This window comes from Chlorocebus sabaeus, chromosome 1, assembly GCF_047675955.1.
Source record: "Chlorocebus sabaeus isolate Y175 chromosome 1, mChlSab1.0.hap1, whole genome shotgun sequence".
Taxonomy (NCBI): domain Eukaryota; kingdom Metazoa; phylum Chordata; class Mammalia; order Primates; family Cercopithecidae; genus Chlorocebus; species Chlorocebus sabaeus.
The window spans coordinates 98,889,062-99,033,240 of record NC_132904.1 but is presented as its reverse complement, the minus strand read 5'-3'; the positions used below and the strand labels follow the sequence as shown (position 1 = coordinate 99,033,240).

Here is a 144,179-nt window from a genome sequence, read left to right as displayed (position 1 = left end):
TCACTGAGTCTGAAGGAGAGCAAAGGATATATGTAATATAAGTTAATGAATCAAAATGAAAGACAAAACCCAGCATTGCCTGGAGATCCTGCCTTTCAATCTTCGCTTTCTCAAAGCCAACTTTCTCTCTTCTGATATCCAGAGTCACTAACATTTATTGAATGGCTGTGACTTCCCAAATATTGAGAAACTCTAGTTATCATGACAAAGCTATAGGGCAGGAATTACTGTCTCTGTTTAACAGGTGAGAAACGGAGACTCAGCAACATCAATTAATCTGTCCAGAGTTGTCCAGCTAGTAAGCAGTGGAGCTACGTTTCAAACCTAGGTCTTAGTGCTTTTAAAGCCTTTGCTTTCCACTGCAGAGTATTGCTGCCTGAATGAAAGAAGCAAATAAAAAACATTACACATTTTTAAGAAGCAGAAGTAGTGAGGAGATTAAAGTACTCCTATTCTGATTATCCTTCTAACCTCTCTCCATTTTTGAAAGCCTAGAAACAAATAAGTAAGCTACTGAGGGTTAAAAATTTGGTATTTTTCTTTAGTTATTTAAATGACGATATCATATATTATATGTAATATTACAACAATATGTGCAGCTATTTTTATCATTAGTTTCTCACTTCTTCGGTTGTAGGAATTAACTTCCTGTATGCTGCAACGCATGAACTTGGCCATTCTTTGGGTATGGGACATTCTTCTGATCCCAATGCAGTGATGTATCCGACCTATGGAAACGGAGATCCCCAAAATTTTAAACTTTCCCAGGATGATATTAAAGGCATTCAGAAACTATATGGTAATATTTATTATTTCAAATAAGAGGATTTCACATTTTCTTTTTAGAGTGGGGTAGAAAAAGAAAGGCTAGGAAGTGGGTATTTACCTGGAAAACCACACTGGAACTTATATCAAAAAGCCTATTAAGGGGAGGAACTGGGGACCTTAGATACTTAAAATATGACTAGCTGTGTTATACCATGAAGATGTTGATTGTGAGTTTCAGTAACACAGTACAATGTGGTAAAATTACGCAAATGATATTGTCAAGATTTTCTTCAAGCTGCCACCCACTTCTCTTCCTCTCTCAGTTTAAATAGTTTATTTAGGAGAGTGTCCCCTGCAGGGGTGGACAAAACACCTTTCTTCATAGCTGCCCACTCCTAAAGATTCAACCCTAAATAATTAAAAGTGACCCTACTATTCCTGTTTGCATACACATGCAGAGAAAGCGGTTAACCACAGACAGAAACTGCTTATCATTCCTGGTCTTGATACTTATGTATATCCCATGTCCCAATCTATGCTTTTTTGGTTTAATCAAGTTCCAAATTCAGTTTTTTTAAGAAAACTGATTTGGATTTACTGAATTGAGTCAGCCAAAAGTAGAATTTGAGAAAGAAATCAAAGGACAAGAATAAAAAGCTCTGTCTCTGGACAAAGGTAAGGAAAGTAAGGTTCACAGAGGCTAAGTGGACTGTCCAAGGTCATGTGACTGCCGAGTGCTTCAGCCTTGATTCCAAGTGAGGGCTATGTGACTTCATACCCTTTCTACTACATATCCCTGCCTATCACTGCCCAGTAAGCTTTTTATCCTAGTAAGGATAAAAGAATACAGAATGGCATCTTTAAATCAGCATATATAACTAAACCTAGCCAGTAAAAAAGATCAGGATGAAGAGAATACACTGCAAAAAGATCATATAAGACTCTTCAAATGATCACATGAGCAACGAAAGTGCTTCCACATAATAGAGGACTGTCCTCAAGGGAGAAATATTCCAGTAAGACACTGGATTTAAGATATCAGTTCAACCTAGCATTTACTATAAATTAGCATGTCCCAAAATGTATTCTCAGAACACTAGTCCTGCAGGGTGATTCCCAGATAAGGAGACTATGGAGAAATAAGTTCGAGAAACACTACCTACTGTATTTCAGGTACATAGAATATTGGAGAGTATAGACTATTGAACAAACGTTTAACCCAGTGTTTCCTAAATTATAATCCTTTTTATGTGTCTTAATGAGTCCCATAAAATAGTACTTCAGAGAACGCACTTTGGAAAATGCTATGTAACTATTCCCAAAAGATCTGACTTAACGAACCACTGCTATCCAAACGATTCACAAAATGCTGACTATTGTTGGTAAAACTATCACCAAGAAAACTGAAAATACTACCCTCCCCTTACAGAAAACTGTAAAACTCATGGAATATTCTACAGCAGTCTGTAAATATTTTAGAACCCTAAGAAAAATACAAAGAGAATAAAGAAGATCCGAGGCATACTGATTAAATTTAATAGGAAGAAAAGAGACTAGTGCATCAAAACCTTAAGTATTAGACAAAAGGGCACCCCTGGTCAGAGGTGGAAAGAAGTAACTTCTGGACAAATGGAAATAGAATTTAATTATGTAGGCTGTAAATGTAGGGAGTTAATCTAAAACAGAATATGAGCAGAAAACATAGATTCCAAAGAAAGTGATTAAGATACAAGATTCCTAATGCTATATTCAGAATGATAAAAATAATAGCTGACTGGACACGGTGGCTCACGCCTTTACCCAGCACTTTGGGAGGCTGAGGCGGGTGGGGATCGCTTGAGGCCAGGAGTTTGAGACCTGGGCAACATGGCAAAACCCCATCTCTACTAAAAATACAAAAATTAGCCAGGCATGAAGGTGTGTTTCTGTAGTCCCAGCAACTCGGAAGGCTGAGGCATAAGAATTGCTGGAACCCAGGAGGCAGAGGTTGCAGTGAGTCAAGATCACACCACTGCACTCCAGCCTGGGCAACAGAGTGAGACTCCATCTCAAAAAATAAATAAATAATAGCTAACATGCATTGAGTACTTGCAGTATTCCAAGACTTCACATGGATTGACTCATTTAATTCAAGAATTCAATGAGACATTATTATCCACATTTTACAGATTTGTAATCCGATGCTAAGAGAGGTTAAGTAGTAAACTACCTAAGGTCACACAGCTAGTAAACTGGTAGAGACAAGACGCAAAGGTACCTGAGCCCTGGGCCCACACTCCAGTCAATCCTGCCTTCTTAGCCTCTGGAGGTTGTTCTTCAGAATCTTTGTCCCAGGCACATGGAACTGGGCTGAGTGAATAATAGATTATACTTTCTGTGACATTTCCTTTGTCGGTATAATCGTAGGATGGTTTTTATGCATTTTCTACATATCAGAATGTTCTCTTTTTTTTCCTCTCAATAGGAAAGAGAAGTAATTCAAGAAAGAAATAGAAACTTCAAGGAGAACATCCATTCATTCATTGGATTTTATATCATTGTTGCACAATCAGAATTGATAAGCACTGTTCTTCCACTCTGTTTGGCAATTATGTCACCCTTTTTTATTGCAGTTGGTTTTTGAATGTCTTTCACTCCTTTTAAGGATAAACTCATTTATGGCATGACTGTGTCTTACTCATCTATACTAGCAGTGGGTAGATGTCAATAAATGTTATGTACACAAATAAATAAAATGTTTATTCCGTGGTAAATTTATTTATATTTGGGAGCACTCTTTCTATGGCAAGTGAAGACATACTATACAATGAAAAGAAAGACTAGGACAAAGAAAGAATCCCACCACACTATTTTGGGATCTTTTGCAGTACCTTACCCTTCCACCCAAGAGGGAAGGTGGGAGCTCCACCTCTTTATTGTTCACTAGTGTGGCCCAAAGTTACACTAATTTCCCCTTACCTTTGTGGCCCGTGCTCTCACTCTGAGTCCTCTGGAAAATCCAATTCTTCCCACAAACGTCTGAGAATTTCCAACAACTTACGACTTACCATCTCACCGTCACTTCCAGCTCCAAGTTCCTACCTCCCCATCACCTCCTGATTTTCATGCAACCTCTCCTACTACAGCCACTCTCCAGGTTCCCTTCCCTTTTCCCCATGCCAATCCAGATATTGGTCTCACCCTGTTCTCTTTAACTTTCTACAAACCAGTGCTACAAGGCTTCAATGAAAAGGTAGATGTTGCTGGAGATTTGCATAAATAGTGGAATTTTCATAAAATTGAACAAAACTAAAATTGGATATTATTCCCATCCTTCAAATCTTTTTTTTTGGCGGGGGGGGGGAAGGCAGAGCCTCATTCTGTTGCCCAGGTTGGCTTGCAGTGGCATGCGATCTCGGCTCACGTTGCAACCTCCACCTCCTGGGTTCAAGCGATTCTCCTGCTTCAGCCTCCCAAGTAGCTGGGATTATAGGCACGTGCCACCATCCCTGCCTAATTTTTGTACTTTTAGTAGAGACAGGGTTTCACCATATTGGCCAGACTGGTCTTGAACTCCTGACCTCCAGTGATCCACTGCTCTGAGTCTCCCAGTGCTAGGATTGCAGGTGTGAGCCACCGCACCCAGCCCAAATCCTTTACTTATCCCAGATCAGGAATTTCTCACTGGCCACCTACTTCTGCAGGCTGCAGCCTCCTATCACCTCTCTCCCAACATCTCTTGTCTTTAAACCCCACTCCTTCTCACTTCCCCAGAAACTCATTTTCCTGATGTCCTTCAGCTCAGGTCCTCCCTTTCCACACACAGAAACCCACTGTGTTTCTCTGTGTGAAACACTCTCTGTGCAGGGTTTAACCTTAATTAGCAGAACACGGAGCTGGCAAGGGCTTTGCCGTTTCAGCCTTCTCTTTCTTCCTCCTCCTGCACACTCCCAATACCCATGCATGTCTTTCTCTATAGGGAGATGAACAATATACCGATATATACCGATAAAAATTATCCCTCCCTCACATACCCTAAAAGCAGATCAGTATCCCAAAATTCAGAACTATCCTGCAGCCTTAGGAAGCCATTCCTAGAATAGATCAAATGAGAGGAGAATCCACAATCCAGGCAAAATATAAAGTGTATGTGAACAAGAGTTCAAAGACCCTTTTAAAACATAAGGAAATATATATATATGCGCGCACACACACACACACACATGATGCTAGAATGAAAAGGAAGTTATGTCATTAAATTCAAGTTCTTCCTTTTGTAGAAGACAAAACAGAGATTAAATGATTTCCCTAAGGTTCACAGTAAGCAAAAGTGGTGATTTAAACATTTTGTTGTTTGTTTAACTCTTTGTATTTTGATTTTGGACAGCAGGAGGCAGTATCTATCTTGCAGCTAAAGTGGATATCTATTGTTTTAACCTGCACATCACCCTACTTTTAGAGACAAGAAACTACCTTTTCCCTTTGTGTACAATCTTCATGAGATGTCACATAGGTTGCTACAAGCTGCCTGGGCTGAGAGAGGAGTACAGGACCCAAGCTTGGCCTATCAGACACCGTCTCCCAAAAACACTGGAGGGATTATAGGTGGATTCAAACTGGCCATGGGGCTCCGGAGACACTGCCTATTGAATCCTGCACCCAGACAGATTCCCTGAGGTTGCCCTGGGCCCTGTCCTTCTCATAGCTTAGGTGTAGGGCTTCTCTTCCAGATTTATAACTGACTGCACTGCCTTCCAATACATTTTGTCTATTGCTTAAGTTATCCATAGTTAGTTTATGTCTGTGGTTTGCAATCCCTGGCACAGTAGCTTAGTTGTCTTTCCTAGGGTATCTGCACATACGGGCTCCGTTCTGTATTTCACCACATACTTCAATCTTAACAATGAAGTAAGCTCTAACAGAGCATAGAAGTAAATAAAACGTTCTTTTTCTGATCAAATAGCATAAAACTAACTGGTAAACAGAAATTTTTCCTAGCAAATAAGGACCCATTTTTTTAAATTGTGGTAAAATACATTTAACATAAAATTTACCATCTCAACCATTAAGTGTACAGTTCAGTAATGTTAAGTGTTTTCACATTGTTGCACAAGAGAAAAAGTCCTTAACCTCAGCACTATTGGCATTTTTGACTACATAATTCTTTGTTGTGTCCTATGTATTAAGAATATTAGGCCAGGCACAGTGGCTCATGCCTATAATCCCAGCACTGTGGGAGGCTAAGGCGAGCAGATTATGTGAGCCCAGATATTAAAGACCAGCCTGGGCAACATAGCAAAACCCCATCACTACAAAAAATTTGACAATTAGCCAGGCATGGTTGTACGTACCTGTGGTCCCAGCTACTTGGAAGGCTGAGGTGGCAGGATTGCTTGAGTCCAGGAGGTCAAGGCTGCAGTGAGGTATGACTGTACCACTGCACTCCAGGCTGGGCAACAGAGCAAGACCCTGTCTCAAAAGAGAGAGAGAAAAAAAAGAATGCTTGCAGTTACCCCTGGCCTCTATGCACTGATACCAGTAGAATATCCTCAGTTCTCTCAACCAAAAAAGTCTTCAGACCGTACCAAATATCCTCCAAGAGGAAAAATAGTCCCCAGTTGAGAACCACTGAGCTAAAGAGAATAAACTATTTCTTTGTATTATACTTAGCATCCCTTCTACCATTTTCACCCAGGATACCATCATACTCTAATTCTGTACCATCCCATGAGAAAGGAAAACCAGTAAGAGATTAAGGTGACATTGCCTGTTTTTGACACTTATTTGATGAAAAGATCATCTTATTTTAAGAAATAAAAAACACCTGAATTCTGGTTGGGCACATAGCTCATGCCTGTAATCACAACACTTTGGGAGGCCGAGGCAGGCAGATCATTTGAGGTGAGGAGTTCAAGACCAGCCTGGCCAACATAGCAAAACCCCCTCTTTACTAAAAATACAAAAATTAGCCAGGTGTGATGGCAGGCACCTGTAATCTCAGCTACTTGGGAGACTAAGGCATGAGGATCACTTGAGCCCAGGAGGCAGAGGTTGCAGTGAGCTGAGATGCCTAGGTGATAGAGTGACACCCTGTCTCAAAGAAAAAAAAAAAAAAATCTGTATTCTAAAGCCAGAGTACTATGTATTTATAGAAGTCCATAAGACTTGGGTGTATTTTATAAATTACTTGTTATTTTTCTGGTTTTAAAGTCAATAAACTCCAGTTTAATAAAAAGGTCTTAGATGAATTTGTCTTCCCTCCTTTCAAAGATTCCATTTAAGCAGTAGTGAAGGAATAAAACAGAACAGGAGGAGGTCTGCAATGGACAAGGGATTTCAATCAATTTCTGTAAGATCTAATACAGCTGATACACAAAACATATCAGCCTCAGCCTAGGATGTACAAAGAGGCCTACAGTGAAAATGGGAGTTCAATTGTCTAACTCCTGAGAGGCTTTGAAATCTCAGTTAGAAGGTTTAATGAAGGCAGGGTGAAAAATGATATAAGGGGATTAACTGTGTATGTGTACATGCGTATAAGACAATTAACTTCATTTCATCCCTTTAACAAAAAAAGGCAGAGAGCCAGATGTTCACTTCCAGGCAAAATAGCAAAGGGTTCTTTGCTAAGTAAGTTTTTTAAAAAAATTTGAGAGAGAACAGGACATTTAAATTGGGCTCTGTGCCTCTGAACAAAATATCCATATTTTGGCTTTGAGGCTGGGAATAGGGAAGCCCCCATCCATCTGCTCATCCTAACTTAAATGTACCAGTGAACAAGAACATCCATGGACACCAAGCCCCTAGTCAGCTTTCTTATTGCATTGTTCTGTGGTAGACAGGTGTAGGCAAATCTACCCACAAAGGCTGAGGAACTTGTGGGGCTGAAGAAAGAGACTGACAAATCCAGTTTCTCAGAAAGAAACATTCAACAGTGACTTACGAACAGGAGCCTTATCTTGGGCAGCCATAAGATGAGAGGGTAGCTTCCTGCACCATTACCCGCAGAACTAGTAGTCATGTGCCATAGGGAAAGGGTATACATACTTCAGAAGGGACAGGTAGGAAAACTGTAGCACAGTAACATCAAGGTTGTTTTAACTGGAAATTTATGGTTAAGTACCTACTCTTACACAAGGAATAATAAATAAGCTGGAAATCTTGGAGGCCTTCCCAGAACTAGGATTAATGAGAAATTAACATGGTGGATTAACATCCAAGATGGAATTGCTTTAGTCTCCACACCTCTTATTAAAATGAAATGGGGAACAAAATAATAGCTTGTTGAAAAAAAAGGTGATATCAAAAAAAGTCATCCCAGAAAAAACAGAAATAATTTACAGAATAGAAGAGGTATGAGAAAAAAAAAAATATAGGACATTCTCACAGAAATTTGGGATGACATTACATACATGAAAAACAGTAACCAGCCAGGTGAGGTGGCTCACGCCTACAATCTCAGCACTTTGGGAGGCCAAGGTGGGCGGATCGCTTGAGATCAGGAATTCAAGAACAGCCTGGCCAACATGGTGAAACCCCATCTCTACTAAAAATACAAAAATTAGCCGGGCGTGGTGGCAGACACCTGTAGTCCCAGCTACTCGGGAGGCTGAGGCAGGAGAATCACTTGGACCCGGGAGGCGGAGGTTGCAGTGAGCTGAGATCGTGTCACTGCACTCCAGCCTGGGAGACAGAGTGAGACTCTATCTCAAAAACAAAACAAACAACAACAACAACAACAGTAATACCAAGATTGCATTAAAAAGTATCAGAGAATAAGCTGAAACTCTTCAAAATTGAATTTATGATTGTCAAGAAAGAAGTAAAATATTAAAAAGTTGGAAGATAAGGAAAGTCACTCAGAATGAAGAGCTGAAAGACAAAAAAAATAGAAAATAGCACAGAAAAAAGAAGAAGAAAAGATCAATTCAGGAGGTCCAACGCCCAACTCTGTTGGCTTTGAAATACGTCAACTTGACTAAGCTAAACTTTATTTCCCAGAATTCCTATCTCTCTGTTTCTTGTTAGGGCTGGCCACAAGAAAAATCTACATGGAATTTGGACCATGAAAGTAAAGTAATACTTGCTCTACCAAGGTTGATACGAGTCTGGTGCTGTGCAGCTCATGCACGGTTTCGTGGTTCTGCCCATTCACATTGTGAGCACAAAACACTGCAGGCCCAGGGCTCCAGCTCCCACATTATCTCTTCCTTCAACTTCTCCAACTCCTGAGCTAGGTCTGAGTGTTACTCCACACAATAATACTAGTATCTACCACGGGGCACCCACAGAAGCAAGGTTGGAGACTTAGCAACAGGGAGAAGCCATCACAAGTACCTGTGATAGAAGGAGAGAGGTTCCAGCTTCTTACTCACTTCACAAGTCCCAGGTGTCCTGCTCTCCCTACTTTACTTCTATCTTTTAACCCCTAACACCTGTCCTGTAACTTCAAGCTCAGCACCAGATGCAGAAGAAACAGCCAAATCAAGATCATTTTACCAGCTCCCACAACGGTATGAGGATAAATTCCTATAATGAGTCCCTTATTTTACATCATTCTTAGTGATTCTGCTCCTCTCATTGAACCTTGTCTGCTACAACAGCCAATAAGATTTCCAGAAATGAAGAATAGACAAAATAAAGAAAAGAAAATTATCAAAGAAATAATTGGACATTTTCCAGTCTTGAGAAGGGGGAATGGTTTGGAGAAAAACAAATCTTCAAATGAAAGAGCCAACATCATGTTAAAATGTTAGAACATTAAGAATAAAGAGATTTAACCATGCCCCAAGATTTTTTTTTTTAAAAAAAGGACTCCAACAAAATAAAATTAAACTGACATCAGATTTCTCATCAGCAAAAATGATTCTAAGCTAGAGTGAAGTAAGGTCTTCAAAACCCTGAGGATGAGTTATTTCTATCCTAGAATTCTATACCCAGGCACACTATCTATCCAGTGTGGTTGTGGGTGGAATTGTGTCCCCCAAAAAGACAAGTTGAAGTCCTTATCTCTTGTACCTGTGAAAATGGGACCTTATTTAGGAATGGGGTGTTTGCAGAGGTAATCAAGTTAAAATGAGGCCATACTGAAGTGGAGTGGGCCCTAAATCCAATGACCCTTGTCCTAAGAAAGCTATGTAAAGACAGAAGAACACAGATACACACAAGGAAAACACCAGGCAGTAACAGAGGCAGAAGCTGGAGCAATGCAACTACAAGCCAAAGAATGCCAAGGACTGCTGGCAACCACCCAAAGCTAGGAGACGGACTTGGAACAGATTCTCCCTTAGATACCAACTTGGCCAACACTTTACTTTTGACCTTCTCGCCTTCAGAACTGTGACACTTATTTTAAGCCATACAATTTATGGTACTTTTTTATGTCAGCCCTAGAAAACTGATCAAGGTGTGAAGCCAACATAAACTCAATCTTGTATGACAAGAGTTCAGAAAGTCCATCTCTCGTGTCCATTATCTGAGATAGCTAATTTAAAATATATTGCAAACACAAAGGATGAAATCCAAGAAAGCAGATGTGATATATGGAAATGATGGAAAAGGAATCTCTGAATGATAGCTGTGCTCCAGGGCTAGAAAGTAACCAGTCCAAATTACAACAGTAAGTCCATGAGACCTTAAAAAAAAAAAAAAAGATGGTTTTTAAGAAAAGATGAAATAGCTGCTAAACAACATATGAAATGAGGAGTAAAAATCTGTAAAATATATAGGATGTGGTGAAGGGACATAAACTTCATCTCCCAGTGGAGAAAAATGAGATATTCAAGGGAAAATGGGGAATTATAATAAAAATCATGATCCAAATATAAGGCAGCAAACTCAAATGTGACAGGAGTAATTCTCAAAGAGTAGTCAGAGTAATTACTCCAAGAGGAATCAGAGAAGTGGGAGTAAGGAGAGCGCATTTGAAATGAAGGGAAAATTCTTCTGTGAGAGGCAGGGGGTCATGTCAGAACCAGAGAGATGAAATGTGGTTGTAGCTCACTGCTTAGATCTGAGCTGAGTAATGTTGACATAGTGATTTATTTAAATGCTCTTAATTGGTTGTTTGATATTCAAAATCAACACACAGCTAAAGCTCAGGCAATGTAATGATGGATACAGAATGAAAAAGTCCTATCAAGCATGACAATGTAGCAATATGGGAAGGTGGGAGGTGAAGGGAAGGGAGAGATGCGGAGAATGCCAGAGGCTTTGAGAGCCTCCTATTACAGGGTGGGGAACTGAGAGGTGCTCCCGAAACTGATGGAACAAGAAGCAAAGATTTACATCAGTCATGTAAAGTTACAAGCAAAACCAATAAGGATACAACTCTCAAAATTGGGAGAGAATGGAAGGACAGCAGAGAGTAGTACAAGTGAGCAAATGCTCTGAATAGAGAACACCTAAAACCGATAAAGAAATAATGACATAGGCCAGGTGTGGTGGCCGACGACTGCAATCCCAAAGCTTTGGGAGGCCAAAGTGGGAGAACCACTTGAGCTGGGGACTCACTTTCAAATTGTCAGTCCCCTTCTCTGACAGTCTTCCTTCTCTAATAAGTACCCCTGACCTATAGCAGGCCTTCATGCCAACTGTGTACTATCCCAACTGCTGTCACAGCTGTCTGGAGCAGGGGCAGACACCTGACCCAAGCAGGACCAACATGGCAACCTGGTGAAATCGCATCTCTACATAAAATTTAAAAAATTACAGCCAGGCGTGGTGGCTCACACCTGTAATCCTAGCACTTTGGGAGGCCAAGGCGGGCAGATCACTTGAGGTCAGGAGTTCAAGACTAGCCTGGCCCACATGGCAAAACCCCTTCTCTACTAAAAATACAAAAATTGGGGCCGGGTGCTGTGGCTCATGCCTGTAATCTCAGCACTTTGGGAAGCCAAGGCAGGCTGATCATGAGGTCAGGAGTTTGAGACCAGCCTGGCTAATATGATGAAACTCTCCCTGTCTCTACTAAAAATACAAAAAAAAAAATTGTCAGGTGTAGTGGCAGGCATCTGTAATTCCAGCTACTCGGGAGGCTGAGGCAGGAGAATCGCTTGAATCCAGGAAATGGAAGTTGCAGTGAGCCAAGACTGTGCCACTACACTCCGGCCTAGGCAACAGAGCAAGACTCTGTCTCAAAAAAAAAAAAATACAAAAATCAGCTGGTCATGGTGGCAGGTGTCTGTAATCCCACCTACTCAGTAGGCCGAGGCAGGACAATCACTTGAACCTGGGAGTTAGAGGTTGCAGTGAGCCAAGATTGCACCACTGCACTCCAGCCTGGGCTACAGAGCAAGAACCTGTCTCAAAAAACAAACAAACAAACTAGCTAGCTAGCTAGCTAGATAGACGATAGATAGATGATTGATTGATAGATAGATAGATAGATAGATAGATAGATAGATAGATAGATAGATAGATAGATAATTAGCCTGGCATGGTGGCATGCACTGTAGTCCCATCTACTTGGGTGGCTGAGGTGGGAGGATCACCTGAGCCCAGGCCATCAAGGAGGCCACAGTGAGCTGTCATCCCACCAGAGCACTCTAGCCTGGGTGACAGGATGAGATCCTGTCTAAAAAAAAAAGAAAAAGAAAGAAAAGAAAGAGTGATGTAAGCATATTATTCAATAATATGGAGCTAACTATTTTTAGACAACTAAAAAAAAGAAAATGTATGACTTCTGGTCGGGGGAAGGAAAAAAGAGAAGTTGCTTTTCCTACTGGGAACACTTTTCCCTCTGGGTTTTATTTTCTAATTTATGTAAAAGTATTGTTTTTATTAAAAATTAAATAAATGCAATGTATGTCCATAGGGAAAATTTTTGAAAATAAAAATGCATATAAAGAGGAAAAATAAAATAATTTAAAATCAAACAGAAATAATTACTGTTGACATTTTGAGATATTTTATTTATAAAAAATGTGAGGAAATAAGAAAGAGGAAGGCAAGAGTGTTGCTCATATGGTATAATTACAGGTGTGCTAACGAGAGACTTTGACATCCAGTGCTTCCTCCACTTCTAAGCAAATGCCTGAAAATTTCTTCCACAGTTGCAAACACACTTTCGGGGAAAAAAAAAAAAAAAAGGAAAGAAGTAATGTATAAACACAAATTTATACCAAGAAGAAAATAACTGATACTGATCCTCTCCTGAGGCCACAAGAATGGGATGAAATGATGATTCTCTGAATGAGGAAGAAAAGACAGAAATATCTCACATGGAAAAGACCAAGACAAATATCTAATTTATGCATATTCTCAAGGCTGAATTTAAAATGATACTTTGGGGATGCTGAAATTATAAACTAGTCTTTCTGGATTGCTGTTCCAGGAGACTAAATCAACTTTGATGTGCCAGGAGATTAAATCTTTTCTGATCTCCATGTGTTTCTCCTTTTATCATTGCCTAGCTAAACTATCCTCACCCTCTCAAAACCCGCTTTTATCCTGTGGTTAATCTGTGAATCTAGGATGCTGGAAAACTGGATGAATTTCCACAATTATTCAGCACATTGTCAATTTCACAGATTGTAAAACATACATTTGTACATGTTTACACTGCTAAAATAAGATGACATCTTACAATAGCTGCTGGCAGTTCTCCTGAAGAGGATTTGGGTTTGTTTATGCCAAACATATGGGGCCCTATCAATGTGAGATCACTTGATATTAAATCATTTGCTTGAGATTGTTTAGGCCACACTGTTTGCATGAATTCAGTCAGCAAACCTGTAGGAGTGCCAGTTTAACATTCATACATTGAGGCAGTATGGTGTTTTTTCCTTCAGTACTACAGTTGAAACAGTCATGTGTCCTTGCTGGGTTTATTTTTGTTGTTGTTGTTGTCGTTGTTTTTAAACAGTCTTCCTCTGTTGCCCAGACTGGACTGCAGTGGTGTGATCTCGACTCAGGAAAACCTCCGCCTCCCGGGCTCAAGCAATTCTCCTGTCTCGGCCTCCTGAGTAGCTAGGATTACAGGCGTGCACCACCATGCCCGGCTGATTTTTGTATTTTTAGTAGAGATGGGGCTTTGCCATGTTGGCCAGGCTGGGCCTCGCTGTATTTAGTAGAGATGGGGTTTTGCCATGTTGGCCAGGCTGGACCTTGCTGTATTTTTGGTGTGGCAGGTTTATTTCTCATTTATCTTTGTACCACAAGATCAGTCATTGGTGCCTGAGCTTCATCTCAGTGTTTCCTGTTAGACTCTACTTCTTTAACATCTCTTCTTTTTTAATGGTACACAAAGAAATGGCTCATCCTACAGTAGACGACATTTTATTTCTCAGAAATGTGTTAATTGGAATACCAAGTTTAGATTAAATACATGAAAAGACACCAAAGTTTATACAATAATCTTTTCTTATTTTAAATGCCAATTCTCCAGAACTGTTGGGTGCCTGTCAGTCTTTTAAGAACAAACATAAATAACTCACTTTCAAGTCATCAGCCCCCTTCTCTGACAGTCTTTCTTCTCTGATGAGTATCCTGACCTATAGCAGGCCTTCATGCCAACTGTATACTATCCCAACTCCTGCCACAGCTGTTGGGAGCAGGGGCAGACACCTGACCCAGGCAGGACCAACCAGGTGCTTTCTCCACAGGGGATTGTGGAATTCCATTCACTTACTCATTCAATATGTACTGATGGTTTCCCATTGTCTTAGTCTGTTTTGTGTTGCTATACAGAAATACCTGAGGTTGGCCAATTTATAAAGAAAAGAGATTTTGGCCAAGCCAGGCACAGTGGCTCATGCTTGTAATCCCAGCACTTTGGAAGGCCGAGGGGGGCAAATCACTTAAGGTCCGGAGTTCAAGATCAAGGTTTGGCCAACATGGCAAAACCTTGTCTCTACTGAAAACATAAAAATTAGCCGAGTGTGGTGACGCACACCTGTAATCCCAGCTACTTGGGAGATTAAAGCAGGAGAATCACTTGAACCTGGGAGGCAGGGGTTGCAGTGAGCCGAGATAGTGCCATTGCACTCTAGCCTGGGTGACAGAGCAATTCTCCCTCTCAAAAAAAAAAAAAAAAAAAAAAAAAAGGTATATTTATCCCACAGTTGTGCAGGCTGTACAAAAAGCATGGTGCCAGTATCTGGTTGGCTTCTGGTGAGGGTTTTTGTGCTAAGTCGTAACACGATGGAGAAGGTCAAACAGGAAGCAGGCGTGTGTGAAGCAGGGCCCAAAACTAAGGGACATCGTGGCTTTATAACAACCTACTCTCAAGGGAACTAATCTGTTCCCCTGTGAACCAATCCAGTCTCCCAAGAACAACAACTCACTCACTACTGCAAGAACAGCACCAAGCCATTCACAAGGGATCTGCCTCCATCACCCAAACATCTTCCACCAGGCCCCACCTCCTGACACCACCACACTGGGGGTTAAATTTCAACATGAGATTTAGTGGGGACAAACAACCCATATCCAAACCACAGCAACCATTTTCCAGGCCCTGTTATAACCTGAAAGACACCATCCTGAACAGAGCAAGCCCTTGTATGCACATAGACCCCACAACCTAACCACAGTGAATAGAGAGGCCTAGAGACTGGGAGCTCTGAGCTGAGTCTCGTTTATGGTGAGATCCCACAGGAAAGATCCATATATTTCAAATAAGCTGCTGAAGATCCCAGAAATACTGTAAAACTTTTCTTTCCCACACGCTGGTTGTTCAATGGCTTCTTTAGGATTTCATAAAGCATTCTAATCTTCTTCCAATAAATTATTTTTTGGCCATGCTAGCACAAAAACAAATGAACCTAACTATAAAGGGAAAAAAGAGAATGTAGTAGTCTTCCTCTCCTTTTTGGTGTTATTCACCCTTTTTGCCATGAAACTTTCCAGAAAAAATAGAGTCCAACAATGCAGAATGAAGACCAGAGCAAAGGTGACGGAAGTGGTATAAACAAGTAAGTTAATTATTTTTTTCTCCTGGTGCCAACCTAGTGTGAAGCTAATCAGGGCTGTTCTCACGTTGTTGTTGTTGTTGTTGTTGTTGTTAATGTAAAAATAATTATATGAAACAGAAAAAGTATTGAACTGTGTCTGAAGTTCTGTTTTGATCCTAATTATGCTCTAACCAGTAGGGAGGCCTTGGGCTTTCTTTTCTCAGCTACAGATCATCATTTGTTTTAATTCCCTTACTTTATAAAGCGAGGCTTATGATCCTTCTAGTTCTAAAATTTAATGATCACCTAATAAGATAATATTTACTAATAATCTTTTATGATTTTAGAATCCTCTACATGTCAAAATATTTGGTTTCACCCTTGAGTAAATTTACAAATGCTATCAATTCTATTATGAAAAACAAGGATGTGAAGGAAAATGTGTATTATCAGAATCACTCATTGGGGCTCTACAAGGGAAACAACCTAGCTTACAGAGTTTAAAACTGATATAAAAAGAGCCACTTCTCTTCACCTAGTTACCTCTGGAGCACCTCTCAGTCTATATATCTTGACGTCCAGAATACCTTCACTGATCTCACACTCACCTAAACCTGCTTAGATGCTCCTCTTAAGAGCTGCCTCAGTAACTAACACTTTACCCCTCACATTTATCACTTACCTCACTGAATTAACAATCTTCTGTTTAATTAAGGAGTTCACTCTAGATTGTCAGCTTCTTAATGAAATTGGACATATATATGTGTAAAAACAATTATTTCAGAAACTGAATGAAAGCTTCACTAACAGAAACTTCCATTAAGGTTATATTCAAATTATTAAATCATTCAAGTCACTCCCAAAATACAGAAAGTTGAGTTATCTACAGTACATAACTAGATCAATGCCCAAGAAATTAAGGAAAAATAGAACTTTAAAAAGAACCACAGGTGATGATTCTAGGAAGATGACAGAGTTGCAACTACCAGAAATATAGCTCCTCACCTAGATGACAATTGCACTGGAAGAATCTGTCTGATGTAACTATGTTAGAACTCTGGAGTCTATGGAAGGCTTCCATCTTCCAGGGGACAGCTTAGACGGTATGTGGTGAATTTTGGTGAATTTCAGCTCTTAATACAGTAGCGGCTACCCATCCCCCACTCTAAGCCCAGTGGCAGGCAATTGTGCACCTGTTCCTGCAGCAGCTTTATATGATACAACTTTCACACAATTTTGAAAGCCAGGGTGGACGAACAGGACCCTGTCCTGCAATTATTAGGTATTTGTGCTCTGATCTCCAGATGGCTGCTTCTGATCACAGAAGTACACAAAAAGAGGTTATGGCCATTGTTTTTTCATCTCCCTCACTGTTACAAGCTCTCCCCGTCTGACTGAAATAACTTCCAGGGAATTTAAATGGCCAGCACCTTTTCCCCCTTCATTTTTCTCTTTTTCCCCTTTTGGGACCAGACACTGAAGACACAACCTTAAAAGGCAACTGCATATACAAGGGAAATTAGAAAGCCACCATGCACGCTCGAGGGTAGGCTCAGGCTCAGAAAAGACCTGAGAAGACCTTAAGTGTACACTTCAAGCTGATCCTTGGTGCAGAGACCACCTATAAGAATAAAATTAAAAAAAAAAAAAAAAAAGGCAAGGCAAAACCTAGGGATGGGAGAGAATCTGACTTCCAGAGTTACCATATTATTAGATTCAAATGTTCAGTGTTCAACAGCAATAAAAAAGTCACAGTGCATATGAAGTATAGCCCACTTAAAGATAAATAAAAAGTTAAGTATTGCACATTTAAAGATAAATAAAATAAACCAACAGAAACTGTCCCTGAAAGTGATATGATAGTAGATCTATCAGACAAAATCTTTAAAGCAACTGTTTTAAAGATACTCAAAGAACTAAAAGAAGACTTAGAAAACGTCAGGAATATAACATATGAACAAAATTAAAATATTAATAAAGAGATAGAATACCTGAAAATAAACCAAAAAGAAATGCTGGAGCTAAAAAGTGCGATAACTAAAATAATTAAGTCACTAAAAGTATTCAAAGACAGATCTGAGTGGGAAGAAGAAAGAATCAGTGAACTTTGAGATAGAACAACCAAATTCATAAAAGTTGAAAACCAGAAAGAAAAATTGAAGAAAAGGGAATGGAGTCTAAGAGACTTGTGAGATACCATCACACAAACCAACATGCATTGTGGGAATCCTAGAAGATAAAGAGAAGGAGGAGAGAGAATATTTGAAGAATTAATAACTGAAGACTTGCTAAATTTGTTGAAAGACATGACTGTAAACATTCAAGAAGCTTAATGAACTCCAAATAAAATGAACCAAAAGAGATACACACCAAGACACATTATAATCAAACTGTTGAAAGGCAAAGACAAAGAAAGAATTTTAAAAACAGCAAGAGATAAATGATGTGTCACATATGAGATCCTCAGTAAGATCATCAGCAGATCTCTCATTGGAAACGTTGGAGGCCAGAAGTAATGGCCTGATATATTCAAAGTGCTAAAGGAAAAAATAAGTCAGCCAGGAATTATATATCTGGCAAAAATGTCCTTCAAAAGTAAGGGAGAAATTAAGATATTACCAGATAAACAAAAACAGTGGGAGTTTGTTACCACTAGACTGACCCTACAAGAAATGCTAAAGGGAATCCTGCGGGTTGAAATGAAAGAACCACAGACGGTAACTTGAAGTCGTATGGTGAAATAAAGATCTTAATAAACGTAAATAGAGGAGCAATTATAAAAGATAGTATTATTGTAATGATGGTATGTAATTCTACTTTTTGTTTCTACATGTTTTAAGAGATACATTTTTTAAAAAAAAATTCCTAATCTAAAAGCTAATATTATTTTAACTTTTGTTTGTAACTCCACATTTTGTTTTCTACATGATTTAAGAAAGTAATGCATTAAAAATTATTTCTGTGTTTGGACATACAGTGTATAAAGATGTAATTTTGTGACATCAACAACTGAAAATGGTGGCGGTGTTAAAGGAGCAGAGGGTGTTAAAGGGGCAGAGTTTGTGTATGTTATTAAAATTAAACTGGTATAAATTCAAATGAGAATGTTCTGACTTTATAATGTTAAATGTAATTCCAACAGTATTCAAAAAAAGATAAAATAATATACACAAAAGAAAATGAGAGAAGAATTGAAACATTTTATTACAACAAATCAATTAAACACAAAAGAAGAAAATAATGCAGGAAATTTGTGCATCAAAAAACACTCTCAACAGAATAAAAAGGCAACCCAAAGAATGGGATAAAATATTTGCAAAGTATATATATGATAAGGAATTAATATAGAAAATATACAGAGACCTCCTAAAATTCGACAACAAAAAAAATTGAGTTAAAAATGGGCAAAGAACTTAAATAGAAGTTTCTACAAAGAATATATACTAACGATTGATAAGTACGTTAAAACATGCTCAGCATCACTAATCATTAGAGAAACGCAAATCAAAACTACAACAAAATACTGCCTCACATCCCCTAAGATGGCTTCTACTTTTAAAAGCTGAGAATAAGTGTTGGCGAATATATGAAGAAATTGGAACCTCTATGCACTCTTCGAGGGAAAATTGTATAGCAGCTATGGAAAACAGTACGGTGGTTCTCCAAGAAATAAAAGCAGAATTATCATATGATCCAGCAATTCCACTTCTGGGAGTGTACGCAAAAGAATTGAAAGCAGGATTTCAAAGACACAGTTGTACACTCACAGTCATAGCAGCATTATTCCCAGGAGCTAAAATGTGGAGGCACCCAAGTGTCCACTGACAGATGAACAGATAAACAAAAGGTGGTGTATGTTAGCCATAAAAAAGGAAGAAAATTCTGGATAAAACCTGAGGACATTATGCTCAGCGAAATAAGCCAGTTACAAAAAGACAAACACTGCATGACTCCACTTACATGAGGTACTTAGAGATGGAAAGTAGAATGATAGTTTCCAGGGCCTTTGGGGGAAGGGTCAATAGGGAATTATTGTTTAATGGGCAGAGAGCTTCAGTTTTGCAAGAAGGAAAGTGTTCTGGAGATTGAAGGTGGTGATGGTTGTACAACCATATGAATGTACTTAATACCACTGAACTGTACACTTAAAAATGATTAAGACAGTAAATTTTATGTTATGTGTATTTTTGCCCAAAAAAGAAAAAATTTACAATGAAAAAAGATCATAAGTTAAAATTCAATTTGTAAAATACTATGAATTGAATTACCAGTTGTATTTTCAGTATATTTTAAACATATTTTAAACATATAAACATATGTTTAAGTGTGGAATGATAAAGAACAAAATAGTATTCATGATCATATCCAGGTTTTCCTTATATGTATTTTTATAATGGACATGAATTTATGTTGTAATAATAACACCATAAAATATTTTTCAAAAGCACATAAAAAATAATCACCACAAAGTTTCTTCAGTTAAAAAGTTTCTTTAATAAGGAAGAGAAAGTTAGAAACAGGATATCTCATCTGAAAAATGAAGTGTGACTGTTAGGAAGAAACAACACAAGTTACCATGGAATAAAAGTGTCTCTTTAAAATTTGTGTGTGTATTAAAAGGGAATCAGCTATTTATCATTGCAGAGTTAATAATTTCGTGAAGAAATTATAGCTATTCCAGTTTTACTTTTATTAGGCTGAAAGAAATCATATTTAATAACACATCACAGTTGTAGAACTCCTTTTCTTCAACTTCATGTCTTCTGGAATGTTCTTGACAACAATTAAACTATATTTAACCACACATGGCAACACACATTATGTGACTGTAGATGAACAAACTAAGCCATTGCTAGGGCTTGAATGTTTGTCCCTTCCCAAACTCATGTTGAAACTTAAGTGTCATTCAAATAGTATTAAGAGGTGGAAACTTTAAGAAGTGACACAGCTGTGGGGGCTCTGCCCTCCTGAGTGGATTAATGCCATTATTGCAGGAGTGAGTTTGTTATCATGGGAATTGGTTCCTTATAAAAAGACAAGTTTAGCCCCCTCTCTCTCTCTCTCTCTCTCTCTCTCTCTCTCTCCCCCCTCTTTCTCTCCACCATAGAATGATACAGCAAGAAAGCCTTCACCAGATGCCAGCCCCTTGATTTTCAACTTCCCATCCTCCAGACTCTGCAGATGTAAATTTTTGTTCTTTATATATTACCCACTCTGTGGTATTTTGTTATAGCAGCACAGAACAGACTAAGACAGCCACTGAAAAGGCCAACTAATTTTCTCCTGGTGTTTACATAGGATGGCATAGGCTACTAGATGTCTAATCAAACATTCATTCTCCACTTTTTTTTTTTTTTTTTTTTTTTTAGCTAAGAACGTTTCCATTGTAAATCAAAAACCATTTCTCAAACTTTCTTAACAACAAGTATACAGAAATGTGATGTGGGATAGCTAGGGAAGCTTAAAGAGACTCTGTTAGTCTTATGCTTTTCTGCTTTTCTTACATTTTGCAGCCTGAAAAGCTAGCTGGAGAGGAGCTCAAACAAGATTGCATTTTATTTCTCTTTTATCTAACAGTCTAACAGTGCACAGACCTGGGCAGGTGTGGGAGCTTTCCTCAGTATGAGGCTCCCAAGTTTGCTCTGCTCGTCTCTGAATTCCAGCCAGCAGTCAGAAATATAGAGAGAAATGAAATTCTATTTTTTAAGCCACTGCATATCTATATCCCCTTGTCAAGAAGCTTAGCTCATTCTCTACTGACACTAGTCCTCAAAGGACTGCATGGAGCAGGGCCACTCCAGCACAGAGCTCTTCTGTAAAATCAAATGAACTCTTTTCTTTAAATCATTATGTTCTGGGGTCTGTAGCCTGTTCTAAAAATGCATATAGCAAATAGATCAGGCACACCTATCTTGCACCAGCAGGAAGAAGGCTATGAAATCTAAACAGCCTTCTACAAGAACGTATTTCTAACACTGGCAAAAAGTAGAGAATAATGAGTAAAGGACAATAGACAAAGAATTGCTCACAGAAAATGGAACAAGTTCTAACCAAGAATGTATTCCATTGCCAGGGCAAGAGTCTGTTTTTCTGCCCATTAGAATTTCGCCATTGTTACAAACCATTGAGTCCTGCACATTTCCCATTTCCCAATTTTCCATTTGTGAAAGAGATTTTATTGCAGACACACCATTCTACAACATCATTAAGTATTGGATGCAGGCGTGCGAGGCAAAAGCCACCCTGTCACTTGACAGAGAGGACAGCACATCACCCAGAGATCCTGGACTTGGGGACGGATGTGGCCCCCAGACAGGACTTTTGGTTGTTGGTATGTGGTGATTATATTCCATTGCTGAGAAAAAAGGTGAACCTGGCTACATGGAGGGCCAAAGGAGTGGGCTGTGATAGATCACTATTTTCTCCAGTATCCATTCTCCCCTTCCTTTCAAAAACAGAATCACCAAGTTTTAGCTAAATACATGGCCAAGAGCTGCAGACCAGAATTCCCCAGCCTCACTAGTCTGTTCCTCCAACCGAGTCCAGGCCAACAGAATGTAAGCAGACGTGAGGTGTGCAACTCTTGTGTTGCCTCTGTAAAAATGAAGCATTGGCTGGGTGCAGTGGCTCATGCCTGTAATCCCAGCACTTTGGGAGGCCGAGGCAGGTGGATTACCTGAGGTCAGGAGTTTGAGACCAGACTGACCAACTTGGCAAAACCCCATCTCTACTAAAAATACAAAAATTAGCCAGGCATGGGGGCAGGCTCCTGTAATCCCAGCTACTTGGGAGGCGAGGCAGGAGAATGGCTTGAACCCGGGAGGCGGAGGTTGCAGTGAGCCAAGATTATGTTATTGCACTACAGCCCACCAGCCTAGGCAACAAGAATGAAACTCCATCTCAAAAAAAAAAAAGCATTGTCCCCAGGACATTCTCATTCCTCCTTCCCAGCCCCTGGAAAATGACAGCTGCTGGATATGGGGATAAAAAGAAGCTGAAGACATAGGCTGAGCACCAACTAGGAAAGCCTTACTTAAGTTGAAATTTTAATTTACAGCCAATAGTTCAGGCACACAGTCTGGCACCAAACTGTAAAGGAATGAGAAACAATAAGGATAATGTACTAACTCTGTAATCTGTCTCTGTCCTTTCCATTTTAAAATTCTGAGATAATTTTTTCCTCTTTTTGTTATGAACATAGCCTTTCTTTTGTAAAATGATGATAATAACAGGCCATAGATTATTTTTTATGTTCTTGCTTTACAAAATAAGTGTCAGCATCCCAGTTTTTAAAAAATGATATTAATCCATGAAATCCAAAAATCTAGAAACCATCACAATAGGATACAGTGACAAGGAAGGCTTTAGGAACAGAACTTGCAAGATCTAATGTATTCTCTAGGAAGTCAACTAAAACGTCAGTCTAGTGAGTTATGAATTCTCCTATCCATAATCCTCAGAAAATGGTAGGAGAGCAGTGCTAGCAGACAAGACTATTTACTAAGATAGCAGAGTACCATTAAAGAGAAATTCCTCCTTTCATATGATTTTCTTCACTATTATTTACAAGTCTGTTTACAACATATTTTTAGAAGATGTAATTAATATTCAGATATTTCATCAACAATGAAGTCCTTACAGATAAATCCAGAGAATTACAATTTGTTCTGAGAACCACAAAAGGAATGTGATTTCACTATTATTCTTAGTCATTCAACAAGCATTCATTAAGCCAGGAACTTGGGGAACGAAGAAGGATACAGAGATGAAAAACACACAGACCCTACCTTCAAGAATCTCAAAGTCTGAAGAATAACATGGCTATGTAAAGAATAACTATAACATGTTTTGGCTGGGCGCAGTGGCTCACACCTATAATCACCGCACTTTGGGAGCCAAGTGGGGGCGAATCATTTGTGGTCAGGAATTTGTGACCAGCCTGGCCAACGTGGAAAAACCCGAACTCTACTAAAAATACAAAAATTAACCAGGCGTGGTGGGGCACACCTGTAATCGCAGATACTTGGGAGGCTGGGGCAGGAGAATTGCTTGAACCCTAGAGGCAGAAGTTGCAGTGAGCCGAGATTGCACCACCACTGCACTCCAGCCTGGGCGACAGAACAAGACTCCATCTCAAAATAAATAAATAAATAAATAAATAAACCATAATACATTTTCAGAGTTATAACAGATGATATATAATGTGAGAGGGAGAAAGTCCTAACATTGGGATTCTCTAAGTTGTTTTAATCAGTTTCTAAGCCACATTCTATCAATTCTAGCATGCTGCACACAGGTCCAAAACTCTAGTTTGATCATAAAGTGTTTGGGATGAGCAGAATCTTTCTAACAGGCTTGAGGACCTCCCCCCGACCAACACAGCCTGGAAAAACTTTATTTTCTTGTGAGAGAGCCTAAGACTCTTCTTGCCTAATCTTTCTTCCTTCAGATTCCAGACCTGCATCAGAGTCTGAAAGCTCTCCCTACCTAGTCCACTCCTTCCCCCTTTATCCTCCACAGGTGTTTCCCCAAAAGCCTCTTGTACATCGAATCCCCTCTTGGTATCAGCTTTTGGAGAACTTAAATTAACACAAGGAGTGTCCAGTTATCTAACATTGCGTAAAAAGAACCCTAAACCGTAGCTCAAAACAGTAATCATTTTATTATATCTCATGATTTTGTAGGCCAGGAATTCAGGCAAGGCTGCCTTAGGTGATCCTTTTGTTCTGTGGGGCCGATGGGCTGGTTGGGAGGGACTGGGATGGCTTCAGTCACACGTCTGCTGCGTTACTGTAGATAATTGGAAATCTGGGCTCAGCTGGGACTGGCAACCATATTGCCTGCTCATGGCATCTCCTCCACCATGGAGGCTGTATGACTTTTAAGATCTAGCCATACAAGTCATATAGCCTTACTTCTGCCATACTCTACTGATAAAAGTAATCACAAACACAACCAGAGTTAAAACGAGGCAATACACACCTCCTCCTTGAAACCGGGAATGCCAAAGAATTTGCTGTTATGTTTCTAAATCGCCACATGAGGGCACCCTTTCTCTTATGAAACCACTAAGTTCCATCAACTTCAGGAGACTATCATTCAAACCAGAAGAGACGTATTAATTCTAACCAAAAGTACACTTGCTACAACAAAAAAGTGCTGTATGGATCAGCAAAGATAAGTTCTAGTTTATACCTTCTTTTATCATTACAGCTCACCTGTCAATGCCGCAATCAACAAAAAAGGAATTCAGATCTAGTGCTTTACACTCCAAATGACGTGAATCTAAAGACCATGACCCTGGTGACCACAGTAGTTTCTTTGACGGTAAAATCTGTATTTCCTACAAGTATGGAAGGCTGTCATGCAACGTGAACCCTGGCCACTGACTCACTGATCATTCTTGGTGTGTGGAACTGTTACTCCTTTGGTTACTAGCAAGCATGCAGAGGAGAGTAAATTGCACCTGAACCTAACCTCCGACTAAGGGGCTGCTGTGACCTACTGTTGCCTTTTGGAACTTTAATTGGGGAGGTAAAAAACATGGAGTTATGATTACCAAAGGATAATGAGTTAAACTTCAGAGGAATAACACAGTCTTATATCCCTGTCATCTTTTGCTGAGGCATCTTCATAAAGATTAAGCACGTTAGGACCATGCAGCAGTGACTTTCCTTGGTTATAAAGCAAGACTGGATTCGCCATCCCAGTCATTGATAATGGTGAATGTCGAGTTTGTTTAGTGAGCATGTGTATGTGCTAAACATTCACTTGAACGATACCTTGAGAACTACGCTGGCATAATACAAATGCATTCGACAGGTTTTTTTGTCTTGCCTCTCAAATTCGCAAATTTACCTAGCCCTGAATAAAACCAAGTAACTACAGTATATAGAAAAATTTAGGAACCCTAAATAATGGATTGAAATTCTATTCAAACTTAACATCTAATTGTAATTTTTTAGTTATCAGTAACTAGACCATGTCATTCAGGGATCAATCTACCTCAAAGTAAATAGATTAAAATCTCTTAATCTAAGAAATCATTCAGTTATTAAAAAAAAAATGCGGGCCGGGCGCGGTGGCTCAAGCCTGTAATCCCAGCACTTTGGGAGGCCGAGACGGGCGGATCACGAGGTCAGGAGATCGAGACCATCCTGGCTAACATGGTGAAACCCCGTCTCTACTAAAAATACAAAAAACTAGCCGGGCGAGGTGGCAGGCGCCTGTAGTCCCAGCTACTTGGGAGGCTGAGGCAGGAGAATGGCGTGAACCTGGGAGGCGGAGCTTGCAGTGAGCTGAGATCTGGCCACTGCACTCCAGCCTGGGCGACACAGCGAGACTCCGTCTCAAAAAAAAAAAAAAAAAAAAAATGCGATTAACCTAGCACTTTTTTTCAAGGTTTTCCTTGTCTACCATAATTTTGATATGAAAGTGGAGTTCTTGGCAGAAAAAGCAGAGTCTATGTCTGAATCATTCAGAGTTAGAAACAATGGTTAGCACAGTTTAGCACATAAAAGTTGTCCAACAAATACTTGTTGAAGCCAGGCACTGTGGCTCACGCCTGTAATTCCAGCACTTTGGTCAAGGTGGGTGGATCAGTTAAGACCAGGAGTTCAAGATCAGCCTGGCCAACATAGCGAAACCCCGTCTCTACTAAAAATACAAAAAGATTAGCCAGGCGTGGTGATGCCCACCTGTGGTCCCATGTACTTGGGAGGCTGAGGCAGGAGAATTGCTTGAACCTGAAAGGTGGAGGTTGCAGTGAGCCAGGATCATGACAGTGCACTCCAGCCTGGGTGACAGAGTGAGACTCTGCCTCAAAAAATAAATAAATGAAATAAAATAAAGTATTTGTTGAATGATTGGTTGAATGAATGAATGGATGAGTGGTATTTATTTGTGTTAACTTACTCAATTAGGATTTTCATTTACGCATCTTCCAGAAGGTAGTGGTATAAATTAAAAATAATAGGTAAGATAGAGGCTAATTTAAATGTGAAATAGCTATATGGTTTCTATTCGGCTTGTTAACGATTAATACTTAGATGTTAATTATAATTTACTTAGGACAGATTTCCTTTGAACTTCACTTCTTACGTGTCCATATCAGACAATTAGGTCTTTTTAGCTAAACCCTGATATTCTGGTTCTCTTAACAACCATTACATCACCAACAATGATTAAAAGGTATTACCTTAATTACTTTCAGGCAAGGAATTTATCTACTTTGTTCAGCAGCAAGAAGGTCACGTGACACAGAGTAAGCACCCATTAAATATCTGTTGAATAAGGCAATTAATTATTAAACTCCATTTCTCAGTGTGAGTACATGACGAAGAATGTGCAGTCATCCCCAATCCACCCTGCATACCCACATTCTGATCATTACAGCAACCCTGAAAAGTAGGTATTATTTTATTCATTTCATAAATTAAGAAATTCCCACAGTTGGGATGTAATAGCACTTGGATTTGAAGCTATATTTGTATGTTCCCAAAGTCTTTTTAATTGCCTCTCCAGGCGCGGTGGCTCACGACTATCATCCCAACACTTTGGGAAGCCAAGGCGGGTGGATCACCTGAGGTCAGGAGTTTGAGACCAGCCTGACCAACATGGTGAAACCCCATCTTTACTAAAAAAGAAAAATATACAAAAATAAATTAGCCTAAAAAATTAGGTGGTGGCAGGTGCCTGTAATCCCAGCTACTCAGGAGGCTGAGGCAGGAGAATCACTTAAACCCAGGAGGCGGAGGTTACGGTGAGCCAAGCCTGTGCCACTGCACTCCACCCTGGGCAACAGAGCCAGACTCCGTCCCAAAAAAAATAAAATAATAACAATAATAATTGCCTCTCCAATAAGATAATCTTAAGGACATATACATATAGAAAACAAAACAAACAACAATTATTGGATATCTGACTTTGTATCTGGACTTACTCATTTGCCTCGTGATTGTCCCTGTTAGCCATGTTTAGGGACAATCTATTTTCATATAGAATCATCCATCAGGGCCCCGTACTGCCTTTGGCTCCAAATTCTGCCTCTTGGGGTTTTCCTATTAATTGTTGTCAACACCAAGACCACCAGACCACCATTCCCTTATTCAGCCTGGGTTTCCTGTCTTTTCACAAACCAATCATTCAGCCAACAATAAATAACCAGTCCTTGGTTCTTTTTTTTTTTTTTTTAAGTAGAGACAAAAGCACACTTGGCTAGTCCTTGGTTCTTTGAAGAAAGACTATGCTTACCTGAAATAACAACACAGAATTGAGCTCTAGGCAAATTTGTATTATAACCCAATCACTTTCTCTGATGTGTCCTCAGAGAATGCAAAATATTTGAATACTGGCCTGATGATCATAATTCTTCTCCCTACTCCAAAATCCTAAAGATATTCAATGTTTTATTTTTAGTTGTTGAGACAGGGTCTTGTTCTCTCACCCAGTCTGGATTGCAGTGCAGGCTCACTGTTGCCTCAACTTCCCAGGCTCAAGTTATCTTCCCACCTCAGCCTCCTGAGTAGCTGGGACCACAGCCACATGCCACCACACCCAACGAATTTTTGTATTTTCTGTAGAGACAGGGTCTTATTATGTTGCCCAGGCTGGTCTTGAACTCCTAGGTTCAAGCAATCCTCTCACCTAGCCTCCCAAAGTGCTAGGATTACAGGCATGGGCCACCATGCCTGACCTAAATACTTTTTTCTAGCAGTTACAATCTTTCATATTTAAGTCCTTACTTATTTTTATATTTCTCCCTTAGGTAGGGATCTAATTTTTATTTTTCCATAAAAACTAATTTTTTCTCCAAAATAGATCAAATTCTCATGTGCCTGTTTCTGGGTTCTGTTCTGTTCCCTGGTCTATTCGTATATTCCCATGCCAGTACCACATTGGCTTACCTACTATGGCTGAGTAATATGTTTGAATATCTGATGGAAAGGGGCTGTCCCCTCTTTTCTTTTCTTTCTTTTTTTTTTTTTTTTTTTTTTTGATTGTCTTAGGCAGGGGTCAGAGAATTATAGTTCATGGGCCCAACCCTATTCACTAACTATTTTAATAAGTTTTATTAAAACACAACTACTCTCATTTGCTTCTTTTGAACACTGCAACAGCCAAATCGGGTAGTTGCATCCAGCCACCAAAGATTAAAATGTTTAATATCTGGTCTTTTATAGAAAAAGTTGACCAATCCCTGGTCTTAATTTACTCATGGACATGTATACTTTTACATGAATTTCAGAATCATTTTGTAAACATTCCCAGTTCCAAGTTATTGATTGTAAGGAACAGAAACTGATTCTAAATTAATACAGAAATGAATTTTATTGGGAAAGATACCAGAGAGCTCACAAAATCAGAAAGAAGTTTAGAGAAACAGGCTCAGAAAATGGGCAGGAACCATGGAAGGCCTGGCAACAGAGAAGACCACACTGCTGCAGAGAGCCTAGTTAGGACACCACCAGGATGCTGCCCCAGAGAATGTTCTTCCAAACCATCCCTGCGTCACCCTACCACTCACACAAGCTTCAAAGTTCTGGAAAGGAGAATGTTATGTCCAAGTTAGGATCACATACTCATATCCCAGTCTCCAGAGAGAAAGAAGGTTCTGATTCTTCTCCCGCTTCCACAGAGAGAGGCAGGGCTCTGCCCTCTATCAAGACTTACTCAATGAAGGGTTCATTCAAAATATGAGAAGGCAGATTCTCCCTAAAGGTGGCTATAATTTTGCTTGGAATTGCCCTAAATTGAGGGAAAATGGTTATCCTTAAATACTGCTGCCTCATTCATGAAGATGATTCTTCTGATTATTAATTCAGGTTTCTTTTTGCCCTTTGGTAGAGTTTCAAAATGTTCTTCTGTGGTGGTCTTGTGAGTTTTTGTCTATTAAGTCCTTGATATTTTACAGGGATTTGTGGTTGTTTTAAACAGTATCTTCTTTTCTATTATTTCGGTAATTTTATTTTTTCTAGTACTGAAAAATGTTACTGACTTTTGTATATGGATCTTGCAATCCAACAAGTTTCTTATTACTTCTAAGAGTTTGTTGATTTACTTTAATTTTCTATGTAAATGGTCATAGCAGTCATAACACTTGCAAATGACAATTTTATTTTCCTCCAATCCAATCGTTATATTTCTTAGTATTCTATTCTACATTATTACATTGGCCTGAGCCTCCAGTGTGAGGCAGAACATTATGATAGCCAGTTTCTTGAATTATCCCTAATTTTAAAGCAAACATTTTTCAAGATTTTCCAGGTAAACAGTAAATATCTTTTTATTACAGTAAGGAAATTTCTTTCTGTTCCTAGTTTTCTGCTAATGTAAACTGTAAATAAATATAGAACTTTATGGAATGCTTTTTATCCTCTGTTGAAATGTTCTAAGTATTTCTTTCTTTAGTTTCTTAGTATGGGAAATCACATTAATAAATTTTTCAAAAGTAGAATTATCTCCTTGCAGTCCTAAGAATTAACTATAACTGGTCATGGTATGCTATATTTTTAAATCATGATATATTATTTTAGTAATTACCAAATTCAGTTACCTAATGCATATTAGTATTCTTGCATTTATGTTCAGAAGTGAGACTGATCTGTAATCTACTTTATTGCAGTGCTCTTATCAAGTTTTGATACTAGGGTTATATTGGCTTCATAAAAGGAATTATAAGTCATTTTTTGTTGTCTTTTTTTTTTTTTTTTTTTTTTTTTTGGCAGAATCTCGCTCTGTTGCCCAGGCTGGAGTGCAGTGGCATGATCTCAGCTCATTGCAACCTCCACCTTCTGGGTTCAAGCAATCCTCCTGCCTCAGCCTTCTGAGTAGCTAAGACTACTGGCATGCACCACAACGCCCGGGTATTTTTAATAGAGACAGGATTTTGCCATGTCGGCCAGGCTGGGGAATTTTTAAAAGTTGAAGTGAATTTTTAAAAGTACGAAGATTACAGTTTGTTCTTTAAAAAGTTAATAAGAATGAAGAAATAGCCGAGTTGACTGACCACACAGGAAAACTCCAGTTTATACTTATAGTCCTGAGATAACTATTAATAGCAGCCCCTTTCATTCTCAAAATATCACTGTTGAGCAATCAATTATCCACTAGAGTAAACCTACAATAACTGACATGGATTTGATGTCACATGCTAGCTCTATCACTGTGATAAATTCCCCTGGCCTCTCTTAGCTTCAGGCTTCCCATCAGCAGAATGGAAACTGTGACATTTACCTTCCTGGGTAGTCTGAAGAACAAATGAAATAAAGCAAGTAAACTGACCAATTATTTTTTTTAAGTTAGTTAATTTCAGCCGTGGGCATCCGCAACCCCCAACAGAATTTCAAAGCGTTCTTGACTAGAAGCAGGACAGTTCATATGAGGTCAGACCACCAATGCCCAGCCCCCATCCCGGCCACCTGCAACCCTATCTACTAGGTAACTAGGGATATTCAGGTTTGATCTATGGACCCTGAATGCAGGCTCATTGCAGTGCTCCATTCTGAAAATCAGGGAAGCCCAAGTTTAAAGACATCACCTTCAACCACTCCTCGAACCCATCACACGTCCTGCCAATTGTCTCATTCATCGAGTCCTTCTGAGGCCTGGGTGTTTCCTTGCACTTGCTGATCCTCCTCTCCACAAATATGTGGCAGGGTGCAAATGCTCACTATTTCAATACAAAATCTTAACTGTTTTTGTTTTTCTTCCCTTTTTTTGATGGACTAGAAAGTGAAATGCAAATATTTTCCCTCATTTTGAATTAGTAATCTCTTCCTTTCCTGGAGCAAAGAGGAACATGTTTTTCAAGTTATGAATTTGATGAACTATAAAAGCATATGGTGAAAGAACAAGAGGGAGAAATATCCACCCAAACTAGAGATTACTTTAGACATCCTGAAGAGAAGAGATCTGTAGGTCTAGAAGCAAGAAGGACCCATTCTCTGGTTAGGTCATTGCTATGGGAAGCAAGACTTCCAGGCAGGAGGTACTCAGTTCATCTAGGGAAACAAAGCCCCAGGCAATGGTTGCAGAGCTTTGCCAAATAGCCCAGTGTCCTAAATATGTTATGGAAACTGCCAGATGCTGCCAGACCTGCCAGTACTGTGCAGACACAGACAATGGGCATGTCAGCATTGACTGATGTGGGAGATGACCAATGACTAAGGAAGGCCTCCGGAGCCTTGGCAGAGTAAGGGAGTGTAACTGAGGTGGACCCAAACCTACTGGAATGATTTACGTTCACCTTCCTACCAGCCTAATGGATGCAGCTTGGAGTCAAAATTAGGTGGATTCATAGGTCATAAACATTTTGCTTCTCTCACACTTGAGCTTTCAGACTTAGAGTCAAACATAATAATACAGGAGATTCCTAATTCAGGGTGTAGATCTAGTAGTTGAGAGACTACCCCCTGGAGGAAAGATTTCTCTGCTGACCATTCCTTGGTCACCCTTCTGGATTTATTTTGGCCACACTCCAACCATGCTTCAGCCTCTCACACCACACTGCTCACCAGCCTCAGCCTTGATTGTCGGCCCCAGAAGCTGGGCCAGGTTTTCAGGGTTGGGCTTCAGTATCTCCTCTCTTGCTCTGTCTTGATCTGGTTCATCTCAAGAACAAGACACTTGTAGGATGCAAGGAATTTCTCCTCTTCAGTTTCACCTTTCAAATGCTCTGGGATGGCTATGTGTCCCCTTGTGACTCTCAAATCTGTATCTCCAGCCCTGCCCTCACTACAGAATAGCAACTCGTATGTATGAGAACCTACTGGACATCCCCTTGAGTCTCCTACATAAAAATCAAGAACCAGATACTAAAAACAGAACCTATTAGCTCATGCTACCCTACCCTTTGATGTCACCATCTCAGTCATTAAAACCACGACCCAGTCGCTTTAATAAAAAACCCAGAGTCACTAATTCCTTTAACATGTTCTTAATTCACTATCTTCTCCAGTCCCATTGCTGCTGAGTTAGTTCAGGGCCTCATCATCTCCTGTTTGAATTATCACAACAGCCTCCAGTTTGTCCAGTTTCTATATACACTCCACAAAGCCAAACCGATCATTCTAAAACACAAAGTGACGGTCAGTCCCCTTTTCATACTCTTCAGTGATGTGCTACTACTCTTGTTGCATGTCATACCAATTATGACCCCTGGCCAAATCCAACCTGCAGCCTAATATTGTATGGCCCTCAAGCTAAGAATGGATTTTGTATTTTTAAATACAAAACAAAACAAAACAGGAACATCCAGTGGTGGCCATATCTGGCCTTCAAAGCCTGAATTATTTACTAGCTAGTCTTTCACAGAAAAAGTTTGCTACCCCACTAAAATTTAGATAGCCTCACTCTGGCCCTCCTCTAACCACACTTCCCTCCTCACTTGGGATCAGGAGTCTCTATGGGTCCAAAGGGCTGTTCTTCCCAGAGCCTGTGTCCTCCCCACTTATAGACAACACTCCTGGAACACCCAGCCCAAAAGATCTGAGTTGGCTTCCAGATCCATGAAGCCACTGGGCTGCCAAGGCTCATTCTTAAGCCTTAGAGGAGACCAAAAGGCAGATGTTTTCATGAGGATAGGACATATGTTAGATACGCAGGCTGGCCTATTCACAGATGTGTGTGAGGATCTTTAAGTTGTAGGAGAAGAAATAGGAAGACAGCCTATTTAAGTTGTAGGAGAGGAAATAGGAAGAAGCTTGTACTTCTGCTCTTGCCCTGAACTCCACAAGTGTTAGGACAAGCCTGCTTAGGATGCAATACTTTAAAATTCCCTTGCATGGTAACTAAGCTCTTCATGATATAGTACTTGTGGACACTGCACTCAAGACAAGTGTGAACCAGGCTGACTCATCACACACCATGCTGTTTTATCAGCTCCCATGTACTGGCCTTCCTTTCATTGCCCATTCTCCTAGTGGAATCTTCTCATCTTCAAGACTCAACTCAAGAGACAACTCCTCCATGAAGCCTTTCCTACTCTCTTGTAACTGAAACGCAGGTTCAGTTGCTCACTGCTTGCAAAGTCCAATGAACAAGAGCAAGGTCTGGTATAAAAAAAGTACCTTTTATTCCAAAGCTAGCTTAGGAGAAGAAATATAGGCTTCCTGTCTTAATGGTATTTCTTTGCTTTTGGAGCAAAAAGTGGGCACTTTAAAAGCCAGGAGAGGAAGTAAGCAGGCAGGGAGGGTCCATGTGATAGCTTGGTACCTTATCTACCAGGCAGTTGAGTTGGCATCTTTATAGGCAGAAATAGGTTGTAAAGGTGGCTGAAAATTCTCCAGGTGGGAGAGCATTTCCTGGCAGGACTTTGGGTTGTAATTCAACTGTTATCTCTCAAGACAACTTCCTGGTGGGTGAGAGGTTATAGTTGTGTTTCTAAAGAGCTAAGTAGGAAGCAAAGGAAAGGAAGAAAGAGAAAATAAGAGAGAGAAAAAAAAATTAAACTATGTCTTAGAAAAATGGGGTTTCTCGGTTACACTCCTCTCATAATGTCCCATCTTTTCTCCTTGTTTAGTCTTAGTAGCCTCAATGACCCTATGAAAATGTCCATCATAGCACCTATGACACTATTATACCTAATTCATTGTGTCTGTTTTCCTCCATTAGGCTAGACTGTCATTGAGGACAAAGACTTGGTCTAATTTGTCTCTGTAATCTAGTCAGTTAGTTGCATAGTTGAGTATACACATAATATATCCTCAATGACTGTTGCAGAAATGCATGAATAAATGAATATGTATGATCAGTAAACCTTACCACATCCTGGGATCCATTCTTAAAGTACATAAATACTTATATACCCCAAGTGACCATGGGGTCAAATTTTTTTTTTTTTTTTTTTTTTTTTTTTGAGACGGAGTCTTGCTCTGTCACCCAGGCTGGAGTGCAGTGGCCGGATCTCAGCTCACTGCAAGCTCCACCTCCCAGGTTTACGCCATTCTCCTGCCTCAGCCTCCCGAGTAGCTGGGACTACAGGCGCCCGCCATGTCGCCCGGCTAGTTTTTTGTATTTTTTAGTAGAGACGGGGTTTCACCGTGTTAGCCAGGATGGTCTCGATCTCCTGACCTCGTGATCCACCCGTCTCGGCCTCCCAAAGTGCTGGGATTACAGGCTTGAGCCACCGCACCCGGCCCAAATTTTTATCCGTACTAAATTAGAATCAAACTAGAATCATAGAACTGTAAGGGAACAAAACTTTACTTTTACTCCCTGGGGTTTTTCAGCTGGGTCTGAGAATTAAGTTGACATGAGACAGGTGAACAGAAGAAAAGCATACAAACTTGTTTAATACAAATGCTATGTAGCACAGGAGTCTTCATAAGGAAATGAGCACCCAAAGTCACAGTTAGAGTTAAACACTTATATTCTGAATTTAACAAAAATTTAAAAACTTATGAAAATGTGACAAAGTTAAAAGGCTTGATCTAGGGTAGTTGATGGGGTAGAGAAGAAACTGGGAAGATAAGAGTTAGTTTAACAAGGTTTGATTTACAGATTTCCCTCCCTATATTTTGCTTGAACTTCCCTTCCCCAATGATAAGAATAATGTTTCCTTCTGGTATAGGGAAGACACCTTTCACACGGGAATTTCATCTCCTACTTTCAAGAGATAGAAAGAAAGAGTGATCTTGTACCTGCTGTTTTTCAAGTACCTTATTTCAAAATAGTCAATATGCCAGAGGAGCATATTTTGAGGCAGCATGTTTTTAACTCCTTTATTTCTCCCATCTGAAACTTCCCTAGAAGTTTCATACATTAAAAGCTGAGCAGATGGCGGTGGAGAGAAAAATTGGGTTAGTAGCTGAGTGGCAAGAGATGTGCAAAGGGAGAGAAGAACATAGATTACAAATATGAATCATCACAAAAGAACAAATCTAAGCACATTTCATCATATCCCATTAAGCCAGTCTCCCATCCCTAGAAATAGGTCAGTCCATTAAAATCGTGAGCCTCATTTATCTGATGGAGAGGATTAATATTTATTTCGCCCTTTACATGGCGCCAATTAGACACTATTTGTCCTAAGCTCTTTACACAGAAGCAGCTTTCTTCACCAATGATCAAGCAAGCTCCTCCTAGTTTGACTGTTAGTGAATCTAGTCCATGACAATTTTGGAGTGAAATAGCATGATGACAGCTCACTGTAGCCTTGAACTCCTGGGCTCTAGCAAAAATTTAACTTCTGATTGGAGTGCTTCCAATGTTTACATAGTAATACTGAACTCTTGTCCATTACTATGGAAAGACTTGGAACTGCCTTTTCCAAAAAGTGAGTTCCAAAGCCCAGGAACAAGATTTCAATAGTGAAAAGAACTTATAACTGTGACACACAAATGGGTTTTCCATAATGTCACTTCTGGTACATTTGTGTGGCACTACTTTGTGAACAATTGAGCCCACACTTGTAATCTGACTGGCATCTAAAGGGGAGTATCTGGTGATGGGAGGTATCAGGTATTCAAGTCTGCATCATCCTAACCATATAGATGGGAATACCATATATACTTTGTTGCCACATAAGATAAAAAGACCAGTGTTTTTCATGGAGGAGGTCAGAGTGGAATTGTGACCCACCAGTCTGGGGTTTGTTATGTTTTGACACATGTCATGTTGGCATCTGCACATCCCCATCTTCCTATGTCCCTGTCAGTCTGTAGGAGCAGAACTGCTGCAAAATATCTGATATAAGAGTCCTAGAGTTTGGCTTTGGCAACGATAAGGTATGGTTTTGTCATCTGACCAAGTTAATCTACATTTTTGGTCTATCCATATGTAATCTTTGGTTTTTGGAAGCCCAGTTAGAGGAATAGCTGAACTACCCCGGGTTGCACAGGGCTGGCTTGTAGGCCAGCTATGACATCCGGTGATTTGGCAAGTGCTTGTATCACAAGAGTCAGTGCCAGGACCATCTATGACCTTCATGAAAGGTTGAAGATGCCGCCTATAGAACAAACCACAGGATTTGGTTCCAACATATCCTTGGTATATCACCCAGGAAGGGCCCGGCACCATGATTATTTTCCATACAAAGGAAACAATTTGCCTTTAATGACTTTACTTGAACAAAGGAGAGCCTTTGAGCTTTCATAGAGATTTTTCTATATCAAATTAACTCACCAAAAGAAGTAGAAAGGTATTATTTTCTTTTTTCTTTTTTTCTTTGAGACAAAGTCTCACTCTGTCACCTAGGCTGGAGTGCAGTGGCATAATCACGGCTCACGACAGCCTCAACCTCCTGGGCTCAAGCAATTCCCTCACCTCAGCCTCCCAAGTAGCTGGGACTATAGGCACACAACACCACAGCCAGCTAACTTTTTGCATTTTTTTTGTAGAGATGGGGTCTCACCATGTTGCCCAGGCTGGTCTTGAACTCTACTCGCTTAAACCTCCCAAAGTGCTGGGATTACAAGTGTGAGCCACTGTGCCCAGTGATATTATTTTGTTGGTCATGGATACCATACCCTGTCACACATCCATTTTCCAAGTTGGTCCACCAGGTACTTGCATTGGCAGAAATGAAAATTAGTTTAGGTTATTTTGCATAATCTGGATGGCACTGACATAACCAGCAATCAGATTAATTAATGTGGCCAAGTTTAGAAAACTGGTTTCAGGGAAGTTAGGTCCACAATTAACCTGTTGAGAAAACTGTCAGGGTTAATAAAGGAGAGACACGGTTTCAAAAAAAAGGTCATAGTGGAGGATCAGAGGGCCAATCGAAGAGACTGGAACAATGATCTCCACAGTCAGCCCTTAAATAAAAGGCCAATAAGTCAACACGATGGAGGGATTAGTGAACAGGTCTGTTCATAGGTAGTCTGTGATGAAGGAAGCGGGTTTGTTTGTTGTTCTCTGATCTCTTGTTGTTTTTATATTTATTGAATTTGAGAGGCTGAAGAGAGGAAGAAAATATTAATAGGTGCAAGCAAAGTTTCTTGATCTGTGATCTTGGGAAAAACTGTCTACTTCATGATATTGTTTGCTTCCTGGGCCTGGTTCTCAACTCTGGAAATCCTTACTTAAATGTTACCTGTAGGGATGGTCTTTCAGTTGCCCTGGGACTGGTCTTCTGGGTCTGGTTTGGCATGACTTGCATGAATCCTGGAGGGTTCTTCTTTCATTTTGATAGCAGAGTAGGTGGTTAGTGGTACTTTTCAAGGGCATTTCCAGTTAGGTGACAGCGCATGTTTTCTTCTGAAAACCTTGATGCACTCTGATTTCCCAATCAAAAGGTTTATAGTAAGGCTTGTTAGTCAGCAGAATCCATCCCCCTTTTACCTGCTGATGATATGCTCTAAATATAATAGGGTCTGTGTATAGCTAGTCATAGCATCAAATTGTTCACTGAAGTCCCTGTAATGTTCATTCAATCCAGAAATGGAAGGTTTAGAGCTGCCAGTAGGCATGGGGCAACCAAACACTATTCCAAAAGAGGTTAATCCATGTCTTCTATTTGGAGTATTCTAGATTTTTATAAGGGGTAATGCTTTTTGTTTGTTTGTTTGTTTGTTTGTTTTATGGAGTCTCGCCCTGTCTGGAATGCAGTGACGCGATCTCAGCTCAATGCAACCTCCACCTGCCGGGTTCAAGCAATTCTCCTGCCTCAGCCTCCCAAGAAGCTGAGATTTCAGGCGCCCACCACCTCGCCCGGCTAGTTTTGTATTTTTAGTAGAGACGGGGTTTTGCCATGCTGGCCAGGCTGCTCTCAAACTCCTGACCTCAAGTGATCCGCCCACCTTGGCCTCCCAAAGTGATGGGATTACAGAGTTGAGCCACTGCACCCTGCCCTTTTTTTTTTTTTTATATAAGGTATAATGCTTTCAGCCAATTAAGTACAATTTCTTTACGGACTTGTCCGAAAGTTACTTTTGTGTCTCAGGGTTTACATTCCACTTGCTTTGAGGATTGGGAATGATATAGGGTATTAAATTACAATGAATACCCTAGAATTTTTACAAACAACTGTTTTATTTCTGCTGTAAAATAAGTGCCAGTGGTCTGATTCAATCTATAATGGAATGTCCAAATGAAGAATGATCTATTTATTATTTATTAATTGATTAATTTATTTTCGAGACAGAGTCTTGCTCTGTCTCCCAGCCTGGAATGCAATGGCACGATCTCAGCTTACTGCAATCTCCATCTCCCAGGTTCAAGTCTCCTGCCTCACCCTCCATAGTAGCTGGGACTACAGACGTGCACCATCACATCAGGCTAATTTTTGTATTTTTTGCAGAGATGGGGTTCTGCCATGTTGGCCAGGCTGGTATCGAACTACTGATCCCAGATGATCCACCTGCCTCAGCTTCCCAAAGTGCTGGGATTACAGGCATGAGCCACTGCACTGACCTGTTATTAATTTCTTTACCACTGTCATGGTGTCAGCACATCTAGTCAGATAGCATTCAATCCATCCACTAAACATACAGACAACAACCAAACCGTAACAAGAGCCTGAAGCCTAATGTCTTAGAGGACTTGCTGAGGCCTGTTGGTCTCCTCCAGAAATTTGATGGGATTTATTAGGAGTGCACTGAGAATAATTCAGTTAGAAATTTTGTAAATACCAAGGCAAAACCAATTATCTTTTCATTCCTTCACTATCCTCTGTCTGTACATATGTCTCATCTGAAGGAAGATGAGTGCTTCAAGCCAAAAAGTCAAAAAGAAGGGGGCCACAGGAATTCCACTGGTCACAGGTATAATACACCTGATAATTTTATCTGACATTCTTTTGTATTCATTTGTGGGTTTTTGTTGTTGTTTTTGCATTGTGTGGCATTCTCTGTTAATCAATAACACCAGTAAGCAATAAAGGCAGGTTAATAAAGGGTGGAAAAGAATAAGAAGGTTCTTTGGGGCTGCATTCTTAGTAGCCTTCTCCACCCTCTCAGTTCCCTAGAGATATATTATCAGTCTCCTTAGGATGAGCTGAACAATGAACAATAGCAATTTGAATAGGGAGGTGAATAGCTTGTAATAGAGCAGCAATTATATGCTCATTGGCAATAGGATTATCAGCAGAAATTAAGAATCTGCTGGATTTCCAGATTGTCAATAGTGTGGCAGACGCCCAAGGCATATCTGGAGTCAGGGTAAATAGTGGCAATTTTTCCTTTGCCATTATGCCAGCTCTAGCAAGATCTATACATTCAGCAGCTTGGGCTGACTTTACAGTGGACAAAGAGGATGCCTCAAATGTTTCACAAGGGAAAACTATGGCTTCACAGTTATGTTTCCTAGAAATGTCATCCACGGAAGCCATTACAAAACAGAAATAAGTCTGGATTGCCTAAGGAGTATCTAGGAGGTCTTCTTGTGGTTTTGAGACCTTTTCTATCATTGCAAGGCAATCATATGGGATGGAGTGAAGATCTCCATCATCAGGGAGGGGCAGTAGAGCAGCCGGGTTTAAAGTGTTACAACAATGCAACATGATGGAGGAGCTGGTGGACAGGGCCTGTTCATAGGTGGCCTGCCACCTGGAGAAAGGTGCTGTATCTTATGAACTTGTAAGAGAACAGACAGCATGGGGAACATATTGATGAATGAAGGAGTGTAATATCAGAATACACTGGCTTTGTCAATTATTAGGGTGGTAGCTGTGGCTACTGCACATCGTCATGGGGGTCCAGCTGATATGAGAAATATGCCACAGGGTGTATCAGAGAGGCAAAAAAATTGTTCCGAATATCTGCAGCAATCCCATTATTTCATGGCAAGATGGGCAAAAAGGTATGTCAAAATCAGATTAGCTGAGAGCAGGGGATGTGGACATTAGTTTTAAGGCTCCAGAGGAGATTTATGGCTCTGCAGGCCAAGAAAATTGGGCTCAGAAGTAGTGTCTGGGAGGAGGGCATATAGGAGCTTAGCAAGGGCAGCAAAATTAGGAATATATGGGTGGCAATAACTAGCTGCCCCTAGACATTTATGTAGATTTTTTTTTGGGAGGGGAGTGCACAAAATTGACTCTAGGCATTTTGGGGTGAGCTTTTGAGTGCTCTGAGATACGACAACCTAGCAATTCAATCCTACATAAGTAACAGTTATTTGCCCCCATTGAAGTTTAGATCGGAAGGCTTTATAGCCTCTGTTGAGCTAGTGCCTTTAGGAGAATGAGGGAGTCTAGAAGAGCAGGCTGCTTAGTTCAGTAACAAACTAAAGGATCATATCAGAATAAGGAACAAGAGTGGAGCCTTGGGTAAAGGACACAGAGTCTAAGCTGGCTTTAAGGACTGGGGAAAACATTGAAAAGGACTCACAGTATCCCTGAGGTATATGAGTTCATGTTAATTTTCTCCCTCTAAACGTAAATGTAAAGAGAAATTTTGAGTCAGGGCGCAATGGAATCGAAAAGAAAATTGAGCAGATGTCAATCATTGTAAATCAGGCTATATCAGCAGAAATTGAAGTAGAAATGTCAGCTGGATTAGGGACTAAGGGGTGGTGAAAAATCACAAAGGAGTTTATGGGCTCTTAGATCTTGTACAAATCAATAGATTTTATTCCCGTCTGAATGAAATGTTCCTTCTTTCTTTACTGGCAAGATTAAGGTATTATAGAGTAAGGAAGGAAATAAAGACAAGAACACCCTCTGTACAAGACAGTCTTTTATAAGTTTGTTGACCTAAAAGGAAAAAGCTGAGGCTAAATTAAAGAGTTTATCTGCACCAAGGCTGAGGATTGTAGCCTGATTCCAGGTTGCCTTGGCAAGCCTTCAGGAGAACAAAGGAAAGGTTCAAGTTTTTAAAGAAAAAGGACAAATCATGAGAGGGAGTGATTACAAAATATGTTCATCAAGAATTCTCACTGATTTACAGAAATACATTGGTTAGTGATTGGCTATATACATTGTTGAACTATAGGGTATATGACATCTTATGGCTACATGGTTTCAGTTAGTTTATAGCTCATATAGCACATATAGCTTCAAGAGGTAATTCTTTAGCTCAAGGGTGAATGAAACCTGACTGCTGTTATAGTATAAATACCTCTGGGCCTGATAATTTAAAGAGGTTTGCATTCCTTAGATAAAAAGGTTTTTTTTCTTTCTTTCTTTCTCAGGTTTAATTTCTTGCTCTGCATTTTGCGAGAGGGCATACTGAGCTACTAACAGGAAAGGTTTATTCTTTTCCAGGCAATACCTACAGGCTCTACGTGCAGTAGCAATTCAACCTCATTGGCATGTGAGGCTGGGAGATGAGTTGAGACATCTTTTAAAGTTGCTTCCTCCTCAGAGAATTTAAAATCAAGATGAATTTCCATTAGGAAAAGGAGGAAGTCTAAGGCCAGGGAAATAAAAATGCCTCTCTCTTTACATTGTATAACACATCTCCACATAAAAAGTTTGTTGGTGAGGACTCAGAAACTAGAAAAGCTTGACTGAAAATGCTCCCACAGGGTTGACAAGCATTGCATATCGGTTTCTAGACAGAAATATAATTATAATTCAGCATTTATCAGGCTGCACTTTGGCCCACTTCCTTTTTGCTGAAAGGCACATAGCACTAGAATCTGAGCACCTGCAGATGTAACCACATTGTTCCTCTGGATAGGATTGTTGACATTAGGGTCATAAGACTGTTTAAAAATTGATTTGCATCCCCATTATTCCTACAAACAGGATCTCTGATATAAGAATCATACGTTTTGTTTCATTCCCTGAATTCCAGCAACCAGTTTAAAGACCAGCATAAAGGAATGGGATCAGCATGAAAACACAACTTCTTCACCTCCTGTGTCATTAGTTTACCCTGTACTCTTCAACCAATCAACAATCTCCACGCTTTGGCCTACTCCAAAATCCTTAAAAACCCTAACCCCAAATTCCTCAGGGAGGTGGATTTGAGGTTTCCTCTCATCTCCTCGTTTGGTAGCCCTACAATTAAACCTCTTTCTCTGCTGCCCGCAATATGTGTCTTCGCATATTGATTTGCTGTATACATTGGGCAATGAATCTATTAGAGTTACATGATGGGTGTTAAGCAGGCCTAAGGGTATTGCGGTGGCCTGATACATGGGCAATGAAATACGTTGCCTAGAAACTCCAATAGCTTGAATAGAAGCAGAGGTAACAGGGAGAGATAGATCCTCTGAGCAGATGGTAGGGACAGTTGCACCCGTGGCAATTAAGTTTTACAGTTCCCAGCTGGCCCTGTGGCCCATGTCTGTAGTCTGAGGCTGAGGCAAGAGGATTACTTGAGCCCAGGAGTCCAGTCTGAGCAACATAGCTAAAGTTTATCTGTTATTAAAAAAAAGAAAGAGAATGTCAGTTCCCAATCCTCTACTGTAAGTTTAATAGTGGGATCTAGGGTGTGACTGAAAACTAGCTGACCCCATCAATCAATGGGGTATTGTCCCGCAGAAGAGAGAAAGCTGACCTTGTGAAGGTGCTGGGGTCTAGGGAGATTGTTATTTAAGCTTTCCTTTCTCATAAGTCTAGGACAATTGTTTTTCCAGTGTCCTTGTTTTTTTTACAACATCTGCAAACATATGAACACAAAGCTCTGCGGTTGGGGAGAAAGGTGAGTGGGTTTTGAGTTTTCCCTGGAGTTATGATTTTGTTTTTGTAAAGAATCAATGTGCAAAGCAATTACTATTGACTTTAATTCATTTTTCCTCTTATTTTCCTGCAAGTTATTTTTAAAGAATTGCATAGCTCCTTCTATAATAACGTCCAGAGAATGACCTGTCCACACAATGACACTATTTTGGATTTGCCTCGTTATATCGGGGTGATTTCTAACCAAGGCAGAATTTTAACAATTTTTATGTCCTAAGACTTCAGGATTTAATGCAGTGAACCTTCCAAAAGTTTGTATAAATCATTCCATACAGGCTTTAAGATGTTCCCCTTTCTTCTGAGTACATAATTCAACCCTAGACCACTTCACCTTAGAGGAAAAGGCCTCTAATATTGTCTCTATCAGGCCCCATAATTCAGCCATTTCCTGGTCAATTGTAGGAGGATCTGGGAGAAGTTCTGGCCACTTGTTCCCTCTAGAGGTAAGACATTCATCTGGGGGCTTTCTGGAATGTCTGATAACCACAGTATAATCATGGGTGGAAAGAATACCCCTTAGTAGCCAGTGGAGGTTCCTATGAATGGGGTTATAAATGGCCACTAATCTTTCTAACTCCTCTCTAAATTTGACAGGCTCTTTCAAAACTGGAGGCAAAAGGGCTTTGTAATTTAGAAGATCTGTCTCTGTCCAAGGGACATGAATTCTTTGCAGTAGGGATCCAGGATATATTCGCAGGAGGCATTGTATAGGAAGGTCTGTGGCTGAGGAGTCTGATTACAGAACACCAGGAAGTAGGAGGAGTTGTAAGGTACAACAAAGCAAGACTAGCTGCACGTACCAGGGCCTGTGCCAGGTTTGTTTTCTGGCTGTCAGCATTGACACAAGTGACCTGTATACTCTGAGCCTAGAGATCAGGCTGGAGTGCTCTCTGAAAATTTTGCAAGGAAAGGAAAGATTAAAGCAGGCAGTTGATGTTTAAAGGATTTTCTAGGGAAGTTGGAGTTTTAGAACTTACATAAAAATTTGTTGAGGAGGTGGGACTGGATTTTGAGGAGGAGAGTTTAAGCCAGTGGCCCAGAGATCAAAAGATCTTCTGGAGGATCAGGGACTGGAAGTTAGAGATAAAGGGGTGTATAGGAACTGAAATTGTCTCCTTGTAAGTTTCACCCATTGTTCTTGGAATACATGTTTGCCTTCTTCACATGAGAGATTCCATATTTTTCAGAGAAAAAGATCTCATACCTCTCCCACCCTGAACCACTTTTCCAAGCTCCATTCCTCCAATTCTTCCTAATATGTTCCTAGACCTTTCACCATCTGCTTACATGCCCTGCTCTCAACATCCTTCTGATATTGAACAAAATATTCAAGAAGAGCTGTGAAACAGATGAGTACAACATCATTGAAACTGATAGCCTTAGGCCTACTCTAACAGTTTAAACATTTCAGAGCTCAGGGAATCCCTAAAGATGATCTAGTCTGGGACCTTTATTTCACAAATGAAGACTGAAGTTAATTACTCATCAGAGCAAGACACAAGACCCGCTCCTGGTCCACTAGATAGTCAGGAGTGGACCCAACCCTAGAATTTCAAGTTAATTATCTTATTCTATTTGAATTCTTATTTTTTTTTTTTTTTTTTTTGAGACAAAGTCTCTTACTGTCATCCGGGCTGGTATGCAGTGGGGTGATCTCAGCTCGCTGCAGCCTCCACCTCCCGGTTTCAAGCGATTATCCTGCCTCAGCCTCCTAAGTGGCTGGGACTACAGGCGCATGCCACCATGCCTGGCTAATTTTTGTATTTTTAGTAGAGACGGGGCTTCACTATGTTGGCCAGGCTGGTCTTGAACTCCTGACCTCATGATCTGCCACCTCGGCCTCCCAAAGTGCTGGGATTACAGGTGTGAGCCACTGTGCCCAGCCTGAATTCTTATTCTGATGCAACACGGAAAACCCCCTGTTAGATTTGCAAGCTCTAGCTCCCTGCCAAAGACTAGTCTCTAAAGAGATGACAAAATTATTTTCGAAAGAGGGCCAAGTGTCCTATTTGAGAGGAATAATTTATAGTCATTTTATCTGTTTCTCATGAATTATCAACTTCTTGGTAGCCTTTTAAAGAAAGGGTTAATAGAATAGTTTACAACTTGTTAAAAGAGCTATAGAAAATTATATTAAGTTCTTATATAAATTGTTTGTATGATACTTAAATTTTTTAGGTCAAACATAAACTGAATCTCAGTAAAAATTATAAGACAGAGGCAATTCAACTTAAACCATAAGTGGTCCATGTCACACTTCTTTTATCTCCTATAGAGAGAAAAATAAATTTAAAACTAATTTTTCAGAACAAGAAAGGATAACCCATTCGCATCTCTATTTATCACTTCCTTTCACTGTGTTCCCTTTTTTCAGGAAAAAGTAAACCAAATCAAGTAGAAAATGTCAAATTTTTAGTCAAAAGGGTGAGCAGTTACATTCCTTTTAAAGAATTCTATCTTAATATTGATGAGAGAATAGTTAAAAAAGAATGATAAGGCCTACTTTGCATGTAATATGTATAATGTGTAGTAAGACAATTTGTAAATAATCTAGTGGAAAACTGGTTTTTCTAATCCATTTCCCTAAAATAAATCTGCCTATTTATAATTGAGAACTTCCTGGAAAATGAACAATAAACACATAAAATTTTTACTTTTATGTGTATTACATACTTTGACTGTCAACAATTTACACAAATTATTTTGGGGAGAATCTTCCTATATGCCTTTCCCCCTGAAAGACTGGTAATTTAAAATAGGAAAATGCACAATTCTACAGTGTTAGAATTGCATCAGAGAGTAACATAGAGACCACTCTAGACTTTTTTTTTTTTTTGAGACAGAGTCTCACTCTTGTGGCCCAGGCTGGAGTGCAGTGGCGTGATCTCGGCTCACTGCAACCTCCACCTCCTGGGTTCAAGTAATTCTCCTGCCTCAGCCTTCCGAGTAGCTGGGATTACAGGCATGCACCACCACAGCCAGCTAATTTTTGTATGTTTAGTAGGACAGGCTTTCACCACATTGGCCAGGCTAGTCTCGAACTCCTGACCTCAGATGATCCACCCGCTTCAGCCTCCCAGTGTGTTGGGATTACAGGCATGAGCCACCGCACCCGGCCCACTCTAGATTTTTATCTTGGGAATTGCAGCTACCTCTATTGGGTCAGTTTTCTTATACTGTAATTATCCTCACTTTTGATACTTCCATCTACTTCGGTGGTCTTCAAAGTGTGGTCTGGTAGCATAGACAACACCTGAAGACTGGTTAGAAATGCACATTTTCAAGTCTTACCCTAGAGCTACAGAATCAGAAACTTGGCATGGGGCCCAGCCCTCCATATCTTCAGAGGTCTTCCAGGATATTCTGATGCATGTCAAGGTTTGAGGATCAATGCTAGTCCTCTATAGCAATCCACCACATTTTGTTCCTTTATCCTTCCAATGTTTTTACCCTTACCCAGGAACTATATCACCCCATACAGATAAGAAAGGAAAAAGCAGCCTGACAACTGGAAGTTGGCCTGGCACTCACAGTTAGGCTTTGGTGTGGAACATAAACAGTTTCAATGAACATCAACATCAGACCCCAGTACTCTGTGATCGTGACAAAAACAAGAGCACTCCATCATCATGTCTGAACAGAAAAACAAACAAGTCCAAACCACAAAAATAACCAAAATATCCCCCAACCTAGCTAATATGAGAGGATCTTGCCTCTGCCAATTAAAACTTCAGACTCAGTTTATTCCTACCCCCTTCAATAAGATTTGTTAAAATACCCAGTCATAAAATTGCCTCTGCTCCCTTGACAGCAACGAACCCAGGCAAAGCTCCACTTCTCAGTATCACCTAATACAAGCCCAAATCCTAAAATAAGCCTTTCTCACTTGCTTCTACTAAGATGTCCCAGGATGTGCAATCTGCCTTGCTATAAACGTAACCACCTAATGGGCTTGTTATAGTAGGTAACTAGTCAGACATGAGCAGGGCAGCAGAGGACCCCCATTCCCCAACACCACTAGGAATGTCAGGCAACCACCAGGTGATGGTCAGGTGGTTGTTAACTGTCTCTCTAAAATAATAATTGGTCACAGCCAGTGCCAGGGGAAAGGCAGTTCTCCAATAGGTAGAAAAAATCTGTAACTGGTGATCAGCAACTTTCCAGTAATATCTTAGGAGCTGAGCAAGTGGGTTCAAGCATGTGCACTAAGAGGCAAAATGGTGGAGCTTAACTGCTATAGGACCTTACTCTAGGAACACTCTGCTGGTAAGGGAAGAACGACCTAAGTGAGCGTGCGCACAATTCCAGTAAACACACTGTGTATGCAGCCCCTCCCAAGCATTGGCAGGGCACTGCGCCTGTGGACAGCACACCCCAAGGGAAGAATCAGGGCAGAAATAATGCAAGGACCTGGAATTACGCCAACATATAAAACCCAAGTCAAAAGGTCAAACCCTGCACTTGATCTTGAAACCACCTTTGCAAAATTGTGACTGAGCCAGTGAAAGAGATCTAACTTAACAGACTCCGTCCTGCTTCTAACCTCCAACCTGCCCTTGTTCATTCCTGAGCATGGACTGAACTAACTTTGAGAGAAACCTAGTTTATGGTTTATAAACAACAACAGTAACAGCCCTTTCCCAAAGCAGACCTCCTTCTTGCCTGGGGACTAGACTGCCTTTGTAGGACTAACATTAGCCACAGGATTATAAATTATAGTTTAGAAGTCATGCAGCTGGAGGCTACAACATTCTGACCCTCCCTAAACTGCTCCTAAGATCAGTGCTTGAGATATTTTGCAGACCCCGCTCTTGATGGATCAGCTGGCACCACCCAGATCCATAAACTGGCTCATCTGATCTCATGGCCCCCACCCAGGAATGGACTCAGTGCAAGACAACTTCAACTCCATATTATTTTTCATCTCTAACCAATCAGCACTCCTGGCTCACTGGTTTCCCTCCACCCACCAAGTTATCTTTAAAAACTCTGCTCCCCAAATGCTAAGAGAGACTGATTTGAGTAATAATAAAACTCTGGTCTTGGCTGGGTGCAGTGGCTCACGCCTGTAATACCAGCACTTTGGGAGGTCGAGGCAGGCAGATCATTTGAGGTCAGGAGTTTGAGACCAGCCTGACCAACATGGAGAAATCCCATCTCTACTAAAAATACAATATTAGATGGGCGTAGTGGCATGTGCCTGTAATTCCAGCTACTCGGGAGGCTGAGGCAGGAGAATCGCTTGAACCCAGGAGGCAGACATTGTGGTGAGCCAAGATCACACCAGTGCACTCCAGGCTGGGCAACAAGAGCACAACTCTGTCTCAAAAACAAAAACAAAATCAAAACTCTGGTCTCCTGCACAGGCGGCTCTGTGTGAATTAGTCTTTCTCTATTGCAATTACCCTGTCTTGATGAATCAGCTCCGTCTAGGCAGCGGGCAAGGTAAACCCCTTGGGTGGTGACAATCTCTCAAGTCACCTGCTTGGCCCTCTTCCAAGTGTACTTTATTTCCTTTCTTTTCTGCTCTTAAGCTTTTTAATAAACTTTCACTCCTGCTCTAAAACTTTCCTCGGTCTCTCACTCTGTCTTATGCCCCTCCATGGAATTCTTTCTTCTGAGGAGGCAAGAATTGAGGTTGCTGCGAACCTATATGGATTTGCCACTGCTAACATACTTTGGTGCTGCCTCACTCGGATACATTACACTGCTAACAGGTTCTTCCCACTCACTGCACAGACAAAACCAATTCACTGTGACCATGATGTTGCAATAAAGAAAGAGTTTGACATGATGCTGGCCACCACACATCAGAGACAAGAGTTATTTACTCAAATCAATCACCATGAAAATTTGGGGGCTAGGGCTTTTCAAGCATAGTTTGGCAGGCCCTGTTGGTGAGGGTTAGTGTGTCCCAGTGGACCCATTGGTCATCAGAAATGCAAAAACCTGAAAAGATGTCTCAAAAGGCCAATCTTAAATTCTACAATGGTGATGTTATCTGCAGGAGTAATTGGAAAAGTTGCAAATCTGTGACCTCTGGAATAACGGCTGGTAATGTTTGCGTCTATCCCTTAGCTGAATTCAGGCTCCTCACATCCTCCTAACCTAGTGGACTTTCATTAGCTTTACCAAGGTGGTTTAGTTTTGGTCAAAGGCTATTATCATTTAAACTGTAAACTAAATGTCTCCCAAAGTTATCTTGGCCTAAGCCCAGGAATGATTAGGGGCAGTCTGAAGGTTAAATGCAAGATGGAGGTTGGTTAGATCAGATCTCTTTCACTGTCATAATTTTCTCACTTAAAATTATTGCAAAGTGATTTCACAAACCCAATTTGATCAATAATAGGTGTGCTCCTGTAGGTCTTTGACTGGAGGGCATTGACAGAGGGATTATTGCACCAGCTCCTGACCAGTGCTACTGCAGAGCAGTGCCCTTCCATGAACAGCTGGTTCCCAGGCCAAGGCAAGTACAGAAATTGGGTGTTGTCAGAAGAATTGACAGCAATTTGACAAAGTAATTTTATGTCTGTTGGTTGAATCCAAAAATAGAACACTAGGCTTGTGTTTCGGTATGCCAGTTTAAATTTAATTTTGCTAGTAAGTTTTAATTGTATCTTACAGGTGACCTGCAATAGATTAAAAAAGAAAGAGGCTGGGTGTGGTAGCTCATGCCTGTAATCCCAGCACTTTGGGAGGCTGAGGCAGGCAGATCACCCGAGGTCAGGAGTTCGAGACCAGCCTGGCCAAAATGGAGAAACCTCGTCTCTACCAAAAATACAAAATTAGCCAGGTGTGGTAGCACATGCCTGTAATCATAGCTACTTGGGAGGCTGAGGCAGAAGAATCGCTTGAACCTGGGGAGGTATAAGTTGTGGTGAGCCAAGATTGTGCCACTGCATTCCAGCCTGGGCAACACGAAAGAAAGAAAAGAAAAGAAAAGAGAGAGAAGGGGAAGGGGAAGGGGAAAGGGTTAAAGGGAAGGGGGAAGGAAGGAAGGAAAAAAGAAAAGGAAGGGAGGGAGGGAGGGAGGGAGGGAGGGAAGGAGGAAAAGAAAGAAAAAGGAAGGAGGAAGGGAAAGAAAGAGAGAGAGAGAGAGAAAGAAAGAAAGAAAGAAAGAAAGAAAGAAAGAAAGAAAGAAAGAAAGAAAGAGAGACAGAGAGAAAGAAAGAAAAGAAAGAAGGAAGGAAGGAAGAAAAGAAAAGAAAAGAAAAGAGAAAAGAAAAGAAAACTGGCTCCTTATCAGAAACAGTTTGAAAAGCACTGTCCTAAACTATGTCCTAACACTGTCCTATCCTCTAATGCTTTTCTTTCCAATACTGCTATTACATTAAGATTCTTAAAATTCTGCTTTTAACGTGTAACATTCTCAAGCATCTTTAACATTACAATCTCCTCCGTTTTCTAGTTGAAGATGGAGAAAACTAATATATTTTGAGTACATACCACATGCTATAAATTGTGTAAATCTAAACATACTCCAACACCCATGACTTTATTTTATTTTTTAAAATTGTGTTAAATAAATTTAATTGTGTATGCGTATTTAAGGCATACAACATAATGTTGTGGGATACATATAGATAGTAATGTGGTTACTATAGTGAGGCAAATTAACATATCCATCATCTCATGCAATTACCCATTTGCGTGTGTGTATGCGTCCTGAGGAGCTAAAATCTACTCATTTAGCAGAATTCCTAAATAAAGTACAATTTTATTAACTATAGACTTCATGTTGTTCATTAGATATCTAGATTTGTTCATCCCACTCATCTGCTACTATAGACTTCATGTTGTTCATTAGATATCTAGATTTGTTCATCCCACTCATCTGCTACTTTGTAAACTCTAACCTACATGTCTCCATTTCCTCTCTCCTCCCAACCCCTGCCCTTCCCCTGGTAACCACACCCACAATTTCTCTCTCTCTGTATATTTGACTTTTTTTTTTTTTTTTTTTTTTTAAGACTCCACATGTAAATGAGATTTTCACTGGTAGAGGATGTCAGTGCCTGAAGGGTTGAAGGTCAGGAGCAATGACTCATTACAGAATGAAGAGGACTTCCTGAACAATTCGCTTCCAAAAGAAAAGGGATAAGAAGAAATCCAAGAAGACATCAGCACTTTCACCTTTTACGTCTTCTAGGTTTGATAGGGGTCTGCTATTCCACCCTCCATTCAGGCAAATCTGTTAGCAGCAGTGAATCTGAATTTGTTTGGGTCTGCAGCAACCTCAATTCTTGCCTCCCCAGAATAAAGAATTTGACTGAGGGGCATGAGGCATAAGGACAGATCGAGGCGAGTTTTAAAGTGGGAGTGAAAGTTTATTAAAAAGTTTTAGAGCAGGAACAAAAGGAAGTAAAGTATACTTGGAAGAGGCCAAGCAGGTGACTTGAGAGATGAAGTGCGTGGTTTGACCTTCGACTTGGGGTCTCATACATTGGCATTCCACGTGCACAGTGACCTGCCAGCACTTGGGAGGGGCCGCTTGGGCATTGCGTTTGCTGGAGTTGTATGCATGCTCACTTGAGGCGTTCTTCCCTTACTAGTCAAGTGTTCCTAGAAGGTCCTATACCAGTTAAACTCTGCCATTTTGCTGCTTGGTGAACATACGTGAACCCGCCCGCCCAACTCCATCGGGAAGCTGCTGATCACCAGTTTGAGGAGTTTCTATCTATTGGGAGACTGCCTTTCCCTGGTGCTGGCTGCAACAAATTGTTATTTTACAGAGGCAGTTTAACAACTGCCTGACCATCACCTGATCGTTGCCAGACATTCCTGATGAAGGGGGGCCTCTCCTGCCCTGTTCATGTCTGCCTGGCTACCTACTGTAACAAGCCTTGGCTCCAGGTCATTTGGGCTTCTCAAGGAAGAAAACCAGAGTTTGCTTTGGTAAATGTCTCCATAGTAAAAGCCTACCTCTTTCACCTTTTTGTGTTTCTGCTTTCACTTGCTTTTTAGCCTCTGAAAAATCCCAACTTCTCATCGATTTATTGAAGTCTTCTTCATTAAATGTCATTTTATGTTATACTTTCTCCAGTGTTTTTATGCATTTTCACTGTGAGCCAGGAAAAATGACTCACTGACTGGTAGTTCTATTTACTGTTCATTTGGAATTTCGCTGTTTTCATTTGAAACATGTCTTATTTAGTGTGTTAAAGCAAACTAAACATGGCCTGAGAAGGACTCCATACCTCTATATTTTAGTCCTTGTGCATGAACTGCTACCTAACTTAATAGGTAGGCAAGATTGAAAACCTAACTCAGGAGTATGTGCCTGTAACAATCTCTGAGTCTTGGCCAATCCCAGCAGCCATGTTTCAACCAGTCATTTACTGCTGAGGGTTCAAACTGTGTTCAAATAAGGCAAATGCTGAGCTGTAACCAATCCAGCTGTTTCTGTACCTCACTTCCAATTTCTGTACATCACATTATAGTTTTGTCTATAAATTTGTTCTGACCGCGAGGCACCTCTATGACAGAGGTACAGTCAGAGGTGTTTGAACCAGAGCAATTGTATCTTAAATAGGGACTTGATAAAATAACGCTAAGACCTGCTACCCTACATTCCCAGTAAGTTAAGGCATTCTTAGTCACAGGATGAGACAGGAGGTCAGCACAAGATACAGGTCATACAAACCTTGCTGATAAAACAGTTGCAGCGAAGAAGCCTGCTAAATCCCACCAAAACCAAGATGGTGATGAGAGTGACCTCTGGTCTTCTCACTGCTACACTCCCACCAGCACCATGACACTTTACAAATGCCATGGGCATGTCAGGAAGTTACCCTATATGGTCTAAAAACGGGAGGCATGAATAATCCACCCCTTGTTTAACATATAATCAAGAAATAACCATAAAAATGGGCAACCAGCAGCCCTCAGGCTGCTCTATGACTAGCCATGCTCTACTCCTTTACTATCTTTAAATCTCTTTTGATTTAGGCTAGAAGTCCAATGTGCTATCCATTACACCGCAGAGCCTGCTTGCTATTCCTTTACTTTCTTTTTTTTTTTTTTTTTTTTTTTGAGACAGAGTCTCTCTCTGTTGCCCAGGCTGGAGTGCAGTGGCCAGATCTCAGCTCACTGCAAGCTCCACCTCCTGGGTTTACGCCATTCTCCTGCCTCAGCCTCCCGAGTAGCTGGGACTACAGGCGCCCACCACCTCGCCCGGATAGTTTTTCGTATTTTTTAGTAGAGACGGGGTTTCACCGTGTTAGCCAGGATGGTCTCCATCTCCTGACCTCGTGATCCGCCCATCTTGACCTCCCAAAGTGCTGGGATTACAGGCTTGAGCCACCGCGCCCGGTCCTTTACTTTCTTAATAAACTTACTTTCACTTTACTGTATGATTTTGCCTCGAATTCTTTCTTGTGTAAGATCCAAGAACGCTCTCTGGAGTCTTGATCGGGACCCCTTTCCGGTAACAGTACTATTATTTTCCTTATATTACAGTTGAAGAAATGGAAGTTCCAAGAAGCTAAGGGACTCAGGCTTGTAGATAGAGGATAGGACAGATTGAAGGTCAGGCTGTCAGGTGGCACAGCAAATGTATAACCAGGAATAAATGCAGCCATGCATCTCTGGGGTCAGCACACACTCGTGTCTCTTGAAGTCGTAGGTTTGGGTCCGGGGTGGCTGTTGTTGTTGGCAGCTGGATGGGACACTAAGGACACCCTGTCAACTGAACCCTCCCTATTTTACCTAAGAGGAAATAAGTTCGTGATTTGTGCTCCACAATTAGAAGTGGCAGAAATGAGATCAGAAGCCTTACCTTCCAACACTTATCAAGTGTCTATCCACCGTACTACACAGCTTCCTTAATCCTGAAGTCAGACATTTTATTGGTGTTTTATAAACTATCTGAGCAAACCCATGTGGGAGATACACAGAGTGTATTATTTATATAGAAATCCAGCAAGTTGAAAATTGTTCTCACCCTAGGTCAGTTTGTTATTGTAACATTTACAATATACAGCAAGCAATAAAACAAGATAACACAAAACAAAGTAATCTGAATATGAACCCTGAAAGAAGTAACAGATGTCCAGTTAGATTATATTGTAATGCCACCATTATTAGAGCCACTCCACCTTTCTAGTATGCCAGAGGGCCATATGAACTAACTGGTTCAGCAAGAAAAAAAAAAAAATGTTTTAAGTGTAAGTAAAACTTCCTCCATCTGCTAAGGCATACTGATCTTCTGTAAACAGGAACAATAAAATATAATATAAATAAAAGCCAAGGCTTCCCTGAATGAGAATGTGAACTATCACCTCCCATTCTCAGCTCATCTCACCAGTCTCTTGTGTCTCAGGCACCAGCAAGCCACCTGTTGGTCCTTCCCAACAAGGCTATGCAGGAGGACAGGTCTCTGCATAACCTTGATCCACCCAGATTTCTTGCACTGAGAATATGACATCCTGAGATAAGGAGAAAGGCCCGGAACCACCAGGCTATATTCTGTGACGCTTGCACTCAGCAAGTCCCATGTCTCCCAGGATATAAAAGCCCAGGGTGGTGTGCTTTCGGTGTCCTTAGCTGTAGTGTGACATGGGGTCTGTGCAGATGAGACTCCACCCACCCTGGGCGGCTTTCCTGAGGTCTGGAGGACCAGCTTGTCATGGATCCTAGGCTTTGGTTTATCCTTGCTGCTTATCTGTGAGTATTACATCTGTTTGCCTAACTTGGTATGTATGAGTGTTCTGTCTCACCAGACTCATACAAGTAGTAAAGAACCTCTGCAGGCTAACCCTTATTAACAAGAGTCAAGATCAGGCCTTGAAACAGATTCAAATCCAGACACACTACCTCTGAGACTGGGGTACTCACATGTTCTAGCTAAGTACCTAAGCACTCCACTTATCCCACCTGCAATAAACTTGAGGTTATACAAGGAAGGAAACCTGCCATGTTCACCTTTGTCTCCCTACCATCCTCCACAGCCCTAATGCATACTGGGAGGACAGTACCTATCTTCAGAATGCTGTCACATTAGATAATAAAGGACTCAATGAGTTAATGGGTGTTACAGTGACTAAAAATCAGGGATAGTATGGTTCACATGTAGTGTATTCCTTCTGTGGTCACAGACAATGTCTGTGTGGAAACATTAGAAGATTTCAGTTCAACTCAAACGCCAGATAAACCACTAGTGAGATATGGCTGATAAAAACGGCACAGTCTTAAGACTGACTTAACAGGTGTATGGTGCTCAGAAGAAAGGTTAATAGGGGAGTCTTCACTCCTATGTCACTTCCCAGGCATTCTAAACGCTGTGCTCAATCTAATGGGAGCTGGTCCTTCTTTTGCCCTTTCTCTTCACATTTTTATCTTCCACTTCGAAGAAGGCTTCCCATCCCTTCTTTTATCTCTCTCTACCATCCTTCTTGGAGTTCTTTCTGGTTCCAAAATATCAGTCCCCACACTCTTGACTTATATCTATTTCCCCTGGAATCCCTATTACGATGCTATAGCACTTAACTTTTTGCTTAATATTTTAGCTATTTATATACACATCTTCTTTAACACTGCAAAGCACTGCTCAAAAGAAAGCAATTTTCATTATCTTTTGTTATATTTGCTCCATGTATGTTTTATATCTATTACTTCTCTTTGCCATCAGTAGATTATAACCTCTACATTTCTTTGTAAAGTACATGTTGCCCCTAGCTAGTTGTTCTGAACAAAGAACAAATGTTGCTAATCTGGTGATCTACAAGCCATAAAAAGAGGAAGCTGACATGCTAGGAAGGAACAAGAACACACACTCCAAGACAGGAGTGAGGTTTTGAAACATCCCTTAGTACATAACTACACACATGTATGTTCTGGTTACATTATTTTCATGTCCACAGCTCAGTAAGCAACTCAGGATACAAACAATTGCCAGGAGAGGAAATAAAAATGGCTAATAAACATAGGCAAAGATGTTCCATCTCAGTGATTAAGAAGGGAAATTCAAATTAAACAAAATGAGACACCATCATTTGCCCATCACATTGCCAAAAACAGTGTCATTACATTTATATTAGTAAAAATCAGAAATAACTGAAATATCTGTCAAAAGTGTGGTGCTAAAATAAATTACATCCATGCTCTGATCACAATGAAGCATATACATTTGTGTATACATATGGAAAAATGATTATGATATACTGTCAAATTTTTTAAAAGCAAGTTGCAAAGCACGTATTTTTGGGAAAAACCCATATGTTCTATGTTTCTATGTTCATATAAATACATATTCAAATATCTATGTAATTGTAGGTGCAAAACCTAAAACTAAAACAAAGACACAAACGGAAACAAAGGTATGGAAAGAAAAACACTCAAGTGCTAACTGTGGTTACCCCTAGGGAAGTAAAACAGGAAGGATTTTTTCTTTTTATTTTGGGTACTTCTGTGCATTAAGTTTTGTTTAACACTAAAGTAATACTTTTGACTTTCTTTGAAATGAAAAATAAAACCAATAAAATGTGTGGTCATAAAAGTAGTTATAAAATGTTTTAACTATTCCAGAAAACAGTGACCCAACTTCAAGAACTGCATGCATGAATAGTCTAAGTCTTCTTTATAACTCTATGCTTGCAAAATTATATACACATATTTGTGTCAGTTACAGAAATCTGAAGCCCTATGTGGTAGCCTAGAAGAGTTGTTTCCATATTGTAGATGAGGCAAGAAAGAAACTAAAATAAAACAAAATGTTTAATACTTTATATAAATTGACAACCCAGGGACAGGGCCCTCAGAAACAATCTACCTGATTATTGTTTTATGTTAGGGATCAGAAATTCAAATGCAAGTATCGGAAATTACAAAGCCAGCTGGGAATAAAACAATACAGACAGTACAGAGAGTTCAAATACTGCCTAAAAGGAGCAGCCATTTCATAACTCCTATTGAGAAGATGGGTCTGGTATTACCAGATCATTCAATGTTTCCAGAGAAACCAGGAATCAGAATTTTTATATCAATACTCTCGTGTTTTAAATTTTAGCAACTGATTTTTTTTAATACTAAATACTGTGTTGATAAACACGGTGAAAGCCAAACAAAACTTACCTCCTGGCTGGATTTGGCCTGCAGCCTCCTGTTTGCCATTTTTGGGCTTTCCCATCTTTGAAGCGTTCTAGTGGACAAATTCTAACACAACAGTCCCCAATCTTTTTGGCACCAGGGACCAGTTTTGTGGAAGACAATTTTTCCACGAAGAGGTGGGGCATGGTTTCAGGATGAAACGTTCCACCTCGAATCAGGCATTAGATGCTCATAAGGAGTGCACAACCTAGATTCCTCATTTGAGCAGTTGACAATAGGGTTCGTGCTCCTAGGAGAATCTAATGCTGCAGCTGATATGACAGGAGGCGGAGCTCAGGTGGTACTGGCTCACCCACTGCCATCTCCTGCTGTGCCGCAGGAGATGGATATATATATATATATATATATGAGTTCAAAGATATTTCAGAAATATCTTGTTAAGTATCTCATTTTTTATTGTAGTGAAATATATAACATAAAATTTGCTGTATTAACCAATTTTAAGTACACGATTTAGTGGTATTAATTACAGATGCAATGTCGTGCAACCACCACTAGCTATTTCCAAAAATTTTTCATCACCCTCAACAGAAGCTCTGTACCCATTAAACAACAACTTTAATTATTGCCTCCCCCAGTCCCAGACAACTTCTAATCTACTTTGTTTCTGTGACTTTGCTTATTCTAGGCACCTAACATAAATAGAATGATTCAATATATTTCCTTTTGTGTCTGGCTTATTTCACTTAGCATAGTGTCTTCAAGGTTCATCCATGTTGTAGCATGTATCAGAACACCAGCTTTTCATGGCTCATTAATATTCCATTATACGTGAATACCACAATACCACATTTTCTTTTTTTTTGTTTGTTTTTTCTTTTTGAGACAGAGTCTTGCTCTGTTGCCCAGGCTGGAGTGCAGTGGCGGGATCTTGGCTCATTGCAAGCTTCACATCCTGGGTTCACACCATTCTCCTGCCTCAGCTTCCCAAGTAGCTGGGACTACAGGTGCCCACCACCACATCTAGCTAATTTTTTGTATTTTTAGTAGAGATAGGGTTTCACTGTGTTAGCCAGGATGGTCTCGATCTCCTGACCTCGTGATCCACCCGCCTCAGCCTCCCAAAGTGCTGGGATTGCAGGCGTGAGCCACCGCGCCTGACGCCCATTTTCTTTATCCATTCATCTTCTGATGGACAATTGAGTTGTTTTTACCTTTTGCAGATTGTGGGTCATGCTTAAAACATTTGTGTACAAGTATGTGTTTGAATCCCTGCTTTTGATTCTATACGTACGAGTAGAATTACTGGGTAGCATATACTGGGTACACTGAGTATTACTGGGTAATGTGTACTGGGTAATTCCATACTTAACTTTTTGAGGAACCACCAAACTGTTTTCACAGTGACTGTACATTTTACATTCCCATCATTAATGAATATAAAATGCTCATTTTTAAGATGAAGAACCCATGGGCAACGCCAGTGAGACAGCTCAACCATAGACACAGGAAGTCAGCTGCAATGCACAGCTGACGTCAGAAACCAGATATCTTGACTCTCAGTGTAGACACAGCCCTCTTTCCAAGGTTAAATCGATTAAGATTTAAACCAGATGATCAGGCAAATGGCTGGAATGTCTCCGCAAAGACTGGGTCGTTACAAATAGATCACTTGATATCTTTAGAAGAAAGAATTTGAGTAAGTTCTAGACTCTTTTCTCCATCACAGAATGTGGTTTTCTTTTACCCTTTTCTTTCTCAGGCCTAGGTTCTAAAAGTAGATTAGATCATATTTGTTTTAAGCTTGGTACCTAATTGTAGGATAGTCATAAAATGTCTTTTATCATTATTAGAACTACAATTCTAAAATAACAGATTTTAAAAATTCCTTGAAATGCAACACATATTTATTTCAGAAAAATTGAAAAACTCATAAAAGTAGAAAGGTAAAAAAAAAAAAAGATCACTCAGAGAATGGTAGACTAGATCATATTTGTTTTTAGCCTGGTACCTAATTATAGGATAATCATAAAATGTCTTTATCATTATTAGAACTATAATTCTAAAATAACAGCTTTAAAAAATTCCTTGAAATGCAATACGTAGTTATTTCAGAAAAACTGAAAAACTCAGAAAAGTAGGAAGAAAAAAAAAAGATCACTCAGACAACGGTCAACCAGAAATATGACTATTAATCTTTACCTTTTTTTCCAGACTTACTTTTTTCTAGGAACGTTATTTTTGTTTGGTATATATTATCAGAATTTAAAAATCTTAAAGCTTAAGGCAATTATTACACTTTGGGGTGAAGTTTAAAAATCAAATAAGGAAAAATAGATATTAAGTTCTACATTTAGGTAGTACTACATTTAGTTAGTACTTCTTCCTACCAACTTACAGCCCCACCGTCTGGTGATAGTTTTTGGTAGAGTGCTGTTACTTACCTGTCCACGTGGAACCGTCATTTACTTAAATATAACACCTGCAGGGGCATGGCCACACATTATACTATTTTGTTTTTTCTTCCATGCTTCATACAACGCTGCATATACAACAGATGCTCAGAAAAAAGCTTCTGGATGATTTTTACTGATTTCATGCCATCATTAAGGTTAACACCCCTCAGAATCTCCATAGGCAGTAGTAGCCCAACCCAGGCCCTGCAGGGCCCAGTCTTGGCGACTTTCACATTCCAAGAAACTTGGTTTAGAAATCAAAGGTGGCTGGGTGCAGTGGTTCACACCTGTAATCCCAGCACTTTGGGAGGCCGAGGCGGGCGGAACACCTGAGGTCAGGAGTTCAAGACCAGCCTGACCAACATGGAGAAACTCCATCTCTACTAAAAATACAAAATTAGCCAGGCGTAAGGGTGCATGTCTGTAATCCCAGCTACTCAGGAGGCTGAGGCAGGAGAATCGCTTGAACCCGGGAGGCGGAGGTTGCAATGACCCGAGATCATGCCATTGCACTCTAGCCTGGGCAATAAGAGTGAAACTCTGCCTCAAAAAAAAAAAAAAAAAAGAAATCAAAGGTAATTTAAAAGTTATTTAGTTACTTGAATCTTTACTTTCATTGCTTGAAGAATATTAAACAGAATTCAACTTGTAACCCATAATGGTAGTCTTAAATCCTCCTTGGCCCCATTCTTCTTTTCTTTCCCCTTTTCTTTTTTCCCTTCATTCCTCTTACTTCAGTATGTTCATGGCTGACTTAAAGCCCCCATCTCAAAATCCCTACCAAAATTCTCTCTGAACTTGATCTCTTATGATTCTTGATTTTGCTTTTTCTTCCCCCTTCCTTTGGCTTCTATTCCTTCTTCCTTCCTGCCAGGAAATCACAGCCCTGGGCATCATCTTGGTACTTACGCTTGTTTCTTCACTCAGCCCTGCTCTCCTCGGTCACGATTCTGCCCCATGAGCAGTCAGAAGTGGAGCTCGCAAGCTCAGCCTCTCAGCAGGAGACACGGGAGTCAGGGCTGAAGGGAGAAGAGGGGAGAAGATCACAAATGCTTATCTAATGTCCTTTCTTTTATTCTCATTACACAGTGAAATTCTAATATATTTACTTATGGGGGTGGGCTACATGAAAGATCTCTGGAAGAAATATGTGGCAATTATAAGGGTAAAATGATAAAATTTTCTTTGAGGAGGGAGAACACTGCCTACCCATCCTCCCCTCTTTTGAGCGTCACCCTGACAACATAATAGTTCTGACCTTTTGATTTTACAGGCAAGGACACGGGCCTTCTGACCTTTGAAACTGTCAACACTTTCCTCTGGGATTTTGCTGAGGTCTCTCATAGGTAGAATGATGGGTGTAATGAGACATCACACAGTACATCCTTTTGTCTCTCATAGAAATAAGAGGTTTTAGGCCAGGCGCGGTGGCTCACGCCTGTAATCCCAGCATTTTGGGAGGCTGAGGTGGGCAGATTATGAGGTCAAGAGATCAAGACCAGCCTGGCCAACATGGGGAAACCTGGTCTCTACTAAAAATACAAAAATTATTTTTTTATTTAATTAAAATAAAATTAATTAAGCAGGCATGGTGGCGGGCCTGTAGTCCCAGCTACTCAGGAGGCTGAGGTAGGAGAATTGCTATAACCTGGGAGGTGGAGTTTGCAGTGAGCCGAGATTGAGCCACTGCACTCCAGCCTGGGCAACAGAGCGAGACTCTGCCTTAAAAAAAAAAAAAGGCAAAATGGCAAAGTATACCTGGTATATGACCGCTAGACTGGTAAGGGAAAAACGCCACAAGTGAGCGTGCATACAACTCCAGTAAACACAGTGCACATGTGGCCCCTCCCAAATGCCAGTAGGCCACCGCACAGGCAGACAACCCCACAAGGGAAGAATAAAGGGAGAAGTAATGCAGACCCCAAAAGAATGCCAACACATAAAACTCCAAATCAATGGTCAAACAGTACACTTGATCTCTCAAGTTGCCCGCTTGGCCCTCTTCCAAGTGTACTTTATTCTCTTTCATCCCTGCTCTAAAGCTTTTGAATAAACTTACACTCCTGCTCCAAAACTTGCCTCATTCTCTTACTCTGTCTTATGTCCCTTGGTCAAATTCTTTCTTCTGAGGAGGCAAGAGTTGAGGCTGCTGCAGACCCATACAGATTCACCACTGCTAACACAAGTAATACTCAAAATGCAGTATTCCTGGGTGAGAGTGAACTTAGGGAGCATCCAATAGTGCTTACTTCCCTCTTGACCCATGTAGATACCAACAGATGGTCCCTGAAATATTGTATTCAATTTGGCTAACTCTGTACGCATTCCTGATGAAGGCTGTTATAAGAGATTCAGAAATGACAGAAGGACAGTAGGACAGAATTCAAAAAGTGTGTGTTAGTATTCCAGGATATGGGATGTGAAGCTACCACTCACCCAGTTGCTTAAGCCACAAACCTAAGAGGCTTAATTCCTCTTTCCCTCAGCCATCATATCCAATTGACTCTACTCTCAATCCACATCCGAAATCCATTCACTTATTCCATTTTCACCACTTCTACCCTAGTTCAAGCCCCCAACAATAGCCTCGTAACTAGTCTGTTTCTACTCTTGTTCCTCCATAGAAGCTGGTGTGATGTTTTTAAAAATATGTAAAGCATAAGGTGACTTGCCAACTCTCAGATGGCTTCTCATCACATTTTGTTTTGTTGTTCCTGTTGCTTCCATACATCAGATTTAAAATAAAATCTAAATTCCTCATCTGAAAAGGCTCAGATCTCCCCTTGTACCTCTCTGTTCTAATTCACTGAGCTTCAGGCACACTGGCTTTCTTTCTATTCCCCCAACACACCATGCTGGTTGAAATGTACTTCCCCCTAGTTTTCACATGGCTCCTTGTAAGGACTCAGTTTAACTGTTTACCTACTGCAGAGGACTTCCCACTGCTTATTCTGAAGTCGCCATCCAGTTGTTCGTCATATTGGTGTGTTTTCTCAGCACCACACTTATTTCTAGTTGTTTCCTATGGGTGTATATGTGTGTGTATTTGTGTGTTCAACTGCTCAATTTTTGTTGAATGAATGGACTGGTAAGCCCTATTCCTCCAATTTTTTAGATGAGCAACAGAAAATATTGAGCAGGGGTTAAGACTCTTAACAACTTTCATCTTTTTTTTTTGAGACGGAGTCTCGCTCTGTCTCCCAGGCCGGAGTGCGGTGGCGTGATCTCCACTCACTGCAAGCTCCTCCTCCCGGGTTCACGCCATTCTCCTGCCTCAGCCTCCTGTGTGGCTGGGACTACAGGCGCCCGCCACCTTGCCCGGCTAATTTTTGTATTTTTAGTAGAGACGGGGTTTCACCGTGTTAGCCAGGATGGTCTCGATCTCCTGACCTCGTGATCCGCCCATCTCGGCCTCCCAAAGTGCTGGGATTACAGGCGTGAGCCACCGCGCCCAACTTTCATCTTTTTTTAACCTTCTCCACAACAGCAATTTTATCTTCTGTCAATTTCTCTGTCATGATTAGCAATGAAACTTTTGCTATGGAAAGTGGTTATGTTCAGAGGCAGCAAAGAGGAATGGCCTGGAGACTTGCAACTCACTCCATATGTAGACTTGAAGAAATAAGAACACCAAAGGATTGGGGTGGAGAGCAGTGGCTTTAAACAGAGAAACAAAATACGCTGAGTTCCTATAGCCTCCTACAGAGAAGAAACAAAAAAATGTCAAAGTAGGACCTAATAAATAAAACATGGGATTTAATTAACACTGGAAAGGTCCATGAGGCTTCCCTACATGCCCCCTACAAAACCTCCGAACTCACATCTCTCCTCTTCCTACTGTCCTCAGAGCACAACATAATCCTGCCTAGAATTGACACTGAAAACTCAATCACAACCTCTCATCTGCCCAAATCCTTCAGATTCTGACACAGCTCTCCCACTCCCTTTCTGAGAAGTCACCCTTACAAACTTCAGTTCACACAGAACTCTTTCTTTTTCTGATCTCGTTTCAAGAGGAAAATCCAATTGCATCACAGTTCATTATTCTCTGCTTATTTTTTGTTTTGTTTGTTTGCTTGCTTTTTGAGACAGAGTATCATCAACACTCAGGCTGGAGTACAGTGGCGTGATACTGCTCACTACAGCCTTGACCTCCCAGGCTCAAGTGATCCTCCCACCTCAGCCTCCTGAGTAGCTGGGACCACAGGCACATGCCACCATGCTCGGCTAATTTTTTATTTTTTGTAGAGATGAGATCTCACTATGTTGCCCAGGCTGCTCTTAAACTCCTGGGCTCAAGCAATCCTCTTGACTCAGAATCCCAAAGTGCTGGGATTATAGGCGTCAGCCACCATGCCTGCCCTGTTTGTTTTATCTTTGCTTTTACTTGTTTTATTTTTACTTTTACTCATCTGAATCTAAGAATCCTATTAAGTGTTGAACACAAAATACTCAATAAATTCTTTTTGATTAATTATACAGATTCACACTCGGTCTGCAGTTTCTACTGTAAAGGAGGAAACAAGAAGGCAAAACCTAAAGGTAAGGGAAGAAGAAAGTGCAAGAAAAATAGGGGCTCTACAATACAAGGGAAAGGAAGCAGAGGTACAGGAATGGGGAAGATACCCAGTAAATGAGCTTTCATTGTGAGGACTTAATCACAGTTTATAATATGTTGTCAATCTGCTAAAATGGAAGTTGACAGGAAATTGGCAGAAACAGGGAAATGGACACAGGCCAATTTACTCTCTTTTGTTAAATCTCACCAGTGCCTTGCCTTATTTGCAACTACTTCAGTTTCAAAGCCAGGCAGATTCTGGTTCTTTCCTTATGCAAATATTGATTTATTAAGAGACTAATTCATACATAGCTAGAAGATAATTATCTGTGCACATTAAGCCAGATGAGCCATCCTCTATCACCTGCTTCTTTTTAAAAATGAATTAAAATTTACTGTGGGATATAAGTAAATCTCACTGAGAAAACATGAAATCTCTTTATCTTTTTACAATCATAACAGAAGCAGCCGTTACCATTCATTTTTAGAAACCAGCTCACATTTTTTTCCTTAACAACATTTTAAAATGTATTGTTCTATTTTTGGGGGTGGGGGTGTAATTCTTCTCAATTGTGGTTATAGATACATAAAATGTATCATCTTAGCCATTTTTATGTGTACAGCTCAGTAGTATTATGTACATTCAAACTGTGTGTAACCATCACCCCCATCCATCTTCATAACTCTTTTTGTCTTGCAAAATTAAATTAAAACTCTGTACCCATTAAACAAAACTCCCCATTCTTCTCTCCCCAGCCTTTGGTAACCACCATTCTATAATATTTTCTGTCTCTATGGGTAGAAACCAACTAACTTGTAAAGGACTCAATGGTGTCTATCATTTTGTGAGGCAGACAGACCTGTGTTACTCTCTGTTGCTTCTAAGCACCTAGCATAGTGCCTTGTACATGTCATGTATTCAATAAATGTTTGCACACTGACTAAGTGAATGAATGATAGTTCCAACTCCTGGTCCGCCCTCAGGTGACCCTAAGTTAAAGACTCAGACATACAGGAAATATAGGTTGGATGCAAACAGAATATTATTGATGGAGAAGGACACCAGCATTTTGCCGCTCTATTTGTCTCCACCCAAAATTCATTCCACAAATATAAACTGAATGCTTCTATATGATGGAAGTACACTAGAGCCTCAAATACAAAGATGAACACATAGACTGTGCCTCCAATGTGTGCCTTCCCATGATCACTTCATAGCACTGATTACACTCTAGTGTAATCGTGTATGTATCTGCCCTGCCACTATACTGTTAGCTCTGGCCAGGATATTGTCCATCACGTAGTAAGCACTCACTCAATAAATAGTTGGCGAATCATCTAATGGAGACTGTAGCCCACTGTGGGGAAAAAGACGCACAATCATACAGAGTCAGTATCCTTAGTTGTACGAAAGAAAAGCTGCTGACTCTTGCCGATATAGCAGAAAAGGATTATATTGAAGATACTGGGTAGCTCTCAGGTGTGTTGGAAGGTGCAGAGATTCAAGACTGGGCCCATGCCTCTAGGAATAATGCACAAAATCACTGCAGAACTAGCCCAGCGAGAAAACTATCACCATTGCAGCTCTCTGTCAATACCACTATTACATCAGAAACTCAATGTTGCAACCACTGAGAAACTAATGTCACTGCTAGTGCTGCCAACAAAGCCAGCCGCCTGGCTATTAGGGCTATTCATACCAGCAAGGAAAGGAGCTCCAAAACGAGCCACTATCCTCTGGTTGCTCATACCTGAATTTAAGTTTGATATGGATGAGCCTGACTGGCAAAGCCTAGGTTATATTCTTAAGCCCAGTTGTAATGGAGGCTGGGAATTTGAGCTCTAAATAAAAGAAAGTAGGCTGGGTGCAGTCACTCATGCTTGTAATCCCAACACTTTGAGAGGCCAAGGCAGGCAGATCACTTCTGGTCAGGAGTTCAAAGACAGCCTGGCCAACATGGGGAAACCCCGTCTCTACTAAAAATACAAAAGTTAGCAAGGCATGGTGGCACATGCCTGTAGTCCTAGCTACTCAGGAGGCTGAGGCATGAGAATCGCATGAACTTGCGAGGCAGAGGTTGCAGTGAGGTGATATTGTGCCCCACACTCCATCCTGGGCGACAGAGCAAGATTCTGTCTCAAAAAAAAAAAGCAAGTGATTCCTATGACACAAATCCAGTAGCAATATGCAATAGACACTAGGCCTAAATATACATTCACTTTTTTATTCTCATGGAACTTGTATTTTTGTAGGAAAGACAAACAATAAACACATAAATGAACATAATGACGGACAGCACTAGATGCCACAAAGAGAAACAGAGTTGTAAACTAGGGTATTCAAGAAGGACTTTCCTCAGATGAGCAGTCTTGAAGGATGTGAGGAAGCAGCAAGTACAGAGTCTCTGGGATGGAAACTGACTTGACGTTTCTAAAGTGCTGCAAAGAGGCTGGAGCTGAGAAGTGAAGGAGAGAGTAGAAAAAGAGGTGGAAAGGGCAGCCATGGACCATGTCATGTAGTCCTTGCAGGCCATGGTTTTGGACTCTGTTAAGTGGCAAGGGAATGGCATAATCTGACATATTTTAAAAGAATCACACTGGCTGCTATGTGGAGAATATTTTACAGAGAACAAGGGTAGAGACCCAGCTAATCAATGTATAAGCAGAGGGATCCAATCACTAAAATCCACCCAGATGGTTGGGGAGATGGGATATGAAGGGAATCTTGAGAGAGGAGTAGAAACTACCCAAAAGAAAAGGTTAGAGGGCATCATGGGCAAAGGGAAGAACAGGAGCAAGAACACAGCGGCATGGAAGACCCCAGCATATGTGGAAAACTTCGAGTGGTCTGGTGAGGTTACAGAGAGGGATTTAGACATGAGGATGGAATGGAGGAGAGACCTAAACGGCCAAGGGCTGCCCATGTTGTTCTTTTAACTTTTCACATCACCAAAGTAAAATGTTGGTACAGTGATAGGGGCTGAACCTGAGGCACAACTGGGGCTACAACTTCCCTGGGAGGCTAGTCCTCCCAATAGAGTTTCCAAGAGAGCAGGAAGGCCACACAGTTCCTTGCTCTTCCCCTCTCCTCAGACTAGAAAAAACATGGGCAACCCACAGTACTGAGCTGTCAGTATCAAAGCAAAGCTGGGCACACCCACTCACTGTGGTGTGGCAATCAGATAGCAGAGATCTGAAGGTGTCTCCAACAGGTCAGTCTCCAGGAAAAACTGTCCAAGTAAACATGTTGTTTTCCACACTTAGTTTCTGCTGCTATAACACAAATACCTTAAATGGGATACTTTATAAACAAACTTATAAACAATAGAAATCTATATGCCCCAGTTCTGGAGGCTGGCAAGTTGAGAGAGCAAGGCATTAACAGATTTGGTGTCTGGTGAGGGCCCTTTGCCTCATAGATGGCGTCTTCCTGCTGTGCCCTCACGGGGCAGAAGGGTGAAACAAGTTCCCTCAGGCCTCCTTTATAAGGGCATTAATCCCATTCATTAGCAACCAAATCACCTCCCAAAAGCCTCACATTTTCTTTTTTTTTTTCCTTGAGACAAGTTTCACTCTCTCCCAGCGTGGAGCGCAGCGCCGTGATCTCGGCTTACTGCAACCTCCACCTCCCGGGTTCAAGCGATTCTCGTGCCTCAGCCTCCCAAGCAGCTGGGATTATAGGCATGTGCCACCACGCCCAGCTAATCATTTGTATTTTTAGTAGAGGCGGGGTTTCACCATGTTGGTCAAGCCGGTCTTCAACTCCTCACCTCAAACGATCTACCCTTTTCAGCTTCCCAAAGTGCTGGGATTACAGGTGCGAGCCACTACGCCCGCCCACGTTCCACATATTATTATCATCACCTTGAGGATTAGGTTTCAACACTTGAATGTGGTGGGGATATAAACATCCAGACCTCTGATTCCACCCCAGATTCCCAGGCTGTAAGTACACTCAGCCTTAAAGGAAGTATTAGCTGGGGGTGGGTGAAGAGAATAGAGGAAAGTATTCCAGAAGGAAAGAACAATGTATGCAAATGCCAGGAACCAGAAAGCACCCTTCTCCATGGGCAACAAAACCAAGGCTGGAAAGACAGGTTGGGCCTAGATTGTGAAATGCTTGGATAATGGGGTAGTTACCGAACGGTTTATTCCTAAACCAGATTCCCCAGTTAAATACAGTAACCAAAACCGAAATGTGCAGTGCTTGCTTTTTGTCCATGATAGATGCTAGGGAAACATTTGCAGGTTTGCTGATTGAATCCACAGATGGAAGTCTGTAAACTTAGGACAGATTGTCTCGGTTAATCTCTATGACCAGTCAGACTTCGGTAATGATGGATTTGCTTGACACGAGAAAGTTCCACTTCTCATAAGTTTTGAGAACTTAACTGCAATGTGGCCTTTATGAGATGAAATCTGGCTCAGGTGCCAAAGATCTGCAACATTAACACCTTTGCAGGTGGGAATTCACTGTGATTTTAGGTTCCCTGGATCCTTCAGTCTTCTACTTCAGCTGAGGGTTCCCACCCAAGCCAGGACTCAGCCTTTGTTATTCTCCTGCATCAGCCACAGGTCGCTACCTGTCACTTCAGAGTTCTGAGCACAATGAAAATGCAGACTTTACAAGCACTTCAAGTCAAGACAAGTGATTAGCATTGGCACCAAGGGGTTTAAGAGGAACTCAGCCAAAAACTGTTCAAAACTAGCCATTTCATCCGAAGTGGGACACCAGGGCCCAAGGAGAGAAGAAGCTGGTTGGATTAATGCATACCCCCGCTTTCCATGACTCTTGTATTTCAGTGAGAGTTGCTACCAACTCCTGCGGGCGCCCCCACCCGCCCACTCCACTAATCTCTTGTCTTATCCAGAGATACAAGGAACCCGTGGAGAAGATGAGGTACAACTGGGATAAGGAGATCGTAGGTGTTTTACATTTGAATTTAAGCAACAAATCTGTCGAGCTGTTTTTCTGCACTTCCCCCTTAGGCTGGGTCACGCGGGGGGAAAGCTCCAACCGCCCGGGACTCCTTAGAGTGAATCCCATCCCCTCAAGTTCCTCTCCAGAACCTCCCCCTACTCCCGCCCTAGCCCTGCAACTCCTCCCTCTCACTCTGAGTCGCACGCACCCCTGTCCCCTTCCTGCCCGCAAAACTACTCTTCAAAGACTTCCTTCCGGGCACCGCGAAGCCGGCGTGCTCAGCATTCGGAGAGGCAGCGGCGTTCGCCTTCATCCAGGACAACAAAACTGCCATTTCCGAAGAGAAAGGAAACGGCTCGCGGCTTCTGGAGTTCCCAGGCGCGGGCCTGCGAGGGAGGCCGGGAGCCGAGTCGCCACGCCCAGAACCCCGAGCCCGCCCCCGCGCCAGCCAGACCGGCCCTGCACGCGACGCCCCCTCCAGGTCCCGCTCCTGCGCCCTATTTGGTCATTCGGGGGGCAAGTGGCGGGAGGGGGAGACGTGAGCGGCCGAAGGGGAAGCGGAGCCGGCGCCGGCTGCACAGAGGAGCCGCTCTTGCCGCCGCCACCTCGGCTGGGAACCCACGAGGCCGCCGCATCCTGCCCTCGGAACAATGGGGCTCGGCGCGCGAGGTGCCTGGGCCGCGCTGCTCCTGGGAACGCTGCAGGTGCTAGCGCTGCTGGGGGCCGCCCATGAAAGCGCACCCATGGCGGGTAAGTGGCCGCGGGGATCGCCAGCCCCGTTCGTGGGACGTAGCGCGCTGCCGAGGCTTGGGTTCCCAAGTTGGGCTCTGGTACAGAAAGTTCCGCATGTCTCTGGCCGAACGCTCGGGGCAGACCCGGAGGTGACCGGGCGGGGTGGGGGAAACTGAGGCTTGGACCAGTCACCCGCTGGCCCCGGGGCCGCCTCCTGAGGAAATTGCCCGGTGCTTCCCGAACTCTCGCTTTTTAGAAGCGGCGGTCTCAGGCCGGGACGGGTGCGCATAACCTGTTGAGTTACCACAAGTTGGTTTTTACAGCCTTTCCCTGAAGTTAATGTTTGCCGAGGTTAGAGTTTATCTAAGGCTTCCGTTTGTAAACAAGATTAGCTGAGTTGAAAAATATGTCTACCGAGGCCCGCGGAAACGTCTCCCAGTTAGTTGGGGAGCTTTTCAAGCGTCTCCCCGGCATTTCATCGTCTAATATTATGCAGCATTATCCAGATGACTTACAGTCTTAAGGTTCCCCTGACGCTCGAAGTTAGACTTCGGAGCTCTTGGAGCTAGCTGGGAGCCTTTGGGGAGCGCGCCCCGCCCTCGCGGCAGTTGAGGCGGCTGCCCTCTTGGCGGGGCGCTCTCCACCCCTCGTGTGCCATAAACACCCGGCCGCGGCGCGCGGCAGCTGCGCAGCGTTAAGGGCACAGCTGCACGGTAGCCGGTGGCCCGCGTCGTCGCTAGTAAGGTCGTAACAGGACGATGTTGACATTGCTTTTCTGTGTAGGGCGGAATTTGTTTCCTTTTAGGCCCTTGGCCCTTTGGAGACTTTAAACAGCCCTTTTTGGATGAAACCAGGAAGTTGGGATTTGCTGTGTAAATACTGTTCTCCTTGGTCAACTGTTACAGAAGTCAGGTCCCTACGTAATGGTCAGTAAACCAGGATAAGTTAACTTTAAGTGAACCAAGGTTTTCATGGTTTTGAATTCTGTCCATCCACTGTGTATTTAGCCTTAGGTTCGTTTTATCCAGCAAGAGAAAAAGAAGGCAGTTTGTAAATCTGGAAGGTTCAGGCACAACACTTGCTTTTTCTGGAACGATCTGGGTGAATTCATTTTTCTTCGTTTTGCTGAAGTTTTTTTGTTTGCTTAATTGTGCATGTGACACATTGGCTTCGCAGACCTAATTTTGAGATCGTTTAAGAAAAAAGTGGTAAAATCATGTCCATCGTGTATCTTGGTCCTCATTTTATACCAATTATTTCATGAGGTGAGGTCTCCATTTTAAAAAATGTGTTGCTGTGTTTGTGAAGATAAACCTTACTGTTCCAGTGAATTACCGGTTAGAGTAATTGTGAGAGACCATGTTTTTCTTTCTTTTGCCCTCATAACACAGATTTTTTTTGGTCCTATTTTAACCATCACTGTTTGTTCTGTTTATTACTTAATGTCTTTCTAGAGGTTAGTCCCATTTGGAAAACTTAAAATGCTCTGTAGTAGGAGAGCCCTGAATTCATAAACTAGTATAACCAGCCAGAGGTGGAATCTGTTTCTACAGACTATGATGTCACCTTGCAACTAGACTAAAAGGTAACAATAGAAGATTTCTCAAAAAAGCTAGTGACTGTTAATCCAAGTCTTCATATATAGTGAAATCTGCATACAATGTCATTACGGAGTATAGTGATTTTTAGCAATCATACTAAAACTGGTATGGCTGATTTTTACTGGATACATTTTCTTTGCATCCCACACTATACTAATTTAGGTCCGTAAATCATCCCATTGGATCCTCACAGTATTGTCCCCATTTTATAGATAAGTAAGCTAATTTATGGCAAGTAAAACAATTAATACGTGTTTGGTTTCAGATCAGAATCCAAATTTTCAATTAACCATTTCACCACTAAGCCACGTTAGTTGATGATGGCTCTTGAAGTAGATAATGCTTGTATTCCACAGTACTACCATTGCCTAGAATATTGTGGGAGAAGATAAAAACATTATTGAAATTCTGCTTTTAAAATATTCTTAACAGTCTGCTGCATAGCTTTATAAATATCAGTTGGAGGAGGGAGACTATGAGCACGTTTGCAAATCAGTGAACAGGATTTATTGTAGTATTCCAAAGAATGGCATTAACATTAACATTAACAGGATGGGAGGGGAGGCTATTAGTCGTTACTCTTAGTGGCAAGTGACAGAAACCCACCTTGAACAACCTCTGTGGAAAGAAGGGACTTTTTTGACTTGTAACTGAAAAATGCAAGGATTGAGGTGGCTTGAAAATGGCTGTATTCAAGGGTTCAAATAAGTTGCCAAGAAATTAAGAAATCATCGCGTAAGAGTGAAAATAGCATGGAAACAAAAACAGGTGTTTGTGTTAGCCCAGCCAAAAGATGATGGTGAGTGGCAATGGAGATAAAAGGGTGGATTCTAGATCTGTTGGGGTTTGGGACTAATCACTTGCCGATGGATTGGAGGGTGGGATGAGGAAGAAAGAAGAATCAAAGGATGACCTCTTGCTTTTGGGGTTGAGCAGCTGGTAATGCAACAATTGGGAAGGTTGGGGGAGGAGCAGGTTTCGAGTAGAAAATCAGTAGTTGCATTTTGGCACTCATATCTGCAGGCTTAGGAATCAAACAATCTGGTCCAATTCTAGTCTCTGCCACTTTCTATCTGGGTGGCCTTCTCTGGGCCTCAGTTCTTGTCTGCAAAACAATTCTCCTGTCTAAGAATTGTTGAGAGGGTTAGATGAGCTAATGCACATAACCCTGGCTTGTGGTAAGCACCTAATAATGTTGGCAATTATTTGCTATCTGCTGCTAAATACATCTACATAGTCTATTGACCTTGATCTTTTTCAAGTTAATCTTACATTGTATTCTTTTGTGATAAATAGATGATAGTCCCATCAAGAAGAAGAAATTCTCACAAAGAAGAAATTTGCCCAAGAAGTAAAGATAAATCCTTCAAAGTTACTGTTTTTCTTTGTACTTTGAGGATTTTTTTTTAAGTGTGGGAGAGTTCATCTTTGTGAAAAGGACACAATAATACACTTGCTCTCTTCCTATGTGGTATACATATTTAATCTTCATTAGACAAAAACTCAAAACGAATAAAGCACTCTGAAAAGTTGCTTACTTGGGACATAGAAATCTCTTACATGTTTTCCAAATCTAAAGGTACTAACTTAAAAATTAAAACTGTACTGAGAAGGCTTGCAGTTAAATAAGAAAATCCTATTTTATCCCTCCATTGTATGAAATTAGGGGTGTTGGTGGGGTGGTGCAAGACCTAGAGATGCCTGTGAGTAGGAAGGGCCTCTCCTGAAATGGTCCATTCCACTCATAAGAGCAGAGCTGTCAGTGGCAGAAATTGGTCCATCTGTCCCCAATTGTGTGGGTGAATGAATTTTGGCAAAGCTATTGCATTCAGTGGCTGGTACATAGTAAGTACTATGTAAGTGTTTGTTACATAAGCTAGATGTTTATCTTGAAAAACCTGATAATACAGTCCCTTTTAGTGACAGCTTCAAGATATGTTTCATAACAACAGGGGCAAAAGTAGAACTTCCTGTGGAATATCTACCCTCCCGACACCACTACTCCCACTCCCCCAGGCAGAAAACCACGTATTGCCAGTATTCTTAGTTATATGTTCTTTCATAACAGGATATTTCTTTATTTTTACAGCATCTGCAAACATAGAGAATTCTGGGCCTCCACACAACTCCAGTGCTAACTCAACAGGTGAGTTTTAAAAGATTAAAAAAACAAATTTTCATTTGTCTAGGGTACATGAAGTAATAACAGCCAGGGAAGTAGGCGTAAGCTGATTGACCTGTTTTAACCCTGAGTTCTTCACCCATGAATCACAATAACTTGCCCTAGTGCCCTATAGTAGACATCAGTCAGTGATAGTTCACTGGATTAGTCTTTCTCAGTCTTGGAAAGGTGTGAATAAATTCTAAAACAAAAAGGTGTATCAGAATTTCATGTTACAAATTTTTGAAGCACATTTTTAGATGTGGGGGTTTTGTAGTTTGCCTGTAGATATGAAATGTCGGTACAGAAGTCTGCAGGTCTTGCTGATGAAACAAATCACTCTAAACTAGTCAGCCATGGCAGCCTTAATATACCTCTGCTGACTCTAAGGAGACCCTACTTATATTTCACCTATTAGGCAGACTCAACCCAAACACTTGGTGAGGCCCTTACCCTGTGATTTTAGTTTGGGACAAAGCCTTGGGCCTCTGAGTTCACTAGCATGGAAAGATACAAGAACCAGGCTGATGTCATCAATATCAGTAGTAAATCATCAAGGTATGTTTCTTGTAAACAATTTTTAAGTTATCTTCTCACTACCCTTAATCTTCACAGTCGACTGAGTTGGAAACTAGAAAAAGGTACGCAAATCATGTCGCTAACTTGTTTACTTTTATTCAGAGAATATTGACTCTAATGAGCTAGCACATTCTAGGTTCTAAGAATACAAAATGGACCAAGCCTTAACTTCTAGGGGTTTTTGCTTTTTGTTTTTTATTTTGTGGCAAAATATACATGACATAAAATGTGTAACTAACCATTATTTTCAGTGTAAAGCTCAGTGGCGCTAAGTACGTTCATGCTGCTTTGCAACTTGCTGGAGTTTTTATTTCTGTGGGGCATCCCAGTGTTTCACTTAGTTTATGTTCTTGGTTTACTGCTGTTCTTTCTTTCATTATCTCTGCCTTTTCAACTGGTGTCTGGTGTTACATACTCAGGACATAACTTTTATTCTAGTTTTAGTAATTCTACAGGAAACATTTTCATTGAGAGGAAAAAAGTCTAGATAGATTACTCCAAAATGTAGTAGTGGTTATCATTGGGTAGTTGTGAGAGGGTCTTAGTTAAAAAAAATTTGATTATACTATTAGGTACCTTTTCCTTTTGTCCTTTATTGAATCTAATTCTGCACTAAACTTTTAACCTCGGGTAAACAAAGGAGGTAGAAGAAACATAAAGACAGTAGTATTAGCAATAGACACCATTTATTGAATGCATACAACTTACAAGATACTCCTCATACATTTACTAATCTAACCACGGTGAGGGGGATGTCCTTTCTGGTTTACACATGGGGAAATTGAAACTCAAGAGTGGTTAGGAAATGCCCAAGATCACGTGACACTAAGTGTCACATTCAGGATTTGAAACCCAGTTGTATTCTAAAACCTATGTCTCTTTATCACACTGTCTGAAATGGGTAATGGCCTTACTTTTAAAAAGTGCTTTTCACTGTGAATGATTATTAAAAATCAACTCAGTACTTTGAGGGCAGCTCCAGAGTTAGTGGGATGATTTCAAATGCCCCTTCTAGCACAGGGAAATTTTTTGAGAAGAAAAGCATTGCCTCAAATTTTTCTAGAAGGAGAACAGGTAATACAACTATTAAAAATGTTTTTGCACAATGTGTTATATTTCTCCTAACTGTTGCATTCCTCTTTGTATCTTGAAAACACTTTTGAAACATGTTAAGTTTGTGTATTTTTACAGGATGGATGCTTAACTGTGTTTAGTTACCTAGACCATTGTTGAAGCTTTGTTTCTTTGAACATACTGTTTACCAATTTATTTGGTGCTATTTATTTAGTGCACTTTCTGTGGCACCATATTTCCTCTCACTAGGAAAATAGCATGTTTGGCAAATTCCATTATGATGTGTATTCCAGGAATGTACTGTCGGAAAAAACGGAGACTGCCTGCAGTACTACTTAGAATGTTGGGTGTCTATCACTTTTATAGGACTCACCACATTGGAGTTTCAGAGAATCTTTTTTTCTCTTGTTTTGGTCTCCATCTAAGTTCCTTGAGAGTGAAATCTATGATTTATTCGTTCTGACATCTCACTCTATGCCTGGTGCATAGTAGGTATGCAGAATATGTATATTTTTGGTTGGTTGAACTCAATTGTGGAATGAAATACATATTTTGTAATTACTGACTTGCCTTGTCAAAATACTGTTATATACATTTTGCAGATATGTACTAGTTTGTGCTCCAGTCCTATCCATTATTACAGCTGTTCTCTGTTTATACAGTAACATAGATACTTAAAGTCAAACAACAGGAATGGAGGTTGCTTTCCAGTGTACCACTGAGTTACATATAACAGTTCTTTTTTATGTCCTCTAATCATTATTTGAAGACAGCTATACTTTTGACATTCTTGTCTGCAGGGACTTGTTGACACACTTTCATCTTACAGAGAAAATAATTTTCGCTTATTTCATTTGTAGTCAGAGTGTTTATATTTTAGATTCTGTGGATGGATGAATTTACACTTGATAGTGCAAGGAAGACACATGCCCACATTATTTTTCATAATGGGTTTGGGCAAGGATGTAAGGAAATGTGGCATGGTCTAGATGGGAGTGCAGATATCATCAGTAACTAGAACAGCAGCTCAGTATCATTCAGGGTACAGCTGTCTCCTTGATCATCTAGCATTGATGCTTCCCAACGAAGAGGGATCTGAGAGGATTGGGTTACCATCATCCAGTCTGAAGCTCTTTTCTTGGACATAACTTGCACCAACTCCTTTCCAAAGCCGTTTATCTCTTAATCATGTATGTTCCATTTATTATGATTGCCATTGGTTTGGTTACTTATCCTTGGCCTAGTCATTTGGGCCACCCTAGTGGGGTTAGTTTTTTCCATAGACATGGCAGGGATGGGTAGTTGTGAGAGGGTCTTATTTTAAAAATATTTTATTACACTATTAGGTACCTTTTCCTTTTATCCTTTGTTGAATCTAATTCTGCACTACTGAACTTTTAACCACAATTTTGAGCATTTGGACCTGTCTTGCATTTAGATTTCTACAGAAGAAAGCAGTAGAAATTTGGGAACAGCTTATTCTGTATTCCAATTTTTACCCCCAATTGCAACAATGAAAGTCCTACTGAAGTGGAAAGAATTTATCAGATATATAATCCCATATGTCACACTACCTTCTTCTATTTATTTTAGATAAAATGTTTTATGTGTGAAAAGAATATTAGATGGAAACTTTCTGTGAGTTTGTAAGTCAATCAAAGATAGGAACCAGTTGTCCTGACAGGTTGCTTTAGTTACAGATGGTGATACCGATGATTGATTGATTGATTGATTGATAAAAATGGTGATAGATACAAATAGTGATAGATAGATACACAGACATAGATAGAGATATCAATACTGGTTTTTCTCTAGAGATTTGATGTAGGAAAGAATTTTTCTAACTAAAGAATTCATAGTACATTTAAAGTAACTGCTTCAACTCCGCAGAGAGTTAATTGTTTTCAACTCATGTTTTTGAGATTGCGTCTGAAAATTGCTAGTAATTTTTTTTTATGCTTTAAGTTCTAGGGTACATGTGCACAACATGCAGATTTGTTACATATGTATACATGTGCCATGTTGGTGTGCTGCACCCTTTAACGCATCATTTGCATTAGGTATATCTCCTAATGCTATCCTTCCCCCCACCCCATGACAGGCCCAGGTGTGTGATGTTCCCCGCCCTGTGTCCAAGTTTCTTATTGTTCAATTTCCACCTGTGAGTGAGAACATGAGGTATTTGGTTTTTTTGTCCTTGGGATAATTTGTTTAGAATGATGGTTTCCCGCTTCAGCCATGTCCCTGCAAAAGACATGCACTCATCCTTTTTTGTAGCTGCATAGTATTCCATGTTGTATATGGGTCACATTTTCTTAATCCAGTCTATCACTGATGGATATTTGGGTTGGTTCCAAGTCTTTGCTATTGTGAACACTGCCACAATGAACATACATGTGCGTGTGTCTTTTTTTATTTTTTATTATACTTTAAGTTCTACAGTACATGTGCACAACATGCAGGTTTGTTACATATGTATACATGTGCCATGTTGGTGTGCTGCACCTGTTAACTCGTCATTTACATTAGGTATATCTCCTAATGCTATCCCTTCCCCACTCCCGCCCCGACAGGCCCCAGTGTGTGATGTTCCCCTTCCTGTGTCCAAGTGTTCTCATTGTTCAGTTCCCACCTATGAGTGAGAACATGCGGTGTTTGGTTTTCTGTCCTTGTGATAGTTTGCTCAGAATGATAGATTCCAGCTTCTTCCTTGCCCCTACAAAGGACATGGACTCATCCTTTTTTATGGCTGCATAGTATTCCATGGTGTATATGTGCCACGTTTTCTTAATCCAGTCTTATTGGTGGACGTTTAGGTTGGTTCCAAGTCTTTGCTATTGTGAATAGTGCCGCAATAAACATACGTGTGCATGTGTCTTTATAGCAGCATGATTTATAATCCTTTGGGTATATGCCTAGTAATGGGATGGCTGGGTCAAATGGTATTTCTAGTTCTAGATCCTTGAGGAATCGCCACACTGTCTTCCACAATGGTTGAACTAGTTTATAGTCCCACCAACAATGTAAAAGTGTTCCTGTTTCTCCACATCCTCTCCAGCACTTGTTGTTTCCTGACTTTTTAATGATCACCATTCTAACTGGTGTGAAGTTGTATCTTATTGTGGATTTGATTTGCATTTCTCTGATGGCCAGTGATGATGAGCATTTTTTCATGTGTCTGTTGGCTGCATAAATGTCTTTTGAGAAGTGTCTGTTCATATCCTTTGCACACTTTTTGATGGGGTTGTTTGATTTTTTTCTTGTAAATTTAAGTTCTTTGTAGATTTTGGATATTAGCCCTTTGTCAGATGGGTAGATTGTAAAAATTTTCTCCCATTCTGCAGGTTGACTGTTCACTCTGATGATAGTTTCTTTTGCTGTGCAGAATCTCTTTTAGCTTAATTAGATCCCATTTGTCAATTTTGTCTTTTGTTGCAATTGCTTTTGTTATTTTAGTGATGAAGTCTTTGCCCGTGCCTATGTCCCAAATGGGATTTCCTAGGTTTTCTTCTAGGGTTTTTATGCTTTTAGGTCTAACATTTAAGTCTTTAATCCATCTTGAATTACTTTTTGTATAAGGTGTGAGGAAGGGATCCAGTTTCAGCTTTCTACCTATGGCTAGCCAGTTTTCCCAGCACCATTTATTAAATAGGGACTCCTTTCCCCATTTCTTGTTTTTGTCAGGTTTGTCAAAGATCAGATGGTTGTAGATGTGTGGTATTATTTCTGAGGGCTCTGTTCTGTTCCATTGGTCTATATCTCTGTTTTGGTACCAGTACCATGCTGTTTTGGTTACTGTAGCCTTGTAGTACAGTTTGAATTCGGGTACCATGATGCCTCCAGCTTTGTTCTTTTGGCTTAGAATTGACTTGGCAATGTGGTCTCTTTTTAGCTTCCATATGAACTTGAAAGTAGTTTTTTCCAATTCTGTGAAGAAACTCATTGGTAGCTTGATGGGGATGGCATTGAATCTATAAATTACCTTGGGCAATATGGCCATTTTCATGATATTGATCCTTCCTGTCCATGAGCATGGAATGTTCTGCCATTTGTTTGTGTCATTTTTTATTTTGAGCACTGGTTTGTAGTTCTCCTTGAAGAGGTCCTTCACATCCCTTGTAAGTTGGATTCCTAGGTATCTTTTTCTCTTTGAAGCAGTTGTGAATGGGAGTTCAGTCATGATTTGACTCTCTGTTATTGGTGTATAGGAATGCTTGTGATTTTTGCACATTGATGTTGTATCCTGAGACTTTGCTGAAGTTGCTTGTCAGCTTAAGGAGATTTTGGGCTGAGACGATGGGGTTTTCTAAATATTACAATCATGTCATCTGCAAACAGGGACAATTTGACTTCCTCTTTATTTCTAATTGAATACCTTTTATTTATTTCTCCTGCCTGATTGCCCTGACCAGAACTTCCAACACCATGTTGAATAGGAGTGGTGAGAGAGGGGATCCCTGTCTTGTGCCAGTTTTCAAAGGGAATGCTTCCAGTTTTTGCCCATTCAGTAAGATATTGGCTGTGGGTTTGTCATAAATAGCTCTTATTATTTTGAGATCTGTCCTATCAATATCTAGTTTATTAATAGTTTTTAGCATGAAGCACTGTTGAATTTTGTCAAAGGCCTTTCTGCATCTATTGAGATAATCATGTGTTTTTTTGTTGTTGGTTCTGTTTATATGATGTATTATGTTTATTGATTTGCATATGTTGAACCAGCCTTGTATCCCAGGGATGAAGCCAACTTGATCGTGGTGGATACGCTTTTTGATGTGCTGCTGGATTCGGTTTTCCAGTATTTTATTGAGGATTTTTGCATCAATGTTCATCAGGGATGTTGGTCTAAAATTCTCTTTTTTTGTTGTGTCTTTGCCAGGCTTTGGTATCAGGATGATGCTGGCCTCATAAAAGGAGTTAGGGAGGATTCCCTCTTTTTCTATTGATTGGAATAGTTTACCAGCTCATCCTTGTACCTCTGGTAGAATTCGGCTGTGAATCCATCTGTTCCTGGACTTTTTTTGGTTGGTAGGCTATTAATTATTGCCTCAGTTTCAGAGGCTGATACTGGTCTATTCAGGGATTCAGCTTCTTTGTGGTGTAGTCTTGGGGGAGGGTGTATGTGTCCAGGAATTTATCCATTTCTTCTAGATTTTCTAGTTTATTTGCGTAGAGGTGTTTATAGTATTCTCTGATGGTAGTTTGTATTTCTGTGGGATCAGTGGTGATATCCCCTTTATCATTTTTTATTGCATCTATTTATTTGATTCTTCTCTCTTTTCTTCTTTCGTAGTCTTGCTAGCGGTCTATTAGTTTTGTTGATCTTTTCAAAAAACCAGCTCCTGGATTCATTAATTTGTTTTTTTAAGGGTTTTTTTGTGTCTCTATCACCTTCATTTCTGCTCTGATCTTCGTTACTTCTTGCCTTCTGCTAGCTTTTGAATATGTTTGCTCTTCTCTAGTTCTTTCAATTGTGATATTAGGGTGTCAATTTTAGATCTTTTCTGCTTTCTCTTGTGGGTAGATAGTGCTATAAATTTCCCTCTACATACTGCTTTAAATGTGTCCCAGAGATTCTGGTATGTTGTGTCTTTGTTCTCATTGGTTTCAAAGAACATCTTTATTTCTGCCTTTAGTTGGTTGTGTACCCAGTAGTCATTCAGGAGCAGGTTGTTCAGTTTCCATATAGTTGAGTGGTTTTGAGTGAGTTTCTTAATCCTGAGTTATAGTTTGATTGCACTGTGGTCCGAGAGACAGTTTGTTATAATTTCTGTTCTTTTACATTTGCTGAGGAGTGCTTTACTTCCAACTATGTGGTCAATTTTGGAATAAGTGTGATGTGGTGCTGAGCCGAACGTATATTTTGTTTATTTGGGGTGGAGAGTTCTGTAGATATCTATTAGGTCCGGTTGGTACAGAGCTGAGTTCAAGTCCTCGATATCCTTGTTAACTTTGTGTCTTGTTGATCTGTCTAATGTTGACAGTGGGGTGTTAAAGTCTCCCATTATTATTGTGTGGCAGTCTAAGTCTCTTTGTAGGTCTCTAAGGACTTGCTTATGAATCTGGATGCTCCTGTATTGGGTGCATATATATTCAAGATAGTTAGCTCTTGTTGAATAGTAATTTACTATTACATAATGGCCTTCTTTGTTTTGATCTTTGTTGGTTTAAAGTCTGTTTTATCAGAGACTAGGATTGCATCCCCTGCTTTTGTTTTCCATTTGCTTGGTAGATCTTCCTCCATCCCTTTATTTTGAGCCTATGTGTGTCTCTGCACATGAGATGGGTCTCCTGAATACAGCACACTGATGGGTCTAGACTCTTTATCCAATTTGCTGACTGTGTCTTTTAATTGGTACATTTAGCCTATTTACATTTAAAGGTAATATTGTTAATATGTGAATTTGATCCTGTCATTATGATGTTAGCTGGTTATTTTGCCCGTTGCAGTTTCTTCCTGTCAACGGTGGTCTTTATAATTTGGCATGTTTTTGCAGTGGCTAGTACCAGTTGTTCCTTTCTATGTGTTTGGTGCTTCCTTCAGGAGCTCTTGTAAGGCAGGCCTGGTGGTGACAAAATCTCTCAGCATTTGCTTGTCTGTATAGGATTTTATTTCTCCTTCACTTATGAAGCTTAGTTTGGCTGGATATGAAATTCTGGGTGGAGAAGTCTTTTCTTTAAGAATGTTGAATATTTGTCCCCACTTTCTTCTGGCCTGTAGAGTTTCTGCTGAGAGATCCGGTGTTAGTCTGATGGGCTTTGTTTTGTGGGTAACCCAACCTTTCTCTCTGCCTGCCTTTAATATTTTTTCCTTCATTTCAACTTTGGTGAATCTGACAATTACGTGTCTTGGAATTGTTCTTCTCGAGGAGTGTCTTTGTGGCGTTCTCTGTATTTCCTAAATTTGAATGTTGGCCTGCCTTGCTAGGTTGGGGAAGTTCTCCTGGATAATATCCCGAAGAGTGTTTTCCAGTTTGGTTCCCTGCTCCCCGTCACTTTCAGGTACACAAGACATAGATTTGGTCTTTTCACATAGTGTCATTTCGTGGAGGCTTTGTTCGTTTTTCTTTTTACTCTTTTTTCTCTAAACTTCTCATCTTGCTTCATTTCATTCATTGGATCTTCAGTCACTGATACCCTTTCTCCCACTTGATCGAATCAGCTACTGAAGCTTGTGCATGCGTCATGTAGTTCTCGTGCCATGGTTTTCAGCTCCATCAGGTCATTTAAGGTCTTCTCTATGCTGTTTATTCTAGTTAGCCATTCGTCTAATCTTTTTTCACGGTTTTTAGCTTCTATTCGATGGGTTCGAACATCCTCCTTTAGCTTGGAGAAGTTCGTTATTACCGATCATCTGAAGCCGCCTTCTCTCAACTCGTCAAAGTCATTCTCCATCCAGCTTTGTTCTGTTGCTGGCGAGGAGCTGTGTTCCTTCGGAGAAGAGGCGCTCTGATTTTCAGAATTTTCAGCTTTTCTGCTCTGGTTTCTCACCATCTTTGTAGTTTTATCTACCTTTTGTCTTTGATGATGGTGACATATAGATGGGGTTTTGGTGTGGGTGTCCTTTCTGTTTTTTACTTTTCCTTCTAACAGTCAGGACCCTCAGCTATTGGTCTGTTGGAGTTTGCTGGAGGTCCACTCCAGACCCTGTTTGCCTGGGTATCACCAGCGGAGGCTGCAGAACAGCAAATATTGCAGAACGGCAAATGTTGCTGCCTGATCCTTCCTCTGGAAGCTTCATCTAAGAGGGGCATCTGGCTGTTTGAGGTGTCAGTCGGCCCCAGCTGGTAGGTGACTCCCAGTTAGGCTTCTTGGGGGTCAGGGACCCACTTGAGGAGGCAGTCTGTCCGTTCTCACATCTCAAACTGCATGCTGGGAGAACCACTACTCTTTAAAGCTGTCAGACAGGGACGTTTAAGTCTGCGGAAGTTTCTGCTGCCTTTTGTTCAGCTATGCCCTGCCCCCAGAGGTGGAATCTACAGAGGCAGGCAGGCCTCGTTTAGCTGTGGTGGGCTCCACCCAGTTTGAGCTTCCTGGCCACTTTATTTACCTACTCAAGCCTCAGCACTGGCGAACGCCCCTCCCTCAGCCTCCCTCTCACCTTGCAGTTCAATCTCAGACTGCTGTGCCAGCAGTGAGCGAGGCTCTGTGGGCATGGGACCCTCCGAGCCAGGCATGAGATATAATCTCCTGGTGTGCCGTTTGCTAAGACCGTTGGAAAAGCGTGATATTAGGGTGGGAGTGTCCCGATTTTCCAGGTACCGTCTGTCACAGCTTCCCTTTGCTAGGATGGGGGAATTCCCCAACCCCTTGTGCTTCCCTGGTGAGGTGATGCCCCGCCCTGCTTTGGCTCACACTCCGTGGGCTGCACCCACTGTCTGACAAGCCCTAGTGAGATGAACCTGGTACCTCAGTTGGAAATGCAGAAATCTACCCATCTTCTTCATCGCTCATGCTGGGAGCTGTAGACTGGAGCTGTTCCTATTTGGCCATGTTGGAACCCATTGCTGGTAATTTTTAACATCATCCAGTTTCTTTTAAAGGAATGAAATGTAGGAAAATCATGCAATATTAAGCTAACTTACTCAGTGAACAGCTATTAGTTTGGACTGCCCACTCTGCTAGTCACTATTTTAGGCACAAGGTATACAGTGGTAAATAAGATGGATAAGTTCCTGCTCTCATGAAGATAATATCCAGGTGGAGAGACATAGACTAAAAGGAAGTAAACAACTAAAGATGATGATTTTGGATTGTGATTAAAAATAAATAGCTGGGCATGGTGGCTCATGGCTGTAATCCCAGCACTCTGGGAGGCTGAGGTGGGCAGATCACTTGAGGTCAGGAATGTGAGGCCAGCCTGGCCAACATGGTGAAACCCCGTCTCTACTGAAGATACAAAAATTAGCTGGGTATGGTGGCGTGTGCCTGTAATCCCAGCTACTCAGAAGGCTGAGGCAGGAGAATTGCTCTATCCCGTGAGGCGGAGGTTGCAGTGAGCTGAGATTGTGCCACTGTACTCCAGCCTGGGTGACAGAGCAAGACTTTGTCTCAAAAAATAATAATAAAAAATAAATAAATAAATAAACATGGTAAAACACTTACCTACCTCCATGCATAAAGAGGGCAATGTGGAAAAAAGTGACTAGGAAGGGCTGCAGATTGGTTGGTCAGGGAAGCCCTCTCTAAGGTGGGATCATCTGAGCTGAGACCTCCATGACAGGAAGGAGCCAGCCCTACAAATACTAGGGGGAGGAACATTCCAGGCAGAAGTCCTGAAACAGGACTGAGGAACATATATTTCAGTAAAAGAACTGTATTTTGAGACATCAAAAACAGCAGGCCCAGCACATGAGGCTAGAAATGTAGATTCTGACAACTTAGAATGTAGATTCTTGTTAATGTCTCTGGGTCTTTTTAAATTCTGTAGTGACTCTAAACCACTATGCACTCTCACACACCCTGTACTCTAAAGACAGCAGATACAGTAATAAATTGGCACTGCACTAGTGCTTTCTTTCCTGAAGTGTATCTTCATTCTTAAAGTTGTAATTAGGACCCAAATTAAATGCTACCAGTTCAGATTAAGGATTACTGCTGTACTTTATTGCTATGTGAACTATAAAAGGGAACATTTAACATTTTAAACGTAAAAAAAAAAATTTTTTTTTTTGAGATAAGAGTCTCATTCTGTCACCCAGGTTGGAGTACAGTGGCTGGATCTCAACTCACTGCAACCTCTGCCTCCTGGGTTCAAGCAGTTCTCCTGCCTCAGCCTCACGAGTAGCTGGGATTACTGGTGTGTGCCACCACACCCAGCTAATTTTTGTATTTTGAGGGTTACAGAGATGGGGCTGGGTTGAGTAACCAGCCTATCATGTAAATTCTGGGAGAACCCAGGAAATACTGAATTTGCCTGTGGGATGGTGTGAGTAGGTGGAGGAAGTCATGAATGGGGATTAGAAGAGATAAACAGTGGGGAAAAGTACACAAGCTGAAAAAGCATGCAAAAATCCCAAAAACGAAGTGCACAACAGCAACAAAACTAACAGGAAAACAAAACTTGGAGGCATTTTTTAATACTTGTTTTTTTTCCTTTTCAAAAGCTGGAAAAACAAAAGATGGTGTAGAAGATAAAGCATAGGCCAAAAAAAAGTAGACCTAGGTCAGAAAAATCAACTACCAAACTCTGGGTTCCTGTTGTCTTTCCATAATGAAGTTGTCTGGCTCACAGTGGGTTCAGTCTAAATTCTAGTGTGAATAGGAGAATGAACTCAATTGGCATTGAATACTTGGCATTCTTTCTTATTGTCTTTCTTTTGCATTAAATACTCCTTTTTCATAGAGAGCAGGCAGGCTTGCTCTGGATTCCCATGACTTCCTTCTTTCAGACTAAAATTGATGACTTACTCCATCATGTTGAGTAACACAAAGATTTCTCATGAATAATTTTTCCCAGATGTATGTATGAAGTCCTTAGGAATAAACTTTGAGTTAAGCAGTAAGTAGAGTTAAACAATAATTGGTACTGAACATTAACTGCATGGCTCTTCATCTCTTTGTGTGGCTATATTTTTTAAATATATAATTTTGTTTAAAACCTATTAGTAAAGTAATGCGTGCTGGCTTTGAATTACACTTCTTTATAAGGAGTTAAATTGAGGCTGGGCACAGTGGCTCATGCCTGTAATCCCAGCACTTTGGGAGGCTGTGGCAGGCAGATCACTTGAGGTCAGGAGTTTGATACCAGCCTGACCAACATAGCAAAACCTTGTCTCTACTAAAAATGCAAAAATTAGCCAGGTGTGGAGATGCGCGCCTGTAGTCCCAGCTACTCGGAAGGCTGAGGCAGGAGAATCACTTGAACCTGGGAGGTGGAAGCTGCAGTGAGCTGAGAGCATGCCACTGCACTCCAGCCTGGGCGGTAGAGGGAATCTCCATCTCAAAAAAATGAAATAAAATAAAATAAAAAATAAGGAGTTAAACCAAGAATATTTTCATAATGGCTTTTGGTTTCTTTGTTTTGTCTTTTTGTTAAGGAAACGTCATGCATGTTTTTAAAAAAAACTTCACTGAGATGTAATTCACGTACAATATAATTAAATTTATATAATCACACACCCCATTTCAAGTGTACAGTCCAGTGATTTTTAGTATATTCACAGGTATGGTTAACTGTCACCACAGTCAATTTTAGAACATTTTCATCACCTCAAAAAGAAACCCCGTGCTATTTATTTATCACCCCCTTATCCTCCCTGCTTTTGCCCCCACCAGCCCTAAGCAACCACAAATCTACTTTCATTTTCCTGTTCTGGACTTTCATATGAATGGAGTCATGTAGTATGGAGTCATGTAGTATGTAGTCTTTCGTGACTGTCTTATTTCCATACTTCATTCTCTTTTATGGCCACACAATTCACAGTATGAGTATGTCACATATGGTTTATCCATTCATCTGTTGATGGACATTGGAGTTGGTTCCACCTTTTGGTATTATGAATAATGCTTCTATGAATATTTGTGTAAACGCTTTTGTGTGGACATATATTTTCATTTTTATTGTGAATATAACTAGGAGTAGAATTGCTAGGTCATATGGTAACTTTGTTTAATGAACTGCCAAACTGTTTTCCAAAGTAGCCACACCATTTTACATACACACCAGCAGTGTATAAGGGTTTTATTTTCTTCATATCCTCACCAGTCCTTGTTATGGTACGGTTTTTTGGTTGTATCTATCCTAATGGGCATGATGTGTTTTTGATTTGCAATTCCTTGGTAACTAATGATGTTGAACATTTTTTCATGTGATTATGGGTCATTTGTATATTTTCTGTGAAAAAACATTTATCCAAGTCGTTTGCCATTTTTAAAAATTGGGTTGTCTTTTTGTTAGCTTGTCTGTGTCTTTTTGTTATTTTTTCTGATTCTGAAGATAATACAGGTTCTTGTGGAAATTTATTATTTATTTATTTTTATAAAGATGGAATCTCGTTTTGTTGCCCAAGCTGGTCTGAAACTCCTGGGCTCAAGCAGTCCTTCTGCCTTGGCCTTCCAATGTGCTGGGATTACAGGTGTGAGCCACTGTGCCCAGCCTGTTGTAGAAATTCTGGAAATACAGCAAAGTATATATTTTTAAAAAATTATTCAAAGTACTCCCACCACAAAACTATTGTATATTGTGGTGGCTATAGTTCACAATATGTTGTATACTTGAAAATTGTTAAGAGAGTAGATTTTAAGAGTTCCCATCACATACAGATGGCCAGTTGATTTCAGACAAAGGTGCAAGAATACACAATGGAAAAGGACAGTCTATTTAATGAATTATGTTGGGAAAGCTGGTTATCCACATGCAGAAGAATGAAATAGCACCCTTATCTCAGACCACATGATTTCCATATGGAAAAATCAACTCAAAATGAGTTAAAGATTTAACATGAATCCTGTTGTAAAACTACTAGAAAAAAAAATAGGAAAAACTACACAACATTGCTCCAGGTAATGATATTTTAGATTTGGCCCCAAAAGCACAGGCAACAAAAACAAAAATAGACAAGATTACATCAAACTGAAAAGCTGCTTCTTAAAAAGGAAACAACAGAATGAGGAGACATCATACAGATTTGGAGGAAATATTTGCAAGCCATATGTTTGTTAAGGGGTTAGCATTAAAATATATAAAGAACTCAACTCTATAGAAAGAAAATAAATAATCCAATTTAAAAATGGACAAGGAACCTGAATAGACAGACATTTTTCAAAAGAAGACATACAGATAGCCAACAGTTATATGAGAAATTGCTGAATGTCAAGAATCATTAGGGAAATGCAAATTAAAACCACAATGAGGTGTCATCTCACACCTATGAGAATGGCTGTTCTCAAAAAGACAGAAGATAACAAATGTTGGTGATGATGTGGACAAAGGGGGACTCTTGTACACTGTTGGTGAGAATGTAAATTAGTACAGCCATTATGGAAAACAATATGGAAGTTCCTCAAAAAATTAAAAATAGAATTACCATATGATCCAGCAATCCTACTTCTGGGTATTTACACAAAAGACAAAATCAGTATGTCAAAAAGATGCCTGCACTCCCATGTTCATTTCAGCACTATTCACTATAGCCAAGTGTATCCATCTGTTCTTGCTGCTATGAAGAAATACTGGTGACTGGATAATTTATAAAGAAAAGAGGTTTAATTGACTCACAGTTAAATGGCTGGGGAGACCTCAGGAAACTTGTAATCATGGCGGAAGGCACCTCTTCACAGGGTGGCAGGAGTGAGAATGAGTGCCAGCAGGGGAAATGCCAAACACTTACAAAACTGTCAGATCTCATGAAAAACTGTCACGAGAACAGCATAGGGGAAACCACCTCCATGATTCAGTTACCTCCCACCAACTTGCTGCCATGACACTTGGGGATTATGGGGATTACAATTCAAGATGAAATTTAAGTGGGGACACAGCCAAACCATATCATTTCACCACTGGCCCCTCTCAAATCTCATGCCCTCACACTTCATGCCTTCCCAACAGTCTTCCAAAGTCTTAACTCATTCCAGCATTAACCCAAAAGTCCAAAATCTCAACTGATATGAGGCAAGTTCCTTCCACCTATGAGCCTGTAAAATCAAAAGCAAGTTAGTTACTTCCTAGATACAATGGGAGTACAGGCATTGGGTAAATACACCTGTTGCAAATGGGATAAATTGGCCGAAACAAAGGAGCTGCAGGCCCCGTGCAAGTCTGAAATCCAATAGGGCAGTCATTAAACCTTAAAGTTCCAAAATGATCTCCTTTAACTCTGTGTCTCATATCCAGATCATGCTGATGCAAGAGGTGGGCTCCCATGGCTTTGGGCAGCTCCACCCTTGTGGCTTTGCAGGGTATAGCCCCCTTCCCAGTGCTGTCACTAGCTGGCGTTGAGTGTCTGTGGCTCTTCCAAACACACAGTGCAGCTGTTGATGGATCTACCATTCTGGGGGTTGGAGGACATTGGCCCTTTTCTCACAGTTCCACTAGGCAGTGCCCCAGTGGGGACCCTGTATGAGGGCTCCAACCCCACATTTCCCTTCTGCGCTGCCCTAGCAGAGTTTCTCCGTGAAGACTCCACCCCTGTAGCAAACTTCTGCCTAGACATCCAGGCATTTCCATACATTCTCTGAAATCCAGTCAGAGGTTCCCAAACCTCAATTCTTGACTTCTGTGCGCCCACAGGCTCAACACTGCATGGAAACCACCAAGGCTTGGGGCTTGCACCCTCTGAAGCAGTGACCTGAGCTGTACCTTGGCCTGTTTTAGCCATGGCTGGAGCTAAAGCAGCAGGAATGCAAGGCACCGTGTCCCCAGGCTGCATAGAGCAGGGGGCCTCTGGGCTTGGCCCAGGAAACCACTTTTCCCTCCTAGGCCTCCAGGCCTGTGATGGGAGGGGCTGCTGTGAAGGTATCTGACATGCCCTGGAGACATTTTCCCCATTGTCTTGGTGGTTAACATTTGGCTCCTTGTTGTTTTCACAAATTCCTGCAGCCAGCTTGAATTTCTCCTCAGAGAATGGGTTTTTCTTTTCTGTCACATCATCAGGCTACGAATTTTCCAAACTTTTATGCTCTGCTACCTCTTGAATGCTTTGCTGCTAGAAATTTCTGCCAGATACCCTAAATCATGTCTCTCAAGTTCCAGTTCCACAGATATCTAGGGCAGGGGCAAAAGGCCCCCAATCTCTTCGCTAAAGCATAGCAAGAGTGACCTTTACTCCAGTTCTCAACAAGTTCCTCATATCTCCATCTGAGACCACCTCAGCCTGGACTTCATTGTCCATATCACTCTCAGCATTTTGGTCAAAGCCATTCAACAAGTCTCTAGGAAGTTCCAAACTTTCCCACATCTTTTTGTCTTCTGAGCCCTCCAAGTCTCTAGGAAGTTCCAAACTTTCCCACATTTCCCCGTCTTCTAAGTTCTCCAAACTGTTTAAACCTCTGCCTGTTACCCAGTTCCAAAGTCGCTTCCACATTTTCAGGTATCCTTATAGTAGCACCCCACTCCCAGTACCAATTTACTGTATTAATCCGTTCTTGTACTGCTATGAAGAAATAACCCAAGACTGGGTAATTTATAAAGAAAAGAGGTTTAATTGACTCAGTTCCACATGGCTAGGAAGGCTTCAGGAAACTCACAATCATGGCAGAAGGCACCTCTTCACAGGGTGGCAGGAGAGAAGAATGAGTACCAGCAGTGAAATGCCAGATGCTTATAAAACCATCAGATCTCCTGAGAACTCACTCACTGTCATGGGAACAGCATGGGGGAAACCGCCCCCATGATTGAATTTGCTGAGACTAACTCGGTTGGGGAGTCCCTAACCCAGTGGCGCTAGAGGAATTTAAAGACACACAGAAATATAGAGGTGTGAAGTGAGAAATCGGGGGTCTCACAGCTTTCAGAGCTGAGAGTCCCAAACAGAGGTTTACCCATGTGTTTATTAACAGCAAATCAGTCATTAGCATTATTTCTATAGATATAAATTAACTGAAAGTATCCCTTATGGGAAACGATGGGATGCGATGAATTAAAGGAATAGGTTGGGCTAGTTAACTGCAGCAGGAGCATGTCCTTAAGGTACAGATTGCTCATGCTATTGTTTGTGGCTATTGTTGTGCCTTTAAGTGCTTTTCTGCCCTGGGTGGGCCAGGTGTTCCTTGCCCTCATTCCCGTAAAACCACAGCCTTCCAGCATAGGCGTTATGGCCATCATGAACGTGTCACAGTGCTGCAGAGATTTTGTTTATGGCCAGTTTTGGGGCCAGTTTATGGCCAGATTTTGGGGGGGCCTCCTGCCAACACGATTACCTACCACCCAGTCACTGCCATGAACACATAGGGATAACAATTCAAGATGAGATTTGGGTGGGGACATAGCCAGCCCATATCACCAAGTTATAGAATTAACCTAACTGTTACTCAGCAGATGAGTGTATAAAGTACACATGATACATATACACACAATGGAATACTGTTCAGCTTTAAAAAAGTAAATGTGCAAATTCCATCATTTGCGACAACATGGATGGAATGGCAGAGAGTAGAATGGTGGTTCCCAGAGGCTGCAGGGTGGGGAAAAAGGGGAGATGATGGTTAAAGGGTACAGAGCCTCAGAGAAGAGGAATACTTTTTTTTGTTGTTGTTCTATTGCACAGCATAGTGAATATAGTTAATAGTGTATGGTACCTTCCAAAATTGCTGAGTAAAATTTCAGTGTTCTCACCACAAAAATGATAAGTATTTGAGGTGATGGATATGTTAATTAGCATGATTTAATTATTCTACATGTATTCATAAATCATAACATCACTTTGTACCTTTAAATTTATACAGCTGTAATTTGTTAGTTTACAAAGATAAGTATGTGAGGTAATGCATATATTAATTAATTTAGCGATTCCACATTGTGTACATGAAACATCATGTTGTACACCATAAATACATATGGTTTTTTTTTTTAAAGTATTCCACCAACTATTTTTAGTTTTCTTTTAACCCAACGACATAAGCACAGTTTCCTAAAATGGGAACTGACCCTCTCCTACAAAACATTTCATTATGGTTTTATCTTTATGATATGAAAACAACTAGTTGAAAAGTGATGATTTTTTTTTTAGTCTATTACCTGAGTATTCAGTAAGAATTGGTTTGACTACTTTTTTCACCTCACATTGAATTTGGTTCACTAGTTTAGTGGCCCCTCCCCCAAGTCATCCCCACCTGTTATGTGTATTATGTTGTATTTTGGGGAAGATACAAAGAGAAAAATTGCTTTGCTGTTAATTGAATTTGGGCAAGCTACTTAATCTGTGCTTCTCACTTCCTGCTATGACATAGAGCTGATTATAGAAAGATGGCTGTCTCATGGGGGCTAAGAGAGTATAGCCATCTCATGGGTTAAATGAGATAACATGTAAAGCACCTGGCACAAAACCAGGACCTAAATAAATGTGTTTTTCCTAGGTTTGTGGCCACACTTACCTTTTTGGTTCCTCCTTTCTCTGACCTCTGTGCCACGAGACCTTTGCATGTTCTTTTCGCACTACCTGAAGAGCTCTTCCTTTCATCTTTCCTTTTTTCTGGCTACCAGTTACCCTTTCAGCCTTTAGATTGCTTAAGCTTGTTTCCTCAGGTACAGTCCTAGACCTCTAGGCTTATAACTGGGGTACCTGCCTTGAGAGGACTTTGTGGTTTACTGGTTTACAGTAATATAATGTGATGCTTCATCTCATTCTGCCTCTCCAACTAGAAAGTCAGCTCCTTCAGGGGGAAGACTGATTTTACTCACCACTACCTCCCTAGCACCCAGTGCTGTTTTTGTTGAAACAGTGAAGGATATGCGAATGCTATGGGAGGAGTAAACCAGTTTTTGAGTTTTTTGCTTGCTATCTCAGCCTTAGTTGTGAGATGGAGCCCCTTGGTTAAAACAGATCACCACCTGCACTCTGGTCTTCTCACTTAACAAAACAGGGGAGAGTTGCCCCAATTGTCTTCTGTGGTCCTGGGCAACTCTGTTCTTGGCCTCTTTGTTTCCATAAAGATAAAGCCCATCCAGAAAAGGCACTCATGCTGGCTGGGGGAGGTGGCATGGGGAAGGGGATGGACAGAGCAATTCAGAAGATCAGAGAGGCCTCTGCCCCTGCTCAGGGCCATGCTTGTCCTGCTGTGTGGTGCTCCCATCTCACAGGCTGCTTCTGGAGATGCTTAGGTTGTTCAGGCCCTGTGGCTTTTGGCAAGGTGGGAGTATCTGTGCTCCTCTTCACATAAAAGAGGGTAATAAAAGCAGCACAGGAAAGGGGTGTTGTGAGGCTTTAGTGATGGTGGAGCAGTGTTGCTGAAGTCCCTCAGGGAGTCTGGATTTGATTGCAGTGAGTCTGGCTGCATCTGAAGCCTATAATAGTTTACAGTGAAAGATGCTGTGTGTAAGATGTCAAACATTTGGTTGGTAGAATGTTATGATTGTCAGGAGTTTACTTTTGCACTGAAAATAGTGTTGCTGGTTTGGTGTAAGTAGAGTCACACTGCAGCACACACACAGGCATTCATGCTTTTATGTTCACTAATTGTAAGGAAATGTTTTCTCAAGGCAAGAGTCAAAGGTTCACAGAGTGCCAAAGACCTTCTCAAAGGGAAAAGTCTAATTTTAGAAACTTCATTTTGTATGCCAAAACTTGCCTTTCATTAGTTTTGTGTAATGTTTCTGCTGACACGAGTTAAAAAATGCGTTCTGTTGTAAAGGAGAAAAAAAAAAAAAACCGAAGAGAAACCATAAGCATGATTAGAAGAAGAGAAAAGAACAGGAAGAAAGTAGACATCATCCCAGATTTAAATTTCATATTGTTAAAATCACTTGGTTGCGAGCAGTAGGAATTATCTAAATCTAACTTAGATAAGCAAGGACTTGTTGGACACCTGCTGTCCAACATTCACAAAACCTAAAGAAGAAAACTGAACTAGATCTAGTGTGGCTAGGGACTTCAGGAACAGGAATTAACAAATCTCCTAAGGAGGTTGCCATCAAAAGACTCTGCTAACTGTTGTCCATCCTGGTGTATGCTACTCACATTTCAGACTCCTACGAGAGGCTGATTGACCTGGTTTGAATCTTATGCCTACCCACTCCTAGACCCTCCAGACCCCAGGGGATGAGAGAAGGGTGGTTGCCTGAAGGAAGAGTGGAACAGGAGCTGGGCAGGGAAAAAAGAGCAGATGTTCATTCTACTGGCCACATAGCCACCGTCAGTGGTAATGATTTTTGCCTGGCCAGAGACAGTGGCCAGTAGTTACTAGTCTCCTTTCTCTTCAGAAACATCTGCTCTTGTCAGAGTTGTAGCCTATTCTTGATGAGCTGCAGCAAAAATGTTGTACCACTATTAAATTGGAGATGGCTCATTTCCCAAGGATCTCAGAATATCTTTTTCAGTTAGCTTTATAAAGTAATTGTCCAGATGGCCATTTAGTTTCTGATATGGGATAAAGTAATCTAGCGGAAAAAACACTTCTTTAAAATGACTTTTTTTTTTTTGGCTGGGAACACTGCCTTACATCTGTAATCCCAGCACTTTGGGAGGCCAAGCTGGGTGGATCACCTGGGGTCAGAAGTTCGAGACCAGCCTGGCCAACATGGCAAAACCCTGTCTTTATTTAAAAAATACAAAAAACTTAGCTGGATGTGGTGGCAGGCAACTGTAATCCCAGCTACTTGGGAGGCTGAGGCAGGGAGAATTTCTTGAACCAGGGAGGTGGAGGTTGCAGTGAGCTGAGATTGTGCCACTGCACTCCAGCCTGGGTGACAGTGAGACTCAATCTCAAAAAAAGAAAATAAAATGACTTTTTTTGAATTGTGAAGAATGTAGGTTAAGATTATATTACAGTAGTAACATGTAATAATGTATTCAGGATAAAAAATTGAAGTTAGATCTGAAATATCAATATACTAAACTACGAAAAACCTTTTACATTAACGTACTCTGTTTTTTTTTTCTTAGCTAATAGTAAGTAATGATAGACTCACACTCCCAGAAAGGGTGAGGAAGGGACAATTCAGACCTCTCTAGACTCCATGCATGGCCTGGTTAAATCACATTTTTTTTTTTTTTTTTTTTTTATCAGCATCTCATTTTTTCTCCCACCAAGTTTATATCCTTGTTGAGAAAGTATGTCTTGCCAGAAAATTATTGTGATAATTTTTACAAGATATGTATATTGTTTTCTGAATCTCAGAGTAAATATTTTTTGTCTTCCTAAATGAACTGGCAGAATGTTTACATTTGAATTCTATTTCTGTAGAATATTTTTTAATTTTTTTATTGAAACAGAGTCTCACTGTGTTCCCGAGGCTGGAGTGCAGTGGCACAATCTCGACTCACTGCAACCTCTGCCTCTCGGGTTCCAGCGATTCTCCTGCCTCAGTCTCCCAAGTAGCTGGGACTATAGGTGCGCATGACCACGCCTGGCTAATTTTTGTATTTTTTAGTAGAGACAGGATTTCACCATATTGGCCAGGCTGGTCTCGAACTCCTGACCTCGTGATCCACCCGCCTCAGCCTCCCAAAGTGCTGAGATTACAGACGTGAGCCACCGCACCCAGCTATTTCTGTAGAATTTATACCCTCACTGTTGCAGTGAGCCAAGATTGTACCATTGCACCACAGCCTGGGCGACAGAGCAAGACTCCGTCTCCAAAAAACAAAACAAAACAAAAAAATGATTTATACCCTCCCTGTTTCTTCTCTCCCACTTCTGCCTTCTCTTCCACTTCTGCCTTCTCCCCCTGTTCCTCATAGTTCTTGGGCACGTACTACTTCAGCAGAGACCTGGGTCCTCTTTTGGGAAATTCGGTCAACAGAAAGCTCAAGGAACAAGTCAAGACTGAAGACTGATTGAGTTCATTGAAGTGTGGTAGGATTGCATGGTGCCATTTGATATTAAAAGGCATGTATTGTTTAAGAAACTAAACAAAAGCCAACTGTATTTGAACAACAGTGTTTGTCAGTGAACTAGCTAGATAGGGAGGATAAAGACATGTATAGTGCGTTCCAGCCACAGACTAGATTGTGAAAAAGAGAACCAGCAAAAAAAAAAAACAACCCGCAAAACAAAAAACCCTGCAACTTAATCTCAGAGTTCGCTCCTGCAATAGTCAGTAATACATTTATAGTTAGAAAACTTCAATTTGGTTTGGCAACATCCCAACTATAGAACATCAAATAACTGATATATATACCCAGACACAAAACTTTTTATCAACTGAATAGCCAGTTGTGGATTTTGATCAATAAATGGGGGGGGAAACAACTTTAAAACCTTTAAGCCATGAGTTTATTCAATCTGTATCTTTGTATTCTAATAAGTAAATTTGCTTTCATTGTTAAACAGCAGCAACAAAGGGACACCAAAGATCTTTGCATACCTTATTTGGTTGTAAACTTGTTGAAGTCAAAGGTAATTTTTCTGACTTCTTTGTAATAGCTAAAACTTACAGAACAGCCTCTTTAAGCAGGGAACATTATTGTAAAGAAATTGCTCTTAGATTACTTTCCACTCAACGGTTTTAAGCTTTTTGTTTTGTTTTTAAAATCTTTTATGATGAACACTTGGTAAGTCTACTAGTTAGCTCAAAGCAGTTTTCTTTGAGGACCCACTCCAGGCTGGGAGACAGATCGAGATCCCATCTCTTAAAAACAAAAGATAATAAATATAGAGGGAAATGAATTGTGATACGGAGGTAAAAGCTAAAAGCAAAAGCTAAAAGCGGCTCCCTTCTATTACTGCTTCCTAAAGCTGTTGTGAGGATTAAATGAGTTAACGTAGGTAAAGCATTCAGAACAGTGCCTGGCACATAAGTGCTATGGATGTGTTAACTGTTATTATTGTTAAGAATGATTTAAACGCAATGGTCAGGAATGGCAAAGTCAAGAGTTCTGATAGGATACTATGGTTATTTAGACCCAAAGCAAAGCTGCAAAACTCCAGCTGACCTTCCTTGTGATATTTAGAGAAAATCCTGTTACCTAAGCCTCTGATATTTCATTATAGCCACTCAGCAAATGTTCATTTGGTACCTTCTATGTGTTGGGCAGTGTGCAAGGTACTGAGGGAGCTACAGAGACATGACATAAATATCACCATTAGGTGCTTATAATTTAATTGGAAAGTTAATAAGAACAAAATTAACTATAATAAAAGACCAGTATGCTAACTACAGTAATAAAGGTGCAGATAACATAAGTGAGCACTGAGAAGAAGGAGAGCTTACTTTCAATTAGGAAAATCTTGAGGGCCAGGCACAATGGCTTATGCCTGTAATTCCAGTACTTTGGGAGGCAGATTGCTTGACGCCAGGAGTTAAGACTAGCCTGCGCAACATGGGGAACCCCCGTCTCCTCAAAAAATACAAAAATTAGCTAGGTGTGGGGGCGCATGACTGTAGCCTCAGTTTCTTAGTGGGGTGAAGTGGGAGGATCACGTGAGCCTGGGAGGTTGAGTCTACAGTGAGCTGCAACCATGCCACTGCACTTTTAGCCTGGGCAAGAGAGTGAGACCTTGCCTCAAAAAAAAAAATCTTGGAGGAAATAGTGCTTGAACTAGGTCTGAGTGGATGTGGCATTGATAGATGGACAAATGAAAAACAGACAGTGCTTTTTATTAATATCATTGGAGGACACAACATGAACAGTGGTGACGGGGAAGGAAATGGGTCTATGCTCAAGAGAAGGTGCAAGCCAGCCACCTTTATTATTTGCACACAACCTGTTGTACAGTGATATTGCTGGTGGTCTTAACAGTGGTAATCATCTGTTGAGCATAATGCTGTTGCCAAGCATTGTTGTTCAGGGTGTTTCATCCTTGTTATTACATTCCATACAATAACCATATGGGTTAAGTGTTATTTTAGGTATTTTAGAGATGAAGAAAGCTACACAGAAGATGACTATGCCACAATTTAATCTCAGACTGGTTGGTGCAAAAGCCTCTGTTTCTTTCTGATATGCCTGGGTGCTGCTTGGAGATCACAAGTATTTGATTGACAGATAGTAGACACATATGCTATCATTTTGAGAATAGCAATGGATACAAATTAGGATATTCTTCATTCTCACTTCCGTATTTTCAGTAAGCAGATTTTCTGCCTCTAGTGTTTCCTGGAAACACCAAATAAAAACACATTTTTGTCTTTGACCAAGAATGTGCTTCTGAAAAACTTGCTCAGTGAGCATGCAATCAGTACAGCATTGGGTGTTCTGGAGGGAACATTCATTCTGGCTGTAGTGGCTTGAGGACCCCTATCTACAAGCTTTGACTATCTCCCTTTTCAGTGTCAGATAAATAGGCTTATCTATATAAATCAAATTTGAACTCTTGGAACGGAACTCAGGGTCTTCTATTCCCTGACTCCCCTCACTTCCCGAGCTTCTTTTTTTTTTTTTTTTTTTGAGACAGGGTCTTGCTCTGTTGCCCAGGCTGGAGTGCAGTGGTGCGATCTTTGTTCATTGCAGCCTCTGCCTCCTGGGTTCAAGCGATTCTCCCGCCTGAGCATCCCAATTAGCTGGGACTACAGGTGTGCACCACCACGCCTGGCTAATCTTTATTTTTTTTAGTGGAGATGAGGTTTTGCCATGTTGGGCAGGCTGGTCTTGAACCTCCTGGCCTCAAGTGATCCACCTGCCTCAGCCTCCCCAAGTGTTAGGGTTACAGGCATGTGCCACTGTGCCTGGCCCTGAGTTTATTTTCAAATCTGTAAAATGGCAGTAAGTGTACTTCTATAAAGTATATGGAATACTTGATAAAGTATTCACTGCTTTATAAATATATGATAAAGTATTCACTGCTTTATAAATACATGATAAAGTATTCACCACTTTATTATAAATACTGTTTTTGTAATCATAGTCTTGTGAGACAGTTGCATCCTTAGAGGTTTCTTTATAAATACGTAGAGGTCTTTGTTCCTACACTTGAGTGGCTTCAGATGGCTTATATTAGCTTTTGTCTCCTTTTCGGTGACAGACTCAACTGTTGTGTCTTTGTATTGGCATTATGCCTCCCTCTAATAGCCCACTCCTCCCTCAATTTGCTGCTTTTAATCAGCAGTCATCTAGGAAACCACATAATAGAACTTGTTAGCAATGTGTCTAAAATGAAAAAGTTGTTTTGTTCTTTTCTTTTACAGGAGGTGATTTTAAAAAAGAAATCTGAATTGGTTTGAAACTTTTATTTTTTTTAAATCTTGATAGCCTTCTAAAAATTGTAGGAGTTAATAATGCATGCACTTAATGTTTTAAGTAATGCAAAAGTGTACAAAAAATAAGTATTCTCTTCCTCCCTCCCTTTGTCTTCCCAATACCTCCCTAGCAATAATCACTGGTAGCTGGTGTGACTGTGCAACAGAGGCATACACATAATATTGTGCAACTTGCTTTTTTGACTGAACTATGAATTATTGATTTTTTTGTGTTAGTACATTATTGGTTATCTATTGATACATAGCAGAATCCCAGAACTAAGTGGTTTAAAACTGTGCTTATTATCTCATGGTTCCTATGTGTCAGGAGTTTAGAGGTAGCTTAGCTGGGGTCACATCTGAGGTTGCAGTCATGAAGGCTTAATTGGGGATAGAGAATTTTCTTCCAGTGTGACTTGCTCACATGGCTGGCTATTGGCAGACAGTCAGTTCTCCTTATGAGGTTCCCCATAGGGCTGCCTGAGTGTCTTCACAGCATCATGCCAGGCTTCTGCAAAGGGAGTTGACTTTAAAGGGAGCTGGGAGGGAGCCATCCTTATTATGACCTAGCTTCAGAAGTCATATAGCATCATTTCATTCTGCCCTGTGCTCAGAAGAGAGTCTGGTTAGGTCCACCCACAAGAGAAGTGAAATGAGGCTTCACTTTTTGAAGGGAGTCTTATCAAAGAATTTATGGACATATTTTAAAACCACCACAGTATGTATAGCTGTATCTCATTCATTTGCATATTTGCACTGTGTTGCATAGTAGGGATATACCATAATTTTTCCTTAGCCATGCCCCCATTTATGGATATTTTTACTCTTCTAAACAGTGCTGCAGTGAACATACATACACACCTTTAGCAGCTTGAGCTAGGATTTAGCCAGATTCTTAGAAGTAGCATTGTTGAGTCAGTAGGTGTTGGGTTCTGAGGGCCAGAGGGGTAGCTCTCCTGTAACTAAAAAACCTGACTGTGTACTAACATGTTTTATCTTTCAGCTCTGTTCTGGGTAGATTGTTCAGAAAGCTTTTGGAGTTAATCATTGCATGAGGCCAGACTCATGGAAACATAAAACATCTTAAAACATAGCTCTTAGGATAAAAATTTTAAATACTGTGAGAAATGAATGAAATAGAGCTAAAGATGTCAACATGAATGAAATTCATAAATATAATATTGAGTGCAAAAAGCAAATAAAATACATTTTGCATGATGCTATTTATATAAAATTTAAATGTGTGAAAAGCACAGTATTATGTTGCTTAGAAATAGATTAGTGTGAAGTAAAAATAAAGAGAAATGTGTGAGAATGATAAACCCAGAATTCAGGATAGTGGTTATCCTGAAAGGGATGCAGTTGAGGAGGGGCACACTTTTGGGGGATTTCTTAATTGGCAGAATGATGAGGACACAGATGTTTATATTATTCTCTTCCCTTTTTTTTTCTTTTATTTGGAGATGGAGTGTTGTTCTGTCACCCAGGCTGGAGTGCAGCAGCACGATCTTGGCTCACTGCAATCTCCCCCTGCCAGGTTCAAGTGATTCTCCTGTCTCAGCCTCCCAAGTAACTGGGATTACAGGTGTGCACCACCACACCTGGCTATTTTTATATTTTTTAGTAGAGACAACGTTTTGCCATGTTGGCCAGGCTGGTCTCAAACTCCTGACCTCAAGTGATCCACCCGCCTCGGCCTCCCACAGTGTTGGGATTACAGGCGAGAGCCACCACACTCGGCCATTCTTTTCACCTTTACCATCAACATTAGTGATGAAGTATGTACGTTGTATTGATTGATGATGATTCCAGTGCAGTGAATATAGTGGTAAAATTAATGCCTAATGAATATGTGCAGTTAATATCAAATATGCCAGACTCTAGAATTCAGGTGGATTTTTGTAGAGAAACAGTAATGACAGGAGCACCAGGCTCAAAGCAGTTCAAAGACCTAAGTTAAAGTGTCTTCACTACCGTCTCCAAAAGCAGCATTTATTTAACCTTCTGCGTCAGTTTTCTCATCTGCAAATTGGGAGCAGCAAACCCATCTCCCATTACCGTTCTACAGATCATATGAAATTTTTTAAAAATTAAAAATATGAAAAAGCACCTAGCATGGTGACTGCACACAGCAAATGTTCAATATTTTCTTCCTGCTTCCCCAGATTACTGCCATCTTCAGTTTGGTACCATTGCTAACATTAAACAAGTATGTGTTTTTAGTAACTGGCGAAGTTTCCATTTTTCCTTTATCTTGCAAGAAAACATATTTAGTATTAAATATTAAATTTTCTAGTGCCTTTACACAATGAATTAAAATTATTTACTAGTAGATACTAAACTGTACAGTTGTCATCTCTAGGGATTTCTTTTGTGCTGACATTTGAGCAGACGGTTTTTCTTTGCTGACTGAATATCTCTTTGTTGTGGTGTGTTGAGCTTGTTAATGACCAAATTCTTATGTGGCAGCTGCACATTACACATGCTTATTCCCCGTGTTTAGACCATAAATCTTCTGTAACTGAGTGACAGCACCACCTGCACGGCCTTTCAGGGTTGCAAATATAGCTCTAATAATGTTATTTCAAAATATTTCAGACATGTTTTTTCACACATTTTAGTCCCACTGTGACAATAAAATGATATTTTAGAGTATGAGAAGTTGTTGTTGTTGTTATTTCATGTGGATTTTATAATGGAGACAGACTGATAGTATGTCTTGTATGCAGGTTTATAGAACATGGGATATCAGGAGTATTTGGTACATACCCAGTGGAGGTTTATAAAATACTTGGAGTAATTCTGAGCTTGTTTATGTTGTTATTTTTCTACCTAAAATCTATTTATCCCCTAGTTTTTTTTGTTGTTGTTTCCTTTCAAGACGGAGTCTCACTCTGTCACCCAGGCCAGAGTGCAATGGCGCCATCTTGACTCACTGCAGCCTCCGTCTCCCGGGTTCAAGCAATTCTTGTGCCTCAACCTCCAGAGTAGCTGGGATTACAGGCACGCGCCACCCTGCCTGGGTAATTTTTTGTATTTTTGCAGAGACAGGGTTTCACCATGTTGGCCAGGCTGGTTTTGAACTCCTGACCTCAAGTGACCCACCCGCCTTGGCCTCCCAAAGTGAGCCACCAGGCCCGGCCCCCTGATTTTATCATTCTTAGTCAGCAGTATGTTAAAGGTTAACATTGGAACATTGGCACATTCACTCACCTGTCCTAACCAAAGCTTCTTGAGTTTGTGATACTGCTCCTTGTGACTGGCAGCCTAATAGTGATGAAGTGCAGGGACTCCTTAGCCAACCTGAGGAAGTCTAAATCTTGGCTCCTTCCCTTACTAGTTTGTGACCCTAGGCAAGTTACTCAACCTCTCTGTGCCGTAGTTTCATCTGTAAAATGGGGATGACAATAACATCTGCCTCCTAGGGTTATGAAAATTACAAATGTTTATAAAATATTTAGAACAGCATTCGGTGCAGAATGAGCTCTGTTGAGGTATTCATTGAATACTGCTGGGACAGACAGATACTTATAGAGCACACAGGGCTCAGCTTTTGTGAGCTCATTCCAGGTCAGATCTATGCCTAGACAGTAAAAGACATTTATTGTCTGAGTCAGGTAAGTAATACAAACTGGTAAGAATAGTGAGGAATATAAAACATTAACAATGATGCTTTCCCTTTGGTCAGATCTAACTAGAAGCCTTGGGGGGCAAGGGAGCCTGTTGGTGCAGTCTGTAAGTGTCACCTCTCAGGGCAGAGAGCAGGCTGGATGAGGGTGGGGAGGGGATCTGGAGATGCAAATAGTTTCTAAGACAGAGCGTCTTAATTCCTATGTAATTCATATGTTTGTGCGTATTTTTATATAAAAATCATTCTTCCCCATTGCCTTCCAATATACTTTATAAGTTTCTACAGAAAGAAATTTGGCCTCAGCATGTAACGGAAGGGAATATAAAAATTCTGAGTTGCTTACATTGTATATCCTGGATTAATATTTCAAGGCTTAAAACAAGGGAGAAACAGTTTATTTTCTACCTAATCCATAAAAGCCATTCCAAGCATGGGGGAAATGTTGAAGAGCTGATGGATAGAATTGATAATGCTGCCTCCCAGCTAGAAATGCAGCTGAAACTACCCACGTCTTAATACTTCTAATCCACACTAATAACTTGTGTTCATAAAAAGAAAAATTGAATTCTCCTTTTAGATTAATAAATCTGTTCCTTATTCAGCCATCTGATTCTTCTTCTAATAGAGACCTATTGAGCTCACTTTACTGTTTACATCTTCTAGGGTATAATGCTAGTGTGGAATATACTGAATTTTAAAAGTAGTTTAAAAAATGCTTTTAAAAAGCCATTGTCTAACAGACTGGACACACAGTTGTGTGTGGGGGAGGTTTAGGTAGCTGAGAGCTGATGGAGGAGGAGACTTTCTAATTCTCTTGGTGATTTCTTGCTAAAGCACCATTTAAAACTCCTTCTGGAGGTTTGTGAAGGAGCCTTTCTTGCTTCACACCATTGAATTAATTTCATGTACAGGTAGGTGTACAAGGTACATGATTTACCCTGGTTTGACAATTGATGTTGGTAGCTAAAAGTACTTATTCAGGATATGAGGAAACATGAACAAGGATTGAAATTAAATATGGATGGATGAATGAACTTTTTTGTACAACATGTACTTTAATTTTTAGAATAGTAAACATGAAAGCTGAAAAGCCATAAACTTGAATGCATGTACTTTTTGTTTTTCTTTCCAACTTTTATTTTAGGTTCGGGGGTACATGTGCAGATTTGTTACATGGGTAAATTGTGTGTGACGGGGGTTTGATGTACAGATTATTTCATCACACAGGTAATGAGCCTAGTACTCAATAGGTAGTTTTTCAATCCTCTCCCTCCTCCCTACTCCTACCCCCAGGCAGGTCTTGGTGTCTTATTCTTCCCTTCTAAGTGTCCATTGTGTACTCATTGTTTAGCTCCCGCTTATAATTGAGAACATGCAGTATTTGATTTTGTTTCTGTGTTAATTTGCTTAGGATAATGGCTTCCAGCTGCATCCGTGTTGCTGCAAAGGATGTGCTTTCATTCCTTTTTATGGCTGCGTAGTATTCCATGGTGTATATCATTAATACCACATTTTCTTTATCCAGTCCACCACCGTTGGACTTCTAGGTTGATTCCATGTCTTTGCTGTTGTGAATAGTGCTGCAATTAACATATGTGTGCATGTGTCTTTATAATAGAATGATTTATATTTTGGGTATATACCCAGTAATGGGATTGCTAGGTCAAATGGTAGTTCTATTGTAAGCTCTTTGTGAAATCTTCAAACTGCTTTCTCACAGTGGCTGATCTAATTTACATTCCCACCAGTGGTGTATAAGCATTCCTTTTTCTCCATGGACTTGCCAGTATCTGTTATTTTTTTACTTTTTTACCATTCTGACTGGTGTGAGATGCTGTCTCACTGTGGTTTGATTTGCATTTCTCTAATAACTAGTGATGTTGAGCATTTTTTTTTATATGCTTGTTGGCTGCATGTGTATGTCTTTTGGGAAGTGTGCTCATATCCTTTTAATAAGGGTTGTTTTTTGCCTGTTCATTAAAGTTTCTTATAGATTCTAGATAGTAGACCTTTGTCAGATGCATAGTTTGCAAATATTTTCTCCCATTCTGTAGGTTTTCTGTTTACTTCGTTGATAGTTTCTTTTGCAGTACAGAAGCTCTTTAATTAGGTCGCACTTCTCAACTTTTGTTTTTGTTGCAGTTGCCTTTGGTGTCTCTGTCATGAAAGGTTTGACAGGGCCAATGGCCCGAATGGTGTTTCCTAGGTTTTCTTCTAGGGTTTTTTTTTTTTTTTTTTTTTTTCCTGCCTCCCTTCCTCTCTTCGAGGGTTTTTATAGTTTTAGGTTTTACAGTTAAGCCTTTAATCCATCTTGAGTTGATTTTCATATATGGTGAAAGGAAGGGGTCCAGTTTTAATCTTCTGCATATGGCTAGCCAGTTATCCTAGTACCATTTATTGAATAGGGAGTCCCTTCCCCACTGCACATTTTTGTTAACTTTGTCAAAGATCAAATGGCTGTAGTTGTGAGGTTTTATTTCTGGGTTATCTAACCTGTTCCATTGTTCCATGTATCAGGTTTTGTACTGATACCATGCTGTTTTGGTTACTGTAGTCTTGTAGTATAGTTTGAAGTCAGGTAGCATGATTACTCTAGCTTTGTTCTTTTTGCTTAGGGTTGCTTTTGCTAGTTGGGCTCTTTTATAGTTCCATACAAATTTTAGAAGAGCTTTTTCCACTTATGTGAAGAATGTCATTGGCGGTTTGATGTCAATAGCACTGAATCTGTAAATTGCTTTGGGCAGTATGGCCCTCTTAATAATATTGATTCTTTCTCTCCATGAGCAAGGAATGGTTTTCTATTTGTGTCATTTCTGATTTCTTTGAGCAGTGTTTTATAATTCTCGTTGTAGAGACCTTTCACCTCTCTGGTTAGCTGTATTCCTAGGTGTTTGTATGTGTATGGTGGGGGAAGGGAGTGCTGCTGTGAATGGGATTGCATTCTTGATTTGGCTCTCAGGTTGGGCATTATTGCTATATAGAAATGGTACTGATATTTGTACATTGATTTTGCATCCCAAAACTTTGCTGAAGTTGTTAATCAGATCTAGGAGCCCTTGGACAGAGACTGTGGGGTTTTCTAGTTAGAGAATCATATCATCTGCAAAGAGAGAGTTTGACTTTCTCTTGGTTACCTGTTACTTCTTTCTCTTGCCTGACTGCCCTGGCTAGGATTTCCAGTACTATCTTGAATAGGAGTGGTGAGAGTGGGCATTTTTGTGTTGTTCTGGTTCTAAAAGGGAGTGCTTCCAGCTTTTGCCCACTCCGTATGATGTTAGGTGTAAGTTTGTCATAGATGGATCTTATTATTTTGAGGTATGTTTCTTTAATACCTAGATTGTTGAGGGTTTTTAACATAAAGGGATTTTGAATTTTATCGAAAGCCTTTTCTTTGTTTACTGAGATGATCATGTGGTTTTTTAAGTTCAGATTATGTGATAAATCACATTTATTGATTTGCGTATGTTGAACCAACCTTGCATCCCAAGAATAAAACCTACTTGATCATGGTAGATTAGCTTTTTGATGTGCTGCTGGATCAGTTTGCCAGTATTTTCTTGAGGATTTTTGTGTCTATGTTCATCAGGGATATTGGCCTGAAGTTTTCTTTTTTTGTTGTGTCTCTGCCAGGTTTTGGTATCAGAATGATGCTAGTCTTATAGAATGAGCTAGGGTAGAATCTCTTCTTAACTTTTTGGAATAATTTTATATTTTATTAATATATGTCTGGTAGAACTTGACTGTGAATCTGTCTGGTGCAAGGCTTTTCCTGATTGGTAGGTCTTTTATTACTGGTTCAATGTCAGAACTCATTATTGATCTGTTCAGGGTTTCACTTTCTTCTTGGTTCAGTCTTGGAGGTTGTATGCTTCTGAGAATTTATCCATTTCTTCTTCCAGGCTTTCCAGTTTGTGTACATAGTTGTGTTCATAATAGTCTCTGAGGGTTTTTTTTGTTTGTTTGTTTTACAGAAATACTCTGAGGTATTTCTCAGAGGAATTTATCCATTTCTTCTTCCAGGTTTTCCAGTTTATGTACATAGTGGTGTTCATAATAGTCTCTGAGGGTATTTTTTACAGAAATACTCTGAGGTATTTCTGTAGGGTTGGTGGTAATGTTTCCTTCATCATTTCTGATTGTGTTTATTTGGCTCTTCTCTCTTTTTTTCTTAGTCTAGCTAGAGTCTGTCAATCTTATTTATTCTTTCAAATAACCATCTTTTAGGCTGGGCATGGTCCCTCACACCTGTAATCCCAACACTTTGGGAGGCCAAGGTGAGTAGATCACCTGAGGTCAGGAGTTCAACACCAGCCTGGCCAACATGGTAAAACTGTCTCTACTAAAAATACAAAACTTAGCTTGGTGTGGTAGCGCATACCTGTAGTCCCAGGTACTTGGGAAGCTGAGGCAGGAGAATCACTGGAACCCAGATGGTGGAGGTTGCAGTGAGCTGAGATTGCACCATTGCACTCCAGCCTGGGCAACAGAGCGAGACTCTGTCTCAATAATAATAATAATAATAACAACAACAACAACAACAACAACAACCAACTTTTGGTTTCATTGATCTTTTGTATGGTTTTTCACATCTCAATTTCATTGAGTTCAGCTCTGATTTTGATTATTTCTTTTCTTCTGCTAGCACTGGGGTTGGTTTGCTTTTGTTTTTCTAGTCCCCCTAGGTGTAATGTTAGGTTGTTAATTTGAGGTCTTTCTGACATTTTCATATGGGCATTTAGAGCTGTAAACTTTCCTCTTAACACTGGTTTAGCCATGTCTCACAGATTCTGATATGTTGTAGCTTTGTTTTCATCAGTTTCAAAGAATTTTTTTATTTCTGTCTTAATTTCATTGTTTACCCCAAAGTTAGTAATGAGCAGATTGTTTAATTTCCTTTTCATTGTATGGGTTTTAAGAGATCTTCCTGGTATTGATTTCCATTTTTATGCTGTGGTCCGAGAGTGTGGTTGGTATGATTTTGAGAATCGTAATTTGTTGAGAATTGCTTTATGGCTGAGCATGTGGTATGTGCCATGTGCAATTTTAGAGTATGTGCCTTGTGCAGATGAGGAGAATGTATATTCTGTTAGGTGGAGTGCTCTGTAGATATCTGTTAGGTCCATTTGGTCAAGTGTTGAGTTCAGGTCCCAAATATCTTTGTTAGTTTTCTGCTTCAGTGATCTGTCTAATACTGTCAGTGGGGTTTTGAAGTCGGCCACTATTATTGTGTGGTTATCTTAAGAGTCTATAGGTCTCTAAGAACTTGTTTTATGAATCTGGGCTCTCCAGTGTTGGGTGTATATTTAGGATAGTTAAGTTGTCTTGTTGAGGTAACCCTATATCTTATGTAATGCCCTTCTTGGTCCTTTTTGATTGTTGTTGGTTTAAAGTTTGTTTTGTCAGAAATAAGAATAGCAACCTCTGTTGTTTTGTGATTTCCATTTGCCTGATTTTTCTTTATCCCTTTATTTTGAGCCTATGGGTGTCATTGCAGGTGAGACTGGTCTCTTGAAGACAGCATAGGAGATTGGGTTTTGCTTCTTTATCCAGTTTGCCATTCTGTACCTTTTAAGTGGGGCATTTAGTTTGTTTACATTCAAGGTTAACATTGACATGTGTGGATTTGACCCTGTTACTGTGTTGTTAACTGGTTACTGTGTGGTTGCTTTTAGTGTCATTGGTCTGTGTACTTAAGTGTGTTTTTGTGGTGGCTGGTAATAGCCCTTTATTTCCATGTTTAGCCCTCTCTTAAGGACCTCTTATAAGGCAAGTCTGGTGGTAGTGGATTCCCTTAGCGCTTGCGTGTCTGAAATGAATTTTATTTCTCCTTTGCTTATGAAGCTTAGCTTGGCTAGATATGACATTCTTGGTTGAAATTTCTCTTCTTTACGGATGCCGAATATAGGCCCCCAGTCTCTTCTGGCTTGTAGGGTTTCTGCAGAAAGGTCTGCTGTTAGCCTGATGGAGCTCCCTCTGTAAGTTACCTGCCCCTTCTCTCTGTCTTTAGTATTTTTTCTTTTGTGTTGACCTTGGAGAATCTGATGGCTGTATGTCTTGGGGATGGTTATCTTGTATGGTATCTTGCAGGAGTTTCCTGAGTTTCCTGAATTTGAAAGTTGACCCCTCTAGTGAGTTTGGGGAAATTTTCATGGACAGTATCCTCAAGTATGTTTTCCAGGTTGCTTGTTTTCTCTCCCTCTCTTCCAGGGATGCCAGTGAGTTGTAGGTTTTGATCTCTTTACATAATCCCAGGAATCCCATATTTCCAGGAAGTTATCTTCATTTCTTTTCCTTCTTTTTTGTTTCTTTTGTCTGACTGAGTTGATTGAAAGAACTCGTCTCTGAGCTCTGAGAGTCTTTCCTCAGATTGGTCTCTTCTGTTGTTAATACTTGCAGTTATATTATGAAATTCTTGTGAATTTTTCAACTCTATCAGATCAGTTTGGTTCTTTCTTAAAATTGCTATTTTGTGTTTCAGCCCTTGTATCATTTTACTGGATTCCTTAGGTTCCATGGATTGGGCTTCAACTTTGTCCTGAATCTTGATCTTTCTTGCCCTCCAGATTCTTAATTCTGTGTCTGATGTTTTAGCCATTTCAGTCTCATTAAGAACCATTGCTGGAGAGGCAGTATGGTTGTTTGGAGGTAAGAAGACACTGCAGCTTTTTGAGTTGCCAGCGTTCTTGCGCTGGTTCCTTCTCAGCTGTGTAGGCTTTGAAGTTGCTGTCCTTTGAGGCTTTTGCTTTTATATTCTTTGATGCCCTTGATTTGACTGTAGCATAATTGGGTTCATTTGACTGGCTTCATTTCAGAATGCTTTCAGGGGGCCAAGGCTTAGCTCAGCACTCTGGGGCCGTGTGCTCTAACCCTGGAGGTCTGAGACCAGGCCTACAGCTTTGTTTTCTGGCCCCTCGAAATTAAGCACCTGCCATGCTGGAGGAACTTAGGTGTTCCTGGTCCACTGGCAATAACATTCCAATGTGGAGGTGCCAGCAAAAGCGCTTTGTCAGGACGGTGGCAGCAGGGTCCACGTGCACGTGCCAGTAGTGATGGGGTGGTGGGGTCTGTGCACATGTACACCAGTGGTGCATGCACTTTTTAAATTAAACTTATCTAGCTAGAGGAACCATCTCGAGATGGTTTCCAACAAAATTTTGACAGAGCAAGTTTTTCCAAGTTCTTTCTCTTGGTATGGACTAACACGTACCTTAACAGAAACTTCTGAAGTATAAGTCTCACATTTAAGAGGAATGCAGCCTTCAAAAGTTCTCAAATTTCTCTGAAATGGAAACATCTGTATGAGTTGCTGGAAGATGGTGTGCATTTTTTAAGCTTATTCTCACATCAAAAGTTCATTTTACCTTTCTTTCCAATACATGCATTTTTGCTGTAAGTTTCTCTCTCTAAGCATAGCTTGAGTTGCATCCCACAAGTTTTTAGGTCATAGGTTCCTTTTTTTTTTTTTTGAGACAGAGTCTCGCTCTGTTGCCCAGGCTGGAGTGCAGTGGCTGGATCTCAGCTTGCTGCAAGCTCCGCCTCCCGGGTTTACGCCATTCTTCCGCCTCAGCCTCCCGAGTAGCTGGGACTACAGGCGCCCACCACCACGCCCGGCTAGTTTTTTGTATTTTTTTAGTAGAGACAGGGTTTCACTGTATTAGCCAGGATGGTCTCGATCTCCTGACCTCGTGATCCACCCGTCTCGGCGTCCCAAAGTGCTGGGATTACAGGCTTGAGCCACCGCGCCCGGCCGGTCATAGGTTCCTTATCAAAATATTTTTAATTTTTTTTTTTTTACTTTATCAATAATTGGGAAATATTTATTTTCTCATCCTTTGGGAATTAGCATGTGAAGAATTCTGTAGTTTTTAGGTACATTGTTCTGTATGTGAAGAAGTCAGATTTGTTAACATTGTTGGGAACCTGTAATTTCCTTATGAATTTCTTGGGGTCTGTTCTTTTGCTTAGAGATGTTGACAAAAGTCCAACTCTATAAAAAGTGTCTACTTTTCTCCATCAGGTCTATCATATTTTGTTTTATGCATTTCTTATCTTGTATATGAAGTATATTTTCCTGTTAATTGATTTATGAGATGTCTTTTTAAACAATTTCTAGTGATGCTTTTCACCTTAAAGACTTGCGTATGATATTAATAGAGTTTTGTTATTTTTATTTTCTGGCCAGTAGTTGTATTGTAAAATTTCTTTACTTTTACTTTCAATACTTTTTAGCATTTCTATATCTTATATTTAAGTTGTATTACTTATAAACTATTAAATCCAGCCTCACAATCTCTGTCTTTTAAATGGCCTATTGATGCCATTTGGTGTTTTGTTTTTGAAACGGAGTTTTGCACTGCTGCCCAGGCTGGAGTGCACTGGTGCGATCTCAACTCATGCAACCCCCGCCTCCCGGGTTCAAGCGATTCTCCTGCCTCAGCTTCCTGAGTAGCTGGGATTACAGGCATGCGCCACCACACCCGGCTAATTTTGTATTTTTAGTAGAGACAGGGTTTCACCATGTTGGTCAGGCTGGTCTTAAACTCCTGACCTCAGATGATTCGCCCGCCTTGGCCTCCCAAAGTGCTGGGATTACAGGCATGAGCCACCGCACCCGGCCTCTATTTGCTTTTAATATACCTTTAATACGATGTGTACACTGGTTCTTGAACATGAGTAAAATTTCACAGAGCTGAGAATGGGTGGGAAGCAGCCCAGGCACCTGAAGTAACATAACAAACAACAGAAATAAAAATGAACTGCATGCTAGGTTATAGGTAGGTAGATAGATCTTCCTCCTGGGGCAGAAGGGTATAAGCAGCAGAGGGCAACCGGGGCCTTGTCTGTAATGGTGAAGAGTTCAGACACATCTTGGGTGCCTCCCAACTGTATATGCTACCGACTGTGCTAAGCACTTGCACAGGTTGGAGCGTATACTAGAAATTATGTTTTCCCAGAACTGTGTCTGACACTTTGATAGAATGAAATGAAAATATAAGACATAGTTCTTACAATTAATTCAATTGAAAAGATAAACAAGACCTGGGAAAATACCGTTTCTCTATAATCATACAGCACTTCTGAGACCAGATGTGTGTTTTTTTCCCCCACATCAGCCAGTTCTCAGACTTCAGCTGAGTGTCCTACAATCCAATTCAATTCTGACTCTATCTACTACCTATCTGGATTTAGTGTCAGATCCCACCAGTTAAGGTCTCAGCCCACAAGACTGCCCTCAGTTCAGATGCTAATTGCAAGTTTAGCTCTTGTACTCCTATTAACTATAAATCAGGGTTTCCCATAACCCCCTCCTTAGATAATTTGCTAGAATGGCTCCCAGAACTCAAGGAAACACTTTATTTACATTTATTGGTTTACTATAGAGGATGTAACTCAGGAGCAGCCAAATGGAAGAGATAGTTAGGGTAAGGTATGGGCGTGGAGGAATGATGCACAGAGCTTCGATACGCTCTCTGGGAACACTGGCTTCTCGGTACCTCCATGTGTTCACCAGCTCAGAAGCCCCTCAAATCTCAGTCCAGGAGTTTTTGTAGAGCTTAATTTCTAGCTTTCCCAAAGGTTGATGGATGGGGCTGAAAGTTCCAACCCTCTAATCCCCTGGTATTTCTGGTGAGGAGCCCATCCTGAGGCTATATATGGGCCCTACCCTATGGCACTTCATTGGCCAAAAACTCAGGTTTGAGCAAAAGAGGGGTCCTCATGAGTAACCAAAGACGCTCCCATCACTCCGGAAATCCCAAGGGGTTTTAGGAACTCTGTGCCAGGAACCAGGGACAAAGACCAAATATATTTTGTATTATAACACACAAGATACATTCATTTTTAAAGTAATAATATTAAAAGTTCAGAAAAATGAACAATAGGTGTTCAATAAAAAGGAAGATGCCTGAGGAGGAGGTGAAAATCGAACTGGCCCCTGGCATACATCTTGTAACTGTGTTGTTTTCTTCTCGTCCTTACTAGACCACCCTCCATGCTGGTAAGGATCACATCTCTTCTGTGTCTGCAGAGCCTCCTAGTATAGTTCTTGGTACAGAGAAGGTACTAAACAAGTGTATGGAAAGGCATGAGGGAGGAACCAGCTGCCAGCCTAACAGGAACGTGATAGGGAGGAATAGCAGAGTGAATTCTGCTCCCTGGAGAGTGAGGATGCCAGGATGAGAGGCTTGGGGAGTTTTGAGCAGCAACAGGGGGAAAATATCAGTCTAGCCTGATGCCCTTGTGGCTGTGATTCATGCCTCTTTTTTTGTAACTAACAGGGGTTATTAATTGTCGATTGAGTATGTGGAAATGGAATGGAATGGGCAAGACCTGTGGGAAAAGCATAAAGAAGCCTGGACACTGTCTACAGTGCCCTGTCAACTTTGCCCATCTGTTAGTCTCATGCCCTAGGAAGCCAGGCTGCTTTTCTCACCCTCTCTGCTCAGCTTCTTTGCAGTTCAATTCCAGTTCTGGGAATGAACAGGATCACCTTTCAAGCATGTTTCCTAACACAGACCTGAACTATGCCTCCGTTGTTAGCTCTCATTGTCCTTAATACAGGTCATTATCACTTTAACTGGAAGTGCCTCTTTCATTTATTGCCACAGTAAACAAACATCCTATTTATGTTCATAGATTTTAGTGGAATGAATGATAGTTTGACTAAAATGTGGTAGTAAATTTACTGCAGATATACTGTAACTTATTGGAATCCCTAGTTGTTATTTTTCTGTGATTATATATATACCATTGTTTTTCCCTTTTGAAACTTTTTTAGTTTTTGAGTTTAAAAATTTAGGAATTTATAAAACGTTTTCAGAAAATGTACAGTTATTTATCATGCTGACTTTTTTTTTAAGCTGTTTTCTCTTAAAAAAAAATTTTTTTTTCGAATCTAGATTTATCGAGTATTTTTTCATTTGTTTGTTTGTTTTTTTGTGACGGAGTCTTGCTTTGTCACCCAGGCTGGAGTGTAGTGCCTGCGATCTCGGCTCACTGCAACCTCTGCCTCCCAGGTTCAAGCAATTCTTCTGCCTCAGCCTCCCCAGTAGCTGGGATTACAGGTGACCGCCACCACGCCCAGCTAATTTTTATATTTTTAGTAGAGACAAGGTTTCATCATGTTGGCCAGGCTGGTCTCAAATTCCTGACCTCAGGTGATCGCCTGGGCCTCCCAAAGTGCTGGGATTACAGGTATAAGCCACCATACCCGGCCTGTCTAGATTTTTTTAAAGATCTTTTTTTTAAAAAAAAATGTAGATTTTCAGTTGTATGGATTTTGATCCCCAGGTAATTTGAATTCAGAACAATGTTTAGAATGAATCTGTTGACTCTGCAATGAGGAAAGGCCTCTTTGCTTTCTAAACAATGAATGTTTCTGGAATTACACTGATATTTAGTTGATGGGGTAAGGTTGTACATTCTATAGGAAAGAGATTCTCAAGGTTTTCATGTTTTTAAAAATTCCCAGAACCCCACATAAGAGTAGTTATTCTTAAATTTACTCAAGCTGCAGACCATTCCTAGAATCACAGACCCCCCAAAATAACTATGGCACCAGGAATTTATGGTTTATGTCTTGAATAGCTCAGTATTTTTGACAACTATAATAGGAAATGAAAAGCTGCTCCTGTCCCATTTAAAAATAACTATGAGATTTTTAAAAATTGGATGTGTATTTTCAACTCCAGTTTAAGTGTATATCTGATGCCCTGATGAAAACAAATTGTCATCCTTAACTTTGAGACATTTAGGTTAAAGGAGAACAATGGCACTTAGATATTTTTGGACTCAAGGTTGTAGGAATAAGGTTAAGTTATTTCAACACAACAGAGATAGTCGGAATGAATCCAAACTTTGATGAGTACTTTTACTTGAAACTAGAAAAATGCACTGCTTCATTGTGTCCTTGGCCTTGTTGCAATATGGTGGCTGTCTGGTATTAACAGAAAAAGGTCTGGGCCTCACTTTTTTCTTTTTGGGTGTTTGCATTGATAAATCAAAAATACCCCAATAGTGTCTTCTTCCGTAAGATGTTATTCAGATGGTAGTTATGGTAACCATGGGAGCTCGGAGATCTCACAGTGCCTATTCCTCAGCCTCCCATAGGGAATTGTACAGTGCAGCTCTGTAGGGGAGTTACATTTAATGAAACTAATGGTTAAAAAGAATTAGTTGAGCACTTCTCAGGCACTGTGCGAAGTGCTCAACACAGATTATATCAGTGAATTCTCCCAAACTCTTGTGATAGCCCTGATTTATAGACAAGAAGAAAGGATAGTGAATCTAAGGTACCCAAGCAGGTAAATCGCTGAGCTCATCCAGAGCTTGAGCTTGTACTCACCATGCCTAGGTAACATTACCGGGCTTGGTGAAAAGAAGAGCTGAGCAAATGGAAGCTCTAATTCTAATCACAGAAAAATTAGGAGTAATAGTTTTACCACCAAACAGGAATGGAGAACTGATTGGGCTGTTGGAATATATTTTTTACAGCAGTGCCAGACGTCGCTCATGGCCATGTGTGCGTTCTTTGTCGTCTTTCACTGTGGGCTGAACACTGCAGCTGCTGGGAAGGAAGGTGCATGGATGCTGTTATTACAGTCTTCACTTCATTTTTCCTGTAATTATGTTAGTTGAAACCAGGAGTTAAATAGAGAAATTCTTATATCTCTGATTGACATCTATACATGATCTCAGCTTTCATTAAAACAAGTTTTGTGAGTGGTTTGACGAGTATTTACGGACTGACTTCGTATCATGGTGACTAGTTTCAAAGATCTGCAAAAGGAATCGGCTCAATACAATCACTAGTGCCAGTTGTACCACTGCACGGAGACATATTTTTTATAAATGAAAAAAACTTTGAAGCTGAGTGTATTCATTTGCATGGGCTGCAGAAACAAACGACTGGAAACTGGGTGGCTTAAACAACAAAAATGGATCGTCTCACAGTTCGGGAGGCTGGAGTCGGAGGTGAAGGTGTTTGCAGAGTTGCTTCCTTCTGGGGGCTTTGAGAGAATCTGTTCCATGCCTCTCCTCTGGCTTCTGGCGGTTTGTGGCAATCCATGGCATTCCCTGGCTTATGGAAACATCACCATGATCTCTGTCTTCGTCTTCACAGGGTGTTCTTTCTGTGTGTTTGTGTGTCTGTCTCCAAATTTCCCCTTTTAATAAGGACACTAAGCATAATGGGTAAGTAAGCCTAACCTAACGACTTAATGACCTTTGTAAAGATTCTCTCTCCAAGTAAGGTCACATTCTGAAGTACTGGGGGGTTAGGACTTCAACATATGAATTTGGGCAGGGTGGAGAGGGGAACAGTTCAACCCTTAACACTGGGCATGGACAACTGTATGTCACACACACCCTTTCCCTGGTGGCTCTCCCCTCCCAACTGCACTAGCTGAGGCGTTATAGATAGAATGTCCAATTCACTGAATAAGTTCTCTTTAGTAGGGTGCAGCTCCTGTCCAGAATAATGCCAAAATAATAAAACTTTACAGTGATTCAAAATTGAAACTTGTCCCTTCTGCCAGCCCAGGCCTGCTTCAGGCTTAGAAGCCTGCAGTGAGAAAGTTAATGTTGTTGGCTTCCTTCCCTGTTCCACCTCTTCTCCTCAGTTCTGCTGTTTGCCACCCTTATGGAATCAGGCCTAGAGAGGCTTAAGGGACAAAAGCTGTTTGGTTGATGGCTGGGCTGTTTTCATTTGGCACAGGTGCCCTCTGGATGGCAGATGTGTGGTTCTCATTGGTAGGTTCCTGGGAGATCCTCCTGCTAAGCCTCCCTCTTCAGCTCTCTTGATGCAGTGGGCCTCTCCTCCAGCTGGCCCATGCTTTTGGTGCTCCACCCCCTACTGGTGACCTCTCCCCCTCTCTAGGCTGTACTCTCTTGGGGAAGCTATCTTTTTTTTTTTTTTTTTTTTTTTGAGACGGAGTCTCATTCTGTGGCCCAGGCTGGAATGCAGTGGCACGATCTCAGCTCACTGCAAGCTCTGCCTCCCAGGTTCACGCCATTCTCCTGCCTCAGCCTCCCGAGTAGCTGGGACTACAGGCGCCCGCCACCACGTCCGGCTAATTTTTTGTATTTTTAGTAGAGACAGGGTTTCACCGTGTTAGCCAGGATGGCCTCAATCTCCTGACCTTGTGATCCACCCGCCTTGGCCTCCCAAAGTGCTGGGATTACAGGCGTGAGCCACTGCGCCCAGCCCCAGGAAGCTGTCTTTTTTAAGGCAATCCCATGTCATTTGTCTTCCATGGAGTTTGATTTGGTTCATGGGAAACAAGAACCTTTGCTGTTAGTGGAGGTGTGGTCTACTCCTAGTGCAGCCTTTTAAACTTAGCTGATGGGTAGATGGAGCTCAGTCATAGTGTCTTACCTTTGTTCAGGCTTGAATCAATTCCTACTGTCTGTGTCCATCTAAGTCCAGTAGATGCTTGTCCAGCTCCTCAGGTAGTGCCCTGGAAGCCTTCCCAGGCTGGTGTGAGGTGGAGGATGGCATTTTCCTCTTTTCCCCTGCCATAGACAGAGGACACCCTGCACACCGACACCCTCCAGCAACATATGCGCCTCAGATTCTTCAACCTTAGCTTATCGGAGGCTGGAGGAGACTGAGTGGCTAAGATGGGCAGAGTTAGATAAAGCTTCACCCCTTGCAAGTCCCGCATGGATGGTCCGTTCTACATCTCTGTGCAGGTGTTAACTATGCCACTCCTAGAGGTGCCAGTCAGACCAGAGTTGGGATGGTATCATTTGCAGAGGAAAACAAGTGACTGTTTACTTAACTACAGAAGACTGGGTCATCTGATGTGAATTCCAAGAGCATCCTTGCATTTCATTTACACTTTTAAGCATCAGGAAACACAGTTTAATGCAAAATTTCCTTTGCCTGTTTTGTCAATTCATAGAAATTGACAAAATTTTTTGTGTCTTTAGCACATTTGGATTGACTTAGCGGAGAACTAACCTATTATAGCTTCCCATTTTTGCCCATGTAACTTTGTGCAGTATCTCTGAAGAATGTTTTATTATACCAGAGGCCAGGGGGAAGGGAGTGTGTAGGTGTTGAATCCAAAAGCAGTATCATGTTCATTGTTTTATTCCGCGGGATCATTCTGTTCTAAAGATATGATATAAACGTTGGTTCTTTGCTGTATTTAATTTCATTGCAATAGAATCCATTCAGCATTTTAAAAGGTGATTATTTTCATGTTAAATTCTATTACTTATATCTTCATAGAACATTCAGACTTGAATAAGAAAAGATTAGTTCAAGGTCATTTGAACTTAGTGCATTTGTATTACCTACTTAGATAATTTTTATTTATTCACCTATGTAGTATAAAAAGCATTAATTCCTTTTACCTTATTAAGAAAATAGATCATACTTAGTAGAAGAGATCACAGAGACCCAAAGTTGAAGAAAGTAGTAGAAATGTCAGTAGTAAAACCTGATACGCAGGTAAGCAGCACTATTAAAACCAACTTGTTTTGACAGTTAAGTCAAAAATAAATAATAGTGGGGGCCGGGCATGGTGGCTCAAACTGTAATCCCAGCACTTTGGGAGGCCAAGGCAGGCAGATCACCTGAGGTCGGAAGTTCAAGACCAGCCTGGCCAACATGGCAAAACCCCGTCTCTACTAAAAATACAAAAATTAGCTGGGCGTGGTGGTGCATGTCTGTGACCCCAGCTACTAGGGAGGCTGAGGCAGGAGAATTGCTTGAACCTGGGAGGCAGAGGTTACAGTGAGCAGAGATCGCAGGCACCACACTCCAGCCTGGGCGACAGAGCAAGACTCTGTCTCAAAAATAGCAATAATAATAAATACATATGGGGCCAGGCGGCGCAGTGGCTCACGCCTGCAGTACCAGCACTTTGAGAGGCTGAGGTGGGCGGATCACCTGACTTCAGGAGTTTGAAACCATCCTGGCCAACATGGTGAAGCCCTCTACTAAAAATACAAAAATTAGCCAGGCATGGTGGCACATGCCTGTAATCCCAGCTACTCAGTAGGCTGAGGCACGAGAATTGCTTGAACGTGGGAGGCAGAGATTGCAGTAAGCCGAGCTCGTGCCACTGCACCCCAGCCTGGGTGACACAGTGACACTTTGTCTCTAAGTAAATAAATAAATAAATATCAATCTATGTATCTTTCAAGAATAAGGCCAAAATAGTTGTGGCAGATAGGATAATATATGAAGTACCACTTTTGGTACTTGGCAGCAGTGGTGGGGCAAGGAACCCTAAGGCATTGGTACTGCTCTCACCGGGGGAAAGGAGAAGGCAGGCCCAGTGGTTAATTCTTTGTACCTTAAGTATTTGGACATAAAGAATAAAATGGGAGTATATAGGTGTCTTAGTACATTTTGTGTTGCTATAAAGGAATACCTGAGACTAGGTAATTGATACAGAAAATGTTTATTTAGCTTGAGGTTCTGCAGGCTGGGAAAGTTCTGCAAGCCCCGGTTTCTGGGGAGGGCTTTTATAAAGCTGTGCCACAACATAGCAGAGAAGGTCAAACGGGAAGTGGATAACTACAAAGATAGAAAACCCCAGGAGCATCCTGGCTTTATAACAACCCCCTTTCATGGGAGCTCATCCTTTCCACAGGAACTGATCCAATTTTGCCAGAACGAGAACTCACTACCATGTGAAGGGCATCAAGCCATTTATGAGGGATCTGCCCCCATGATCCAGACACCTCCCACTAGGCCCCACCTGCCAAGACTGCCACATTGGAGATCAAATTTCAATATGAATTTTGAGAGGGACAAAAAACCAAATCCAAACCATAGCAGTAGGCAACATAGGAAACCAATAAACCTGAAAATAAACTGAGACAGGAAATGAATACAGAAATTACATCATATTAAACGGACAAAGACATATGAAAAGCTTTCATTCCCTAGACATTGTATCCTAATAGGTACCTACAGTTGTAAACGTTAGTGAAATTGTGGCGTTAAAAAGAAGATGCAATATGAAATAAAATTAATACAGAAAGGTTTGCCTCTGGTTATATGCCATATTGTATACAAAAAGAAGGAAACCTTTCCTGGATGGAAACAAAAGTAATTGAAGTTTATTTTAAGGAGTACTGGCCGGGTGCCATGGCTCACGCCTGTGATCCCAGCACTTGGGGAAGCCGAGGCAGGCAGATCACTTGAGGTCAGGCATTTAGAACCAGCCTGGCCAACATGGTGAAACCTCATCTCTACTAAAAATACAAAAATTAGCCGGCATGGTGGCAGACGTCCATAATCCTAGCTGCTCAGGAGGCCAAGGCAGGAGAATCACTTGGACCCGGGAAGCGGAGGTTGCAGTGAGCTGAGATCTTGCCACTGCACTTCAGCCTGGGTGACAGTGAAACTCTATCTCAAAAAAAAAAAAAGAAGAAAAAAGGCATTAACAACATCAGTACCTATTTGTTTTTGTTTACATCATACCCCCCCCAAAAAGAAAAACTCAGTTTCAGGTATGAGCGAAGGTATTGTTTGAGTTGTGTATTTTAAATCACTAATTTTTCTTTTCATATCAAATTGACTTTTGGATTTTTAAAACTTTCACAGATAGTTTTAGAACTGTCCTTCCAGCTATGGGAAATCATTATTACCAGTATGACAGCTAGCCACATTCTGTGATGGTATTTCACTTCCTAATGCATAGGGGGAAGTTGGTTTTACTCTTAAAAAGAATAATTTACTTGCACTTCTCATTCTACCAGGAGGGTTAGAAACATGCAGCTACTGAATTTATTGTCCTCAAAGCCCCTTAGAAGGTATAGCAGAGAACTGGAAATTTAAAAACCATTTTTATATTCATTATCCATCCATTCAATAGGTATTTGTTGAAAGCCTACTATGTGATATGAAGTATGTTGAGATGTTCAGACAGATGATTAAGATGTGTCCCTGCACTGAGGGAACTCAGTCTTTTGGGGTTTTTGTTCTTCATATCTTCCCCAAAATTTCTAACTTTATATAAATTTAGACTTGGTTTCTGTTGAGTCTTTAACTAGTTTGAGACATTTTATTGCAGTATAGTGCAAAGTATTAATGGGCTAAGTATGTTAAATGCTGCTGTATTTGTAAGATCTCTTGCTTTGTCTGTGACCATGAAAGTCTCAGTGAAATGGGATCTTATTCCCTAAATTATAGCTCTGGTTTTAATGTTTCTTGATATTATTGCAGAGACTCAACATGTGCCTTCCAACCATACAAATGAAACTTCCAACAGTACTGTGAAACCACCAACTTCAGTTGCCTCAGTCTCCAGCACTATGACAGTCACCACCATGAAACCCACAGCAGCATCTAATACAACAATACCAGCAATGGTCTCAACAAATATGACTTCTACCACCTTAAAGTCTACACCCAAAACAACAAGTGCTTCACAGAACACATCTCAGATATCAACATCCACAATGACCGTAACCCACAATAGTTCAGTGACATCTGCTGCTTCATCAGTAACAAGTATGTATTAAAGCTGACCTGTTTTTCCTCTGCTGCAAGTAAATGCCACGTTTAAGTCATTATTCTGTCTTTCAAAAATAATATAGAAACTTTATATGCCTAGATTTTCCTTAATTCCCAATTAAATGTTCTTCACACAGAAAATCAGAGCTTTAATTACAATGTTAAAAAAAAAAAAGCACCTAAAACCCTTTTTTGTTTTGTTTTGTTTTTTTCTAGTCACAACAACTATGCATTCTGAAGCAAAGAAAGGATCAAAATTTGATACTGGGAGCTTTGTTGGTGGTATTGTATTAACGCTGGGAGTTTTATCTATTCTTTACATTGGATGCAAAATGTATTACTCAAGAAGAGGCATTCGGTATAGAACCATGTAAGTTTTGAATGGCCAGGACTTTTTAAAAAAATGGTTGTTGCACATCTTTAATTATGATAAAATATCAAGCCAGTGTTCATCTCAGGGATGAATAATTGATAGATTTATGAGTTACATTCCCATTAACCCTCTTTGCCCAAAGTAAATTATTTATGTACAAGCTTGTGATTATAATTATTTGCAAATGAAAATGGATGTATGTACTTACAAAAATGTATTTTACTAGTGTCAAACATACTTTACAAGAGACCAGAGTTAACCCACCCTGAAATTTTCACTTACTCATACCACTAATCATAAGAAATACCAGTTCTCAGCAGGCGGTTGACGTAGTATGTCTGTGTCTGTTGTGGTACTAAATAGCATCCTTGGTAAAACCATGGCTTTTGCTTTCCATGACAAAGACAAACAAAAGAAATTCCTCTGACACCCTCATTATCCCTGATAATTTAAATGAGTAGTTAGTATAAATAATATAATTTATCATTTTATCTATAGCAAAACTCTCTATAGATGTGCATTATCAACAAGACCTAATCAACAAACCATGTTTACCCTACATGTAGCTCTATAGGTCTTATGGTTTGAGGACATATCCAAAATTTTGTTGCTCCAATAGTCCTTTTTGTTTATATTTTTTGAATCTTACATGTTGTCTTAGTTCACGCTGATACAACAAAGTATCATACAGCTGGGTGCCTTAAACAACAGACGTTTATATCTCACACTTCTGGATGCTTGGAAATCCAAGATTAGGGTACCACCATGGTTGAGTTCTAGTAAGGGCCTTCTTCACATGGCAGAAAGAAGGCTAGCTAGTTCTCTGACCTCTAATTGTAAGGGTATTAATTCTGTTCATGAGGGCTCCACCCTCATGACCTAACTACCTCCCCAAGGCCCCACTTCAGAATATCATCACACTGGGATTAGGGTTTCAACATATTCATACTGGGTGACACAAACATTCATTCCATTGCATATATGCAAGAGCTAATTCACTTTTTTGATTGTTAATGTATATAAATACCGTAGAACAGATGACTGTTTTCCAAAATTTGCCTTGTGGGTTAACATTTGACATACATGTGTCCCACACACAGAGTTCCTATATCAAAAAGTTTGGGAAATGTTCAGTTGACTAAAGTAAACTAAAACAGTTTACTATAAGACTTCTCTAAGCCTTTAAAATGTTGATATACATTATGATTTTCCAGGATGGAATACAGTATGAACTGTTTCCCAAGTTTTTAACCAAAATACTTGTTAAATGATTAAATCCCTCCCCCTGCCCCTTTTCAAGGGGAGCTAATACTGTCTATCTCTTGGAACTAGTATTGTGTGGAATACATTTTGGGAAATGTTGGACTAGGCCATTGGAGGGAATCTTCCAGTTTTGATACTACATATGATTCAGTACACATAAAAGCAAATCAAACTTCTTGATATATTTGTAAGAAGTACTAAATAAGAACATGGAAGTTTCCCAATTTTCAATTTATTGATATAAGCTCTTAAATAAACATCTCATCATAAATGAAAATTGGATCTAACAGTTACATTACTAATACTTAAACAAAAATGATAATTTAAGAACAGATTTTTTTTTTTTTTTTTTTGAGATGGAGTTTCCCTCTTGTCACCCAGGCTGTGGAGTGCAATGGCACGATCTCATCTCACTGCAGGCTCCACCTCCTGGGTTCAAGCTATTCTCCTGCCTCAGCCTCCCCAGTAGCTGGGATTATAGGTGCCTGCCACCATGCCCAGCTAATTTTTGTGTTTTTTGTAGAGACGGGGTTTCACCATGTTGGCCAGGCTGGTCTCGAACCCCTGACCTGAGGTGATCCTCCCACCTTGGTCTCCTAAAGTGCTGGGATTACAGGTGTGAGCCACCATGCCTGGCCTTAAGAACATATTTTTTAAAGTTATATTTAAATGAAGTTGCATTGCATGTATTTATCCCATCAAACTCACTTTAGCTTCCAGGATCAAATAAGATCAGACACATTCACAGTGGTGTGGCTATAGGCTCAAACTCATTTTAAAAGAATATCAAGGTGATATTTTGTCAGATTAAAGGCATATTCAGAAACGTTCTTTTTTAAGGTCAATACATGAAAGAATACATAAAGGAAACTATGACTAAACAGAGTGCTTTTCAGTGGGCAGGTTTGGGCAAACCTTCCTAGTCTGAGGAAGCTAAGAGGCCAAAGGAAAAGAGGCTGACATACCCGGTTTCTCAGAAACTTTTTTTGGGGAGGGGGACATGGTCTGGCTCTTTCAACCAGGCTGGAGTGCAGTGGTGTGATCACGGGTCACTGCAACCTCAGCCTCCTGGGCTTAAGTGATCCTCTTAGGTCAGCCTGCTGAGTAGCTGGGGCTACAGGCACGCAGTGCCACACCGGGCTAATTTTTAAATTTTTTGTAGAGACAGTGGTCTCACTGTTTTGCCCAGGCTGGTCTCAAACTCTTGGGCTCAAGTGATCCTCTGTTCTGACCACCTAGAGTGCTGGGATTATAAGCATGAGCCACTGTGCCCAGGTAGAAATAAATATTTAATAGGGACTTACAAACAGAAGCTATGTCTGTGTCTGTAATCGCAGCAAGACAAGATAGGTGGATCCCCATGCCATAACCCCCATATCTTTAACCACTACGGTATACTGGATACTTAAGGAACTTTACACAGAACAATGACAATTTTGATTGTGCAGCTTGCAATTGTTCTAATGTTACTTTACTAACAAATAGGAACATAATTAGTCTTGACAGAAATACAAAACAAAGTAATTGTAACTTTTAATATATTACAGAGATGAACATGATGCCATCATTTAAGGAAATCCATGGACCAAGGAAGGAAGACAGATTGATGCCGCCCTATCAATTAATTTTGGTTTATTAATAGTTTAAAACAATATTCTTTTTTTGAAAATAGTGTAAACAGGCCATGCATATAATGTACAGTGTATTACATAAATATGTAAAGATTCCTCAAGGTAACGGGTTTGGGTTTTGTAATAAACATCTGGAGCTTACAGACAGTGAATACAAAGGTTTATATTCACTTTTAGCAAGCTCATAGTAAGACAAACAAGTCCTATCTCTTTTTTTTGTTTGTTTTAATGGCCGGGGGTGGGGGGGCATTGGTCACATATAACCAGTAATTGAAAGGTGTCATCACTGAAAGTGCCATCTGGGCATACAAATAAGGAGTTTGTCACAGCACTTAGGATTTTGGGTATCTTGGAGCTCACACAAAGAACTTCAGTGCTTTTCAGAGCTGGATATATCCTGATTACTGATGCCACACAGAAATTATACAATCAAGTAAACCAGATCTGAAGCATAATTTAAGAAAAACATCAACCTTTTTTGTGCTTTAAACTGTAGTAGTTGGTCTAGAAACAAAATACTCCAAGAAGAAGAAAATTTTCAAATAAAACCCAAAATAATATCTGTGTTTAACCCTGTTAGGGATCCATTGGAGCATTAAAGAGCGTATATTTTTATTAACTTTTGAGCTTTCAATGTTGATGTAATTTTTGTTCTCTGTGTAATTTAGGTAAACTGCAGTGTTTAACATAATAATGTTTTAAAGACTTAGCTGTCAGTATTAAATAATCCTGGCAATATAGGGGAAAAAACACCTAGAAGTTAGATTATTTGCTACTGTGAGAATATTGTCACCACTGGAAGTTACTTTAGTTCATTTAATTTTAATCTTATATTTCATGAATATTTTAAGAACTGTAGAGCTGCTTTCAATATCTAGAAATTTTTAATTGAGTGTAAACACACCTAACTTTAAGAAAAAGAACCCCTTGTATGATTTTCGAAGGAACATTTAGAATTCTATAGAGTCAAAACTGTAGCCTAATGCTGTGTTTATTAACCCAGGGATTGTGGGACTTCCCCCAGGCTACTAAACCCGCAGGATGAAAATGCTGTATTTTCTTTCATGCACTGTTGATATTACTCAGAGATTTGGGGAAATGACATTTTTTATACTAAAACACCAACATATTTTAGAATAAATTCTTAGAAAGTTTTGAGAGGAATTTTTAGCAGGACATTTCCTCCTTCCTGATTTGGATATTCCCTCAGATCCCTCTTACTCCATGCTGAAGGAGAAGTACTTTCGGATGCATTATGTTAATGGACAGAAAAAGCACAGTATTTGTAGAGACACCGGTATTAGCCACAATGTATTTTGGAGTGTTTTCCGTTTCACAGTTTATATTCCAGCACTCAAAACTCAGGGTCAGGCTTTAACAAAAGAGGTATGCAGTCACAGTAAATACTAAGATCGCATTTCTATCTCAGAGGGCCAAAGTAAATCACACCAGTTTCTGAAGGTCCTAAAAATAGCTCAGATGTCCTAATGAACATGCGCCTACATTTAACAGGAATACAATAAAACTATTGTGGTCCGCTTTTGTTTTGCAGAGAATGCTAGATATTAAGAATTTTGAAATGGATCATTTCTGCTTGCTGTGCATTATAACCAATAATCTGATGAACATAGAAAAAAATCCAAAATATGGATATGATTGGATGTATGTAACATATAGAGTATGGAGGAAATTTTCTGAAAAATACATTTAGATTAGTCGAAAGAGATGTGGGCTGATGGCTGAGTTGTATGTTACTAACTTGGCCCCGACTGGTTATGCAACCATTGCTTCATTTCTTTGCAAAATGTAGTTAAGATACACTTTATTCTGATGAAGGCCTTTTAAATTTGTCCACTGCATTCTTGGTATTTCACTACTTCAAGTCAGTTAGAACTATGTGGACCGACCTGAAGTTTCTTTTTGAATACTTGTTTCTTTAGCCCTTTGAAGATAGAAAAACCACTTTTTAAGTACTAAGTCATTTGCCTTGAAAGTTTCCTCTGCATTGCATTTGAAGTAGTTTAGTTATGTCTTTTCTCTGTATATAAGTAGTATAATTTGTTACTTGCAAATACCAGTACTTTCAATGCAGGTTTTTTTTGTTGTTGTTATCTATAAAAATTGAGGGAAATGGTTATGCAAAAAAAAAATTTTGCTTTGGATCACATTTCCTAAGCATAAATTTACCTTCTTAATTATGTTTACTTAGGAAAATGCTCAATTTTGCTTGCATTCCTTGAGAATGTATTTATTTGAAGATCAAAACAATCCAGATGTATAAGTACTAGGCAGAAGCCAATTTTAAAATTTTCTTGAATAATCCATGAAAGGAATAATTCAAATACAGATAAACAGAGTTGGCAGTATATTATAGTGATAATTTTGTATTTTCAGGAAAAAAAGTTACTCTTCTTTTCTTTTTATTATAATGACCAGCTTTTGGTATTTCATTGTTACCAAGATCTATTTTTAGAATAAAATTGTTCTCCTTCTAAAATTTTTTAAGTGTGTGATTTTGCTTTATTTCATTAAACTCAAGATAAATAGAAAACGCTCAAAATAAAAGGGCAGATTGCAAGTGTGGTTGTTTGGGTAAGGAGCAGCAGCACTACCTGGGAACGTGTTAGAAAATGCAAATTCTTTGGCCCCAACCCAATTATGTTGAGTTGGAAATTCTGGGGTAGAGCTCAGCAATCTGTTTTTTTAGAGACAGGGTCTTGCTCTGTCACCTAGGCTGGAGTGCAATGGCACAATCATAGCTCACTATAACTTTGAACCCCTCGACTCAGTTGAAGCGATCCTCCAGCCTCAGCCTCCTGAGTCGCTAGGACTGCAGGCATGCACCATCACACCCAGCTATTTTTAAAATATTTTTTGTAGAGATGGGGTCTCGCTATGTTGCCCAGGCTAGTCTCAAACTTCTAGCATCAAGCGATCCTCCTGCCATGGCCTCCCAGAGTGCTGGGATTACAGGACTGAGCCACTGCACCTGGCCAGCAGTCTCTTTTAATGAGCCTACCATGTGATTCTGATGTACACCAAAATAATGAGAACCACTAAAAGGATTTTTATTTGCAGCTGCTGCTGTATTCTGCTGGACAGTTTTAAAAATTGGTATACTAATGGTAGAAAATTTATTCTCTAGATAAATCAGTTACAAATGCATTAGTGTATGGTATTTTCAACAGTCTTTTTCTCCTTTAAAAGTAGATATAATTTAGGCTGGATGCAGTGGCTCACACCTGTAATCCCAGCACTTTGGGAGGACAAGGCGGGCATGTCACCTGAGGTCAGCAGTTAGAGACCAGCCTGGCCAACATGCGAAACCCCATCTCTACCAAAAATAGAAAAATTAATCGCCCGTGGTGGCGTGTGCTTGTAATCCCAGCTACTAGGGAGGCTAAGGAAGGAGAATCGCTTGAACTCAGGAGGTGGAGGTTGTAGTGAGCCAAGATCACACCACTGCCCTCCAGCCTGGGTGACAGAGCAAGACTACACCTCAAGAAAGAAAGAAAAAACGAGATGTAATTTGCATCTGAGAATGGATTTAAATATTATAGACAACCAAGGTAAAATGATGTTGTCTTAAGAAAAAAAATTTTTTTTTGAGACTGAGTTTTGCTCTTGTCACCCAGGCTGGAGTGCAATGGCATGACCTTGGCTCACTGCAACCTCCACTTTCCAGGTTCAAGCGATTCTCCTGCTCCAGCCTCTCTAGTTAGGATTACAGGTGCCTGCCACTATGCCCAGCTAATTATTGTACTTTTAGTAGAGATGAGGTTTCACCATGTTGGCCAAGCTGGTCTTGCACTCCTGACCTCAGGTGATCCACCCACCTCAGCCTCCCAAAGTGCTGGGATTACAGGTGTGAGCCACTGTGCCCAGCCAAAAAAAATTTTAAGTATCCTCCTATAGTCAAGCTCTGATGTCAGATTGCTTGGGGTTAAGTGCTTCCTCTACTATATACTAGCTGTATGACCTTGGGTAAGTTACTCCTCTTACCCTCCATGTCATCTGTAAAATGGGGATGGTAACAGTACTTACTGCACAGGGTTATTGCATGAGGATTATATAGGATACTTCATGTAAAGTATTTAGGATACTGTCTTGCACAAGTGCTAAAGTCTTAACTAATCCCAACAAAGCCAATTTTCTGATACCCAAGGGAAAAAAAAGTACCCCCTTTTTTTTCAAAAGATTAAAAGTACCCTCTTAAGATATTTGTTCACAATTCTGCCTCCCTCCTCACTTTGCTATGGCTTCAAAATGGGCACAGTTTACTCCCCCAACAACTTTAGGTGTGGGTATGTGTCTTGCTTTTAGTCCATAGGTACGAGAGTGGATGTAATAAACATGTCTGTTCTGGGGGGTAAAAAGACCCTCCTAACTTTCATCTAATCACTTTTTAAAAATTACGTTCTACCTACCAAAAAATGCGCAAATCAGAAGTATATAGAAATTTTGGCAAGTGACGTCACCAAAATGGTGGAGTAGGAGATACCAGCCTTCATGCCCTGTCAAAAGAAACAAATATACACTGCTATCCACAAACCAAAATAGCCCTGGAGGGCTCAAGGGCAATTGTCCTTTTATATATGTATGTATGTTAGTATGTTTGTATGAATTAATGAATGGCAGGATCTCCCACTCTGGCGCCCAGGCTGGAGTGCAGTGGTGTGATCATAGCACACTGTAGCCTCAAACTCCTGGGCTGAAGTGATCCTCCCACCTCAGACTCTCAAGTAGCTGGGACTCAGGTGCCACCATACTTGACTAAGTTTTTGGTTGTTTTTGTTTCTCAGTAAAAACAGGGCCTCACTATGTTGCCCGGGCTGGTCTCAAACTCTTGAGCTCAAGCAATCCTCCTGCCTCAGCCTTCCAAACTGCTAGAATTAGAGGCATGAGCTACTGCGTCCGGCCTCAAGGGCCCATTAAAAAATGTGCAACAACCTAGTGGAGAATTAAAAAAAAAAAAAAATGCACATAAAGAATTGCTTATGAGATCAGAATTCCTGAGACACCAGAAGATGGCTAAGGAGAAAGGCAGGGACTATCAGTATCAGTCATGTGGCCTGCTCTGCAGAGGATACCACCTTCTTTTGCCACAAAGGTAACCAACAGCCATGGCCATAGCAAGCTAGTTTGCACTCCAGAGCCAAGATCTCTCTGCATGTCCACACTCCGAACACTAACTCAGCTGCCGTTGAAAGCCCACGCTCCAGGCCCTGACTCCAAGGCTGGGCTGTGCACACCTATACTGCAAACAGTAAAGCCACTGCCATAGTAAGGGAGTTTGCACCCTGGGCCCCAGAGCCAAGGTTTCTCTATCTGTTTACACCCTGGAGACCAGCTCAGTCATCAAAGAGGGCCAGGCCTTCCCCCAACCCTAAAGCTACTGTAGCTGTGTGCACACTTGTGCTCTTGTCCCTACCTGTTTCACAAGCTCCCATACTTCACATACCATTATCAACTGTCAGCAGGGTGTCTGTGCCCTGGGCACCAGTGCCATTACCACCCCAGAGCTATAGTCCCTTTACATATGCTGCTCTCTGGGCATCACTCATCAGACACCAGTTTCATTACCACCTCAAGTGGGCTTGCATGCCAGACCCAGTGTCAAGAAGGATCCCTTTAGCCACAGCTTCCCTGGTCGGGGAAAGAGAGATCAAGAGGACCCTACAGTCATCATCACTGAGCACCCCAACAGCCCTTACCACTGCTGCAAACACTGACAGTGTTGGTTGCTGAGGATCCCTGCAGTTTTCAACAGTGGTCTCAGCTGAAACAGCTACAAGGAGACCACATTGCTGCATCCTCACAGCTGCCAGAATCACTGCACCTCACCCAGCCAGTGCCCTCACATCCCCCCCACAGGGAAGTCTTTCCTTAACAAAACCAGCCTGAAAAGTCTGGAAGAGGTGACTGCTGCACCAAATGCACAAACATCAACATAAAGTAAAAAGAAACATGAAAAGCCAAGGAAACATCAATATCAAAAGAACACAATAATTTCCCAGTAGCTAATGCCAGAGAAATGGAGAGCAACAAACTACATAACAAAGAATTCAAAGTAATCATTTTAAGGAAGCTCAGCACACTAAGGAAATACAGAGGAACAAGTCAATGAAATCAGCAACACAAAATGAGAAATTTAATAGATCGAAATAAAAAAAAAGTTCCATAGCTGCAGAGTACAACAAATGAAAAATGCAATAAAGATACCAGGTTCAACATAGCTGACTAGAGTGCAGCTACGATATGCCTCTTCCACAAAGAGGAACCAAAATATTGAGTAAATCACATGAACAGATCTTTTAAGAGAGAACAGGTTGGGAGCGGTGGCTCACACCTGTAATCCCAACACTTTGGGAGGCTGAGGCAGGCGGATCACCTGAGGTCGGGAGTTCGAGACCAGTCTGACCAACATGGAGAAACCCTGTCTGTACTAAAAACACAAAAATTAGCCAGGCATGGTGGCACATGCCTGTAATCCCAGCTACTTGGGAGGCTGAGGCAGGAGAATCATTTGAACCCGCAAGGCGGGTTCAAAAAAAAGAGAACACTGAAATTCAAGAGGAGATGGGAGACACTGGTGGAAGAAGGAAGAAATGGGACTGCATGCTTGATATCACCAAGTGCCAAGACTGGCCCCAGACCAGGAAAGGGTGAGTGAAGGAACCCTGGGCACCACATTCCTGCCATAGGCCTCTGAGATCTTAGCTACAGAAGAGTTCCATGACCCCACAGACCTTCAGACTGGCAGAGGGAGCTAGGGAATTACGTGGTGACCACACACACAGAGGTCACTTGAACTCGCATAGAACCTCAAAGGCTTCCATGTACTGGACAATTTAAACAAAGCGTGACTCTGGGCACCAACCTCCAAGACTCTATGTCCTGTCGTAAGCTGTTGCAGCTGCTGCTGTCTGCCAGACCAGGGAATGAGCAGGGCCCAGGCACTCTCACTCTTATATGCCACAAAGACAGGCTACATCTGAGCATACCCCATGCCTGCTCATCCCTCCCAAGACTGCCTGCCTGGCCATTCCCATGGCTTGTTGGGGAGGGACGGGACAGGGAGAACCTGACCCCATAGTGTAGCCACCATTGCCCCATCTGAGTGTTTTGTTGGCAGCCTGGGGACAATTTGCTCCTCCCTATCACAGCTGGTACTTGAGCCCAAGGGGTCAGTGGACAAGTCTGCTGACTTAGTACTGGTTCCCCAGGACTCAAGCACACCATCCAGGAGCATGGGGATTTATGATCTGATCTCAAGCAGGGTAGGAGCTCCCACTGTCAGAACCGCAGAGCAGAGAAGAGCATGGTGTGGGTTCATGCAGTGGCAGAGAAGCATGGTGGCCCTCCCTCCATAAGACTAAACCAGAAAGGGTATGGCCTAATAACCATGGTTTCTGCCCCTAAGGAGTCACATGGCCTGTGGCTAGGCAATTTGAATGCAGTTGGCTTGGGACTAGCGTAACCATTCTGTTCTGCTGCTGACAGCTGAAGGGGTGGCCTACCCCTCCACACCTGTGGGCGTTTCTCGTTAGGTGGAACTAGAGACTTGAGAAAAGAAATGAGACACAGAGACAAAGTACAGAGAAAGAAAAAGTGGGCCCAGGGGACCCATGCGGGCACCCGGTCTCTGAGTTCCCTAGTATTTATTGATAATTATCTTTACCATCTTAAAGATAAGGGAGTGGCAGGATAATAGGATCACTGTAGGGAGAAAATCAGCAGTAAGACATATGAATAAAGATCTCTGTGACATGAATAAGTTTAAAGGAAAATGCTGTGCCTTGATATGCATATGCAAACATCTCCATAAACCTTTTAGCAGCATTGTGCCAGCAAGTCCCACCTTTGCGGTTTTCTCCTATCCCAGTAAACAGAGCATACAATCAGGTTTTACACCGAGATGTTCCATTCCCCAGGGACGGGCAGGAGACAGATGCTTTTCTCTATCTCAACTGCCAACAACCGCCAAAAGGCCTTCTTTCCTCTTATACTAGTCCTCCTCAGCACAGACCCTTCACGGGTGTCAGACTGGGGGACGATCAGGTCTTTCCCTTCCCACGAGGCCGTATTTCAGACTATCACATGGGGAGAAACCTTGGACAATACCTAGCTTTCCTAGGCAGAGGTCTCTGCGACGTTTGGCAGTGTACGCGTCCCTGGGTACTTGAGATTAAGAGAATGGTGATGACTTTTAACCAGCAAGCTGCCTTCAGGCACTTGTTTAACAAAGGCACATCCTGCACAGCCCAAAATCCATTAAACCTTGAGTCACCACAGCACATGTCTCTTGCAAGGACAAGGTTGGGGGTAGGGTCACAGATTAACAGCATCTCAAATACAGAACAAAATGGAGTCTCTTATGTCTACTTTCTATATAGACACAGTAACAGTCTGATCTTTCTTTCTTTTCCCCACAACAGCTAGATACTGGAGACCTTCCAGCTCAGGGGTGTGGGAGCTGGGTGGGTCCCACTGCAACGTGGTACAGTGAAAACCCGGGGCTGTCCCAATTCCCCTGAATGGGCTCTGTAGCACAGGAGAGGCACCTCCTGGTCTCTCTGGAAGATTGCCCCAGTGGCCTGGAAGCTGACCCTAGACCCTTGCCAGCCACCTTGGCAGCAGAGCTGGGATGGGGACCACTGGGAACCCCATGGGCCCACTCATTGCCCAGGAACTCTGATACGTCTCCTGATTAACAAAGGCCAAGTAAAAAGTTTACACCATCGCAACTACCTGGCGCCTGCAAGTGCCAGCTACTGGCTGGGAGGTCAACCTCCAGGGCCCATCGCTTCTACTGACACCATGGGACAGTGCTTGGCCGTCTTTTGCCCGCAAGCTCCACCTACTGGCCCGTAGAGTGAACTGCACAACCCAATGTAATTCCTCCTGACAGAAGTACACAGCTCTGGAGAATGAGATAAGCCTCCCAACACCTCCACCTTCCCATCTCTGTAGGAGACAGTGAGCCTCCTCACACACACAGTACACCATTACTACAACCTAAAAACAACCAGCATTTGAGAAAACCACTACATTAAGGCTATTATTAATACAGAGCTTTGGCCCCCTAAAAACAAAGAGAAGCGGACTATGCACTTACCTTGCAATGCCCTACTTCAGAAATGAAGGAGAGATAAAGACTCTCAGACAAAAGCTATGGGGGTTCATCGCCGCTAAACCTGCCGTATAAGAAATGTTAAGGGAATTCTTCAAACTGAAAGAAAAGGATGCTAATTATTAACAGGAAAACATGAATATGAAACTCACTGGTTAAAAAGTAAGTACATAGTCAACCCTAGAATACTCTAATACCATAATGGTGGTTTATAAATCAACTTATTAGTATGAATGTTAAAAGACACAACTTTAAGCTGGGTGCGGTGGCTCACGACTGTAATCCCAGCACTTTGGGAGGCCAAGGCAGGCAGATCACCGGAGGTCAAGAGTTCGAGACCAGCCTGGCCAACATGGCAAAACCCCATCTCTACTAAAAATACAAAAATTAGCCACGTGTGGTGGCGGGCGCCTGTAATCCCAGCCACTCAGGAGGCTGAGTCAGGGAGAATCGCTTGAACCCGGGAGGTGAAGGTTGCAGTGAGCTGAGATTGTGCCACTGAACTCCAGCCTGGGTGACAGAGGGAGACTCCATCTCAAGAAAAAAACAAAACAAAACACAACTTTAAAAAATAATAATAGCTATAATGATTTGTTAATGGGTATGTGATATAAAAAATATAAATTATGATATCAAAAACAATATGGGGAGCACGGAGTAAAATTATAGTTTTTTAATGCAATGAAAATTATTAGTCTGAAATATCCAGTTATAAGATGTTTTATATAAGCCTCATGGTAACCATAAACTAAAAGCCAAAAGTAGATGCACAAAAAGTAAACAGTAAGGAATGAAAGCATGCCACTATAGAAAATCATCTAATCACAAAGGAAGACAGCAAGAGAGGAAGAAACAAAGAATCTGCCAAACCACCACAAAACAATTAACAAAATTGCAGTAGTGAGTCCTTCTTTATCAATAATTATCTTGAATGTAAATGGGTTAAATTCTCTGATATGGTTTGTATATTTGTTCCCTCCAAATGTCATGTTGAAATGTGACCTCCATTATTGAAGGTAGGGCCTGGTGGGAGGTGTTTGAGTCATGGAGGTGGATTCCTCATGGATGGCTTAGCATTATTCCCTTGGTGACAAGTGAGTTCGTGTTCTGAGTTCACAAGAGATCTGGTTATTTAAAAGAGTGTGGGACGTCCCCCCTCTCTTGCTTCCTCTCACCATGTGACACGTGAATTCACCTTCTGCTATGAGTAGAAGCTCCATGAGGCCCTCACCAGAAGCTGAGTAGATGCCAGCACTGTGCTTCCTGTACAGTCTGCAGAACTGTGAGCCAATTAAACCTCTTTCCTTTACAAATTACCCAGTCTTAGGTATTCCTTTATAGCAACACAAAATAGATGAATACATTCTCAAATGAAAAGATGCAGAGCAGCTGAATGGATAAAGGAAAACAAGATCCAACTACATGTCGCCTACAAGGACACACATGGTTTGAAAGAGAAGGGATGGAAAAAAAGATATTCCATGAAAACGGAAACCAAGAGTGCAGAAGACACTATAGTTTTATCAAATAGAATAGACTCTAATTCAAAAAGTGCAAAAAGAGACAAGGTAAGTATATGACAAAGGGGTGAATTCTGCAAGAGGATGTAACAACTGTAAATATATATGCTTCCAGTGTCAGACCTCCTAAACACAGTCATACCTCAGTATCTTGAGGGACTGGTTGCAGGCCTCTGGCAGATACCAAAAGACACACATATTCAAATCCCATAATTGGCCCTGCGGAACTCTGCAGATACAGATTTTGCATCCAACGAATACCATATTCTTTATATAGGTTTGGGTGCAGATGTGAAATCTGCTAATACAGGGGGCCAACAGTATTTACTGCCAAAATCTGTATATAAGCAGACCCACGCAGTTCGAACCCATATTGTTCAAGGGTCAAACTGTATGTAAAGAAAGAAAAAAAAAAGCATTCTTTTCTGATCTGAAGGAAGAAATAAAGAGCAACACAGCTGAAAAGGACTTCAATACCCCACTTTCAACAATGGACTTACCATCCAGACAGAGAATCAGTAAGGATATATTTGAACTACATACATTAAACCAAATGGAGCTAAAAGACATATACAGAACATTCCATCTAACAGCAGCAGGATACAAATTCTTCTCAAGCACACACAGAACATACTGCAGGAGAGATCATATATTTGACCACAAAACAAGTCTTTATAAATTTAAGAGACTGAAATAAAATCAAGTGCCTTTCAAATCACAATGTTATATAACTAGAAACCTAAAAGGAATTCTAGAAATTTCAGAAATATATGGAAATTAAACAGATGCACCTGAATAGCCAATGGGTCAAAGAAATTAAAGGAGATATTTAAAATTTTCTTGAGACAAACAAAAGTGGAAACTCAACATACCAAAATTTACAGTATGCAGCAAAAGCAGATCCAAAAGGAAAGTTTATAGCAATAAATGCCTATGTCAAAAAAAGAAGAAAAATCTGATATAAACAACCTATCTATTACCTCAGTCAACAGAGTAGATACAACCTACAGAATGGGAAATAATATATGTAAACCATACATCTGATGAGGGGTTAATATTCAAAAATATATAAGGATCTGAAGTAATAGTAAGAAAACAAATAACCCTATTAAAAATAGGGGCAAAGGATCTGAACAGACATTTTTCAAGAGGACATACAGACAACAGATACATGAAAATATGCAAATCATGAATCAGGGAAATGCAAATTAAAATCATGATCTCTCACAACTGTTAAAAATGGCTATCATCACCTGGGTGTGGTGGCTCACACCTGTAATCCTAGCACTTTGGGAGGCCGAGGTGAGTGGATTGTCTGAGCTCAGGAGTTCGAGACCAGCCTGGGCAACATGGCAAAACCCCATCTCTACTAAAAAAATACAAAAAAATTAGCTGGGTGTGGTGGTGCACACCTGTAAACCCAGCTACTTCGGAGGCTGAGGCATGAGAATCGCTTGAACCTGGGAGGTAGAGGTTGCAGTTAACCGACATTGTGCCACTGCACGCCAGCCTATGTGACAGGGCAAGACTGTCTCAAAAAAAAAAAAAAAAGGCTATCATCAAACAGATGAAAGATATCAAGTGTTGGTGCATATGCAGGCAAAAGGGAACCTTGTATGCTGTTGGTGAGAACGTAAATTAGTACAGGCATTATGGGAAACTTGTGGTGGTTAAAACAACTTCATACTGGATGCTAATCAGCCATGTTGACTTCTGATTAACCCCAGTTCTGGGAATGCCTCTAAGGTTTCTACTTTCACATACTTTCTGTAAATCCTGTCCTTAGGTCAAAACAATCTTGATGCTCTCATAAACACATACTTACCATAAATCTTGCCCTTAGGCAAATTCCTTATGCTAGAAAAGCCCTGGGTCTAGCGGGTAACAGTACAGGGATCCACCCTCTCACAGTCACTGGAGACATGGCTTCCGTTTGTTAAGTTCCTATTTTCTTTCTGAGAAACTGGATTTGTCAGCCTCTTTCTTTGGCCTCACAGCTCCTCAGCTTTTGGCGGTCAGCTTACATATACCTACTCACTATGAAACAAAACTTTAGTATGGAGATTCCTCAAAACATTAAAAATAGAACTACCGTATGAACCAGCAGTCCCACTTACGAGTATTTACCTAAAAGATCGGAAATCAGCATGTTGAAGAGACATCTCTACTCCCACGTTCATGAATGTATACAGAAAATGTGGGACACATACACTATGTAATACTATTTAGCCTTAGAAAAGAATGAAACCCTGTCATTTGTGATAACAGGGATGAACCCGGAGGGCATTCTGTTAAGTGAAATAAGCCAGACACAGAAAGACAAATACTGCATGATCTCACTTATAATATGGGAATCTAAAAAAGTTGAACTCATAGAAGCAGAGAGTATAATGGTGGTTACCAGAGGCTCTGGGGACTGGGAGATGTTGGTCAAAGGATATAAAGTTTCAGTTAGACAGGAAGAATACATTCAATAAATCTACTGAATATCATGCTGACTATAGTTAACAACAATATGTTGTAGACTTGAAAACTGTTGAGAGTAGATTTTAAGTATTCTGACCACAAAAGAAAATGAGGTAATGCATATGTTAATTTTCTTCATTTAGCCATTCCACAGGGTATACATATGTCAAAACATATCATACAATATCTAATAAAGTTTTGTCAACTTTAAAAGCTTTTTTTTTTTAAAGTACATAGCACAATGAATTATTAAAGTGAACAAACCTAACTCCCACTTACGTCAAAGACTGGAACATTACGAGCACTCCAGAAGTGCCCCTGATATTCCCAACCATTCTTCCCTAGTTGTTAGATAACAACGAACTTTTAACACCATAGATGAGTATTGCCTGATTTAGAACTTTATATAGCAGAATCAAGCTTCTTTTGCATATGGGTTCATTGCATTTAATTTCATAGGAAAACTAAATTTCTGTTCTATGCAAGGCATCAATATATGGTATATACAATCTATATTTTCATTAAATGTTTACAGCCAAAACCAGTTTTCATTATACCCTCTGAAAATGCTTCAAATAAATGTTTATTTTTGATCCTTGCAAATGTTGTATATGACAGTACAGAGAAACCAACAACTTCAGAAGAAATAATGCATATTAAAATGAAACATTTGATAAACACAAACCTTTTATACCTACTCTGCTATTGTGTGATCATACAGATTAGTGGGTTTGTAGTAAAGGTTAGACCTCAATTTAATAGACATCTTCGGATATAAGTCGCTGACAACCTCACAAAAAAGAGGAAAATGAGTTGGAAATCTAAGATTAAGACCTGGAAGATTTCTATTGTGAACAGAAAGAACTCAGCTTCCTGCTCTTTTCCTGCAGCTATACCCGTCCATCTGATACGGAAGGGGGCCAGGGAAGTGCTGGAAAGGGAAGGGCTTGGTCCCTTTAAATGATATGGAAGTGGGGAAGGGAAGTGCTGGGTAGAGGAGGGTGCAGTCTCAGGCTAGGGCTCCAACCCCACAGACCTAGGTGAGAACAGGCATTTTTGTTTTCCTCCCCAAATGTTGCATTTCCCAAGACCACCCTGGCCTGCCACGGCCCCATCCTGTGCCTATAAAAACCCTGAGACCCTAGCAGGCATGGAACAGGAATTAAAAGAAATTAAAGAATGGTTAGCAGAAACTCAGCTGTATGTAAGAAAATCCAGTTCCCCCTGAGAAAGAGAAAGAGCTGGAGTCCTTTAAAAATTAACTGCCTGTTTTTTATGGCTAGTGAGCCTTATCTCTCCTCCTTTCTCAGGCATTGTGAAGACCGTTTCTCTAGCTGTGGAGCTGCAAGGTCACCAGACAGATAAACTCAAGTCGTAAAACATGTTTTTCCTTGAAAAGTAATAAATGATGTAATGCATGTCTCAATTAATTAAATAACTGTCTTTGTTTCTCGCTTCTGTAATATGCTTCCCCCTGCACAGATCTCCCCCTGCCCCAAGAATTGCTTAAAAGGTAACGTAACTCTTTGTTGAGGGCTCAGTCCTTTGGATGTTAATCCGACTGGGCTGGTGCACCTAAAATAATAAATATCCTCCCCAACCCCATCGGTCTCTCTGATTCCTTATCAATCCTGCCACAGGCAGACAAACAGCCAGCTGGACGTCGAGAGGGGGCACATAAGCAGAGGAACACACAAGCGGCTGGACGTCAAGAGGACATTGAGGGGAGCATGCCAGCACACCAGCAGGCCATCAACCAGCGGAATGAGGTGGAGAGTTTGGCTGGGACAGTCAGAGGAGAGCCTGTGCCGCTGAGCGGCCAGACTCCAGGGGAAAAGCATCTCCCTTCTGGCTCCCTCATCTGCTGAGAGTTACTTCCACTCAATAAAAGCTTGCACTCATTCTCCAAGCTCATGTGTGATTCGGTTCTTCCGGTACACTAAGGCAAGAACCCCAGGCCAAGAAAGCCCTCTGTTTTTGAGCTAAGGCAGGGGTCTAACTGAGCTAACACAAGCCACCCACGGACAACTAAACTAAAAGAGCACCCTGTAACATACGCCCACTGGGGCTTCAGCTGTAAACATTCACCCCTAGACACTGCCGTAGGGTCAGAGCCTCACAGCCTGTCCATTGGTATGCTCCCCTAGAGGTTTGAGCAGTGGGGCACTGAAGAAGCGAGCCACTCCTTCATCGCATGCTCTGCGAGGGGGACAAGGGAACTTTTCCTGTTTCACATCCTAACCCTCTTCCTTCTCATCTCAGGAGAAGATGGCCTTTCTGTGCAAAAATATCTAGATTTATCACTCGCCAGTTACTCAAAGACTTTTCCCCTTTCTATTAAAACATTAATCATAATCACTTAAAAAATTTTTTTAAGAACCAGTTAAAGTGACCTCTTTTACACAGAACTTTTACCACGCGGTCAAGCCTGCTCCTTTTCTATTTTTCTTCTATTCCTTGTTCTCTGCTGCTAGTGCTGCTGCTTCAAAAAGTTGAGAGGAAGGCATGTATCAAAAGGTCTCTCAGGGCATGTTGTTCTATCCTGTTTCTTTGCTGTGGGATCAGGAATGGAATTTCTGAGAACCTCAAGTTCTCTGCACCCAAGGGTATATAAAAGGAAAAAAAATCAGCTGATAAGGAACACTTCCTAACTCATTCTATGAGACCAGTATTACCCTGATACCAAATCTAGACAAACATACCACAAAAAACTACAAACCAATATCCTTTATAAATACAGATGCAAAAATCTTCAACAAAATACTAACAGTGCTTTATGAATTGGGCTTCAAGCCTAATCAGCTTGCTTCCCAAACCCCTTTTATATGGAAATCCAATTCTGCCACTACTTTGTTCTTTGTAAGTAAGACCTAAAATCATGTAATTCCTCTGCTTAAAAACCAACAGCTCTTCTTTACCTAAAGAAAGAAGTCTAGATAGTAAAGCCCGTAATTTGTAGTCCTCTTAAGCCTGGTCCCCATCCTATCTTCCCAACCTTGTTTCCCATTATTCACCTTCACTGACCCTAAAACTACTTTTCACAAAAATGATTCATGCATTTTTGTCTGTCTTCGTTTTTCCCTCTTCCTACTCCATTCTCCAACTTTGCATATTTTAACCCTATTTAATCCTCAATACCCAATTGAGATATTTCATCTAATATTCTTTTTTAAAAAGATCCCATAGCACTTCATCTGAACCTCTCTTATGGCACTTATTTCTTACTTTGGATTAAAATATTTCCGAGCCTCAGTAAAACAAGAGTATTATGTTTTAATTCATAGGACAACTCCCTGTTCTCTGACAATGCTTCCGCTTTTGCACCTCTGTGCCTTTACTGTGCCAAACCTATCACTGATCTCTAGACCTGATCCTGTTTTTTCACCTCTGTGTAAAATATTCTCCAATATCCTGAATTGTGCTGTACTACGAATTACTCTAGCAACCAAAATAGCCTCAAACTGGATATATTTAAGTAATGAATTGTCTGAAACAGAGGTTGTACATGTACTTGTCAGAAATACTATAAAGTGATTTTATATTATCAAATAGGACAGAGAAAATATCTTAGTGTCCATATAGCTTTGAAGCTGAAATTATGACTTCTATATTTATAGAAAAATAATTGGATATTTGTTTACTATCATGGAAAGATAAAGATCTTCAAGACCTACTACTAAGTGAAAAAGTAACCTTAAGAACATTTCTATAACCATATGTATGTAGGCATGTGTGTATACATATACCCCCACACACTGAATACACATCAAATGTAACAGTGATTACTACCAGGGAGCGGACTGAAAGTAGTAGTGGGGAGAAATTAAAGAGGACTCAAACATGTTCCTTTATATACTGATTTTGTTTGAAACTTTTTACAACAAATATATATTCTAAAGTATTTACCTTACCTTAAAACAAAACAAAACAAAAACTGATTGGAACACAATGCTATGACTCAGTCTAACCAGGTCTGATACGAAACAGAACGCTTGCTACTTGGGAATCAGACCTGTGACACTGTCTTTAGCCTAGCCCACTAATGAAGAATACAGAAGTCAAGTGCAGCTCTACATCAGACCTCAATACAGCCCTGTGAGGAATAAGCAGGGCAGAAATTCACCCTCACAGAAAAACCGAGGACCAGAAAGGGTTGTAAAGGGCTTGCCAAAGACCTCATTAAACTGCAGAATTAGGCTTAGGGGCAAAGTCTTTGGATTTGAAATTCAGGGCTCTTTAACTACCTATTACCCTTCATTATCAGAGCTGCTAAGGCTTAAAAGCTCCAAGGACTCCATGGTTAAAGCCTATCTGGACACCATACCAGAAAGATAACAGGACCTAACACAGTGATCAATTATTACCATAGTCTTTCCATTTCTACTAAGCCATCTAAACCTTCTTCCCTGGAATAATCACGCATATCCCAACAGACCAAGTAGGCAAAAGAATCTATTATGGACTTATGGGGCTCAATAAATAATATCCCTTTTAAGCAAGTTTAGAACCAATAAAAGGAGTCATCACGTAACACTGAAAACATCATGTTTATCATTGATAAAAGATCTGAAGGATGATGCTTTCGTGTAGATTTCCTGATATGAATGCTAGAAGGAAACACACTTTACCAGCCACTGGCAATACTGAACAACTAAGACAGGCCCCTGTGATGCCGACATCACAGAAGGACAGAGCACACTCTCTTCAGACAAGCTGGCTCCCAAAGAGAAAGAAGAAAGATGGGATTGAGCTACCGGGCATACCCATGTTTCTTTCCCAAAAGCACCAAGATGGTAAGTGCAGGGGTAAAAAGAGTTCCTTCTATGTCGAAGAAAACCGCAACAGATAAGACTAAGTGTTCTCCCTTAATACGATTCTTCTTAGATTCTTTTTTTTTTTTTTTTTTAAATCAGGCTAATGGTTTTAACATACACCAGTGGTTCTTAAATGCAGGTCTACTGACCACCATTGTATCTGCACCAATTATTGCAAATGTCAGCACAGTGAAAACAGCAAATAGCATCTTACTTCTGTTTTGTTGTTGTTGTTGTTTTTGAGACAGAATCTCACTGTATTGCCCAGGATGGAGTGCAGTGGTGAAATCTTGGCTCGCTGCAACCTCTGCCTCCCACGTTCAAACAAGTCTCCTGCTTCAGCCTCTGGAGTAGCTGGGATTACAGGCAACTGCCATCACACCCGGTTAATTTTTTATTTTTAGTAGAGATGGGGTTTCACCATGTTGGCCAGACTGGTCTTGAACTCCTGACATCAAGTGATCAGCCCACCTCGACCTCCCAAAGGGTTGGGATTACAGGCGTGAGCCACCATGCCCTGCCAGCGTCTTAGTTCTACTTTTAATTTTTTCAGAGCACCCAAAAAGGTTGAAAGAACTGTTACTATGTACTGACAGGTTTCTCTTACATATAGTAGGGGATACTCATTGAAATGTTACACCTCTAGAAAAAATTTAGGTGTGTCTTCAAAGTTATCAGTTTTCCTTTGAGTTATGGAATGGCAGTCAACAAGTAATGGGTCTCTTAGGTCTCCAGTGTTGAGAAAAGCAGACTGTATTCAGCTCTGGTACTTGAGCTCTTTTAAGAAAAAATGTGGGAAACAAATGAGAAGCATAACTAACAATCATACAATTCCTCCCATTTAGGTTAAGACAGGGAGGAAAGAGATCCAAACCACAAGAAAGAAAGTAGAAAACTAAAGTACAGGCTGCGTGCGGTGGCTCACACCTATAATCCCAGCACTTTGGGAGGCAGAGGCGGGTGGATCACCTGAGGTCAGGGGTTTGAGACCAGTCTGGCCAACATGGTGAAACCCTGGCTCTACTAAAAATATTAGCCAGTCGTGGTGGCGGGCCCCTATAATCCCAGCTACTTGGGAGGCTGAGGCAGGAGAATCACTTCAACCCAGGAGGCGGAGGTTGCAGTGAAGCGAGTTCATATCATTGCACTCCAGCCTGGGCAACAAGAACAAGACTCCATCTCAAAAGTAAACAAACAAATAAAAACTGAAGTACGGTTTAGCAAGAGATTAAAAAAAAAAAAGTAAATGTTCTGGAGTCACTTCCACCTGGACTGTATACAATTCACACTCTACCACTTGTTATCTCTAGCAAATTACTTGGTTTCACTGGGCCTCAATTTCCACATTTGTATTATAAAAAGGAGAAATGTTTCCTATGGTTTTAAGGATTATGGAAGGCAATACAAAATCCAAACAAAGCATCTGACATTCATCTGTCTGCTCAACATAATGGGCACCTGCTAGGACACTGATTAACTGATTATCATCATTAAGAGGGCAAAAAAGATAAGAGACTAAAACCCTTATCTCAAACCCAGGTCCATGTGAGAATTCTGCAAGCAGATAAAGTATAAATTACACTATGTTTAGTTATATTTTTTGCATTATTCTTACGGAATGTGAAAAACACAGAAGTCTTTAAACTGCTAGCTGAATAAAGCCAAATAAGATAACTCTTTTATAAATAGATGGCAAATCGTAAGTTGTTAGTTATACTGTAAGCATACAGTACGTTATACTATACAGCAGCCCATGTTAATTT

At 40.7% G+C, this 144,179-nt stretch overlaps 2 protein-coding genes and 1 long non-coding RNA gene across 3 annotated transcripts in view; 2 read left to right on the top strand and 1 right to left on the bottom strand.

The window, feature by feature from the left end:
• The window catches only part of MMP7 (matrix metallopeptidase 7), a 10,369-nt gene extending 6,848 nt beyond the window's left edge, over positions 1-3,521 (top strand). Inside the window, exons 5-6 of the mRNA XM_008020665.3 lie at positions 638-799; positions 3,233-3,521. Coding sequence (XP_008018856.1) covers positions 638-799; positions 3,233-3,261 — 191 coding nt within the window. The 3' untranslated portion in view covers positions 3,262-3,521. The remainder of the gene's footprint in view (positions 1-637; positions 800-3,232) is intronic.
• An 18,273-nt stretch (positions 3,522-21,794) lies between these two features.
• LOC140708927 (uncharacterized) lies at positions 21,795-54,600 on the bottom strand. Its single transcript, XR_012089269.1, has 3 exons — positions 54,489-54,600; positions 26,839-26,923; positions 21,795-22,086 (listed from the first exon to the last, which is right to left on the bottom strand). It is a non-coding gene; the product is annotated as an uncharacterized lncRNA (long non-coding RNA).
• A 14,923-nt stretch (positions 54,601-69,523) lies between these two features.
• On the top strand, positions 69,524-126,983 carry TMEM123 (transmembrane protein 123). Its single transcript, XM_008020667.3, has 5 exons — positions 69,524-69,940; positions 73,613-73,669; positions 120,926-121,213; positions 121,433-121,586; positions 124,400-126,983. The coding sequence occupies exons 1-5, from the start codon at positions 69,841-69,843 to the stop codon at positions 124,422-124,424; spliced, it is 624 nt and encodes a 207-aa protein (XP_008018858.2). The 5' UTR covers positions 69,524-69,840; the 3' UTR covers positions 124,425-126,983.
• Positions 126,984-144,179: the final 17,196 nt, after the last annotated feature.

Bases quoted from the DNA above. Each gene is read 5' to 3' on its own strand.
- TMEM123 (XM_008020667.3), top strand. From the start codon at position 69,841: ATGGGGCTCGGCGCGCGAGGTGCCTGGGCCGCGCTGCTCCTGGGAACG. The intron at 69,941-73,612 runs GTAAGTGGCCGC...TTATTTTTACAG, and splicing joins TGAAAGCGCACCCATGGCGG to CATCTGCAAACATAGAGAAT. The intron at 121,214-121,432 runs GTATGTATTAAA...GTTTTTTTCTAG, and splicing joins TGCTGCTTCATCAGTAACAA to TCACAACAACTATGCATTCT.